Here is a 126,871-nt window from a genome sequence, read left to right on the forward strand (position 1 = left end):
GGGTGTGGTCTGAATGGTGAGGATTCTTGATGATAGCTGCCGACGTCTTGGAGGTAGGACCTCATATTGATGTAATCAATGGTCAGTGTCCATGATAGGCTGATACTGCCTTACTCATTGAGTTCCTCCAGCAGTTTGTTTTTGGTGCAAGGCTTAGGGCTGTGTCAGAACCAGTGAGTATCTGAGGAGCTTTGAGAGGCATTAGGACGGACTACTGAGAATTTCAAGATCCATGAATATGTCAGGAGGAGAGATTGTGTCGGCAATTTGAGAGAATTGTACGAGCTGTTAGACATTCTAGCCTTAGAGGGAGTACAGAGAAGGTTCACCAGATTGATCCCTGGGATGGCAGGACTTTCATATGAAGAAAGACTGGATAGACTGGGCTTGTACTCGCTGGAATTTAGAAGACAGAGGGGGGATCTTATTGAAACATATAAAATTCTTAAGGGGTTGGAGAGGCTAGATGCGGGAAGATTGTTCCCGATGTTGGGGAAGTCCAGAACCAGGGGTTACAGCTTAAGGATAAGGGGGAAGTCTTTTAGGACCGAGATGAGAAAACATTTCTTCACACAGAGAGAGGTGAGTCTGTGGAATTCTCAGCCACAGAAGGTAGTTGAGGCCAGTTCATTCGCTATATTTAAGAGGGAGCTAGATGTGGCCCTTTTTGCTAAAGGGATCAGGGGGTATGGAGAGAAGGCAGGTACAGGCTACTGAGCTGAATGATCAGCCATGATCATATTGAATGGCGATGCAGGCTCGAAGGGCCGAATGGCCTACTCCTGCACCTATTTTCTATGTTTCTATGTTTCTAACTGGTGTGTCAACAAGTATGGAGGATCAATGAGTATTCTTGGGTCATTTTTGCAAGGACCTATAAATGTGCCGAGCCGAGTGAAAATATCAAGATGTATGTGAGAGTGCATTGGAAGAGAGTGTATAAGAAGTGGTGTGTTGGCCTGGCATAGTGAATATGGCAGAGCTGGGGAATGTGTCAATCAGTGTCTGTGTGTGTGTGTGTGTGTGTGTGTGTGTGTGTGTAGCATGGCCCTTTGTCATTTCTACATCTGATGCTTTGTAATTTGCCGTGAAGCTCAAGTTGACGTTTATTGTCTTGTGCCCAAGTGCGGTGAGGTACAGGTACAATGAAACATCTTGCCTGCGGCAGCATCACAGGCACACCGACTCAGAGATGCACACTAATACAAATCATACATGAATTACACGTAAATTCTAAAAGAAAACTGTGCAGAAACACACCATTAATTAGATAAGCAGATATATAATGATATAAAAAATGAAATCCATCGTTGTGCAAGAGATGAGCTGTAGTGTTCCGTTGTCAAGGTATGATGAGGATTGTGTGTAAGAAAATCATCAGTCTGAAGAAGGGTCTTGACTCGAAACGTCATCCATTCCTTCTCTCCTGAGATGCTGCCTGACCTGCTGAGTTACTCCAGCATTTTGTGAAATGAGGAGTGTGTGGATTGCTTCAAGAAACTGATAATTGAAGGAAAGTAGCTGTTCCTGGACATGGTAGTAGTGTGGGACGTAGAGTTTCTGTAGTCCATGTCCAATAGTGGCAGTGAGAAGAGGGCCCGGCCCAGATGGTGGGGATCCTTGATGATAGATGTCTCCTTCTTGAGGCAACGCCTCATGTAGCTGCAGTCGCATTAGAGATGGCAGAACATGGAGTAACGGAGCCAAGACACAGTGGTTGAGAGGATTAACCATATCTATGTTGACCGATAACTGGTCTCTTGGAACACACTGATAGACAGGGGGTTTTAAAATGTATGGATGTGAAAAGAGGGAAACAACAGTCTCAGTTTCTGGCAGTCTGAACCAAAGCAGAACTGAGAGGTTTCACTGAAAATAAACAAAGAGAAGATGTTTCTATTTCTCTATTTTGACATGATATCCCTGTGTTTGGTGTTGGAACCAAATGCTTTCAACTTCTGCTTGAAGTTCAAATTCTGGAGATACAGGCAGAGGTGTGGGTACAATTTCTTTCAGCAATCCATAGAATAGAATAGAATAGAATGGAATAGAATAGAATAGAATAGAATAACCTTTATTGTCATCCAAAAACATGTTTGTGGACGAAATTACGTTACCCACAGTCAACGAAGAGAGGCAATAAAAAAGAAAGCAATAAAACACACAATCACAAAAACCAACATAAAACAAAAAATATCCATCAGAGTGAGTCTCCTCCAGTCACCTCCTCACTGTGATGGAAGGCCAGAATATCTTCTCTCTTCCCTGCTGTCTTGTCCTGCAGTTAGACAGTCGAAGTTGCCATGTCGGGGCGGTGTGGCTCCCGACATTGAAGCCTCCGCCGGGCGTTGGAAAATCCCGCGTTCCATTCCAGGCCGCGCTGGACGGTGAATGGTCTGCAGCGGGCCGACCCAAGCCCCACGATTCGGGGCGGACGAAGACGCTGCCGCTGCTGGAGATCCCGAAGTCGGCCCCCACCCAGGGACTTGCGAGCTTCAGACGTCCACCACAGGGCCCGCGGCCCGCGGCCGAAGCCTCCGAAGGCGAGTCGCAGCCGCACTCGCAGCGCCACCACAGCCTCCGAAGACAGCCAGCTCCGCAGGTGGTGAGTACAGTGAAGAGGAGAGAACAGAATATAATCATTAATGTCCTGAACTATCCTGAGTATCGTAAACATGCAGCAGGATCCTGACCTGTACCTTCAGTTGGTACCAACGCAATCTTCACTCATTCAGCAAACCACTGCCAGGGCATGACTCCTTATTCCCGACAAGGCCAAGACTCTTCAGACAGCATGAGTCGTTAGACCAATTATTGAGATTCACTTAACCAACATGAACAATGGACAATGTAGCTCCTTGATGAGAATGATTTCATTACTTGGGGAAATTGATTGAAAAATACAGCATGGAAACACACCCTTTGGCCCATTGATTCCATGCCGACCATTCATTAGTTCAATGTTATCCCACTTTCACATCAACTGCCTGTACTTTAGGGGCAATTTTTACAGAGGCCAATTAACCTACAAACCTGCACATCCTTGGGACGTTTGAGAAAACTGGAAGACCTGGAAGAAATCCACATGGCGACAGGGAAAAGATGCAAACTCTAGTTTTTAATTTTAGTTTTAGAGATAGAGCTCGGAAACAGGCATTTTGGCCCACTGAGTCCGCACCGACCAGCGATCCCCGCACATTAACACCATCCTACACACACTAGGGACAATTTACATTTATACCAAGTCAATTAACCTACAAACCTGTACGACTTTGGAGTGTGGGAGGAAACCGAAGATCTCGGAGAAAACCCACGCTGTCACGGGGAGAACGTACAAACTCCGTACAGACGGCACCCGGAGTCGGGTTTGAAACCAGGTCTGTGGCGCTGTAAGTGCTGCAAGGCAGTAACTCTACCGCTGTGCCACCGTGCCACCACAGGCAGACAGAGTCTACACAAGGCCAGTATTTATTCACAAAATGCTGGAGTAACTCAGCAGGTCAGGCAGCATCTCAGGAGAGAAGGAATGGGTGACGTTTCGGGTCGAGACCCTTCTTCAGACTGATGTCAGGGGGGCATGTGAATAAATACCTTCGATTTGTACCAGCATCTGCAGTTATTTTCTTATACTACACGAGGCCAGGATCGAATCCGAGGCAGATGTTCTACCAGCTGTGCCACTGTGCTGCCAAAATATGACTGGAATCAGTGAATATACATCGATTCCATTGCCTGGATTTTCAATGTTTCTATTGGATTGTAAGAGGAGACACAAGCAAGGTGGAGGAAGAGAAAGTTTGAGATCAAATGTGTTCTTCCTGATATTTCTATTCCCCATTTTCAATTTAGGTGGTAGTATACAAATAATCCCAATTTGTGGGTGCAGAGAAGAGGGCCAGAGAGAACTCTGAAAGCTAAATGTTCAGTAGAACTGAAATAAGCAGAAACTTTATCTCGTGGATCGCTGGACAAACTTGGAGGTTGAACTGAGAAGTTTCAGAACCTGCTGATGTGACATTTCCTTCATCCACCACAATATTATCATTCGTTTACCAGTTTGTCTCAACCATAAATCAGGTGGTAAAATCTTGCTTCAGTGAATCAGGAAGGATCATTTTCAGTTGCAGAAAAAATTGGGTCAATGTAAAATCATTACCTCAGCAACAATGAATCAGCAAACGTTGTCTTCTTCCCCTTCTTGTATCTGCCCAAGCCCTTGCTGAACCTCATTGCCAAGTTCTCCAAGTTGCCTCCATCACATCTACTTGTGGTTGGTTCCATTAGAAACATAGAAACATAGAAAATAGGTGCATGAGGAGGCCATTTGGCCCTTTGAGCCAGCACCGCCATTCATGGTGATCATGGCTGATCATCCACAATCAGTAACCCGTGCCTGCCTTCTCCCCATATCCCTTAACTCCACTAGCCCCTAGAGCTCTATCTAACTCTCTTTTAAATTCATCCAGTGAATTGGCCTCTACTGCCTTCTGTGGCAGAGAATTCCACAAATTCACAACTCTCTGAGAAAAAAGCTTTTTCTCCCCGCAGTTTTAAATGGCCTCCCCTTTATTCTAGCCTGTGGCCCCTGTTTCTGGACTCCCCCAACATTGGGAACATTTTTCCTGCATCTAGCTTATCCAGTCCTTTTATAATTTTATATGTTTCTATACTATCCCCTCTCATCCTTCTAAATTCCAGTGAATTACAGTCTTTCCAATCTTTCCTCATATGATAGTCCCGCCATCCCGCGGATTAACCTTATGAACCTATGCTGCACTGCCACAATAGCAAGGATGTCCTTCCTCGAATTAGGAGACCAAAACTGCACACAATACTCCAGATGTGGTCTCACCAGGGCCCTATACATCTGCAGAAGGACCTCTTTATTCCTGTACTCCGATCCTCTCGTTATGAAGGCCAACATGCCATTAGCTTTCTCACTGCCTGCTGTACCTGCATGTTTACTTTCAGTGCCTGGTGTACAAGGACACCTAGGTCTCGTTGCACTTCTCTTTTACCTAATCTGACACCATTGAGATAATAATCTGCCTCCTTGTTTTTGCTGCCAAAGTGGATAATCTCACATTAATCTACATTATACTGCATCTACCATGCATCTGGCCACTCCCGCAACCTGTCCAAGTCACCCTGCAACCTCCTCACATCCTCTTCGCAGTTCACACTGCCACCCAGCTTTGTGTCATCTGCAAATTTGCTCGTGTTACTTTTAATTCCATCATCCAAATCATTAATATATATTGTAAATAGTTGCGACCCCAGCACCGAGCCTTGCGACACTCCACTTGCCACGGCCTGCCATTCTGAAAAGGACCCGTTTATTCCTACTCTTTGCTCCCTGTCTGCCAACCAATTCTCTATCCATGTCAATACCCTACCCCCAATACCATGTGCTCTAACCTATTGCTCTCATTAGTGCTAGCAACGTGTCATTGTGGGGAAGTTTCTGCATGACCTCAGCCATTTTCCTGGAGTATTGTGTCACGCAAAAGATGTCTGATATACTAATATTTGCCATTTCATTTCTCCTTGGTTGGCCAGAGTTCTCTGGATGCCTATTGGTGCTTTTCCAGGAAGGATCCAGATGGTCCAGAAGATGCACAGAATTAACTTGGTTGTATGGATTCAGAACTAGCTTATTCATAGAAGACAGAGGGTTGTGGTGGAAGAACAATATTCAGGTTGGAGGTCTGTGACCAGTGGAGTTACTCAGTGCTGGGACCTCTGTTGTTTGTGATGTACATAAGTGAGTTGGACGTAAATGTGGATGGGTTGGTTAGTAAGTTTGCAGATGATGCCACTATTGCTGAGGTTGTGGATTGTGAGGTAGGCTGTCAAAGTATACAGCCAGATATAGATCAGCTACAGAAATGGGAGGAGAAATGGCAGATGGAGTTTAACCTGAGCAAGTGTGAGGTGTTTTACTTTGGGAGGTCCAATGTAATGGGAAAATATACAATTAATGACATGACCCTTAACAGCTTTGATGTACAGAGGGACCTTGGGGTCCAAGCCCATGACTCCCTGAAAGTGGCAACACAATTAGATAGAGTGGTAAAGAAGACACATGGTATGCTTGCTTTCATAGGTCATCATCATCATATACATACAGCCGGAAACAGGCCTTTTCGGCCCACCAAGTCCATGCCGCCCAGCGATCCCCGTACATTAACACTATCCTACACCCACTAGGGACAATTTTTTTTACATTTACCCAGCCAATTAACCTACATACCTGCACGTCTTTGGAGTGTGGGAGGAAACCGAAGATCTCGGAGAAAACCCACGCAGGTCACGGGGAGAACGTACAAACTCCTTACAGTGCAGCACCCGTAGTCAGGATCGAACCTGAGTCTCCGGCGCTGCATTCGCTGTAAAGCAGCAACTCTACAGTTGCGCTACCGTCGGGCCATTGAGCACAAGAGTCGGGAAATTGTGAATGGGAGGATCTTTATAGGACTTTGGTTAGTTCGCATTAGGAGTATTGCATGCAGTTCCGGTTGCCCCATTACAGAAAGGATATGGAGGCTTTGCAAAGTGTGCAACGATAAGAGTTGCTGCTTTACAGCGCCAGAGACCCAGGTTCGATCCTGACTACGGGTGCCAACTATACTGAATTATACGTTCTCCCTGTGACGGCGTGGGTTTTCTCCGCTTTACTCCCACACTCCATCGATGTATAAGTTTGTAGGTTAATTGTCTTCAGTGAAAATTGTAAATTTTCGCTAGTGTGTGGAATAATGTTAGTGTACGGGGTGATCATTGGTTGGTGTGGATTCGCCTGTTTCTGTGCTGTATTTCTAGTCTAAAGGAGGTTTACCAGAATGATGTCTGGTTTAGGGGATATTCGCGATTGGACAGACTCTGGAATATCGGAGGTTGTGATGGTATATCAAATTATGAGGCATAGATAGGATGATCCCGTGTTAATGAAATCAAATACTAGCGGACATGGATTTAAGGTGAGAGGCAAAGTTTAAAGGAGATGTACAGGGCAGGTGTTTTTACAAAGCGGGTGATGAATGCCTGGAGTTGGTGGTTGAGGCACATACCATAGGCATTTAAGAAACTTTTGGATAGGCATATGGATATGGAGGAATATTGATTGTGAGCAGAGTTGGTCTTGGCATCATGCTTGGCACAGACTTTATGGGCCAAAGCGCCTCTTTTTGGTTCTGTACTGCTCTATGTTCTGTGTTCTATGATCCACAAGCTGTTGAGGTTTTTGGGTTAAGTAATGATACTGCAGCTGACATTTCACTTCAGATTTATTCTGCGTTACCTGAGCAGAGTGTTCCCATACTAAGCAAGCATTCTGGGTATTAGAGGAATATGAGAGAGTGTACGGGTACTTTTAGTTTAGTTTAGAGATACAGCGCAGAAACAGGCCCTTCGCCCACAAGGTCCTTGTTGACCAGTGATCCCTGCACATTAACACTATCCCACATACACTAGGGACAATTTACAATTTTACCAAGCCAATTAACCTACAAACCTGTGCGTCTTTGGAGTGTGGGAAGAAACTGAAACTCCCAGGGGAAACCCCACACAGGTCACAGGGAGAATGTGCACTGTAGAGACAGCACCTGCAGTCAGGATCGAACCTGGGTATCTGGTGCTGTAAGGCAGCAACTCTACCGCTGCGCCTTTAAGCATGGTTTCCCTCTTGTTTTTAATCTATGAGCCTCCAAGTTCTATTGTTTAAACGTCTGACTTTGCCTATCACCTGTCACCGAGTCAGCCTTTAACAAATTAACATGTGCCCAGTCAAATAAGGATGTCTCGACCATTATATCAGACCGGTCTAAAATGACTACATGTATTTGAAAAACCCCAAAAAACATAATCCTGCTGCCCAACAGGAAGGAATAGTCTCCAATAAGAGGAAGGACAAAGGGCAGATACAGACCAAAATTAGACCTGTTGATGTGTAAAGTGCAGTCTGATGATTGTTGACTACAAGCTGTTGCTTTCATTTTAAAACTGCAATGGATTCTGCTAAAACACTTTATTCACTTGCATGATCAATGAATTGGATGTTCTATGTGATTGAATATAGCGCTTTTCAAATTAATTATGAACCATTCTCTTTCCTCAAGCAGCTATGAATTTAAATGGACTTGCATAACAACATAACAATGCAAGAAAAAAAGGAATCAGAGAAGGGGCATATGTCTCCTTGTGTCTGCACCACTATTCAATCCGATTATGGCTGATCTGTCTGATCGATTCCACAAGCCTGCCTCATCTTCATAAACATTGAATCCCGGTCTTCCAAAAATCTATCTTTCTCAGTCTTGTGTATATTTAGTGACTGCTTCCACAGCTCTTCGAGGTAGAGAATTCCTGAGATTTGTGATTCTTTGTGAGAAGAAATTGCTTTCATTTTCGTAGTGGATGGGTGTTTCTCTGACTGGAGGTCTGTGAACAGTGGTGTTCCCCAGGGATCGGTGCAGGAACTCTGTCGTTTGTGATATATATACATGATTGGGTTGAAAATGGAGATGGGCTAATTAATAATTTTACAGACAATGCAAAAATTGGGTCAGTTGTGGTTAGTATGGTCGAACGATTTAGATTTTTTTTAGATTTAGAGATACAGTGCAGAAACAGGCCCTTCGGCCCACTGGGTCCGCGCTGCCCAGCGATACCCACACACTAACACTATCCTACACCAACTAGGGACAATTTTTACTTTTGCCCAACCAATTAACCTACATACCTGTACGTCTTTGGAGTGTGGGAGGAAACCGAAGATCTCGGAGAAAACCCACGCAGGTCACGGGGAGAACGTACAAACGCCGTACAGACGGCGCCCGTAGTCAGGATTGAACCTGAGTCTCCGGCGCTGCATTCGCTGTAAGGCAGCACCTCTACCGCTGCGCCCGTGCCACTGTGATACTCAGGGTATAATCAGTTTGAGAGATAGCAGATGGAGTTTAATCAGGACAAGTGTGTGTTGTACTTTTGCATGTGCAACGCAGGGGGAGAGAGTATTTAGTAAATGCCAACATCCTTTGGATTGATGTACAGAGAGATGTTGGTGCAAGTGCATAGCTCTCCGAAAGTGGAAACACAAGTAAAGTAGATGTATGACATGCTTGCCTTCATCATTGAGACCACTGTGTACAACTGTTAGGAGTTATTTTGCAACTGTATAAAACTTCGGTTTTGCCACATGTAAAGTATTGTGTGCCGTTCTGATCGCCACATTACAGGAAGAACGTGGATGCTTTGGAGGGGATGCAGGTTCACCAAGACGTTGCCTGCGTTAGAGGGTATTAGCAATAAGGAGAGATTGGACAACTTGGATATTTTTTGGGGGGGCGTTTGAGGATGAGGGGCAATCTAATAGAAGTTTGTGAAATTATCAGCGGCATACATGGTGTAGATAGTCAGTCCTTTTCCCAGCTTGGAAATGTCAAAGACCAGAGGGCACAGCATGAAGACAACAGGGGAAAATACGGTAATGTTCTATGTTATATCTCTATCTTAAATGGGAAACCCCTCACTTAAATACTCAGGGGGAAATTTCCTTTCAGCACCTATCCTGTCAGAACCTTAAATATTTGAATGACATCATTTATCTTACACTTTAAAATTCTTCTCAATCTTTCCTTTCATCCCTTCATCCCAAGAAACAAACTGGGGCACCTTCTCTGAACTGCCTCCAATTTAATTATATCCCTCATTGAGCAAGGAGACTGAAGCTGTGCTCAATACGCCAGCTGTGGTCTCGCACAGTTCCAGCAACACGAACTCACTTTTGCACTCTGTCCCCCTTGCAATAAACATCGACATACTATTTTCCTTCCTACTTAGTCGCTTGCTGTACTCGAGTGCTTCTGATCCCTCTGTACGGTAGCACATGTGGTCTCATTCTATTTAAACAGTATTCTGTTTTTTTCACTTTCCAACAAAATGGATAATCTCACATTTCCTACATAACATTCGGCCTGACAATTTTTTGCCAGCTCACTTAACTAAACCATATTTCTTGTCTGAAGAAGGGTCCCGACCCGAAACGTCATCTGTCTCTTTCCCTCCACAGATACTGTCTAGCCTGCCCAGTTCCCCCAGCGGTCTCTTTTTTACTCAAGGTTCCAGCATCTATGGTCTCTCATGTATCCAAACTATATCCTTTGCCAACTTTCCTAAACAAACTATATTCCTTTCTAAACTCTTTGTATCTTCCTCACAAAGCACATTCTTCCATTTATTTTTGTATTGTCAGCAAATGTCAGAGTCATCAGGCAAACAAGATGCTGTTCTCTGTTCTAACGTATTCTTGCTCCTGTACTCATCCAAGTGAGAGGGATCTATTCCATCACCTTCTTATTGGAGACTATGGGTGTAGGAGAGGTTTTGAAAGGTCAGATGGTGAACCACTTGTTGTAGTGTGCTCAGATTCTGAACTATCACGTTATCTGATCTTGACATGGGTGGACCATTTGGCTTTTGACCAGACGGGACAAGGTCCTGATAACAGGGTGATTGGCAGCACTGGAATAGTTGAAGGTGGCCATGTGTTCTTGTGTAAGATGGGCACTGCTAAACACTCATATACTTCATAGATGAATGGTTCATGGGTTTTCTTGCCCCTCTGTGCTTGAGCCAGTTGATCTCAGCAAGAGCAATAGCAGGGGAGTACAAATGACCACAGTGTCCAGATGTTGAAGGAGGAAGGATTACCAGGGTTTACTGGTTGCTGCCTCTGGGTTACTGGAAACAAGGAGTGTGTAAACATAAGGGAAGAATGCAGTGCCCTTTACGGTTGAGTGAAGTATCCAGTGATTGAGGTGCTAGAGGGTGGCTAAAGAGGAAATTAACCCTAGATGAGCCATGCCCTTGTGGTGAGGAGCGGGAAGAGAGCGACTGCCATTATCAGATGGTGTCTGCTCCAATTTACATGATTAACCTTTTTAATTCGTTCTCATTTTGACAACCTTCCCTCATCCTCCAATCCATTGCCTCTGATTATGTCTTTCCATCTGACTTTACAACCATAATTCTGAGACTTGTGTGGGCTTATTTTTCTGAATTGCTGTGGTTTTGCACAGAAGGAGTTGTCTAGCTATGAGCTTTGAACACCCTACATTCATGAGAAACTTGCAAAACACTGTGCTGAATTGGTGTAGCTACATTTTATAAAGCTTCAAGATGTGGCCTGATGCATGGCAAACCAATACCTGCCCTGTTTTCCTGTCCCCTACCGTCAAATAACAAATAGCCTTACAGCGCCAGGGACCCGGGTTTGATCCTGACCACGGGTGCTGTCTGTACAGAGTTTGTACGTTTACCCCGTGATCCCCGGGTTTTCTCCGGGTGCTCCGTTTTCCTCCCACACTCCAAAAAGACGTACAAGTTTGTAGGCTAATTGGCTTCGGCAAAGATTGTAAATTGTCCTTAGTGTGCAGGATAAAGCTAGTATATGGGGATTGCTGGTCGGCTTGGAATCAGGTGGCCGAAGGGACTGCTTCCGAACTGTATCTCCAAACTAAACTAAGCTAAACTAAACACTACAAGTCAGTGTCAGTGGCCAGAGGTCAGGAGAAGGGGTTCTAGGCTGCTTTCTCATCCACCTGCTAATGTTTAATTCCAACGGGAGTTTACATTCTCTCAATTTATTTTCAGTTGGCTCAAGAAGCAATGGGCCAGGACTACCACAGCGCATGTGCCCTATGATGGATAAATTAAATTTCGATTCAAGCTATTTGCAAAAAGCCAGCAGTGAGGAGTGGCTGTCATTCTATCCCATCCCCCCCTAACTGGCTTGGCTACATGTGACTCTGAATTCACAGTAATATATGAGGCTTTTACCTCCTCCCTGCACAAGTCAATTGTATTTGAGGATCATCAGGTGCTGTGGGATCACGTTGACAGGGTGGGTTACAGCAGTTTGGGAAAGTTACTGAGCTCAGCCATTTTAAGTAGTAATGTAAGGTCGGCAACGAAATTCAGACTTGTCAGTGCACCCAAATAATAACGAATCACAAAGCAACGGTGCGGGGTACAGCGATGTGCTCTGACCTACCAATGCATCATTTCCAGATACGTTTCTATTGTCAGTGTCAGCAGACTTTGCAAAGCCTGCGTCATTGCTCAGTGCGGAGCTCATTTGTTGCTCATTTTCATCCTAGACTCTCAGCGTGTAACTTTCTCATCTCTGACGCAGACGATTGTGGATTCAGTCCCCACTCCTGAAGACTTGATCATAAACTATTAAGGCCGAAACTACCGGTGCAGATAGCCAGATAGCTCTAAATAGGTGACAATCTTCAAAACACACCTACTCTAGTTGTGCTCCCCTCTGCTCACCCAGTAGACATACAGGGTACAATTTCATTGCTTTGAAGAAGAATTTGAAAAGTTCTTCCTTGCGTTGAGGGCAATATTAAGAATTTACCAGAACTGATTTTTGCATTGTAATTTCTGGGAACTTGCTGTGCGTAACGTTTCCTGCTGCATTTCTAATAACAATGACTAAACCAAACAATGCAGCTCACTTGTAGACACAAAATGCTGGAGTAACTCAGCGGGTCAGGCAGCATCTCGGGAGAGAAGGAATGGGTGATGTTTCGGGTCGAGACCCTTCCTCAGACTCACTGCAGCTCACTTGATCATTACCCAATCCACCAACCTAAACACTCACACCCTCCACCAACCGTGCACATGTAACATTTTCTGCATTAGCTTGCCAAGGCTTCTTTGACAAAGTCTCCAACCTCTACCATCTAGAAGTACAAAGGCAGCAAGCAAGATGACCACTGCCTTCAAGGTCCCCTTGAGTCATGTACCACCTTGACTTGGAAACATTGCTCTTGTTGCCGTTCTTGGGTTCTTGGGCTTCATAAATAAAAATTGCTCAGTCCAAATGCAGGGGGGGGGGTTATGCTGAATGTTTACAAGGCTTGGGTTGGGCTGCAACTTGGGGGATTGCATCGAGATCTGGACCCCACCCTTTTGGAAGGATGTGAGATTTTTGAGAAGAAACAGAGGAGATTTGTCAGAGTTGAGTAATTTTAGCTGCATAGTTATGTTGGAGAAACCAGGGATGTTCTCCTTGAGGCGAAGGGGGTGGAGGAGAGATCTGAAAGAACCGTGCAAGATTTTGGCAGAATTAGACAAGAGACAATAGATCGCTGCTCGCATAATACAAGAAATAGCGGTCACAAATTTATGGTTCTGAGCAAGAGGTACAAGAGGATGTGAGGATAAATATTATTATTCAGTGAGTGGGAATGACCTGGAACTCACTGCCTTGGAAGATGATAGAAACAGAGATGTACAATGATTTGAAAAGAAAGTTGGATCGGGACTTACAATAAATTTACAGAACAATAAGGTTAGAGTGGGGAAATGGGACTGGCAGAATGCTGTAGAGAGAACTGGTATGGACTTGACGGCCTCCTAGTGCTACGATGACACTATGAGATGGATCTGTCCATAACAACATTGGTAGCAGTGTCCACTACATAGCATTTAATGTCCACCGCATAGTATTTAGTGTGCACCACATAGTATTTAGTGTCCACAGCATCGTATTTGGCGTAATGCATCCAATCCTCAATGATGATCTCCTCTACAATGATAAATACCACATCTTATCTTTCATTTAAGCTGCTGGATGTCCTGGCAGTTAGCCACTGTTATGCTACAGTAAAACTGAATATTAAATTTAACAATTTCAGATAACCACTTTTTTTCTCTCTCAACGGATGTGGCTATACCTCTGTTTTTTTCTATTCTGTCTGTAGCTATCGTTTTTTAAAGTCATAGTAACCTTGACAACTTTGGCCTGCACCCGATCTCAGATATTCTCTCTGTACTCTCCACCCTTCCCCCTTCCTGTAACATAAAACGCATTTGATTTCTCACTTTTCTAGTTATGATGAAGAGTCCTTGACCCAAACATTTGAATTGGTTTCTCTCTCTGTCTGCGACCTGACCGACTGAGTACACCAACTTCTACAGATGTGGCGTAGAAAGCGTTTTATTGGGATGCACCACAACAACAGTTTGGGATCAGCCCCATCTAAGACCGCAAGAAATTGCAAAGAATTGTGGACACTGCCCAGACCATCGCACAAACCAACCTCCCTTCCATTGACTCCATTTACACCTCATGCTGCCTCAGCAAGGCCACCAGCATAATCAAGGACATGTTGCATCCTGGCCACTCCCTCTTCTCCACTCTCAGATTAGGCACAAAGGTACAGAAGTGTGAAAATGCACACCTCCAGATTCAGGGACAGTTTCTTCCCAGCTGTTATCAGGCAACTGAACCATCCTACCAACAACTAGAGAGCAGTCCTGAGCTACTATCTACCTCGTTGAAGACTATCTCAGACTATCTTTAATTGGATTTAACTGGACTTTACCTTGCACCAAATGTTATTCACATTATTCCCTTTATCGTGTATCTGTACACTGTGGATGGTTCGATTGTAATCATGTATTGTCTTTCCGCTGACTGGTTAGCACGCGACAAAAGCTTCTCACTGTACCACGCTACACATGACAATAAACTTAACTCAAACTGTAGCAACAACATGCCTCCTATGGCAATGACATTCTTGCGGCAACAACAACATTTTTACGAGGATGTTGCCAGGACTAGAGGGTCTGGGCTGTAGGGAGAGGTTGAGTAGGCTGGGACTCTATTCCTTTTAGCGCAGGGGGATGAGGAGTGATCTTATAGAGAAATAGGAAATAGATCGGGTAGATATATACAGAGTCTCTTGCCCAGAGTAGGTGAATCGAGGCCCAAAGGACATGGGTTTAAGGTGAAGGGAAAAGGGTTTAATAGGAATCTGAGGGGTAACTTTTTCACACAAAGGGTGGTGGGCGTGTGGAACGAGCTGCCAGAGGAGGTAGTTGAGGCAGGAACTATCCCAACATTTAAGAAACAGTTGGACAAGTACATGGATAGGACAGGTTTGGAGGGATAGGGGTCAAACACGGGCTAAACAAGTGAGACTAGCGTAGCTGGGACATGTTGACTGGTGTGGGCAAGTTGGGCTGAATGGCCTGTCCAATGCTGTATCACTCTGTGACTCTATTACATGCCTCCAATGGCAACATCTTTCCTATAGCATAACACCACAACCTGCACACTGCCCTACAAGTCACACAACATTCTGATGTGAAATGTGTGGCAGTTCTTTCACAGTGGCTGTGTCCTGCATTTTCCTCCCCAACCGTGGCGTGGAAGTATCAGAAGGACCGCGGCGCTCCAAGTCGCCACCCCAAGTTCTTTCTCAAGGCCAATGTGCAACAGATGCTGATTTCTTCACTTGCAAAAGTCCACTCAAAAAATACATCGTGGGACCAAGGAAACTGCAGATGCTGGTTTTAGAAAAAGGACACAGAGTGCTGGAATAACTCAGCGGGCGAGGCGACATCCCTGGGAGAACATGGGTAGGTGATGTCTCGGGTCTGGACCGAGCCTACAGATGTTCTCCAGAGATGCTGCCTGACCCGCTGGGTTACTCCAGCACCTCGTGTCTTAAAACAAAATACACAGTCGACTTCCAAGTCTTTTTCAGAGAGACGGTACAAGACAGATGCTGCATGGAGTCGGTGCACACCTACACACAGGCTTCAGAGAGGAGAGGAGGTCGTGACTGAGCCTGGTCCCCACCCACCCCCAGGCGTGGGAAGTGTTATTAACCGTGCGTTGGGGTTGCGTCTGTGTCTCTCAACACCCGCCTCCGTTGGCCACGGGGCAAAGCCCAGGACGCTCCTCGCCATCCCACGTTCAACGCTATCGCCCCGAAGACCAAAGCCCTTGCGTCGCTCGGGGTGTGTTATTTTAACCCTCACTCAACCCACATCCTGGCCGTTTCTGAACCTCTGGCAGGTTGACGTCAATGATCGGACGCACTGATCTGAAGCGCTGGCTGTATTTTCTGGGGGCCCCAGAGTGTGTCACAACTGGAAGAGGGGAGGGGGATCTCAGTGTTGCCCCCCCTGCCTAGGGGCTCCTAGACCCGTCCCTATCCAGGGTGACTCATGGCAACTCACGCCGAGCACCCAAGCACGGGCATCCCATCCCACTCGCCAACCCAGAGAGGAGAGTCGTGAACGAGTGACTGTGTAGGGAGCGGGTGAGTGAGACTGGGTGGGGAAGGGGCCGGGCTTGGTGACTTGGCGTTGACCACAAGCAACACAACAACAACTCTCCGAGACCGCTCTCTTGATTCAACTGGTGTCAAAGCCTGGCTTTGGTCCCGCTCGGCGAAAATCACTTCTGCTGTAACTCTTTTGGTCCTGCGGCTGTTGAATGAAGTCCCCGGACAAGTGGCTGGGAGTCAGGGCTGTGCTGGGAGCAGTGGTCCCCACTAACTGGTTTGTTCACCCTGAAGCCTAGTCTTCTGGAGGGGTGAAGCAGCGAATTAACAGAGGTAGGGGAATATATATATATATATATTTAAAAAATAGATCTTCTGTGAGTGATGAATGGAAGGAGTCGCTGGCACCGTTGCCCTCCATCACAATGAAGGAGCCACTGTGATGGATGTTTGTGTTGGGGTCGTGTGTCTTGTGTTCTTTTGTTGTTTGGTTTTGTGTTCTGTGATTGCTGGAAATGTAATTTCGTTCGGTATCTCGGTATCGGATGACAATAAAGCTCTGTATTCTGTATTCTGTAAGCAACTATCTATCCTCTCTAGTCTCTGGCTGGATTATACTCGACATTCCTCTCGCTCTCAGGGTCACGGTTGAGCTGTTGCTGAGGTCAGCTGTAATATGTTACTCCATTAGCTCCGATGAGAGTCGAGGTGCAGTTTAGGATAGACACAGCGTTGCTGGAAGTTCATCAGCGGGTCCTAGCAGCATCTCTGGAGAAAAATGATGGGCGAGGTTTCGGGTCTGGGGGCAGCTTCGTCAGACTCAAAGCATAGAGGAGGGAAGTGGAGGTAAGAAAAGCAGGCCAGGACAAAGCGGGACGGGCAGGACAGATGTGCGAGGAAGTTTGGAGTTCATAATGGTCATTGACATATGATGAAAGAATGGGTCGACTGGGCTTACATTCACTGGAATTTCGAAGGATGAGAGGGGATCCTATGGAAACATATAACATTCTTATGGGCTTGGACAGTCCAGATACAGGGAAAAAAATGTTCCCGTTGTTGGAGGGTGTCCAGAAACAGGGGTCACAGTTTAAGAATAAAGGGACTGAGATGAGAAAAAACGTTCTCATCCAGAGAGTTGTGAATCTGTGGAATTCTCTGCCACAGAATTATCTGTGGAATTCTCTGCCAATTCGCTGGATGTTTTCAAGAGAGAGTTAGATATAGCTCTTAGGGCTAATGGAATCAAGGGACATGGGGAAAAAGTAAGAAAGGGGTACTGATTTTGGATGATCAGCCATGATCATATTGAATTGGTTCGACGGGCCGAATGGCCTAATCCTGCACCTATTTTGCTATGTTTCTACGTTTTTATGGTCCATTGTTGCCTGGAGAAGAGGTGATAAAGGAGGGATACAAGGATGCTAACAGTGGGAGTAGTGGGATGACTCGGGTGGGGGAGGGAGGGAATGCAGGGGTAAGTTGAAATGAGAGAAATCGACGTTCTTCCGACTGGGTTGTAAATTGCCCAAGTGTAATGTGAGGTGCTATTCCTCCAATTTTTTGTGTGGCCTCACACTGACAGTGGAGGAGGCCCAGGACAGAAAGGTCAGCATGGGAATGCGAATGGGAAGGGGAGTTGAAATATTTGGCAACCGGGATATTACGTAGGCAAGGCACACTGGACGGAGGTGTTCAGTGAAACGATCACCCAGTCTATGCTTGGTCTCACCGATATACAGGAGTCCATACCCAAAACAACAGATACAGGAGATGAGGTTGGTGGATGTGGTGGGGAAATAATGTTTTAGATCACTCCGGTTGAATATCTGGGTCAGAGCCGGGGTTGAGATTAAGGGTGGAATAACAGATTGCTTGGACATATCTCCGCTTCACTGTTTGCTGGTTTAGCTGTCCCCATTCCCCCATCACTCTCCCCACATTTCCATTGGTATCCATCCACATCTGGCCCGAGACAGCGACCTTGTCTTCTGTCCTGTTCTATGGAATCAACTGTCCTACCCCCCCCCCCTTCCCCCCCCCCCCCAACCCCCAATGATCCTTTGCCCCATCTCTGCCGTTTCTCTTTACAAATTACCATTTGGCAACATCGTGTGAAAACAGGCTTTGTTTCCATGTACATGTTGGTGACTCTCCAGGGAGAGACTCATGGCAACTCATGCCGAGCACCCAAGCACGGGCATCCCATCCCAACAATGGACAATAAATGGAAGAAACAAAGAACTGCAGGTGCTTGGTTTAATTACTCCAGCACTTTGTTTCTATCTTCTGAAAATGGAAGATTGCCTGTCCACTGCCCAGTAATGAGTGAGCAGACATTTCCTCCAAGTTAATATTAGGAAGACCATATAACCATATAACCATATAACAACTACAGCACGGAAACAGGCCCGTTCGGCCCTACCAGTCCATGCCGACCACTCTCTCTGACCTAGTCTCATCTACCTGCTCTCAGACCATAACCCTCCAATCCCCTCTTATCCATATACCTATCCAATTTACTCTTAAATAATAAAATCGAGCCTGCCTCCACCACTTCCACTGGAAGCCCATTCCATACAGCCACCACCCTCTGAGTAAAGAAATTACCCCTCATGTTACCCCTAAACTTTTGTCCCTCAATTCTGAAGCTATGTCCCCTTGTTGGAATCTTCCCCACTCTCAAAGGGAAAAGCCTACCCACGTCAACTCTGTCCGTCCCTCTTAAAATTTAAAAAACCTCTATCAAGTCCCCCCTCAACCTTCTACGCTCCAAAGAATAAAGACCCAACCTGTTCAACCTCTCTCTGTAGCTTAAGTGCTGAAACCCAGGCAACATTCTAGTAAATCTCCTCTGTACCCTCTCCATTTTGTCGACATCCTTCCTATAATTTGGCGACCAGAACTGCACACCATACTCCAGATTCGGCCTCACCAATGCCTTGTACAATTTTAACATTACATCCCAACTTCTATATTCGATGCTCTGATTTATAAAGGCAAGCATACCAAACGCCTTCTTCACCACCCTATCCACATGAGATTCCACCTTCAGGGAACAATGCACAGTTATTCCCAGATCCCTCTGTTCCACTGCATTCCTCAATTCCCTACCATTTACCCTGTACGTCCTATTTTGATTTGTCCTACCAAAATGCAGCACCTCACACTTATCAGCATTAAACTCCATCTGCCATCTTTCAGCCCACCCTTCCAAAAGGCCCAAATCTCTCTGTAGACTTTGAAACTCTACTTCATTATTAACTACACCACCTATCTTAGTATCATCTGCATATTTACTAATCCAATTTGCCACACCATCATCCAGATCATTAATGTAAATGACAAACAACAGTGGACCCAACACAGATCCTTGGGGCACTCCACTAGACACTGGCCTCCAACCTGACATAAAATTGTCAACCATTACCCTCTGGTATCTCCCATTCAGCCATTGTTGAATCCATCTTGCAACCTCACTATTAATACCCAACGATTTAACCTTCTTAATCAACCTTCCATGTGGAACCTTGTCAAATGCCTTACTGAAGTCCATATAGACAACATCCACAGCCTTGCCCTTATCAATTTCCCTGGTAACCTCTTCAAAGACCACAGCTATTGCTCTTGATGGGAACTTTGGGCCACAAAGCTGTACCTGTTGGAACATCATGGACCATCAGATTTCACCTCTGCAGCATCACCACATCTCCTCCATCTGCCACTGTAAGCTCCACCATTTTGCCACCATTTGACGTGACCATTCCATCACATTCTTACTAGTTTTCTCCACTCGAATCTTAAGTAGACTTAAGGAGATCTAAAACTCTTCCATTGGCATCTTAACACAGCCCCATCGCACCTGTCAACTTTCATGGGCTCCGGAGTAATGCACTGATTCGGTTTTAAAATTCTCACCATTGCTTTCGAATTCCTCCTAGGCTGACCCTTTCTTGTACTGAAATTGGTGTTGATTTATTATTGTCATGTGTATTGCAAAACAGAGTTTTGTGTGCTATCTGAGCAAATGATACCATATGTGAGTACATCAGGCGGTGCAAAAAGGAAAATAAACAGAGTGTAGAAATAAATGTTGCAGTTACAGAGAAAGTGAAGATAAAATAAAAGGTCAAAGGCTAAAACGAGGTAGCTTGGAAGATTGGGAATCCCTAGCATAAGAGAGATCCATTCAAGAATCTGACAACAGCAACGAAAGAAGTTGTTTTTGAATCTGGTGGTACGTGCTTTCAGACTTTCATATCATCTGCCCGATGAGAGAGAGGTGAAGAGAGAATGACCGAGGTGTAAGTAGTCCTTGATTATGTTGGTTGCTTTCTCAAGGCAGTGTGAAGTATAGATGGAGTCGATGGGGCGCGGTTGGTTTGTGTGATCGCCTGGGCTACGTTTACAACTCTGCAATTTCTTGTGGTTTTTTGCAGAGCAATTGCTATACTAAGCAGTGATGCATCGAGATCGCATGCTTTCTATCGTGCCTCTGTAGAAATAATCGTTGTACACATGCCACATTTTCTCAGCCTTCTGAGGTGTGCTTTCGTGGCCGTATCATCAATGTGGATGGACCATGTCTAATTATTGTGATATTTACATTAGGCTAGAGTTACAGGGTGGAAACAGGCCCTTTGGGCCACTGAGTCTGTGCCAATCAGTACAATGGTACTATCTTACACATTAGGGACAATTTACGATTTTACTGAAGCCAATTAACCTACAAACCTGCACATCGTTGGAGTGTGAGAGGAGACCGGAGCACCCCGAGAAAACTTAGTATATGTTGCTGACGGAGCCCGCGGCAGCACGGAGGCGTGAAGTGGGGGGGTCGACAGCGGCGAGGCCTTGGCGGCGGTGAAGCCTTGCAGCGGTGGCGATGCCTCGCGGGTCGACCCGCGGTCGACGGTCTCTGAAAGCGTGGAGGACCACCGTGAAGGAGGGGGAAGAACAATGGAGGACCCAGCGGGGGGGGGGGGACCGTCGTGAGGGAGGTGGGGGGAGAACAATGGACAATGGGGGGGTACAAAGGACAATGGGGATCCGGCGTGGGGGATAAAAGGGGAGCAGGCGTACTTTGTAACTTTGTCAGGCCGTAGGGGGCTGCTATTTGTGTACATTGGGTATGCAAGCGAAGAATTTCACTGTGCCTAGTCACGTGTGACAATAAAGTATTCCTTTTCCTATACTATGCTATATTGCTATACATACCTTCGAGGACCTAAGCTCTGCAATTGTTCTGTAAATCATGCTTGCTCACTACATCCATTCCTTCTATTTGTTCCTTAACAGCAATTGCTTTGTTCATGTGTAGAAATAAGGAACTACAGATGCTGGATTACACCATGGGACACAAAGTACTTGAGTATCTCAGCTGGTTAGGCAGCATCTCTGGAGAACATGGACAGGTGTTGTATTGGGTCAAGACCCTTCTTCATTCTATGTTCTCCAGCCACCTGGCCCGCTGAGTTACCCCAGCACTTAGTGTGGAGTATATCCTCATGGGTCCATGTCAGTTTATCGATTGCTAACACTCATTCCTCGGTTATTCCTTGGTTATTTTATGATTGTAATTAATTTAATTGTGGTTGTAGTTGCATCTATGTGGCTAAGAACAGATCAGCAGACTCTTTAAATCTTTCCCTCATCCATCTCTGTAATTTGTTTATAAAGTGCCTTCCCTGGGTCAGTGCCAAGAACCAAGTGCCAAGAGCCAAGAACCCTCCTGCAAACTCTATTTTCTAACTGTGCCCGCTCTTATTCCAAACCCCACCTCCTCTCTGCTCCTTGTTTAGACCTGTTCTCTGTACTTGGAGTACCATGTTGTGTGCAAGGCCGAGTAACTGATTTGCGTTTCATTAAACATGCGACCTGATATTAAACACGGTTCCTTTTCCTTCCCAGAAAATGTTCACAATGAGGTCTCTCTGGAACTTCCCACCGCACGCAGTTCTTCTGCTTCTTCTATGTGGACAAGCACGATGCAGTAAGTTCAACTTTGTGTGATCTTGCATTGGTTCAGATTCTGACATCAGTGAGGGGCGGTGTGAGGAGATTTTTAGAAAGTTACGAGCACTCATTATACCAGTGGTATCTCAAAGATTGTGTGGGGGTAATCAAGTGAGAAATTGGTTGTGCATATAGGGCTTCTGCCATTTCCTAAAGGGCAACTCGCCACATGGTGTTAAACCAAAATTGACTCACCCTGATATTTAGGCCCTGCCTACCTATACCCTTTCACTCTGCTGTTACATGCCTGTAATAATACACCAAGGCCACTCATCAACCCCAAGTAAATTCCTGAAAAAAAGCACAAATTCACTAAGATAAAAGAAAATGTATGTGATCACTCCATTCAATGTTCCTCGTTGAATCGGAAAAAGATTCGGGCAATGGAACTATTTGTGCGATGTGCCTAAAGGTCAGTAATTTGCATGATACTGTCTATACAGAAACTGCCTGGTAGTTTTATCTTTTGTCTGTCGTTCTATGCATGAAACCACAATCCACCATCCCTTATCTGGTCCCCGTTGCAAGTGACCCAGGTTTCATAGAAAACTCAAGTGTTTTCTATTTATTTTCTATTTAGAGATCTGGGTATCACAGACAGATCTGCATTTATTGTCCATCCTTGATTGCCTTTGGGAAATGATCGTGATCCAGCTTTTTGAAATGTCGCAGGCCTTCTGGTGAAGGTGCTGCCACAGTGCTGTAGGAAGGTTCCAAGATTTAAACCCATCGACAATAAAGAACTGGTTTTATATTTCCAAGTTAGGACCGTGTGCATTTTGGAGGGGGATTTGAAGGTGGGTGGTGTTCTTGTGTTCCCCGAAAGTAATTAACCATATAACCATATAACCATATAACAACTACAGCACGGAAACAGGCCCGTTCGGCCCTACCAGTCCACGACGACCACTCTCTCTGACCTAGTCTCATCTACCTGCTCTCAGACCATAACCCTCTAATCCCCTCTTATCCATATACATATCCAATTTACTCTTAAATAATAAAATCGAGCCTGCCTCCACCACTTCCACTGGAAGCCCATTCCATACAGCCACCACCCTCTGAGTAAAGAAGTTACCCCTCATGTTACCCCTAAACTTTTGTCCCTCAATTCTGAAGCTATGTCCCCTTGTTGGAATCTTCCCCACTCTCAAAGGGAAAAGCCTACCCACGTCAACTCTGTCCGTCCCTCTTAAAATTTTAAAAACCTCTATCAAGTCCCCCCTCAACCTTCTACGCTCCAAATTGGTGAACCTTTTGAATTATTTAAGTTAGCTTCATTCCAAAAGCAAAGCAAAAAATCACAGATATGAGAAAACTCAAAACAAATAATGCTGGAAACACTCAGCAGATCAGGCAGTATCTGTGGAGAGTGAGACTAAGTTAATGTTTCTTTGAAAACAAAACTTCAGGTCTCTTTCTGCCTCCACAGCTGTTGCCTGAATTGAATAGTTTTAACATTTTAAGTTTACATTTAAAAAAAAATCTGTTTGATTATTTGAGGATTTGAGGACCTATTTGAAGATTATTTGAATCAAATTTCATAATTTGTCAGTGAGTTTTGAATGTAACATTAATACTGCTGGAATCTCACTAGAACATAGCACACCGTGTCCTTCCTCAAATGCCTTGGCCCCTTCTTTATTATTTTAAGTCATTAGTTAAGAAATTGAACACGGGACTGTAGTTAAATAAAAGATAAGGATTTCCCTTGGAGAATGCAGTGAAAATAAAATCAAATTTTAGGTAAGAGGATTTTTTTCTTTGAGCCCATATCACCCAAAATACTGGCCAATCAATGCAGAAATGTAATATGGTTGCCTTTGCTGGCTAGGTTAATGGTGCCACATCCATTTAAATGTTCATTTGCCCTTATTCTTATATTGTTTAGTTTAGTTTAGAGATAGAGCCCAGAAACAGGCCCTTTGGCCCACTGAGTCCGTGCTGACCAGTGATCCCCACACATTAACACTATCCTACACACACTAGGGACAATTTTACACTTTATACCAAGTATACAAACCCAAGCAAATTAACCTACAAACCTGTATGTCTTTGGAGTGTGGGTGTGGAAGGAAACCGAAGATCTCGTAGAAAACCCACACAGTCATGGGGAGAATGTACAAACTCTGTACAGATAGCACCTGTAGCTGGGATCGAACCTGCGTCGCCGGGGCTGTAAGCGCTGCAAGGCAGCAACTCTACCGCTGCGCCACTGTGCCGCCCTTGTTCAGTAAAACTTAAATCAAGGCTTCTTCCTTAAATTAATTGTTTAGACGTCTGTGCGTCTGCTATGAAAATCCCACGCCTGGAATCAGTCTGTGTTCCTGGCCGCACTCTAGAATGGTTCCGTTTTCCATTGCAAGTGTGATGTTACCTGGGTGCAGTGGGGTTTGAGATGGGGGAAGGGCCATTTGACTCCATTGCAATTGGTTAAGGAGAGAGATATGAAAATAGCAGATAAAAGCTGGGGCCAACCTTGGACCACACTGGTTCCCCCTGCATGGCACTTGGAGTCTTCCATGGTGAGCCTGCCTGGCAAAGCTGTCACTGTTGTTGAATGTATGTGGGTGTCTTTGTCCCCCCCAGACATATTAACAAAAATCATTGTTGAAATATTTCAACTATTTTATTTAAGAGAAGATAAATTACATTATGTAACCTAAACACACACACACACACACACGCTCACACACACACATGCTCACACACACACACACACACACACACACACACACACACACACACATAGGCCCATGCACACATAGAATGCAAAAACATGTGTATATGCAAGCACAAATGTTATCGATTTCTTGCTTGAATATGCTCAGCAACTGAATCTCCACTGACCTCTTGCGTAGTGAATTAAAAATATCCACCACCATCCAGATGAAGACATTTATTCACAGCTCAGTTCTGGGTGGCTGAACCTCTGACCCAATGAACTCTAGTTCTGGACACTCCAGCAAAGGAAAATGCCATCTTTACACCAACCCTGTCAAGCCTCAGAAGGATTTTCTTCAATGAGATCACCTCTCATTCTTCCAAACTTCTTCTAAACTCAAAAAATATATAGGCTCAGTCTGATTAACTTCTCCCAATATGACAAACCCAACATCCCTAGAATTAACGTGGACTAGTTGGTAAAACTGCGCTTTTTAAAGGATATGCTGATCATTGTTGTTTCCCTGAAGTAGTCAAATACACAGGTAACAAATCAATGTAAAAACCTAATCAAATCAGTGGGATTCCAAATAACCATTTTCAAAGGTCAGTCATTTGGGAGAGGGCAAATGAGTGAGACTAATTGAATATTCCATTCAGCGAGCCACCACAGATGTGATGGGCTGAATGGCCTTGTTCTCTCCTGTAAAATTCTATGAGTTCAGTTTAGTTTATTGTCATGTGAACTGAGGTACAGAGAAAAGCTTTGATATTGCTGATACTGAAACAAAAATCACATGCACAGATGGGAGTGATGAACCCAACAGGACGAAAGCCCTTGTTTAGGAACAAACTGCCTTCAGCAGCAGTAGCAATGATTGTTAATTGTTCTCTACATAGGAGAGCGATGGTTGGTGGTTTTAATGCATGAGCCCAACAACTGGTGAATCATTATAGTTTACACGTAAAAGAGAAGTTATGTTTTTCCAACTAGTTCTTGTTTGTGGAAATCTCTCAACTCCACGAGTTTTACACACATGCTGAGTATTGGTCACTGAGTGTGATTTAATCTTTAGCTCTGGCTGTGAGATACTGATGCAAGGGCTGGCTTAGTATGTGTAGGAAAGAACTGCAGATGCTGGTTTAAATCGAAGGTAGACACAAAAATGCTGGAGTAACTCAGCGGGTCAGGCAGCATCTCTGGAGAGAAGGAATGGGTGACGTTTCGAATGGGTGGCTGTCTTAGTATCTTCTGTTTGCCGACCTGCACCTTTTAGTGAAGTGACTAAAGCAAAACCAACTTGTGCACAGCAGTGTCATGCAAACATAGTGTGTTCATGGTATTCGCGGTATTGGTTAAGGGAGGAAGCTGTATGAGTCAATTTATTCAGAAGGGTAATGGGAATTAAAATCCACTAATAACTTCTGTTTATGTCTTCCAAGCTACAATTTGTGACAGTCTACACTGTGTCAATGACTACATAGAAAACATAACATGTACCTGGAGAATTGATGCATCTCCGATGCCTGATGTTTCATATCATCTTACTGCAACAATGTAAGTAATGAATTACTAAAGCCATCAATCTTATCTTTGTTGATATGTCTCATTGTGGAGCAAAACCAAACTCAAATGGCAAACAAACCATTCACGTCACATAGCTTGCTATTATATCATTGTCTCTTACATCTCTGGCTGTTCGATTACATAGTCATACATCACTCCCTACTGTTGATGATATATCACATTCCTTGCATCGTTTGTTCTTACAAAGCTCGTGTAACATCACTTGACACTACTTCATCTACTGTGACGTTACCCAATGTAACATCACTTAACATGACCTTGTTTACTGTGACATCACTTGCTGTTGCATCACATGTTGTGACATAATTTACCGTGACATCACTCATTATAACATCACTTGTGACATCACTTGGTATTGTGACATAATTTACAGTGACATCACTCAATGTAATATCACTTGTGACATCATTTGCTCTGGCATCACTCACTGTAACATCACGTGACATCATTTGCTCTGACATTCCTCACTGTAACATGACTTGTGACATCATTTGCTGTGACATCACTCAATGTAACATCACTTGTGACATAATTTGCTGTGACATCACTCACTGTAACATCACTTGTGACTTCATTTGCTGTGACATCACTCACTGTAACATCACTTATGACATCATTTGCTCTGACATCACTCACTGTAACATCACTTGTGACATCATTTGCTGTGACATCACTCACTGTAACATCACGTGACATCATTTGCTCTGACATCCCTCACTGTAACATCACTTGTGACATAATTTGCTGTGACATCACTCACTGTAACATCACTTGTGACATCATTTGCTCTGACATCCCTCACTGTAACATCACTTGTGACATCATTTGCTGTGACGTCACTCAATGTAACATCACTTGTGACATCATTTGCTGTAACATCACTCAATGTAACATCACTTGTGACATCATTTACTGTGACATCGCTGACTCTCACATCAACTGTGACATCATTTACCGTGACATCACTCACCATAATATCACTTGTTGTGACATTATTCACAATCACTCACATGACACAATGTTTTGGTGACATTACTTTTGATCAACTTTACCGTGACATTACTTGCTGTAACATTACCTGTTATGGCATCATTTACTCGAATCATGTTGTACTACACGCTGTTCCATCATTCACTTCCACGTCAACTCAGTGACGCATCATTTTACTATTATATCCCTTGCATTTATGTTACATCTTTCAACATTGTTTCATTTGCCTTTCTATCACTTAAGCTTACTTTGTGCATGGTTATGTCCTTGTTTCACATCATTCATTCTTGTACCACATTGTGAAATCACTCACTATTACTTAATTCACTGCTATGTCACAGCTATGCCATCTCATGCCATCGTAGCATGATGTTGTAGTTTTGAGATCCTGGGAAAGGGGCTATGATTGAGTCAGTGACAAAGCTGGAGAGGAACATTCAGTGAGTGAGATAGATAGGTCAAAGGGACAAATAAAGAGGAGATGGCTAATGCTAATAGCGAAGGCAAGCATTTCCATGTGTTTGCCAGCCTTAAGGTAGCAAACCAACCAAAAGGGAATCAAGGGATCTACGTATGGAGATATTAGAGCAGATAACCAGGGGATGAAAATCAGAAAAATTTGCAGATGTTGGAAATCTGAAATTAAAACAAAGAATGCTAGAAGCACTCAACAGGTCAGTCAGCATCTGGAGAGAGAGAAATGGATTTAAATGTTTCAGGTTAAAGTGCAATGAGGGATTTGAGTCTTTCCTAGCTTGGCCAAAGATATAAGCTTTAAAGGAGAAATTCCTGGGAGGAGGGTGAGGGTGTGAATCCAGAACTTTGGGCCTTGATATCTCCTGGATTGGCATCCAGTAGTGGAACACCTAAGATTTGGGTTCAAGAAGCCAGAACTGGAAGAGCACTGAGCGTTAAAGGACTGCAGGAGGCAACAGAGAAAGGAAACATTGAAATATGGAGAGAATTCAAAAAAATATTGAAATGTATTATAACATTTAGTTTCTACTTAACTGGACTTCAGTGTAAATCAGAGAGCCCAGAGGCTCAGGAGAACAGGTGCCAGTTCGGTTGCAAGAGATAGTGTTTTGGATGACCTTGTAGATGGACACTAGGACTTTGGAGACTGGCTAGGCTGAGAAAACAAAAGGTTTCAGCATCTGATGAGGTGAGGCAGGTATGGAATCGGTTGGCAGTAGGTGGTTTTGACAAGGATGTTAATATGTGTGAAACTAAACCTGACCTCCGAGGTGTCACCAAAGTTGAAAGGAGTCTGATTCACTTTCAGCCACTTGGTAAGCAGCTGATGGAATCAGTGCAGGGTGAAAGGAGTTTGTGATGGGGACTGAAGGCATTGACATCTTCATATACCTAAGTACTTGAGAACAGATAGACATTAACAAAAGCAGCTAAGGTAGGAAGGGAAGTTAGGTGGTCAGTTTAAGTTTATGTTCATAAGCCATAGGAGCAGAAATAGGCCATTAGCCCATCGAGTCTACTCTGCCATTTAATCATGGCTGACTTTGATTCTTGATTAGTAAGGGCATCCGAGGTTATGGGGAGAAGGCAGGAGAATAGCATTAAGAGGGAAAGATAGATCAGCCATGATTGAATGGTGGAATAGACTTGATGAGCCGAATGGCTTAACTCTGCTCCTCGAACTTATGAACATCTATCTTTCCCTCTCAACCCCATTCCCCTGCCATCTCCCCGTAACCTTTGGCACCCTTACTAATCAAGAAGAAGAATTTATTTGAGAGGATGCAGTCACTGGATAAGTTGGTGGGTTCATTTGACACGCTGAGTGTGCAAAGGCCGTTAGGGAAGATTAAATAAAAACTAGAGTAAGATTGAGGTTGGGCTTGGGGGAACCATAAACATTTGGCCAAGGAGGAACGGTGGAAGAAACCCTTTGTGACAAAGAATCCATGAGCTCACACTTTTCATTATTTCAAGTGTTTAATTGTCATATGTACCAGCAACGGAATAATGAAATTCTTACTTGCGACAGCATAACAGGCCAGTAAACACAATACACAGATAATATATAATAAACAAAAATTAAATAAAGTAATAACCCGAATACCAGTGCAAACAAAACCCAAAGTCTTTAGTGTAACCAAATACTATTTAAGGTATGCTGGAGAACTACCTTAGCTGACTATCCCAACATTTTAGAAACAGTTAGACAAGTTACATGGATAGGACAGGTTTGGAGGGATATGGACCGAATGCGGGTAGGTGGGACTTGTGTAGCTGGGACATGTTGGCCGGTGTGGGCAAGTTGGGCCGAAGGGGCCGTTTCCACACTGTGTCACTCCATGACGTCTACGAGAAGCGCCCTGGACAGAGTTGACAAGATGAAAAAAAAGTCGAGAGCTAACTCTGCCGTTCAGCACTTTCAAACAAGAAGATGAGAGGGCCTTTGGTGAATAGTGATGAAACAAACAGACTGAGAGGGACTGGCAGAGGCAGGGCCGAATAGACAGAGAAACAGTCATGGAGAGTGAGTCAGAGCAATTGGAAAGAAAATGGCAGATGTAGCACGGTGGCACAGCAATTGAGCTGTCCAGAGATCCGGTTTCAATCCTAACTATGGGTGCTGTCTTTACGGAATTTGTGCGTTCTCCCCGTGACCTGCATGGGTTTACTCCGGGTGCTCCGTTTTCCTCCAACACCCCAAAGAGGTACAGGTATTGGCTTCTGCAAAATTGTAAATTGTCCCGAGTGTGTGCAGGATGGTGTTAGTGTGCGGGGATCGCTGGTCGGGACCTAGTCAGTGGGCCGAAGGGTCTGTTTCCACTCTGTACCTCTAAACTAAACTAAGCAAAACAAAAATGATGGGCAGGCTAGTCATAAGATTACACTGAGTAGAAAGACTCAAACAGATGTCACCTGTTGGAGTTTCAAGTAGAAGACAAGACACCAGCCCAGCTGCAGATGGAGTTGTAGACAGGTTTGCTGTGGAGATTGGCCAATGTGGTTTCCTGTACACTGAAAGCATGTTTTAAGTTCATGCTCCACTAAGATAGCGGGACGCATGAGGCGTTGCATGAGCCTACTTATTGCACCTCGTATAAATAGATCAATAAAACTCACTCAGAAAACCACCGCTGCAAATATACCAGACCTTCCAATAAGGTGACATGCTAGAAAGAACGTGACATCATTAAATATTCCATTCGCACCATTTGAGTGTGAAGTACATAATTACTCACAGTATTTTTAACCTTCTGCTGCTCTGGGGAATTCCACCTCCTTGGATCAACTGCTTTCAAAACGCTTTAATTATCACTAATTAGATCCTTTAATTAATTAGCTACATTCTTGTGAGAACCAGCCTTATTTTCATAATAATAAAACAAATAAATGTGACATAGTTTCAATCCACATTTCTCATAAATGATCATTTCCTTTTATTGTCTGTAATTCAATTTCTGTTGAAATCTATTCCAGAAGAGTTCAAAGCAGTGAGTTGCACTGTTTTTGGGTTTTTTTTAATCAAAAAGATTTATTCAAATATTAAAATAATATATACAATACAATAAAACCAAAACAGAACCCACCACCAGAATACTATACAAACAAATATACCAATTGAAACTATTATACAATTATATTACAATCCCCATCCAGGATACATCCAATCCCCCTGCGGTGCCCAGCGGTCCCGGAAATCCCCCAGGGTGCCCGTGGACAGCGCATAGTCCCTCTCCAACACCACCCGGGCGCGGATGTAACCCCGGAAAAGGGGTAGTGTGTTGCACTGTGGTGGTAGTGCCCAGTGGAATGAACATTGCCAATCTGAGTCTGTAACTCAAGAGTCAAAGTTGGATTTGAGTTTATGATTGTTGCGTGTACTGTGGTACAGTGAAAAGTTCTTGCCTGCTATCAGGCAATTTACTCTAGGCTTTTAGACTTTAGAGATGCAGCGCGGAAACAGGCCCTTCGACCCACTGAGTCCTCGCCGACCAGAGATCACCCCACACATTAGCACTATGCTACACAGTAGCCAATTAACCTACAAACCTGTACATCTTTGGAGTGTGGGAGGAAACGCGAGCACTCAGAGAAAACCCCGCGCAGGTCACAGAGAGAACGTACAAACACCGTATGGACAGCACCCGTAGTCAGGATCGAGTTTGGGTCTCTGGCGCTGTAAGGCTGCAACTCTACCGCTGCGCCACCGTGCTGCCTAATTTAATGGTGTGAAGATGTAAAATGTGTTGTCGAGCTGTTAAGTGAGTTAATCGAGTAAATGGGATCTTGGCATAAGAGTATGAACCAGGTGATATTTTCCCCATTTTCCATTTTAGGATGGGAGAAACGATATCCTGCAGTCTGACGGCGACCTCGTGTTCTGATGGGGGCAAAGGTTTCGCTGAGTGCAGCTGTCAACTCTACCAAGAATATGGGATTTCACAGGACAGGTACAGCATGAACATGATGACCAAGATCAAGGAGGTCGAGAACAGCAGTGTGGACTGCCCGGAGTTTGACACAACAAAACACAGTGAGTATGAATGCCAGAAGATTCAGATGATGGATAGGAAGGCATTAGTCTGGCCCATCTAAACATGACAGGACAGGGATACCATGGGAGAGAGGTTGCTCTTGCATAGCCCCCGAAATACTCCCCTCTGTCTACCTTGCTTGTCACTCTCTCCCTCTCTGTCTCTGTCTGTCTTTGTCTCCCCCTTTATCTCTTCTCCCCACTCTCCCCATTTATGTTGAATTCTCTTCCCATTCCACACTCTCTCCATCTCTTTCTCTCTGTCAGTCTGACCTATTGTCTATTGTCTATTGTCTTTCCTCTTTTTCCATCTCAGTTTCTCCTATCCTATTGTGTTTCAACTGCATTTTAAGAGGGGCAGCACGGTGGCGCAGCGATAGAGTTGCTGCCTTACAGCGCCAGAGACCCGGATTAGATCCTGACTACGGGTGCTGTCTGTACGAAGTTTGTACGTGCTCCCTGAGATTGCATGGGTTTTCTCTGAGTGCTCGGGTTTACTCCCAACACCCCAAAGACGTACGGGCTTGTAAGTTATGTGGCTTCAGTAAAAATAGTAAATTGTTCCTGTAAAGTGTGTAGGATAGTGCTAGTGTACGAGGTGATCACTGGTTGGTACAGACAGTGGGCCGAAAGGCCTGTTTCCGTGCTGTATCTCTAAAGTCAAGAGTGTTTTATTGTCATATGTCCCAGATTGAACAGTGAAATTCTTACTTGCTGCAGCACAAGAGAATATGTAAACATAGAACACTGTAGACAATATGATAAACGAGAGAGAAAAAAAAGTTCAGTGCGTATATATACACTTACTCACAAGTGCACACACACACACACACAAATATATATATATATATATACCCTACCCTAAGGTATAATTCATCAGAATCAGAATCAGAATCAGAATAACCTTTATTGTCAGCCAAAAAAAACAAGTCTTTTGGACGAGATTTTGTCACCCAAAGTCCAACAATAAGAGCAATAAAAATAAGCAATTACACACACACACGCAATCACAAACCAACACAAAAAACACAAACAAAAGAGAAACATCCATCACAGTGAGTCTCCTCCAGTCACCTCCTCACTGTGATGGAAGGCCAGAATGTCTTTTCTCTTCCCCTGCTGTCTTCACCCGCGGTCAGGCTGCTGAAGTTGCCACGTTCCAGGCCGTGCCGGACGGTGAAAGGTCCTGAACTTTGTGGGGAAAGCTCTGTGGGGAAAGCACTTCCTATTCTTCTTTCCAACTTAACTTCTCGGATTTTGCATAACCACTGTTAGTCTTAACAATTAGTTACACTCCACTCAACCATATACTGTAGGTCCACCCACCTTCCCACCATCCTCCTTGCAGCTGAACTTAAGGGGAACCTGTGAGCTGGAGTATTGATGCCTCCATGTGTTATAATTCAAACTTTTAATTGAAACTTTTCTCTCCCCCAGTTAAACCTATTGCGCCGTTCAGTCTTAACGTCTCACACACACCGCCCTGTGAGACGTACAACTTCACTTGGCAGATGGCCTACGAGACTAATTACATTCAGAAATTTGAGTACGAGCTGAGATACCAGAGGACACAAGATAACTGGGAGGTAGGACTGTAGTCTAATCTTTTCTGACAGTTAATGATAAGGTTTAATCTTCCAGAGCTTCTGGCCATTACACCAGTGTGCCACAGTCTCACAATTCATAATGGATGACAGTTCTACTAACCAACTGCAAACAGTGATTCTCTCTGGAGTATGGCTCCATAGACACAATTCTCCGCAGAATAAGGGTTCCACATGCGCTGATAATAGACACAAATGCTGGAGTAACTCAGCGGGTCAGGCAGCGTCTCTGGAGAAAAGGAATAGGTGACGTTTCGGGTTGAGACCCTCCTTCTTCCACACGCACTGCATGTTAATGCAGCAGAATTCTACAGCCACGAGCTGTCTGTCCGTGGGCGTGGGGAAGAGAGTGGAAGTTTTGTTGCCTCCATCACAGTGAGGGGGTGTTTGGAGTCACTGTGATGGACGTTTGTGTTGGGGTTATGTGTCTTGTGTTCTTTTTTTTTCTACGACTGCTATGTAGTTTCGTTCGGTACTTCGGTACCGAACGACAAATAAAGCTCTGTTATACCTGTTATAGGGAACAGGTACCATAGAAAGCGACTCTTAGTGGAGTACGGTTCCACAGACACTACAGTGTAGAGATACAACGTCATCAGATAACGGGTTGTATATATTGACAGCCACATGAGTACTGTTCCAGAGTGACTTTAACTGCGGAATATTTCCACAGACAATGAAGGTCATTGGGGTACAATACGACAAGACAATAACTTTCACAACAGTCTGACGAAGGGTCTCGACCCGAAACGTCACCCATTCCTTCTCTCCAAGATGCTGCCTGCCTGACCCGCTGGAGAAATACTCCAGCATTTTGTGATAACTTTCACAGGTGACTTTAAATGATTTACATTTTCTTAGATAGTGGCTTTCACTGAAGCATGTTGCCGCCAATGCTAACTCTCACAGATTGGGGAGGGGCCGGGGGAGTGAGGAGAGAATGGGATTACATTTACTTTATTCCTTTGCAACATGTGGCTGCTTTGCATCCCTGTGGAACAAAAGATGGCTATAAAAAAAAGACAAAGCCAATGGATTATGAGGATAAACCAGAAGAGAATAAAAAGACAGACAGAGCTTCTCCAAGTTTATAACAAGATGGAAGGTAGCCAAGGTAAATGTCCATCCATCAGAGAATGCCTGGGGAATTTGTGATGGGAATGGAAGAAATAACAGAGATATACAATAGCATAAATTGCAGCACTTCTCATGGTAGAGTACGTTAGAATAATCAGGACAAAAGGAAGGGTAGATCCTAAAACAACTATCATCACCAGAGGAAAAGTACTGGGCAAACTAATGATGGCTTCGGTACTTAAAAGAGAGTATGCAGAGGTAATGTAAGATAAGAAAATAACTGCAGATGCTGGTACAAATCGATTTATTCACAAAATGCTGGAGTAACTCAGCAGGTCAGGCAGCATCTCGGGAGAGAAGGAATGGGTGACGTTTCGGGTCGAGACCCTTCTTCAGACAGAGGTAATGGATGCATTAGTTGGGATCTTACAGTGTTCTCTTGATCTGGAATGATCCCAGTGAATTAGAAAACCACATGACCTTGTTGAAAAAAAGGAGGAAGACAGGAAACTGTGGGGCAATTGGCCAGATATCTGCCATTGGGAAAACACAGGAACCCCTATTATTAAGCAAATAGCTTTCAGGTGCAGTAAACTAGTGAGGCCTATGGAATATTGGCCTTTATTGTGAATAGAATGGAGTTTAAAAGCAGGGAAGTCTTGCTGCAACTCTGCAGGGCATTGATGAGACCCGACCTGGAATATCGTGCACAGTTTTTGGCTCCTTATTTAAGTCATAAGGTCATACGTGATAGGAATAGAAATTTGGCCATTCGGCCCATCAAGTCTACTCCGCCATTCAATCATGGTTGACCTATATCTCTCTCCTAACGCCATTCTCCTGTCTTCTTCCTGTAACCTCTGACACCTGTACTAATCAAAAATCTATCTATCTCTGCCTTCAAAATATCCAACTGACTTGGCCTCCACAGCATTCGGTGGCAAAGAATTCCACAGATTCACCACCCTCTGACAAAAGATGGATTGAAGAGGGATACTGGCATTGGAAGCAGGGCAGATGGGGTAACCTTTTAATAGGGTATGGGGAGAGAGCAGGACATGGGGTGAGCGTGGACTGGCCATGTATGTGCTGGAACACTTGACGATCCCATGTTGATGAGCCTTGAGGCTGACTGTCTTCCTGCAGCTCCCTCTGGTGGTGGCTTCAGGTATTCTTCATTCTGCCCTCCTGTTCCCAGATCTGGGGCTTGGTCCATGTCAAACTAAAGGTGTGACCATGCTTTCCTCCCATCTTGAAAAGGGACAGCTAAAAGGAAAGCCAAAGTGGGATGAATATGGAGATCGGACTTGATATGGTGGGGAGCTGTCGATGGAACGAAAGATGATACTGATCTGAGTCTTGAGAATTCCCCTTCTTGTGGTTCTAATTCTGACATGAACTCATGGCCTTGAGTTGTAAAGCAAGCGTTGGAGGACTAACTAGAGATGAAAAGACAGATGGTGTGAGACAAATGGATTGTAGACAGCAATGTGCTGTGAGAGCAGCGGCGGCTGCTTTTGGAGGTCCCGAGTGGCCCGGAGGGTTCGGTCCCTTCCTTGAGGGATCAGGCCCTACCCTGAGATCAGCCCCTGCCCTGAGATCAGCCCCTGCCGTGAGACATCAGGCCCTACCCTGAAGGATTGGTCCTTACCTTGAGGGATTGCTCCATTTCTCAAGGGTTGCCCCCCCCCCCCCCCCCGTTCTTGAGGGATTGGTCTTCACTTCGAGGGATCAGCCCCTCCTCTGAGAGATCGGTCCTTATCTTGAGGGTTCAGTCCTTATCTTGATGGATCGGTCCCTTTCTCAAGGGTTGATCCTCCTATCCTCAGGGATTGATCCCTACTTCAAGGGATTGGTCTCTGCCTCAAGAGATTGGCCTTTATCTCGAGGAATTGGTCTTTACCTCGAGGGATCGGCCCCTACCCCAAGGCATCGGTCCATATTTGCCGATGATCGGCAAATTTGCCGATGATACAAAGCTAGGTGGCAGTGTGAACTGTGAGGAAGATGCTATGAGGTTGCAGGGTGACTTGGACAGGTTGTGTGAGTGGGCGGATGCATGGCAGATGCAGTTTAATGTGGATAAGTGTGAGGTTATCCACTTTGGTGGTAAGAATAGGAAGGCAGATTATTATTTGAATGGTGTCAAGTTAGGAAAAGGGGACGTACAACGTGATCTGGGTGTCTTAGTGCATCAGTCACTGAAAGGAAGCATGCAGGTACAGCAGGCAGTGAAGAAAGCCAATGGAATGTTGGCATTCATAACGAGAGGAGTTGAGTATAGGAGCAAAGAGGTCCTTCTGCAGTTGTACAGGGCCCGAGTGAGACTGCACCTGGAGTACTGTGTGCAGTTTTGGTCTCCAAATTTGAGGAAGGATATTCTTGCTATTGAGGGCGTGCAGCGTAGGTTTACTAGGTTAATTCCCGGAATGGCGGGACTGTCATATGTTGAAAGACTGGAGCGACTGGGTTTATATACACTGGAATTTAGAAGGATGAGAGGGGATCTTATCAAAACGTATAAGATTATTAAGGGGTTGGACATGTTAGAGGCAGGAAACATGTTCCCAATGTTGGGGGAGTCCAGAACCAGGGGCCACAGCTCTGCCTCAGAGGGCAGTGGAGGCCAATTCTCTGAATACATTCAAGAGAGAGCTAGATAGAGCTCTTAAGGATAGCGGAGTCAGGGGGTATGGGGAGAAAGCAGGAACGGGGTACTGATTGAGAATGATCAGCCATGATCACATTGAATGGTGGTGCTGGCTCGAAGGGCCGAATGGCCCACTCCTGCACCTATTGTCTATTGTCTATATTTCGAGGGACTGGCCCCTGCCTCTAGCGACTATGGCCCCTGCCTCTTGGGACTATGGCCCCTGCCTCTAGAGACTGGCCCCTGCCTCTAGGGACTGGCCCCTGCCTTGAACGATTGGTCTCTTTGGGATGCTGAAATGGGAGGAGTAAGGAAGCTGAGCAGCCCCCTCCAGTGGCTGCTTCCAGCAACTGCCGCTTCTGCTCACCCATCCCACGTACGTTTGATCAACATCATCAGCTCAGTATTCAGCGTTATGCATCTCGACTGAATATAGGGTGGCAAGTTGGAAACCATAATTGAGTGAAGGTGGAGCGGGGATCTGAGGATCCTTCTAACCGCAGGGTTTCTTTAGCATGATACCCCCTATGGTGCACTCCCCATTTGTACTCCCTCACTGGAAGTCCAGTGCTTCCTCATTACCCTCACTCCATGCACCTCACTCCAACAGCAATACCCCCTACCACAGTTTTTTTTTAACCAAAAATAAATTTAATCAATTATTTACAAGAATATGTACAATACAAAACAATACCAACAAACCCACCACCATAGTACAAAGTAAAACAAATATTCTTTAAATATCAAATGTACTGAGTATTAAACAATCATGTTACAATCCTTGTCAAGGATACATTCCACCCCCCGCGGTGCCCAGCGGTCCCGGAGATCCTGTAGGACGCCCGTAGACAGCGCATAGTCCCTCTCTAGTACCACCTGGGCACGGATGTAACACTGGAAAAGGGGCGGGCAGCCGGCTCGGGCAGAGCCCACTTCAGCCTGGCGCCGTGACTCGCGGATGGCCAGCTTGGCCAGGCCCAGGAACAACCCAACCAGGACATCTTCAGCCCCACCCTCTTCCCTACGCACAGGGTGTCCAAAGATGAGGATGGTGGGTGGGAAGTGCAGCCAGAAGGCAAGGAGCAGCCCCTTTACAGGAGCACCCCTTACCAGAGTACAGCATATCCTCAGCGCTGAGCCTTGCCATGTTTCCTCAGTACTGCCCCACTGACAGTGTGGCCCTCCCTCAGTACTGCACCACTGACAGTGTGGCCCTCCCTCAGTACTGCCCCACTGACAGTGTGGCCCTCAGTACTGCCCCACTGACAGTGTGGCCCTCCTTCAGTACTGCACCACTGACAGTGTGGCCCTCCCTCAGTACTGCCCCACTGACAGTGTGGCCCTCAGTACTGCCCCTCTGACAGTGTGGCCCTCCCTCAGTACTGCAACTCCCTCTTGACTCCGAGGTGAGTGGGGAACTCCCCACTGAGCAAGGTTGATCACATCCACAGTTAAATGTTAGGAAGCTGCCCATTTCCAAATGGAGATGAGTTAAACCAGGGAAGTGACGAGTGAGGAATTGACTATTCTCTTCCATCTACAGCTCCAGAAAGTCAAGTACAAAAGAAACAACCAGCGGTTCCTCCAGCTGGTCTCCTCGGAGCTGGTGGGGGGCAAGGAGCACGTGGCTCAGGTTCGCAGCCGGCCTGCCTTGGACACTGACTATCAGGGGACCTGGAGTGAGTGGAGTCGCCCGGTGAAGTGGAGAACAGGTCAGAGGCCCCAAAAGGTCGGGAAGTGGGGTGGGTGTCAAGCGACTCTGAACCTTTGTTCAAAGGGTCTCCACCGTTTACCGAATTACCAAGGGCGGGTTATTCGGTGAGGGGAGAAGGGTGTGGTGAGGGAAGAGGGTGCAGGGGCTGTGTGAAGTATTTGTGAAGGTGGGGGAACAGGGTAGAGGATGACGTTTAAGACAATGTGAGGAGGGCATGAGCACGAATTGGGGATTGTGAGATCGTGGACAGCACATTGGCACAGCGTTGAAGTTGCTGCTTTACAGCACCAGAGATCCTGTTTCCATCCTGACTACGGGTGCTGTCTGCACGCAGTATGTACGTTCTCCCTGTGACCACATGGGTTTTTCCCAGGTGCTCCGGTTTCCTCTCACACTCCAGAAACATGTGAGTTTGCAGGTTAATTGGCTTCAGTAAAATTGTAAATTGTCCCTTGTGTGCAGGATAGTGCTTTAAACTAAACTAAAATAATAAATCAAATTGGTGCCAAAGGGCCTGTTTCCGCGCTGTATCTCTAAAGTCTAAGGTTTAAAGACAGCAGGAAGAGGTGGGATCGGAGGGGTGGGTCATGTTTTAGTGGATGTGGAATGGGTGGGAACGGGATGGGCAGGGAAGGACCTCACTGGATGCCTTGCTGTTCCCATGATGTAAAGGTAGCACTGTTTACTCCCCGGTTCCCTTCCACTCTTAAATGTTTCTTCTTGACTCCACAGTGTTCTCCGATCATCAATAAGGTTAGCGGTCGCTGAGTTCAGCCATCTCAAGAGTCCCACTCTGTCCTCTGCTGTGCAGTCATACCTCCAGTAGGCTGGGAATCTCACTCGGGTTCAGCTCTTCAAAAGTCAGTCCCTCATCCCTGCAGGCATTGTTCCCGATGTTGGGGAAGTCCAGAACCAGGGGTCACAGCTTAAGGATAAGGGGGAAGTCTTTTAGGACCGAGATGAGAAAACATTTCTTCACACAGAGAGTGGTGAGTCTGTGGAATTCTCTGCCACAGAAGGTAGTTGAGGCCAGTTCATTGGCTATATTTAAGAGGGAGTTAGATGTGGCCCTTGTGGCTAAAGGGATCAGGGGGTATGGAGAGAAGGCAGGTACAGGTTACTGAGCTGGATGATCAGCCATGATCATATTGAATGGCGGTGCAGGCTCGAAGGGCCGAATGGCCCACTCCTGCACCTATTTTCTATGTTTCTATGTTTCAGCTGTGAAGCCAAACAACGAGCATGTGTTGGCAGTTTGATAACAGTAGGCCTCAGTGTCCACTGTCTTCTCTGTATGCATTCCCCAGTCAAATGCTTTGAATGTGGTTTAGTTTAGTGCAGTTTAGTTTAATTTAGAGATGCAGCACGGAAACAAGCCCTTCGGACCACTGAGTCCACGCCGACCTGCAGTCACCCAATCACACCAGTTCTAGCCTGCACACCAGGGACAATTTACAGAAGCCAATTAACCTACTAACCTGTACGTCTTTGGAATGTGGGAGGAAACCAGAGCACCTGGAGAAAACCCATGCAGCCACAAGGAGAATGTACAAACTCCATGCAGACAGTACCAGTAATGAGGATTGAACCCGGGACTTTGGCGCTGTAAGACAGCAACTCTACCCGCTGTGCCACTGTGTCGCCCAGGGCAATGGTGACAATTTGTTGCTCAGGCACAGGCCGTCAAGTCCTGGGCAGCCTTTCAGCTTCCTTAGAAAATGGCATTAAACATGTAAACAAAAAAAGCACCACAAGAAACTTGATTTTTTTGTTGTACTTTACAGAGTTGTGCGAAACTGATCTTGACCCGGATGCTCAGATACTGATTGGGTGTGGGGTAATGGCTGTGACCTTCGTTTTTGTCACGGTGATGATAATCAATAAACGTGAAAGGTAAGAGAAGCATTGATCTCCTTCACCATGGCAGACTGTCCTCCCTCATCAGAGTGTAGAAGACCACGTGATCAGACATTACTAATTCCTCGGGGCTTCAGAATACCTCTCTGTTAATCTACTGGTTGTGTCTGCAAAAATGCATAACAAAATAAACACTCGCCAAACCTGCTATCATTTGAACCTCTCTCTCCTGCATTCACCTTCTTCAAGTCTCCTGCACCCTTCTGTGTTCTCTCTCTGACATTGCGCTCTCTTCTCATATGCCCTCTCTCCCGAGAGCTATCACTCAATCCTTCTGATGCCCACTCCAACCATCTCTCTCCTTTATGCTCAATTGTAATCGTGTATAGTCTTTCCGCTGACTGGTTAGCACACAACAAAAGCTTTTCACTGTACCTAAACTGAACTAAAAGCTTTCCTACCCCCTCCGGTAGGAATTCAACAGTGGTGTTGCTGTGATATTTTACAATGAGGATCTCTGAGCCCAGAATAATGCTATTCCCAAATAAGAACCACAGCTTATACTCGAGCTGGGGGAGGTAGATTGATTCAGATCGAAAGCTGGAAATGATGTTTCTCACTGATCCCAGGGGAACTGAAGCCAATGTTACTGCGCTTGAGACCATAGCATGAGAGTGGGGATTGAAGGGATTTGCCAGAATAAGTCCCACATCAACCACAGAAGCACTAAGGGAAAGTAAAGTTCTAAACTTGAGCCAGTGCCAGTAGCCAGCAAATCCATCAAAGAAACCCTGTGCTGGATTCTCCCTCCCCATCACCCTCTTGCTTTTGCTCAATCACATTTCCTCAGGAGGATTCTCATCAGTTAAAGTACAGAATTACCAGCAGAGCTGATAGATTCTAAAAATACCGCTTTGCAGCTGCAACACCCAACCTCAGAGAAACAGAACGTCACATCTGCTCAATCCCCCAGGTTCCACAGTAGCTTACTGTAATATAAATGGTAAATATATATACGTTTTTTAAAACTGCATGTTGCCATTTTCTGAAATAAAAGCAGAAGTGCAGTTCCCATTCTACCAAATAGCCTTTACCCAGAAACGACAACGTATTTTCTCCCTCCAGCCCAACTCATTAGAAACATAGAAACATAGACAATAGGTGCAGGAGCAGGCCATTCGCCCCTTCGAGCCAGCACCGCCTTTCAATATGGTCATGGCTGATCATCCAAAATCAGTACCCCGTTCCTGCTTTCATATCATATCATATCATATATATACAGCCGGAAACAGGCCTTTTCGGCCCTCCAAGTCCGTGCCGCCCAGTGATCCCCGCACATTAACACTATCCTACACCCACTAGGGACAATTTTTACATTTACCCAGCCAATTAACCTACATACCTGTACGTCTTTGGAGTGTGGGAGGAAACCGAAGATCTCGGAGAAAACCCACGCAGGTCACGGGGAGAACGTACAAACTCCTTACAGTGCAGCACCCGTAGTCAGGATCGAACCTGAGTCTCCGGCGCTGCATTCGCTGTAAAGCAGCAACTCTACCGCTGCGCCACCGTGCCGCCCTTATCCCCATATCCCTTGATTCTGTTAGCCCTAAGAGCTCTATCTAATTCTCTCTTGAATACATTCTGCTGTTTATTCCACACAGGGGCACTGTGCTAATCCCGGTAACCCATCTCTTTCTCAATTCTTCGTGTAGCACTTCTAACCAGCATCTCAAACGCAGAACATAGAACAGTAAAGCACAGGAACAGGCCCTTCGGACCACACTGTCTATGCTGAACATGATGCCAAGGCTAACTATTCTCATCTGCCTGGATGTGTTCCACATCCCTCCATTCCCTGCATTTATTAAAGTCCCTGCAAATCATTAACTTGCTACCAAATGTAGGCAAGGTCTCAGCCCAATGGATATTCCAGGTCTGAATTCCACAACCTCTGCATCTTCTTATAAAAGACAGGAAAGTACAGTCAATGCCAAAGGTCAGATCTGGCATGTCCTTATTGAATGGCGTGGACGTCTACTCCATCTCCCCCTCAATCTCTCAGTTTATGCCTGACGAAACTGACCTAACCCTTCTCAGAGTTAATCCTTCTCAAAATTAGTGGACAGGAATACCTTGGATGTTCTCACCTGGACTTCCTGAAGGCATTTGCTAACCCTTCAAGACAGCCAACACTGAAGCTCAAGGTGGACACAAAATGCTGGAGTATCTCAGCGGGTCAGGCAGCATCTCTGGAGAGAGGGAATGGGTGATGTTTCAGTCTCATTCCTTCTCTCCAGAGATGCTGCCTGTCCCGCTGAGTTTCCCCAGCATTTTGTGCCTACCTTTGATTTAAACCACATCTGCAGTTCTTTCCTACTGAAGCTCAAGGACTTGAAGACCAATTACTGAACTGAGTGGGGATCTGGCCATGCAGCAGGGCGGCATGTGGGAAGAAAGGGCAGGTCGTCAAGTAATCAGGGTACGAGTGAAGATATTTGCCATGTCAGGGGTGATCGTGATGGAATCTCTGCCTCACTCCCCTCCAGGCCAGCCACTGCCCATACTCTGCCAGTTGCTTCAAGCACGTAGAGGCTTCCTAGAGGCACGTTAAGGTCGCTGGCCGCAGTACCAAACAGCAGGGTGAATCCAGCGAGCTCTGGCCCTTTAAAGCAAAAAGCAAAGTGCAGGAAGAACTCAGCAGGTCAGGCAGATATCTGTGCAAGGAATGGACAGACATAATTTCAGGTCGGGACCTTACCCAGTTGCACCTTATTTGGATAATTATAATTTAAATGGCAAAGCAATTGGAGAGTACAAATTATATGCAAATCGATGAAAGTACAATGCAGGTTACCAAGGACATGAAAATGAAACAAACACCAGGGTCTATTTCTAGAATTAGAAAGTAGACTTAGTTTCGACTTGTATGAAAACTTGGTTCAGTCTAATGAATCTGGTGACCTCTTTTGGCCACTCTGTTACAAGAAGGATGCAGAGGCACTGGGAAAGATGCACAAGAGAATTTCAAGTAGTGGCTGAATGTTAACCGAGTAGGGCGCCTTAAGTAATGAAAGGCTTTTCGTGGACACTAATCATATGGCCTGTTATGGGTGTGAGCAAGGCAAGTAGCACCCCAGTGTGAGACGATCACAATAAATCCAGTGGACCAGGCAACAGAGACCTTGTCACCCAGAGGATGGACAGAATGCAGAAATGGCTGACACGGACTTATTGAAGGGAATAATATGGATGGATTTAAGGGGATGCTTAGTAAACACGAGGGAAAAAAAGAATAGCAGAAACAGTGATGGGGGAGGAGAGAAGAATGAGAGGAGACTCCACAGGGAGCATAAAACATGGACTATTAGGCTAAACGGCCTCTTTCTGCGCTGGTAATTCCATTAATGCTCAGTATCTCGCTGCTTTAATAGAGGAGGATTGACACACCTCCGGCACACGTGTCAGTACCAGGACTCCAAACACCAGAAAGGTCGACATAAGTCTGAGGAAAGACTTCCAGTGCTGTCTGTGTGGAGTTTGTACTCTCTCACTGGGTGTAAATTGCCCCTAGTTATAGATGAGTGGGTATAGTCTAAGGAGGGGCAGCACGGTGGAGCAGCAGAAGTGTTGCTGCCTTACAGCGCCAGAGACCCAGGTTCCATCCTGAATACAGGTGCTGTCTGTAAAGACTCGGTAGAGTCTTTCCACTAACTGGATAGCGCACAACAATAAAAAAAAAACAATTATTTAAATTATTTTTTTTTAGAGATACAGCGCGGAAACAGGCCCTTCGGCCCACCGAGTCCGCGCTGCCCAGCGATCCCCGCACATTAACACTATCCTACACACACTAGGGACAATTTTTACATTTACCCAGTCAATTAACCTACATACCTGTACGTCTTTGGAGTATGGGAGGAAACTGAAGATCTCGGAGAAAACTCACGCAGGTCACGGGAAGAACGTACAAACTCCGTACAAACGGCGCCTGTAGTCAGGATCGAACCTGAGTCTCCGGCGCTGCATTCGCTGTAAGGCAGCAACTCTACCGCTGCGCCACGTTTTGCACTGTACACATGACAATAATAAACTAAACCTGCACCCTCCGCTCTGCTGCTGCCAATCTCCTATCCCCCCCCATCCGGACCAAACTCAGATCCTGGGGGGACAGGGCTTTCTCCATCGCTGCTCCCACCCTATGGAACTCACTACCCAAAACCGTCAGAGACTCCTCCTCACTCACCACATTCAAAACATCACTGAAGTCTCACCTGTTCAGCACTGCCTTCAACCACTGAAGGTCACCTCACCTTCTGTCCCCTTTCTCTGTTCGTTTACTTATTTATCTATTTATTCACTTCCCTGTGTTCTTTAAATCCCTGTAAAGCGTCTTTGAGTGTATGAAAAGCGCTATATAAATGTAATACATTATTATTATTATTATTAAACTAAACTAAACTCTCACTACTTCACCTTCTTTTGCAGACTGTGGAGGAAGCTGTGGGTGATTACTCCCGACCCAGAACCATTCTTCAAGCCGCTGTTTATGGAGCATGGAGGAAATTTCACGGTAACCATTCATTTAATGGGGATTTCAGAACTTGGGGATCCCACAGCATAGGGCAGATGCCCCATCTCTAAGGCGGGGGAGCAAAGCAAACACCAATGTCTAATTGTGCCTGCAACAACACAGGAAGGATAGTGCCAAAACCTCTGGGAGGGTTATCTGTCAGATTCAAGATGGACAATCTCGAGCAGAAATTATCCCCTCTTCTCTGAAGAGGAGTCCTGCTTTTGCTGTTGTAAAAACAGAGAGTGCTGGAAATGTTCAGCATGTCAGGCAGCATTCATGGAGAGAGAAACGGATGCTGTCTGACCTTCTCAGTGTTTCCATCAATTTCTGGTTTGAGTTCAGGTTTCAGGCAAAACTACAGCATTGTTATGTTCATCAGCTTCTGTCCTATTTGTAGGGCTGGGATGGCCAGATATAATTGACTGGGACAATATCACATCACACAGTAGGATCTGCTGAGAATTGCTCATCTTGACTGGCAGTACTAGAGTCAGGAACAAGTTCGTCAGCGACCTTCATTCACAGTTTGAAACTGAAATTCTTCCTCTCTATTTTATTATGCATATTGGGTGGGACCCTCAACTAAATGTTTATTCTATCTTCTCCCAAACGTATCTCTGCTCCCTGTATTCGAACTGTTCAATCGACATTCATCAGAAGCATTCATTGCTGCCATCTCGGTCACAGCCCCTCCTCAATCTGTAACCTCTTAAACATCAAGCATGGACCGAGATGGCTCCATTTCACCTCTCTCCAACCTGGATGGTACTGAACCCATTCTCATCTCCTGCTTCTGATAACCTTGCTCTTTGTCCCACCCCAACACCTTGCAGGGTTGCCCCCTAGTTACATTTTGCTGGCTTCACATCTGTCCATTATTCCTACTGTAATTCAGTCAGTTTCTTAACCGCACCAGTGGTCTGTCTTCATTCCCATTTGCTCTAGTTGCCCATTGTTTGTTCCTTTCTACAACAACATTGACGACCCATTTGAGCCGTCGGTCCTTGCCAGCTCACAAAAGAACCAACTCATCAGCTTCATTCCGCTTCCTTTTAATTCCCTGTACTGTTGCACCTAATTCTCTCCCACCTGCCCATCAATTCTCTCCCACCTGCCCTAATTCTCTCCCACTTGCCCATCAATCCCCCTTTCTTTTTCATGTCCGCACTAAGGGGTTGCATATTTTGTCGGTAACTGAATAACCTCCCAGCAGGTCCTTGGGATGAGGGAGGAAATCAATACTCCTGTTGGGAACCCAAGCATTGCAGGCAGGACATGGGCGGTACAGTGGTGTTGCTGGTCGAGCTGCTGTCGAGTGTCGAGCTGCTGCCTCACAGCACCTGAGGCCCAGATTCAACCTGACCTTGGCTGCTGTCTTTGTGAATATCAAATCCTGATCACACTCACATTCAGTGTGAATGGGTGATCGATGGCCGGTGTGGTCTCGATGGGCTGAAGGGCCTGCTTCAGTGCTGCATCTCCAAAAGTAAAGAAGTAAAACATGCAAATTGCTCACAAGAACAAACCCGCTTCTCTGGAATGTGAGACAGCCGAGCCAACTGCCCTGCCTCTGAGACACCTACACCCACACTTGATGAAGTCCTTATGTTATACTATAGATGTTTCCTTGTTCCCTGTTTCAAAGCAGAATCCTGGTATTGTGGGATCAGTGGCATAAACTGAATGGTGACGAGGCTTTGTGCTGCCTTTAGCTACCAGCAGTATCCAATTCCACCAGCAGGTGTCAGGTTTGCCCTAACCGTCCATGTGCTAATTGCATCTTGTACATTGACTTTTTTAACTGTTCTACTTGGTGGAGAATATGGGAGCGGGAGGTAGACATTTCGTTCCTCGAGCCCGTTCCACCCTCGATTGAGATCCTGGTTGACCTAAATGTATAAATTCCCCTTGATTCATTTTGCCACCAAAACAATGTCATCCGTTGCTCCAGCCTATAACTCTAATCCCTGTTTCTGTAATCTCCCCTTGCATTTTAACCCTTGACCACTCCCTCCCTCCACTCCTTGCGAACCAATGTATTCTTCCTGAAGTGTGCTGCTCGGTACATCTGCTGTGACCACGCCAGGACTTTGTATTGATAGGTTTAGTTTAGTTAAAACCCGCCCTTCGGCTCACCGAGTCTGCGATAACTGACCATCACCCAAACACTAGTTCTATCCCACACATAAGCCAATTAACCGACAAACCTGTGTGTCTTTGGAATGTGGGAGGAAACCGGAGCGCCCGGAAAAAAATCCACATGGTCACAGGGAGAACGTGCAAACTCCGTACAGGCAGCACCCTTAGGCAGGATCGAACGTGGGAACGCTACCTCTGCGCCTCTTTTGAGATCCGAGCTAGATGGCTCATTGTTTGACTCCATTTAAGTTTATGTGCCACAGCTTTGTCTACTCAGATTAACATCTCTGTAACTCTGTATGCTTGCCTTTATAAATCAGAGCATCGAGTATAGAAGTTGGGATGTAATGTTGAAATTGTACAGGGCATTGGTGAGGCCGAATCTGGAGTATGGTGTGCAGTTCTGGTCGCCAAATTATAGGAAGGATGTCGACAAAATGGAGAGGGTACAGCGGAGATTTACTAGAATGTTGCCTGGGTTTCAGCACTTAGGCTACAGAGAGAGGTTGAACAGGTTGGGTCTTTATTCTTTGGAGCGTAGAAGGTTGAGGGGGGACTTGATAGAGGTTTTTAAAATTTTGAGAGGGACGGACAGAGTTGACGTGGGTAGGCTTTTCCCTTTGAGAGTGGGGAAGATTCCAACAAGGGGACATAGCTTCAGAATTGAGGGACAAAGGTTTAGGGGTAACATGAGGGGGAATTTCTTTACTCAGAGGGTTGTGGCTGTATGGAATGGACTTCCGGTGGAAGTGGTGGAGGCTGGCTCGATTTTATTATTTAAGAGTAAATTGGATAGGTATATGGATAGGAGGGGATTGGAGGGTTATGGTCTGAGTGCAGGTAGATGAGACTAGGTCAGGGAGAATGGTCGGCGTGGACTGGTAGGGCCGGACAGGCCTGTTTCCATGCTGTAGTTGTTATATGTTATATGTTATATGTTAATGATCATCCAGAGATATGGTTTATAATGCCATGCTGCCTTGTGTATTTAGCAAAGCCACTGTCCAACTTATTGATAAATGAGTGAATAATTACAAAGACCCATCTCGAATCCCACTGCACACTTGCACCTTCTCCTGGTTTCCTAGCTGGTCAAGGACTTCCCCGCAATTTCATGATCTCCAACTTAAGAACCTGTTTCCATCAAATGCCTCTGGAAGTCCATGCAAACATTCAAGTGCTCTTCCCGATACCTTTGAAATGTTGTGAGAGCAATAATGTTGTGGGCATCATGGTGGCGCAGCGGTAGAGTTGCTGCCTTACAGCGCCAGAGGCCCGGGCTCGACCCTGACCACGGGTGCTGTCTGTACGGGGTTTGTACGTTCTCCCCGTGACCTGCGTGGGATTTCTGCAGCTGCTCCGATTTCCTCCCACACTCCAAAGACATGCAGGTTTGTTGGTAAAGTTGTAAAGTGTCCCTAGCACGTGTAGGATAGTGTTAGTGTGCGGGGATCGCTGGACGGCGTGGACTTGGTGGGTGTGTTTCCGCGCTGTATCTCTAAACTAAACTAAACGACCAGTCTCCACCACCTTATCAGGCAGTGTATTCCAAATTTTAACCACCTTCTGGATGAAACAAAAGATTGCTCAGATCCCCTCAATCCTCTAATTCCTTGGTTTATACCTATGTGCCCTCTGGATTTAGGTGTGTGTATCATCCATGGGGAAACGTTTGTCAGTATCCACCCCATTCTGCCCCTCATCATGTGGAACCAAGCTCCCACATCAGCTTCCTCCCCTCCAAGGAATACAAACCCAGCTCATCCAGTCTCTCCTCAAAGCCAATATATTCCATCCCAGGCAACATTCTTGTGAATCTGCTCTGTAGTGCATACGCATGCTTCCAGTAGTGAGGTGACCAGACTGTACTCAATACTCCAGCTGTGGCTTAACCACCAGTACAGCACAGGTACAGACCCCTTGCACTATTAATATCTGTGCCGAACATGATGCCAAGACAAATTTTTATCTTCCTGCACATAATCCATATCCCTCCACTCCCTGCATATCCAGGTGTCTATCCAAAAGTCTCTTAAATGCCTCTATTTATCTGCCTCCACCACCACTTGGCATCATGCTCAGCACAAACATTGTGTGCCGCAGGGTCCATTCCTGTGCTGTATAGTTCAATGTTCTTCGTTCTATGAATCCTTCAGGAGATACAGACAAATGTACTGTACTGGGTCAGTACAACACACAAATACCCATCGTCAGTCTATGGGTTCTCAGATGGCCGGTGGGTTTTGGGAAAACTTCACCAATGTTTACTGAACTGCACACATAGTGGAGTTACGCTGGAGGAGAAAAGAGGCAAGAGTTTGATTCAAACAGAAATAGTCTGGGCGTTTTGTTTTGCTAATTATTTTTGCAACCCAAACTGATATGAGGTGGAGGAAACCTGATAAGTTTCTGATTTTTAAATGGATTAGCTTATCGATACCGATCAGTTGCATGCACCCACACACACACACAGGTGCACACATAAACTCACAGGTGCAGGCACGTGTTTGCACTCAGGCACATGTGTATACACACACATGTGCACAATCACACCTACACACAGTACATGCTCGTACACATGTACACACACGTACATGCTCGTACACACGTACACACACACTCACTCCCACGCACACTAGCCATCTCTTGATCTGAACTGTTGTTCATGTTTTTTCCTGTTTGCTCTTCCCTTCGAGATAACACAATTTATCTGCACAATAACATTTGAGAAAACCTCAAAGTGGAGTTGAAACTCTCACAGCAGAGGGACCCACATTATGTTTCTTACAAAACAGTTTGTTCCAGGAAAATACAGGCCTGGTGTGTGAGACACACTGACTGAGTGGTGTTTCTATTAACTTATGAGTTGCCCCATTACACACCAGCAGATCTATCCCATCTCACACCAGCAGATGCAGTCCATCTCACACCAGCAGATCTGCCCCATCTCACACCAGCAGATCTATCCCATTTCACTCCAGCAGACTTGCTTCCATCTTAAATGCAATTGCTAGCTGTCTCAGAAAGCTCCAGAAAAAAAGGAGGAGGCAGGATTTATGATCACTCTTTGGTTGAGTTACCCAGTTAGCTCAGGGCCTGCTCCCCATTCCACCAGCATGGCTCTCCCTTAAATTCTATCTTTTCAGTTTTTATCCATTTTCACATGTCTTTTAGAATCTGCTTCGACCTTGCTTTCTTGCAGCACAATCCAGCTTGAAACAGCTAAACACCTGGGAAGGTGGGGGGGGGGGGAGGTTGTTTGTAGGTTAGACCTAAAATCGGAACATTCAATGTACATACCACATGGTACGGCATGGTGGAGCAGCGGTAGAGCGCCAGAGACCCGGGTTCGATCCTGACGAAGGGTGCTGTCTGTACGGAGTTTGTACGTTCTCCCCGTGATCTGCTTGGGTTTCCCCCGGATGCTCCGGTTTCCTCCCACAATCCAAGGACGTACACAGGCTAAGCTAATTGGCTTGGTAAAAGTGTAAATCGTCCCTTGTGTGTGTAGGATAGTATTAGTGTGTGGGGATCGCTGGTCGGCACCAAAAGGCCCGTTTCCATGCTGTATCTCTAAACTAAACTAAACTAACCTTGGGTTGTAAGCTACCCAAGTGCTGTTCCTCCAGTTTGCAACCTGCCTCACTCTGGCAATGGAGAAGGCACAGGACAGAAAGTTCAGGATGGGTATGGGAAGGGGAGTTAAAATGGTCAGCAACCAGGGGGTCCAGCAGGCCTAGGCGAACCAAGCGCAAGATTGAGTGCAGGTTGATTATTGTCACATGCACGGAAATACAGTGAAAAGCTTTGTTTTGCAATGCTCAGATATACCACACATAGATACAAGCAATTCAAACTCAAGTGCATTGTACAATGCAGAGAGGAAGGTACAGAGTTCTCAGTATTCTCAATACTGAGAATATAGTTCTCAGCATTGTAGCACATTGTAGTGCTTCATTTCCTTAGACAAAGTGCAATGACCTTAGTGGGGTAGAGGTGAATCGAACACTATCCGAGCTTATGGCAGGAGCGTTCAGAAACCTGATAACAGTGGAGAAGAAACTGTTCCTGAGTCTGGTGGTGCGCGCTTTCAAGCTTCTGTACCTACTGCTGGATAGTAGCAGGGAAAAGAAGGGATGACCGGGTTGGGGACAAGTATTTGATTATGTTGGCTGCTTTTCCAAGGCAGCGTGAAGTATAGATGAATTCAATGGTGGGGAGTCTGGTCTGTGTACAGGTTACTGAGCTGGATGATCAGCCATGATCATATTGAATGGCGGTGCAGGCTCGAAGAGCCGAATGGCCTACTCCTGCACCTATTTTCTATGTTTCTATGTTACTATGTGTGATGGACTGGGCTACATCTACTGCTACCTGCAATTTCTTGCGGTCTTGGGCAGAGCTGTTCCCAAACCAAGCTGTGATGCAACCCGACAGTAGGCTTCCTCTGGTGCATTAGTAGAAGTTTGCAGGAGTCATTGGAGACATGCTGAATGTCCTCAGTCTCCTCAGGAAGTAGAGGTGTTGGAGTGCCTCCTTGGCTGCCGCATCAGTGTGGTTGGTCCAGGACTGATCATTGGTAATATTAATGCAGAGGAACCTGAGGCTCCCAACCATTTCCATATCCGCACCATTGGTTCTGAATAAAGCATGTCCTCTACCATGCTCTCTGAAGTCAATAACTAGCTCCTTTGTCTTGCTGACATTGAGGGAGCGGTTATTGCCCTGACACCAAGTTACCAGGTTCTCTGTCCCCTTCCTGTACTACGTCTCGTCGTTGTTTGTGATTCGGCCCACCACAGTGGGCGGACCAGGCGGAAAGACTATTTAAGGGAGTTGCTGCCTTACAGCGAATGCAGCGCCGGAGAGTCAGGTTCGATCCTGACTACAGGCGCCGTTTGTACGGAGTTTGTACGTTCTCCCCGTGACCTGCGTGGGTTTTCTCCGAGATCTTCGGTTTCCTCCCACACTCCAAAGGCATACAGGTTCATAGGTTAATTGGCTTCGGTAAAATTATAAATTGTCCCTAGTGTGTAGGATAGTGCTAGCGCACTATTGATTGCTGGTCGGCGCAGATTTAGTGGGCCGAGGGACCTGTTTCGTGCTGTATCTCCAAAGTCTAAAGGTCTGAAGGAATGAAAGAGGCTGCAGAGAGTGGTGGACTTTCACTACCATGGAGTTTTTTTTTCTCTAATTGTGTTTGCACTCTCGTGATTCTTTGCCTTCTTCCTTTCGGAAATGTTACGTGTAATTTATGTACAGTTTGTCTTTTGCGTGTTTGTCTGGGTCTACGTGACTGATACTGCTGCATGCAAGATTTTCACAGTACCTGTACCTCACCCTACCTGTGCAAATGGGCGGCTTGGTATTGCAGCGCTAGAGACCCAGGTTTGATCCCGAATACGGGTGCTGTCTGTACGGAGTTTGTACGTTCTCCCCGTGACCAGCGTGGGCTTTCTCCGAGATCTTCGGTTTCCTCCCACACTCCAAAGACGTACAGGTTTGTGGGCTAATTGGCTTGGTAGAAAAGTTTTTTTTTAAAGGCCCTAGTGTGTAGGATAGTGTTAGCGTGCGGGGATCACTGGTCGGTGCGGGCTCGATGGGCTGAAAGGCCTGTTTCTGCACTGTACCTCTAAACTGAACTAAACTAAACTAAATATGGCAATAAACTTAAGCCGGCTTGAATTCTCAAACAATTTTCTTCCAAGCATTAGCTAAATTCATATAATGTGACAAACAAGTGCAAATGTAATGGGACCAAAGGATGTTAAGTCTTATCAATCAGTGTCATTTGAAAGATATGTGGATATATGGTTGATTCAGATCACTGAGCTGAAAGTGTGAGAGGATTATCTGCTGCACATCAATCTCATAGTGCCTATTTGCAGAAATAAGGTGGCCACTAACTCAAATCTGTGATAAATATCAGTCCTACGCAGCTTTGTGTGATGTTTGTAACTTTGCTATTCCTTGCAAAGCAGATGCACCCTCTTGATAAAAGTGTGGCAGACCCTTGCTTGTTTATTGAAAGAAAAAACTGCTCAATCCTGGTTCACAAAAAAAGACATTATGTGCTGGAATAACTCAGCGGATCTGGCAGCATCATCTCTGGCCAACATGGATAGGTGATGTTTCGGGTTGGAGTCCATATTCAGACTGATTGTAGGGGGTGAGAGGGAAAGAAGGCCGGAAAGGAAGAGGAGCAGGACAAAGCGTGGCAGGTTATAAGTCAACAGGCGTGCAGCGTAGGTTCACTAGGTTGATTCCCAGAATGGCGGGACTGTCGTATGTTGAAAGGCTGGAGCAATTAGGCTTGTGTACACTGGAATTTAGAAGGATGAGGGGGGATCTTATTGAAACATATAAGATAATTAGGGGATTGGACACATTAGAGGCAGGAAACATGTTCCCAATGTTGGGGGAGTCCAGAACAAGGGGCCACAGTTTAAGAATAAGGGGTAGGCCATTTAGAACGGAGATGAGGAAGAACTTTTTCAGTCAGAGAGTGGTGAAGGTGTGGAATTCTCTGCCTCAGAAGGCAGTGGAGGCCAGTTCGTTGGATGCTTTCAAGAGAGAGCTGGATAGAGCTCTTAAGGATAGCGGAGTGAGGGGGTATGGGGAGAAGGCAGGAACGGGGTACTGATTGAGAGTGGTCAGCCATGATCGCATTGAATGGCGGTGCTGTCTCGAAGGGCTGAATGGCCTACTCCTGCACCTATTGTCTATTGTCTATTGTCTATTGTCTAACATAGACAAGGGGTGTTTTTGATAAGCAAAACGGTCGCCAAGTCTACCCTCGGTCTTGCTGATGTATAGGAGGCCACATCAGGACCACTGGATGCAGTGGATGAGGTTAGAGGAGGTGCACGTGGCCTCTGTCTCACCTACAAGGACTGCTGGGATCCCTGATGGAGGCGAGGGAGGAGGCTTTGGGAGGTAGAGGGCATTTGCGAGCACTTGCGTTTCACCAGAGCCTTGCGCCCATTCTGCCAAGGCCGACTGGATCACCCGGTTGCAAACTATTTTAATTCCCCTTCCATTCCCACGCCGACCTTTCTGTCCTGGGCCTCCTCCGTTTCCAGAGTGAGGTCACACGCAAACTGGAGGAACCACACCTCTTATTTTGCTTGGATAGCATTCAACCCAACGCGATGAACATTGAATTCTCCAATTTTAGTAAACCTCTAACAGTACCCCCTTCCCCGACCCCTTTCTCCCCCACAACCCCCGCCCCTTATTTCTCCCCTCCATCTACATTCCTTCCTCTGGCTTCACAATTTGCAACTCTTCAATCCTTTTGTCTCACACCTTCTGTTTCTTTCATCTCAGAACTTTGCCCAACCACCTGTCTCTTTAAACCTTCTCCCTTGCCCCTGTTCACTTGTTATCTGCCCCGCTTTGTCCTGCCCCCTCCTCTCTTCCAGCTTTCTCCCCCCTGTCCCCGCCCATGACAAAATCAATTCTCAGATATTTTGAACTGCTCTGCAGGTTCCCCTGCCTGTGAAATAATGAAACACATACTGTATCAGCCACCCATACTCAGCAGCTGTTTTACACCAGGTCTCTCCTCCTTGTTTCAGAAGTGGGTCAATGCTCGATATCCAGATGTACTGTATGACATCAGTGAGAAGAATGCGATGGTGTTGGAGAAGAGTGACGCGGTACAAGTTCACGACGGACGCTACACCCTCGACAAGGCTTCGATGTTGGGATTGAAACCCAAGGAGAAGCAGTCTGACATCCACTCCTCGTGGCAAGCCTTGCGCGGCCCATGTTCCTGTACCTCCTCCGCTCACTCCGGGGGCCAGTTTGGGAGCAACAACCAACAATGGAAGGATAAGTCCTACGGCCAGGCAACTGTTGACATGGTGACGGTGACTGACAAGTCTGGTTGTTCCCATTGCAAACAGAACGATGACCCAGCCAGGCCACCCTACATGACCCAATGTAACAGTAATCCTGTGCAGCGTAACCCCGATGGGCAGGACTATCCCCCCAGCAGGCAATATTTGAATCAGCTGCACCCACTTACGCCGGGAATCCCTGAGCTCTGTGGCAATGCCTCACCGCTAAACGGGATGATGTCCCTGTTGCAGCCCTCTGCTGGGCCCGATCCAATGGGTGGCAATGTTCTAGATCTTCAATGCCTCAACATAGGTGACTGGGACCCAGAAAATGAAACTTTCTCTTCAAACAGCGAAGATGCCTCTTGGGCCGATAGAAATGGAAGTGAGGGTGGATCGTGGAACGATAGCCGTCTGGATGCCATCTCATCCTCCAGCAGGTTGGAACCAGATCTCGCTTATCCTAAGATATTACTGGATTTGGACACCGTCGACAGTGGATTCACTGAAACCGATCCCTGTTTCATGACCCCTGGTGATTTGGAGTGTCATGATGCCCTGCGGGCAGACGGGGTCGAGTATGAGAAAGGGCCCGATGGCAACAGCCTCACCAATTCAGAGGAGGAACAGCAGTATTACCGGAGCTACGTCAAGCAGTGGGTGAAGTCCCCGTCCACCGCTGTGAACTAACCTCCTCAGGGATAGCCCTGGCCAGCCACAAACCCTTGGCCAAGCACAGCATCGCCTGTGAGGACATCATCCCTACAGAGGCAAAGGTATCAGCACCGTGGGGGCAGCAAGTCAATCAGTGAATGATGATGGTTTCATGTGCTCTAACTATGAATTGACTCTAAATGATGTACAGGGAAGTGCATCCCTTCTTACACTGATTTGTTAAGACAATCCAACTCATACCAAGCGTACCTGCTGTTCTCCAACAGTGTGATCTTTGACTCGACTTTCCTACCTGTGAGCTACTTGGAATATTTTCTAATCGCCTCAATCTTCAAATCCTTTAAATGGTGGTGCTGGCTCGAAGGGCCGAACGGCCTACCCCTGCACCTATTGTCTATTGTCTATTGTCTATACCTCACCCCAAATGCTGTCAATAGATTTTAGTTTACAAGGGAAATAAATAAACTTATTCTCAAGCATCACGGACCTGCTAGCATTTCTTTCAGTTAAATGGCTCAACGTTATCCCCACGTATTGCTCTCGGAAGCACTTGACATTTGGCAACAGGAGTCTTTGACCAGTGTGCAGGCAGCTACTGCTGTGACTGTCCTTATCCTCCTCAGGGGTTGCGAGCTGGTCACTATGGCAAAGCAGCTGGGCACTTTGCCAGCCAGCTACTGATGCCTCCCAGACGAGAGATGAAACTCCATGCCTCAGGCAGTGAGGTATCTGCCAGCCTTTGTGTCAGAACGTGTCCTGGATCCAGTAACATTGCTTCTGCCCAGTCTGCTGAGTGGCAAGAAGCAAGCCTCAGGCTGTGTGAGATCCCAGGAAGGTAATGGGTCTTTGTGTGGGACACCAGGGGTATCAACAGCTGGCGGGAAACTGCCATTATAATACCTTCTACTTTGGACTAGATCCAGTACATACAAACCTTGCAGTGACCAGCCAGAAACCTTTCCAGCAACTAGTTAGTCATTTGAGAGTTTAAAAAAAAGTTACACTCCTTTTAAAAACAATAAAAGAGCTAGGTTCTTCTGTGCTGCCCCATCCACATGGCATATAACAGAGCAAGCAATATTACATCTTCATTGGGCTCGGCCCGCTGCGGACCGTCCGGCGCGGCCTGCAACCACAACAACCTGACCGCGGGAGAAGACGGCAGGAGAAGGGAAAGACATTGTGGCCTTCCATCACAGTGAGGAGAGGACTGGAGGAGACTCACTGTGATGGATGTTTCTTTTTTTGTGTGTTTTGGGGGTTGTGTAAATTTAATGCCTATTTAATGCTTTTATTGTTGGACTGTGGGTGACTGAATTTCATCCAATATTGGATGACAAATAAAGCTATCTTGAATCTTGAATCTTGAAAGCAGTAACGGTCAGTTAACAGCAATGACTGCCATGGCGTGTGGGTGGCACGGTGGCGCAGTGGTAGAATTGCTGCCTTACAGCGCCAGACACCGGGGTTCGATCTTGACCACGGGTGCTGCCTGTACGGAGTTTGCACGTTCTCCCCGTCACCCGCTTGGATTTTCCCCGAGATCTCCGGTTTCCTCCCACACTCCAAAGACGTACAGGTTTGTAGGTTAATTGGCTTGCTAAACTCAGTCCTGTCTGCAACCAACTGCTTGCCAACATCTCAGCCAGCGAATTCGCTGTACACTACGAGTGTGGGGTTGGTCTGATAGATAAGCTGGGAACAATACAAACTTGGTTCCCTTGTGTCCAATAACTGTCTCTTCATTGCTTCCTCAAATAGGTCATCCATCACCCCTTTATACACTGGGTGCATGGGGATGTTAAACTTGCCAAATCTAGCCGGAGCTAAACGATGTGATAAACTGCTGACCCAAACTGGAAACTGACAATTGACTGCTGTAAATTACCCCTAGTGTGTAGGTGGATGGTGGAGCCTGGTGGGAGTTGATGAGAATGTAGGGAGAAGAAAACACGGGGTTAATTTTGGCTTAGAGTTAGCGTGGACTCAGTTGGCCGAAGGGCCTGTTTCCATGCGGTGTGTGTCTGTGATAGTTTGTGCAACAATTGTTTGTTCAAAGATCCTCCTGAGATACTTGAGGGGGAATGAGTAATTTCTTCAGCCACATCTGACCTGCCGTCATCTTCCAACCTACAGCAGACACATGGGACAATTTCACTGTGACCATGGCTAAATATGCTTCACAGAATGGCAGATGGGAACTGAAGGGCTAGCACCTGTGTGGCAGAAGTTCGGCCTTTGAGAACTTCATCCCAATTGCGGGGTTTGGACCACAGATGAGTAGAGACTTTGAACCATTCAGTCGATTGTTGAAAGGGTTGGCGGTGAGGCTAAGTGCTATTGGTGTCCAATCTGACGGACGGAGGACCATGAAGATGTGAGTTTGAGGTCTCGCTGACTTCAGGAGATCTAAAGATAGACACAAAATGCTGGAGTAACTCAGCGGGCCAGGCAGCATCTCTGGAGAGAGGTTCCGGGTCGAGACCCTTCTTCAGGTCTGGTTTTGAAATGACAGATTTTCTTAAGACTAGGTGGGGTTCCATTTTTAAATTTTGAAGACTGGATCTAACTTAATACTCTGGACATTCCAATGGGGCAGTACTGAGTATAATGCATCCTTAGGTTTCCATGGATACTGCTTGGTATCTTGTAGGCTCGACTTACAATAACAGTCACATGACCCAAGGATGCTTTCTCTACCTCTGCTGTCGACACCCTTCCTACACCTAGTGGTTGTGATGCCACATACTCTGACTTTATTACTTATTTTGCACAGCAATTTATTAATCCATCAAATGAAAATTAAAAACCTGCAGATGTTGGAAATCTGAAGTAAAATCAGACTCAGCAGTTTCGGCAGCATCGTGGAAAGAGAAATACAGTTAATGTTTGAGGTTGAATGTCTGACAGTCTTTAATTAGAATCGTGAGCCCCATAAATACATTGTGCTGCTTTTCATCTTTTCAGAGTAATACACAAACATTGTAAATTCATTCTGGTATCTGTGGCCTTGCGTACTTGCCAACGACAAAGCGCGTTTTTCTGTGACTGAGGAACTTGCAGCCCAGTGATTTGACTCCGTGCTGTCCCATATTGCTGCCTCTGAGTTGCTGTCAATAGACAATAGACAATAGGTGCAGGAGTAGGCCATTCGGCCCTTCGAGCCAGCACCGCCATTCAATGTGATCATGGCTGATCATTCTCAATCAGTACCCCGTTCCTGCCTTCTCCCCATACCCCCTGACTCTGCTATCCTTAAGAGCTCTATCCAGCTCTCTCTTGAATGCATTCAGAGAATTGGCCTCCACTGCCTTCTGAAGCAGAGAATTCCACAGATTCACAACTCTCTGACTGAAAAAGTTTTTCCTCAAGACCAGTTTTATCATCACACAAAACCTTGACAACTGCAGATGTGCCTCTTGTTATCATCTTGACCCGCGTGGACATTTAAACTAAATTCCCGGCGACAAAAGAAATCGAAGATCCTGGAATCTTGAGAAAAGTGTTGGAGGAGGCTCAGGTGGTCAGGCAGCATCTGTGGAGGGAATGGACAGATGACGTTTCGGGTCGGAACCCTTCTTCAGGCTGAAGAACACATTGGACCATTGCTGAGTCTCAAACTTCCTCACCAGTCTGATTTTTTATATTTCAAAAATAAACTTTATTTAAAAAAAAATATATATATATATATATATAAAACTGTGTAAAGACTCTTCATACATTCTCAATGTCTATACATTCAATTGTTCTTAATCAGTAGTGTTTACAACAATCTTTAACTAAACACCCTTGCCACTCAAGTCAAGTCAAGTTTATTTGTCACGTACACATACACGATGTGCAGTGAAATGAAAGTGGCAATGCCTGCGGATTGTGCAAACAAAAGTTACAATTACAGCATATAAATTAAAATTAATACAGAAAAGAAAATTTAGACCCTGGAGTTATAATAGTTAACAGTCCTGATGGCCTGTGGGAAGAAACTCCGTCTCATCCTCTCCATTTTCACAGCATGACCCCCTCATGTGGCCCCTGGGGTGAGATTCTTGCCCTTGTTTAACGGGCGTCATATTAACTCCCTCGCTCAGAGGGAATTGTTTTTATCTCCTTTGAAACATCGCTTTCTGTTTCAGTTCCTCTCCTATCCTCTCTAATTTAGGATGGACCAAGCCCAATCACTTGTGAATGGATGATGCATTAACGGCAGTAGTGTAGGGGCACAGGGATTGGTCCAGACCATCGAACCCTCTGATTGGTAGAAGAGGTGACGTCGGTGGTAAATTCCGAAACGAAAGTGAGGTGTCTCTGCTGGTGGGCCGACCACGGATCGGAAACCTTCAAAAAAGCAAACGTCAGTGGCTTGTGGTCAGTGAAGGTCACAAAAAAGCGACCCTCTAAAAAATAGCGAAAATGACGGATCGCCAGGTAGAGGGCCAGGAGTTCCCCATCAAAGGCGCTGTAAGCTATCTCGGGGCGAGTGAGCTGGCGGCTGAAAAACACCAAAGGGTGCCAGAGACCGTTAACCTGCTGTTCTAAGACGCCTCCCACCGCCACGCCGGAGGCATCGACGGTGAGGGTGGTGGGGGCAGAGGAGCGCGGGTGGACAAGCATGGTGGCGTTCGCGAGGGCCAGCTTGGCCGCCGCGAAAGCCGCGTCGGCAGCAGGGGACCACACGAGCTCGGTGGGGTTACCCGTGAGGCATTGGAAAAGGGGGCGCATGATCCGAGCTGCCGCCGGGACGAATCAGTGGTAAAAATTCACCATTCCTACAAATTCTTGTAACCCTTTGATAGTGTCGGGGCGGGGAAAAGAGCGGATAGCAGCCACCTTCTCGGGCAAGGGAACGGCACTAGCCTGTGTGATCCGATGACCCAGGAAATCGACTGAGGATAGTCCGAATTGGCATTTGGACGGGTGTAGGATCAGACCGTGGTCCTGCAACCTTTGGAATATGGAGCGCAGGTGGGACCGGTGTTCGTGAGCCGACCGACGCCACGAGAATATCGTCCAGATAGATGAACACAAAAGGCATACCCTGACCCACATGATCCATGAGGCGTTGAAACGCCTGGGCGGCGTTTTTGAGGCCGAAAGGCATCCACAGCCACTCGAAAAGCCCGAACGGGGTGATCGTGGCGGTCTTAGGGATGTCTGCGGGGCGAACCGGGATCTGGTGATACCCTCGGACTAAGTCCAGTTTTGAGAATGCCGTGGCACCCCCCAGGCTGGCGGAAAAATCTTGAATATGCGGGATCGGGTATCGGTCAGCCGTGGTGATGGCGTTCAGACATCGGTAATCGCCACACGGTCTCCACCCCCAGATGCTTTTGGGACCATGTGTAACGGTGAGACTCACGGGCTGTCCGACGGGCGCACGATCCCCAGCCGTTCCAAAGTGAGGAACTCTTCGCGAGCGACTGCCAGCTTATCAGGGGGTAGGCGTCGGGCTCAGGCGAAAACAGGCGGTCCCTCCGTAGGGATGAAGTGCACGACTCCGTGCTTGGCGGCAGGTGTGTCGAAACGCTGGACTAGGAGCTCCGGGAATTCAGCGAGTATCGCAGCAAACGGGTCGGAGGTCGTGGTGACGGCCTGGACAGTCGGGCTGGATGACATGGAAACCGAAGGAGCGGGAGGGTCAACGCTACTGGACGACGGTTGCAGGCTCTTCCCGCGGACATCAGGGATCAGTGAGAAAGCCCAAAGGAAATAAATCTGCTCCCAGGATTGCCTGGCCTACATCCGCGATGATAAAAGTCCAGTTGTAGGTCCTGGAACCAAAGGACAGGGACATGTCCCGTGTTCCGTAGGTACGGACAGGGCTGCCGTTCACCGCAATGAGTGGGGGGCCAGTCTTACCTGATCGCGCTTCCTGGCAGGATGGAGGCACAATGCTGACGATCGCCCCGGTGTCCACGAGGAAAACGGTACCGGTATGTTGCTCAGCAAGGTAGAGGCGATGGTTCTGGCCGATCGAGATTGCCTCTACATTTGATCGGCCGAGGCATTTCCTGAGAACGTGCAGGGGCTTCTACAGTTGCGTGCCGCTGCTCCCCACCGTTTATGAAAGAAACACCAGCCGCGCTGGTGTGTTTCTATGTCGCGGGCCTGTTTCAAAATGGCCGCCGTCGATGTAGTAGTTTGGCGGGTTTTTTGAAAAGTGGCGGGCGGATGGACGCCATCTTGGCTGCGCGGTCGGTCGCTCACCGGTGTGGAAACCCGATTTACTGAGCCGGGGCGCCTCGTCTTTGCCGCGACCAGTGCGTCCGCCTTTTCTGTGAAATCCATCGGGTCCCCGAAAGTAACGTCTGCTAGGTCTACGCGGACGTCCTCTGGCAGCTTCTCGCGGAATGCCTCCTCGAACATGAGGCATTTGGTGTGCTCTCCCGCTAGAGTCATCATCTCCGTCATGAGGACCGACGGCGGTCGGTCCCCGAGCTCAGGTAAATGCAGGAGTGTTCTGGCCCGCTGTTGTTGGCTGGTCCGGGCACCTGCCCGGTACCGCGACGAGGGTTCTGGGGGGGGGGGGGGGGGGGGGGGTCATGTAGGGGCACAGGGATTGGTCCAGACCATCAAACCCTCTGATTGGTAGAAGAGATGAGGTGGTGCGCAGGTAAAGGAACCAGGCAGTCTGGTTTAGAACTCCAAGAGAGACAGTAAGATTTATGGTTGTTTGTCGTTTACAGCGTTGGTTTTGTCACGGTTGTTAGTCTGCTAATAAACGTCTACCTCAATGCACATCTCCTTACGACTCACCATAGTAGTACAATGTGGAGTCGAACTGTGTGTGAACAATACGTTGTCTCATTGACGACTCACTGTGAAGCTGGATGGATCTTGTATTCCACGCTGGTATCACAAAATGCTGGAGTAACTCAGCAGGTCAGGCAGCATCTAGGAGGGAAGGAATGGGTGACGTTTCGGGTCAAGACCCTTCTTCAGACTGATCTACCAGCATCTGCAGTTATTTTCCTACACAACTTGTATTCCATGTTAGTTTATATCTTTGAACAAACGTACAGATTTCCTTGCTGCCCCCTTTGGACTGCTTATCACATAAATAAATGAGAAATTGCTGAGCCAACACCAATTTTGTTCCATATTTATCAGAGGTTTACCTCAACTCATCAATGGTTATGTTCAACTACCGACATGTCTGACTTTAATTCACTCTGAGTACATGACCAGTACAAGGTAATGAAACGTCACCTATTCCTTTTCTCCAGAGATGCTGAGGTACTCCGGCCATTCGTGTCTGTCTTCGGTTTAAACCAGCATCTGCAGCTCCTTCCTACACTAGGAAATGATTGTCCCTCTTTTTACAAACCTCACGTGGACTCATTACAATGATTGACTTATCCCTTTGTACAGTGGCATTGGTATCTAAGCTGGAATTGCTCTGTGATGCTGGCACATGTACATTGATAGATGGATACTTCATTATTACATGTGACATGCCACAGTGAAATTCTATGTTTTGCGTACCGTGCACAAGGTATGCAAAGAGTCGCCACATATAGGGCGCCGACAAAATTATAAAGTATTCATTCCAGTCCCCGGTCCCTCTATGTTCTCGGTTCCATTCCCCCCCTCCCATGCCAGGTCCCTCTTTGTTCTCAACATCCCCTAACTCTACCAGTGTTCAGTCAATTCACAAAACTTCTTGCAAAGCCCTTCATATTGACAATTCCAATGTCGTCACCTTTTCCTGAGAGCATTGGAATCACACAAGATGTGCCCACTTTAAACATTTTTTGATCAGTTGATAATTCAAGCTATTTAGGGAATGGCTGTAAAGCTTCGTTTAGACACAGTTCTTGGCTCCTCCGTCTTCTCAAAGTCTGTCCGTTGATTTGTTCGAGAACTATAACATGCCAACGTTATTTAAGTGCCCGTTGCTGGGGAATCTTTATCTTCAAGTTGCTGTGTGGAAATCTAATTTTCACTCCAAATATCGCAGGATTCATGACACACAAACCTGTGGATAAAGCTAATTTAATGACCATCAGGGGGAAAAATACAACATGTGGGCCCAATATATTCAATTACAGACACCTGGACGACGTCACGATGAACAGTGAACACATCTGCCCAATGAATTTCCAGTCTTGTTCACCAATCTTTACCATCGAAGGTCATTGCTTAATGTAATTCATTATAATCAAGTCTTGACTCGAAACATCACCCATTCCTTCTCTCCAGAGATGCTGCCCGGCCCGCTGAGTTACTCCAGCATTCTGTGTCTATGTAAGGTACTCTGTTCCCCCCCCCCCCCCCACAAGAATTGTCAGTGCCTCAGTGCTAGTGTGGTGTCATGTTATTGCTGCCCACCCCCCACTTTCATGCAGCAGTGAGCTCTGTTCGCACAATGTGTAGCGAATCTCCATTGGCGGGTCCCCACTGTAGTCCATCCTCAAGTTATTTACTCCCCGCCATCATCTGTCCCCACCCATCCCACCTAACCAGCAAGAGTCAAACCACATCGAACGCAGTCCTCCAGCCCCAGCTCTGGCCCAAAGCATCTGATTGCCACTGATCGCAGGTCCTTTGACAGAGCCTAATACACAAAGCAAGCTCTGCCCCTTTACCTTCACCCTTTGGGCCTGGATACGGGACCATGTGCAGGGAGATGAGATTAATTTATCTTGGCATTATCTTTAGCACAGACATTGTGGGCCTAAGGGGCTATTCTTGTGCTGTACTTTTTCTATCTTCTATCGTCCATAAGGAGAAAATCAGAAGAAATGCAAGAGATTTTGGCATAAACGGACACAAAATGTTTTTTGTTTTGCAACCGGTCCTGATGATTGACAGCTGTACGTGTTATGCTGCTGATGAAAGTAAGAGTTTGATTATTCCGTTTCGGGACATATGACATCAATAGGGCGGCCCGGTGGCGCAGCGGTAGAGTTGCTGCCTTACAGCACTTGCAGTGCCAGAGACCCGGGTTCCATCCTGGCTACAGGTGCTTGTCTGTACGGAGTTTGAACGTTCTGCCTGTGACCTGCATGGGTTTTCTCCGAGAACTTTGTTTTCCTCCCACACTCCAAAGACGTACAGATTTGTAGGTTACTTGGCTTGGTATAAATGAAAAAATTGACCCAAGTGTGTGTAAATCTCTTGCATTTCTTCTGATTTTCTCCTTATAGAAGATAGAACATAGAAAAAGTACAGCACAGGAACAGCCCCTTAGGCCCGCAATGTCTGTGCCAAAGATAATGCCAAGATAAATTAATCTCATCTCCCCGCACATGGTCCATATCCCGTATCCAGGCCCAAAGGGTGAAGGTAAAGGGGCAGAGCTTGCTTTATGTATTAGGCTCTGTCAATGGACCTGCGATCAGTGGCAATCAGATGCTGTGGGCAAGAGCTGGTGCTGGAGGTCTGCGTTCGATGTGGTTTGACTCTTGCTGGTTAGGTGGGATGGGTGGGGACAGATGATGGCGTTAATGTGCGTGGATCGCTGGTCGTTGTGGACTGGGTGGGCCGAAGGGCCTGTTTCCGCGGTATATCTCTGAACTAAACTAAAACAGTCGTGACTCCTGACAGTCACAGGCCCAATCAATGAAGCTAATTCACAATTAAACATTGTGCTGAATCGGTTTCTTTGCTGCACAACAAGCAAACTCTACTACCCAGAAGGACAAGGAAGGCAAGAGCACGATCCACACTATGAACAAGATCACACAACATACTGACTTGGACATACATCACTGTTCTTTCAACATCACTGTGTCCAAATGCTGGAGCTCCCTCCTAACTCATACTAGTGGTTCTACATGGCTCACCACAACTGGATAGACTAGGCTTGTACTCGCTGGAATTTAGAAGACTGAGGGGGGATCTTATAGAAACATATAAAATTCTTAAGGGGTTGGAGAGGCTAGATGCGGGAAGATTGTTCCCGAAGTTGGGGGAGTCCAGAACCAGGGGTCACAGCTTAAGGATAAGGGGGAAGTCTTTTAGGACCGAGATGAGAAAACATTTCTTCACACAGAGAGTGGTGAGTCTGTGGAATTCTCTGCCACAGAAGGTAGTTGAGGCCAGTTCATTGGCTATATTTAAGAGGGAGTTAGATTTGGCCCTTTTTGCTAAAGGGATCAGGGGGTATGGAGAGAAGGCAGGTACAGGTTACTGAGCTGGATGATCAGCCATGATCATATTGAATGACGATGCAGGCTCGAAGGGCCGAATGGCCTACTCCTGCACCTATTTTCTATATTTCTATGTTTCAATGTTTCTAACTCTCAAGGACAATTAAGGATGTAAGGGATGTCTCACCTTCTATAAATGAATTAAAATAAAACTTGGTTTACATATCAGAGATCACTTACAAGAGGGTCTAAGAACTACACTCAACTATGAGAACATTTTCTCAACCTTCTGCTCCACTCAACATACAGGCATATGGAATATTTTCTTCATAAGTCTGCCACATCTTATCTCTTCGGTAAGCTGTAAAGCATTTTTACTCATGACTCATTCCTAACTGTCGTCTTAAATGCATAGAGTCATATAGAATGAAACAGGCTCTTTGGCCCAACTTGCCCATACTGGCCAACATGTCCCATCTACACTCGTCCCACCTGCCTGCGTTTGGTTCATATCCGTCTAAACCTGTCCTCTCCACGCACCTGTCTAACTGTTTCTTAAACATTGCGATAGTACCTGCCTCAACTACATCCTCTGGCAGCTCGTTCCATACTCCCACCACCCTTTGTGTGAAGAACTTATCCCCTCAGGTTCCTATTAAATCTCCCCCCCCCCCCCCCCCCCTTCCCCCTACACACCCTCACCTTAAACTAATGTACTCTGGTTCTCGATTCCCCTACTCTGGGCAAGAGACTCTGTGCATCTACCCGATCTATTTCTCTCATGATTTTGTACATCTCTGTAAGATCACCCCTAATGCTCCTGCACATCTTTCATCGTTGACGTATTCGAGGGCAGGAAGGGAAATGAGAACTGAAATGCTTTCTCCACAAGCCCGTGCACACAGGGGATTGCTGAATGTTTCCACTGTTAAGCAGCCACTGCCAACACAGGTTGCCTGACCTTTCTCTGAGGAGGTGGTCTCAATCGTGAATCAACAGTGAGAGTTTCGCACTGGTGGTGAATCATGCACGAAGAACTCTGATCATTTTATCTCCTTAGTCATATTATTCATGTAGCAATGAGGTCCTGTACATGGGCTGAGAGATACATTGATATAGATTTGCAAGAAGAAGGTACAGGAGGAGCCTTGAAAACTGTCACATCCAGGTTCAGCAGCAGCTTCTTCCCAGCAACCATCAGGCTAATGGACACTACAACCTCCAAATAGGCTCCGAACTATATAGACTTGGGACATTATTCTTGATTGTTGACTTTGCGCTATTATTGTCTATTTGTCTGTTTGATTTTATATATATATATATATATATATATATATATATATATATATATATATATATATATATATATACTGAACATTTTTTTGTTATTTCTTATGGGTTTTACAGAGTACTATGTTTACACAAGTGATGTGCTGCTGCAAGTAAGAATTGCATTGTTCCGTTTCGGAATATATGACAATATCACTCTCGACGATGTATACGAATATTCTACCAGTGTAAAGCTTCAGTGAACTCGAGGCTCTGCGGAGATAATGCCTGTAACTACTTCAGCATTGACACGTTTATTTATTATGGTGCTTGCTGTGAAGAAGTGTTACGGATTGAAACCACTCTCCCCTTTGTCAGGTGAGTTCAAGGTTGAAGACTCCTATCTGATCTTGTCTAGCCCGGTGAATTGGAACACAGTGTGCTTCCACAAAGTGCTGCCCTTACAGTTGCCACAGACCTGTCTGGCTTTACAATGAGAGCCAAGAGACTTGACGATACGTGTTGATAAGTTGTCACCTCCTGTTGCAGGGTCAGAGTCTGAGCCACAAGGTTACAGTACGAGCAGACTTCGAATGCATTTGTCAGCGACTATCTCCATCTGATGTCCGGCAGAATTTTTCCATTCACCCGGAATATAACCTGACATAGAACAAAGAACAGTGCAGCACAAACATAGGGCCTTTGGCCCACAATGCCTGTGCCAAATATGATGCTAAGGACGCTGATCGTTTGATCTCCTTCATCATGTTATTGATGTAGTACAGGGACTCCCCAGGTTACGATGGTTCGACTTTACCACGGTGCAGACGGCAGCGACCCGTAGCGAGCCGCCACTCGCTTCTGGACACGTGATCGCGCGTGTTCAATGCATTTCGACTTACAATACTTTCGGTTTCCAATGGGTTTCTCGGAACGGAACCCACTGGGCTTGTACTCGCTGGAATTTAGAAGATTGAGGGGGGATCTTATAGAAACTTACAAAATTCTTAAGGGGTTGGACAGGCTAGATGCAGGAAGATTGTTCCCGATGTTGGGGAAGTCCAGAACAAGGGGTCACAGTTTAAGGATAAGGGGGAAGTCTTTTAGGACCGAGATGAGAACTTTTTTTTTCACACAGAGAGAGGTGAATCTGTGGAATTCTCTGCCACAGAAGGTAGTTGAGGCCAGTTCATTGACTATATTTAAGAGGGAGTTAGATGTGGCCCTTGTGGCTAAAGGGATCAGGGGGTATGGAGAGAAGGCAGGTACAAGTTACTGAGCTGGATGATCAGCCATGATCATATTGAATGGCGGTGCAGGCTCGAAGGGCCGAATGGCCTACTCCTGCACCTATTTTCTATGTTTCTATGTTTCTATGTAAGCTTGAGGAGCACCTGTATTGAGGTCCTGTACATGGGCTGAGAGATACATTGATATAGATTTGCAAGAAGAAGGTACAGGAGCCTGAAAAGTGTAACATCCAGGTTCAGGAGCAGCTTCTCTCCTATAACCATCAGGCTTATTAAACACGACAACCTCCAAATAGACTCTGAACTATGTAGACTTGGGGACATTAATATTGATTGTTGACTTTGCACTATTAATCTCCTCTGCCCAGCCTCCTGGATATTGATTCCCTGCATATCTAAAAGCCTCTTATATGCCGTCATATCTGCACCACCACCCCTGGCAGCATGTTCCAGGCACCCACCACCCTCTGTGTAAAACCTTGCCCCACACATCTCCTTAAAACTTGCCCTTCTCACCTTAAAGCTCTGCCCCCTCGTCTTTGACATTCTAACCCTGGGAAAAGGGTTCTGACTGTCTACCCTATCTATGCTTCTCATAATTTTATACACATATATCAGATCTATGTCATGTATCACATATATGTGAATTTGTGGAATTCTCTGCCACAGAGTGCAGTGGAAACCAAATCACTGGATGGATTTAAGAGAGAGTTAGATAGAGCTCTAGGGGTTAGTGGAATCAAGGGATATGGGGAGAAGGCAGGCATGGGTTATTGATTGTGGACGATCAGCCATGACCACAATGAATGGCGGTGCTGGCTCGAAGAGCCGAATGGCCTCCTCCTGCACCTATTTTCTATTTTTCTATGTTTCTATCTGCCCTCAACCTCCGGCGTTCCAGAGAAAACAGCCCAAGTTTGTCCAACCTCTCGGACTGAAAGAAACTAAATTTGCACATATCCAGACATAAAATGGGAACATTACCATTGTGAATGCCATTTATAACAAGCATTGTATCAACTTGTCTTATTCCATGTGGACTTCATGGTCCTACCACCCCCACTGTGGGGCTCCTTGTGTGTCTGCCAGCAGGTTGCTGGAGGCTGAACCTTCTCTGTGCAAGAGGAAGGAGCAGAGCATGTTGGATGTCCACCAGGGGCCTCCTCCTTGGTGGGACTGACCTCTGACTGTCAGGTAAGGCCATGTCTCACTTTAAGGCTACTACTGTGGCCACTAACTCCACAGTGCCAGAGGCTCACTGTCTCCCAACACACAAGGATGCAGAACTTTAAACAGAGGCCCTGAATGTGGCCCTGAATCCTTACAATGGACCTAGAGGCTTCCTCACAGCCTACACAATAATAACTGAATGCATGGGTGCTGAAGTAGGTTCAGATGAAACCAGAGCCTGAAGTCCAGTAATGGGAGTAGACAGAAGAAACAAGGCCCCACAGATGCTGGGTTACACGAAGATGGACACAAAATGCTGGAGTAACTCAGCGGGTCAGGCAGTATATCTGGAGAGAAAGGACGGGTGACGTTTCGGGTCAAGAACCCTTCTTCAGACTCGCTTCAGAAATACGTTGAGTCATGAGTACCCTCCAAAATATCTCTCCGCGTGTGGGAATCTATTACAACCTGGCACCCTCTGGGCCTTGGCAGTGTGGGACTGGCAGGTTTTCTAGTCCACTGGAGGCTGGTCACCATTAATACCCAACCCCACTTTTAATTAATTCTTTTGCACAATAATGTAATAACTGTTTTCAGTGAACAAGACGAGTGTAGAGCGAGTATAGGAAACAGGGCCTGTGGAAGATCTTCCACTTGGTGAATGCTGTCCTTTGGTTTACGTGAAGGTTTGATTTTATTTAATGGCTAAATCCACTGCCCTAACTTCATCATCATCTCTTCAAAAACATCTGTCATTAGTAAGACACGATCTGCCAGAAGCAAAGCTGTGCTGACTGCCCCCAATTAACCATTTTCTTACATATACAAGTACATCCTCTCTTGCAAGTTCCTCTCCAGTACCGTGTACGTGAGGCTCACCGACCTATAATTTCCTGGAATTCCTCTACTTCCCTTTTTAGTCTAGTTTCGTTTTAGAGATACAGCACTGTAACAGGCCCTTCGGCCCACCAAGTCCGTGCCGACCCGCCATCCCCACACTTTAACATGTACCAGCATCTGCAGTTATTTTCCTACACTACTTGATATTTTAAAGGTGGCCTGTTAACTCATATTTTCCAATAGCCTCAGATTCTTCAGGAGACTTGGGTTAGATTGAGAGAATTCTGTTGAGAAATGTACTTGCTCTTTTTTAAGAGAGATATAAAATCCTAGCTCTAAAATGCTCTATTTGAATATAGAGATTAAAAAAATGTTGCCTCAGCACCAAAATAACTCAAATCAAAAATGATTATAATCTAAGATCATTTTTTAGAATCTCTGAGAAAGATGAGAAATAGTGTGAGCTCACTTGTTTCGTTTTCATTATCAGAAAATCCAGTGGGTGTATAAAACACATTTCGTTTTCATAAATACATGCTGACTTTGTCTGGTTCTGCTGATATTTTTAAGGTCTTCTGTTGGTCACATCCATTATAATAAACTCTGACTGGCAGCAGGGTGCCCTGGCCCCCTGTGTGCTTCTGAGACTTGGCCCGCGAGGCGTCTTAAGGCACAGGCGCAGTACCAACAATCTACCTCTGCAAAATCCTCAAATCCACTCGCTCAACTCCATCGTGGAAACTGCCCTCCCCACCATCAGAGGGATCTTGTGCAGGCACTTGAAAAGGCAGAATCTTCAAGGACCCACACCACCCCAACCACACTCTCATTTTGCTCCTGCCATCGGGAAGAAGAAATCAAAGTCTGAAAAACATAACTGGTTCAGGAACAGCTTCTTCCCAACAAACATCAGGCTCTTGAACACTACAAACACCAATTAAACAACCTGTCTTGGTTGTACTAATTGGTTAATTGGTTAACAACCTCAGGCTTTTTTCCGCTTTTGGGTTTTTTAAATTTATTAATTTTTCTTTGGTTATTGTTTTACCTGAGTACTGTGTTATGTTATGCTGCTGCAAGTAGCAATTGCATTGTTCCATTTTCAGTACACATGACAATTAAACACTCTTGACTCTTGGCTATTGGATACATGAGCTGAAGCCAGGCCAACATCTCCAGCACTGGAGCTCCGATGACCCTGAGCCAGTTCCAACACATGTTGCTCGCTTGCCCAACACAGATTATTCCCCACAAAGAGAGCTTTACTCTGAGCTCCAGGGCACCAAGAGACTTCCAGGAGAGGAGAGACGAAGGTTCAAGGATGTACTTTAGTGACTTTAGTTTAGTTTAATTTAGTTCAGAGATGCAGTGCAGAAACAGGCCTTTCGGCCCACCAAGTCTGCACCAACCATAGATCCCCGTATACACTAACACGATCCTACACACTAAGGACAATTTACAATCTTTACCGAATTAACAAATTAACCTACAAACCTGTACCTCTTTGGAGGGTGGAAGGAATGGAGCACCTGGAGAAAAACCAAGCAATCACATGGAGACCGTGCAAACTCCGTACAGGCAGCACCTGTAGTCAGGTTTGAATCTGGGTCTTTTGCGCTCTAAGGCAGCAATTCTACTGCTGCGCCACCGTGCCACCCTTGTTGAAAACGTACCATCCTTAACATCTTTTCTGACTCATGGGGACCCCTGGTTTGTGGCCACTGAAAATGAAGATGGCTGAAGAACTCAAGTCCCTGGGATGGTGGCAAACAATCCAACCGCTCACCCAACCCACCATTCATCTCCTGCCCCTCCTGGGTCCTACATTAGTCCTTCATTAGTCACCGCAAAACCTGCAGAACCAGAGTGGAAACAAGCCACGCGCGATACCACGAGCTACCCAAGCAGAAGATCACGTCTTACTTTGGTGGAGACCGGTTGATATAACTGCCAAGAGAGGCATATGATTTTCTTGACCGGGTTGACACAGAAAAATATTAAACTGAGACTAACAACTTATTGTGACTCCAGTTAGAATATTGTTTGCACTTGAGTTTAAGAAGGTCAGGACTTCCGAGGGTGTGCATGTAAATCTACCGAAGTCCTTGCAATAACAAGAGGCAGTAGTTAGTCAACAGTCAAGAATGCTTTTAATTTTCACATAATTGTTACTTATTAACGACAGTGAAATTCTTTTCCTTACAAAGTCAAGTAGAGTATCACCAGACCCCCCAATCAGTAAGTGTACAGGGATAATCTATGGAGCCACATGCAGGAGGGACCATGTTTTGGCACCATGTTTGAAGACCACGCTGTAGTTTGTAGGAGCGGTGCCCATATCGGGCAAGTCCCAGGCTGTTGCCGGCCTTCAGTCATCTCCTCCCTTGGACACCATGTCCCTCTCCTCGCCTGTCAGTTATGAAGCCACATGAACCGACTGGACAGACACAAAATGCTGGAGTAACTCAGTGGGACAGGCAGCGTCTCTGGAGAGAAGGAAAGGGATTTCTTTACCGTTGAATGGAGGATGAACAATGGCTGGTGTTGCAGAGGAAGCTTAGATTCGTAAATGGGGAGAAAAATCCGTTTCCAATTGTTGGAAATTGAATTAAAATGCAAAACTGGAAAGGAACCCTAGCAGGAATGATTGATTGGAAAGTGAATCTAACAGGAATGAAGGTGGAACAGCGATGTCAGGAACCTCTGGGAATAATTCGGAAGACGCAGGATCTTTGTATTCCAAAGAGGAAGAAAGATTCTAGGGGGAGAATGAGTGACCGTGGCTGACAAGGGAAGTCAAATACAGCGTAAAACTAAACAGGAGCCATATAACATTGCAAAGATGAATGGGAAGCTTGAGGATTGGGGAGCTTTTAAATAAAGAATAGAAGGTGACTGAAGAAGGGTCTCGACCCGAAACGTCACCCATTCCTTCTCTCCTAAGATGCTGCCTGACCTGCTGAGTTACTCCAGCATTTTGTGAATAAATACCTTCGATTTGTACCAGCATCTGCAGTTATTTTCTTACACAAAAGAAGGTGACTTATGAATTTATAAAGATATTGGAAATCTGAAATAACAGAAAATGCTGTAGTCAAACTGCAGGTCAGGCAGTGGTGAAAGAAACAGAATGAACATTTCAGACTGATGACCCTTTGTCAGAACTGTTACTTGACCTGCTGAGTTTTTCCAGTGTTTTTTGTTGATTTTACTTCACATTTCCACTGGCTGGTGAGTCAGAAACCGCTAAAGGTCGTCATCACGTGGCAAAAAGGTTTGAAAATGTATTAATTTTTGAATGCCGTGAGCACATGCTTTGCCTGTCGAACATGACAAGAGCTGCGGTTTTCAAAATAGTTTTCAAAAGAGAAAAAGACCACATTCAACTTTTTTAAATTAATAATCGCTGGTGTGAAGCAGAGAGGGATGGTGATACTGGAAATAAGGAAAGGTTTTTTCTTTGATGGCACGGTGAGAGATCAAATGGAGACACAGTGGAACAGCTGGTAGAGCTGTATCTCAGAGCGTCAGGTACCCAGATTCAATCTTACTGTCAGTGTGAAGGTCACAAATTCTCCCTCTGACCACGCGTGTTTCCTCCAAGTGCTCCGTTTTCCTCCCACATCCCAAAGGCGTGCAGGTTTGTACGTCAATTGTAGATTGGCCCAAGTGCATAGGGAAATGGATGCAAAAGTGGGATAACTTAGAATTCGTGAGAATGGCCGATTGATGATCGGTGCGGACCCAGTGGGTTGAAGAGCCCATTTCCATGCTGCATCTTTCAACCAGAAGAACCGACTGCTGATGCTGGACTCCTGAGCAAAAGAACAAAGTGCTGGAGGGACTCGAGTCTGAAGAAGGACCCTGACCCAAAACATCATCTGTCTACTGCCATCCTCAGATGCTGAGTTCCTCCAGCACTCTGTTTGTTTAGATTTAGATTTAGATTTAGAGATACAGCGCAGAAACAGGCCCTTCGGCCCACCGAGTCCGCTCCGCCCAGCGACCCCCGCACATTAACACTGTCCTACACACACTAGGGACAATTTTTACATTTTACCCAGCCAATTAACCTACATACCTGTACGTCTTTGGAGTTTGCTGAACAATTACGTGGAGATTTGTCTCCTAGTGCAGTATCTGTAGAAGCCTTGGGAAGATAGATACAAAATGCTGGAGTAACTCAGCGGGACAGGCAGCACCCCTGGAGAGCAGGAAATGGGTGACATTTCGGGTAAAAGTCACCCATTCCTTCTCTCCAGAGATGCTGCCTGTCCCGCTGAGTTACTCCGGCATTTTGTGTCCATCGTCGGTTTAAACCAGCAGATGCAGTTCCATCCTGCACAGAAGCCTTCAGAAACTCCACAAACAACATCAACCCCTCTGACATGCACGGGACAAGGGTCCTGGAGAGGGGTGAGAAGAAATGTGTAAACAACAAAGTAGAAGAGAAGGAAAGTGCGAAGACTCATAAATACATTAAGTCTGAAAATGTATGGGATGGGTAAAGAGGCGGAGGGAATATGAAGGATAATTAAAAACAGGACAGAGGTAAGGAAGACGCAAGATAAGGGCAGCACGGTGGCGCAGTGATAGAGTTGCTGCCTTACAGCACCAGAGACCTGGGTTTGATCCTGACTACGGGTGCTGTCTGTACGGAGTTTGTGCGTTCTCCCCGTGAACTGCGTGGGTTGTCCCCGGGTGCTCCGGTTTCCTCCCACACTCCAAAGATGCACAGGTTTGTAGGCTAATTGTCCCTAGTGTGTGTAGGATAGTGTTAGTGTGGGCAGAAGGGCCTTTTTTTTCCAGGCTGTATCTTTGAACTGAACTGAACTAAGTAAATAAATGGGGAAGGAGGAAGCGGGACAAAATTACAAAAAAAAATAAGGGAGGGTCTTAAGAGAGAATAAAAGGAATGGAAAGAGCATAGAGCGTATCATTGCATGTGAGGGAGCAGGCCACACCTTCCTCAGATCATTGGTGCCTCAGCTTCATCTGATACAGAGGTGGGAGTAAGATCTGAAAAGTCTGATAGCAAATTTGCTCAACAGAACTAACAGGTTGCTTCTGTGCTGTGTGTGTGTGTGTGTGTCAGTGTGTGTGCGCGCGCCTGTGTGTGTCAGTGTGTGTGTGCGCGCGTGTGTGTGTCAGTGTGTGTGTGCGCGCCTGTGTGTGTCAGTGTGTGTGTGTGTGCGTGTGGAGATCGATCAATGGGGCATTGCTGGAACAGCGGAGGAGATCCCATGGTAGCTGACTGAAGTCGCCGTCTCTGTCGTGGGTGCGCTGCAAGGTGTTTTCCCTCAGTGCCTACATTTGAAGGTACCTGCATGAGTGTGGTGCGGTGGATTGCTGAGGCATTGGTGATTCACACAGGGGCAGTGTGGAGTTGCTCGCCCTTCGTCGGCTTGGCGTTGGCTCCCCGGGCTGTGCGTGGCTTGTGATTCAGGGATCCATGTGCACTTTTGTGGAGGGCAATGCTGTCAGTGTCCACCCTGCTCACAGCGCAACCTAATCCTCTGTCTTCCAGGGCTTTAAACCCAGTGATGTTCCCACTGTCCTCGCTGCTCCCTCCACCTCTCCAGTTGCAGGGAAGAGAGGGTGGGGTGAGGGGTGAGTGGGAATGGTGGCAGGTTGAGACACGGAGACAGAGGGGTGAGTGGGAATGGTGGAAGGTTGAGGCAGGGAGACGGAGGGGTGAGTGGGAATGGTGGAAGGTTGAGGCAGGGAGACGGAGGGGTGAGTGGGAATGGTGGAAGGTTGAGGCAGGGAGACGGAGGGGTGAGTGGGAATGGTGGAAGGTTGAGGCAGGGAGATGGGAGGGGGGGGGTGGGGGTGAGTGGGTGTGAACAGGCGTGAGCAGGTCAAGTGCAATGGGTGAGCAGTGCACTAATGAGGGCGTGAGGGGGTGAGGTGAGTTGTGTCGGGCGAAAGTGTGTGTGAGGGATGGTGCGGTGTGAGGGGTGAAGAGGTGTGATGGCGTTAATCACCTCTCCCGGTGGATGTGTAAAACCAAAGCGCGCTGTTCTTCAGGCATTCAGTGGCAGTGAGAGCAGCAGGAAGTCCACTTGGTTCAAAGCCCTGGATGACAGAGGATTAGAAACCACCGACAGTCACCTTGGCGAAGAGCTTCACCTGTGGGCGTTAAAGTTCCATTTCCAGCACGGACTAGTCATTGTCCTTTCACCAAGTATGTGTGGTACAAGATTTAAATAAGATGATAAGCGGAATGCACAGAGTGTCTCCTCGTTCTGTCCCTGAGTGACACTGTATAGAGTGTGAGAGCAAAGACAGACACAAAAAGCTGGAGTAACTCAACGGGACAGGCACCATCTCTGGAGAGAAGGAATAGGTGACGTTTCTCGTCGAGACCCTTCTTGAGACTGGTAGAGTAAAGGGTTGCTTGCGTGATTGATGGACCTTTCTGTCCTGGGCCTCCTCCACTGTCAGAGTGAGGCCCAACGCAAATTGGAGGAACAGCACCTCATATTTTGCTTGGGCAGCTTACAACCCAACTGTATGTATATTGCCTTCACTGACTTCAAGTAACCCTTGCTTTCCCTCTCTCTCCTTCCCTTCCTGGTTACATTTTATCTTTGTATGCTTCGTTTTCACCTTCTCCGAGCTAATTCTACATTTTCCTTGGTCTTCGTCCCCTTTGATGTCTCGTTTTCACACTTTACCCTTCGATATCTCTGTGTCTCCCTCTCCTCGGACTCTCAGTCCAAAGAAATGTCCCGACCCCAAACGTTACCCATTCTTATCCAGTGATGCTGCCTGTCCCGCTGAGTTACTCCAGCGTTTTTGTGTCTATCTTCGGATTGTTTGATCGATTGATTGTGTTGTTCGAAAGATACAGCATGGCAACAGGCTCTTCAGCCCATCGAGTCCATGCCGACCATCGATCATCCATCCACATTAGTTCTATGTTATCCCACTCCCTAACACACTGGAGGCAAATTAACTGACAAGCCCGCAGGTCTTTAGGATGTGAGAGGAAACCAGGGCACCCGGAGGAAACCCATGAGGTAGAAAAGTGACCCCCTCAGGTTCCTATTAAATCTTTCCCCCCTCACCTTAAACCTATGTACCCAGGTTCTTGGCTCCCCTACTCTGGGTGCAATGGCTCTGTGCATTTACCCGATCTATTTGTCTCATGGTGTACACCTCTATTAGATCACTCCTCATCCAAGGAACAAAGTCCTAGCCTGCTCAACCTCTCCTGAAAGCTCAAGCCTTCAGGTCCTGGCAACATCCTCGTAAATCTTCTCTGCACTCTTTCCAGCTTGTTCCAGCTTGCAACTATCTTGTTTCTCACTCGATGTATGGATACCTCCAAAGTGCACTGTCGATAACCACTTCAACCTTCCATTAGGGACAGGCTGCCCATTTCTGCTTAATTGAACACTGGGATTAACACTTGCTGCCTGAGTGTGAGGAATGAAGGTTGGCCAGAATAAGTGTGATCCTCCTCACAAATTGGGAACTGTTTGAATTTGAATGAATAATTACTAAAGCGAGCTGCAGTGGCCTAAAAGGTCAACATATGAGACATGGAGAAAGGTCGCGGCCAAATTAGTCTCCACATTACAGTAGATATTGTAATCATACTCCTCAATCAAGAAGATAGAAACTTGCCGTCATGTGAGTAAGTACAGAGGGTATGGCTTATCTGATTCTGGTTCCACTTAATCTCTTACTCTGCTCTTTAATAGATTCCACAGCTCTGCTCCGAAGCTCTTTGTTAACTCGTAACATTCACTGCTGTGCACCATTAGGGAGTTTCCAGCTCGTTTTGAGGTGAGTGAACATGTGCTCTTTGTTAAACCCCCACTTTTCAGTGTCTGGGGCCCCACGTTTAAATGCAAACCAGATTCTCCATTGCCTTCGGGAGAATCCAGTTGGCCAGGTTTACGGAAGGGTCAGTCTCAACATTAAGTCCAAGGCTTGAGTTGCCATGAAGTTCGACAAGGTTCTCAGAAAGATCGCGAGGGAATCGTGGATTATTTGCGCACCGTACATTGACTTCTCGTCTCAGGCCACTGACTTTTAGACGGTTGTTTGTTAACTATACACTCAAAGCCGTACGCTCAAACTCAAACAGTTCACAAGCCGTCAGGAGTAAAGTAGAAAGAGAAAATGCTGGCAACCCTCAGCAGGTCAGGCCGCATCTGCGGGAAGAGAAGCAAGAGTTAACGTTTCAGGTCGAAGACCCTTCGTCAGAACTGGGAAGGAAAACAAAGTGGCTCAATAACCTGCAGGGAATGTAGAGGAGGGGAGGGGAGATATTTGTGAAAGGCTAAAACCAGCGTGACCATGGGGTTAAGCGGTAAATAAGATTAGCTGGCCAATGTGTGAATGGGAGGAGAGAGAGGGAGAGAGGGAGAGAGGGAGAGAGGGAGGGGGAGAGAGGGAGGGAGAGAGAGAGAGAGAGAGAGAGAGAGAGAGAGAGAGAGAGAGAGAGAGAGAGAGAGAGAGAGAGAGAGAGAGAGAGAGAGAGAGAGAGAGAGAGAGAGAGAGAGAGAAACATGGACAAAAGAAAATAAGAGTTGAGAAATGCAGAGTTGAATGATGTGGCTGGCAGGTCAGGCTGGATATTTAGTCCATTCCCATTTCCCAGAGAGAATAAACAAAGGTAAAAGAGCTGAACCCTGCTGAGCTAATATTGCAGTTAGTTAACTGCTTTGTTAATCGATTTCATCTCTGGACCTCACTGGTGACTGTACTAATATACATCCCAGGAAATGGAAACAACATTTCCATATTAGCACCAGACATCAGCTAATCAGTCTGAAGAAGGGTCTCGACCCGAAACATCACCCATTCCTTCTCTCCAGAGATGCTGCCTGACCCGCTGAGTTACTCCAGCATTTTGTGTCTAGCAGCTGATCACGGCTACCATTTTCCTCTGTGCTGTACAACCCTGTATAACCCTGTATAACCCTGTACAGCCCTGTACAGCCCCGTACAGCCCCGTACAACCCCGTACAGCCCCGTACAGCCCCGTACAACCCCGTACAACCCCGTACAGCCCCGTACAGCCCCGTACAACCCTGTACAACCCTGTACAACCCTGTACAACCCTGTCACTTGGCAACAAACTAAACTAAACTAAACTAAACCATCTTCTCCAGCGATGCTGTCGGACCTACTGAGTTACTCCAGCACTTTGTGTCCTTCGATACCTCCGGTAGTCTCTGGTAGGTGATGTACATGCAAAGCAACTCTACCACATTGGCGGTGCTGGCTCGAAGGGCTGAATGGCCTACTCCTGCACCTATTGTCTATTGTCTATTGTCTATTGACTTGTCCCTCTTACACAAAGCTGAGTATTATCATTGTTGGATTTCTAGGGGCAGCACATTGGCCTAGCAGGCAGTGGATGAGAAAGTGGGATAACATTGAACTAGCTTAGACATTTAGACTTCAGAGATACAGTGCTAAATCATGCTCTTTAGCCCTCCATGCCAACCAGCGTTCACCCCATGCGTTAACACTATCCATTCACACGAGGGCCAATTTTTACTGAAGCCAATTAACATACAAACCTGCATATTTTTTGGGGTGTGGGGGGAAACTGGAGCACTCGGTCACAGGGAGAACGTACAAACTCTGCACAGACAGCACCCATAGTCAGGATCGACCCCTGGTCTCTGGCACTGTAAGACAGCAACTCTACCACTGCGCCACCGTGCCGGCCATTTGAACAGGTGCTCGACGGTCAGTGCGGACTCGGTGGGCCGAAGGGCCTGTTTCCACACTGTATCTCTCAACTAAATTCAAGGCCGCTTAAAAAGTGCAGGGGAGATTGTTTGGGCAACATTAAACGTAGGGTAAAACTGGAAAGGGTGTCGGGGGAGGCCGTGGTGAAGATTGTGACTGTGGTCATGGAAGAAGTGGTGGTGGGGAAAGTGGGAGTTGGGAGCAGTTAGATCTGCTTCCTCCACTCAGAGAGAGCACAATACAGCTGGCCCCCAACGCCCCAGCAGGAAAGATGCCGAACTTGAACCAGTTTGTTAAAAGAGCACAATAGCACAGCACTCCTCAACACTACTGGTGCAGTTAATAGATTATACCACTGCAGATAACACTACTCTCAGCAGCACAAGGCCTACCAGTTTAAATTAGAAGCTCATTCCTGGAAGACTATGAAGGTGACAAAATATCTTTATACCCAGAAATGCCGCAGTGATAAGTCTGTTTGCTATCCTCTTTCTCGCCAGAATGTTAATCGGGCAAACTCCAGTCCACTCAGACTAATCTTTGATCTGAGCATGACATTGGCAGCTCCGCCTGGCAGCTCAGTTCTGAAACTCAAGGCTGTTAATGATTACCAGATTACAGTTGTTCTGTGATCCTTATTGATTGCAATCAACTTGGTTTCAGAGTGCAGGCGCCCAGTCGGTTTGATTGCCATATAACTGCACGGGTGCAGGCGTGTTTTTGCAAATGAAACAGGTTAGTTGGCTCTGCTGTTGCCAAGTCCAGAATCTCTCAGGGTGGGGTGGACACTGAGTGATGTTCTCTCTACAATGAATGGGCAAGCTCTTTCACAGTGAGCACGCGGCAAGGGTTAAGGCTTTCTACACAATTGATACCCTCAGGGACAGGTTCAGCAAGAGCTAGATACATATATAATAATATTCTATTATGTAGTAATATTTCCCCACCAGTTGTGTCAAGCGATGGAAAGCCAAGGAGGTACTGTAGATGTCGAAGAAATTATTGGCAATGTGTCATCAACTATACTCAGGGATGGTTTGGGGTGGCGGTTAGAAGCAGAGCAAAGTTCTTGCTACAAATGACCCAACAATTATTCTTGGAAGAGGTACATTGTGTAATGTGTGCGTTGTACCAACGTTGTAAAGCTTATGCTGTCTGGTCCCTCCCCTGTGTGATATTGCTGTCGGCAGATCTGTGGTGCGTCGGAGTAAGACCTTTGTCGCTCGTTCATTCAGAGCCAGTTTGGAAGCTGAGCTCTGGCATTTACTAATCACTCTTCATTTTGTCCGGCAGGGTTGTTGCAGCCATGGCAAGCAGCAGCATGAAGCTCATCTTGCTCCCCTTCCTGGGTCTCATCGTCGAAGCTCAGAACTCAAGTAGGTTTTCAAATTAGTTTACTGCCACACACACACACACACACACACACACACACACACACACACACACACACACACACACACACACACACACACACACACACACACACACACACACACACACACACACACACACACACACACACACACACACACACACCAGGTGCAGCGATATTCCTTGTTCGCGTGACGCGCACAGTAGCACATGCAGTAATGATCAGCACGACAATTTAATCACAATGGCAGAATGGTGCAAGATTGTAGTGCAATCTGAAGTTATGCGCAGAAAATATTCAAGTACAATAATGGAATAGTCGGTAGAGGTAAGAGTACATGACAGTACATGTGGAAGGGTGTGAAAAGGGTGATTGATCCAGTATTTGGGGTTTTATCACCATCAATACAATTAAGTTGCTTCCCTTCCAGTTTTTTTTCTAATCCAAATTCCACGTTGCTTCGAGTCTCCCCTGATAACGGTTTTGATGCCAAGGTTACTTTATAGATAGAGCTCTTAAGGATAGCGGAGTCAGGGGGTATGGGGAGAAGGCAGGAACGGGGTACTGATTGAGAATGATCAGCCATGATCACATTGAATGGCGGTGCTGGCTCGAAGGGCCGAATGGCCTACTCCTGCACCTATTGTCTATTGTCTATAAGTTCCCGTGCAAGCTAGGTAGGGACATCTTCATGGATACGTTCTCTCCTACTGTAGCCTAATATTGATTAGGGAAAAGGAACCACTGCATCAACACACATCGAGCAGGACAGCACAGGAACTGGCTCCACAGCCCAGAATGTCCGTGCTATGGCGAGTCCGGAAACTTGTTCTTTGTTGAAGAAGTTTATTGCGACAGCAATATTCGATTACAAAGGTTTCTTAACAAGATAACGGACAACCATCAAAACTCACTGTCTTCTTCGAAGACGTCTCCGAACTAACTCTTTTCGGGCGCCAAAAGCGCACATGACAACGCTGTCCAATCAGCGATGTCGCTCTCTGGACCAATCCCTACGGTCGCGCCCACACGTGACCTTGCTGGCCAATCTGAGGGTTCGACGACCAGGACCACTCTCTATGGTCGCTACATGACCCCCCCCAGAACCCGAGGTACGGAACCTAGCAGGGAGCCGGATTTCGCGACCAGAACGAGTAAGGAGAGGGGCAGCCTGAACCACAGGAGCCGGGGGTCCCGGACTTGGTGGAACAGCCGGAGCGGGGGGTCCTGGACTGATCGGAACTGCCGGAGGCCGGCCTCTCCTAGGTGGTTAGCCGACCAGGACTGGTTGGTCCGGATCCAAGTGTGCAGGTTTAAGCCTGGACACCGAGACGAGCTCACTCCTGCCGCCCACGTCTAAGGTGAAGGTAACCGTCCCCTTACGCAAAACCCGGAACGGCCCTTCATAGACCCTCTGCAACGGGGCACGATGGGCATCCTTGCGCAAAAATACAAACTCGCAGTCCTTCAGGGAAGGCGGTTCGTGTACTATGGGACACCCATGACGTGAAGTCGGAACTGGGGCCAGGGAACCCACCCGTGCCCGGAGCGATGCTAAGACTGATGGGACTGGAGGCAGCTGGTCGGAGGGGTCCGGAAGCAAATCTCCGGGTACTCTAAGTGGCGAGCCATATACTAGCTCCGCGGACGAAGCACCGAGATCATGCTTAGGAGCAGTCCGGATGCCCAGAAGGACCCAGGGGAGTTGGTCTACCCAGTCCGGGCCTTCTAGCCTCGCACTGAGGGCCGCCTTGAGTTGACGGTGGAACCTCTCTACAAGCCCATTTGCCTGGGGGTGGTATGCTGTAGTATGTTGTAACCTGGAACCGTACAGCTCTGCTAGCGTGGCCCAGAAGGACGAAGTGAACTGCGGCCCCCTGTCGTGGTAATAACCGCCAGAACCCCGAAACGTGCTACCCAATGGAGGGCCAAAGTCCTGGCACAAGAGGCTGCAGAGATATCAGACAATGGGAAAGCCTCTGGCCACCGGGTGAACCGATCCACCACCGTGAGGAAATGGGTGTAGCCCCGGGAGGAAGGCAAGGGCCCGACTAAATCCACGTGAATGTGGAAAAAACGGACCGCTGGGACCTCAAACTCCTGTACGGGGGGCTGGACATGGCGCTGGACTTTAGCGGTCTGGCAGGGAACGCAGGAACGGGCCCAACCAGCTACCTGTTTACGCAGGCCATGCCAGACAAACCGAGCGGCTACTAACGCAGAGGTGGAGCGGATGGACGGGTGCACCAGTCCGTGAATGGCATCGAAAACCCGGCGCTGAAGGGAGGGCGGCACTACCGGCCTGGGACGGGAAAGGGAAACATCACACCAGACTTTTGTGCCTTCCGACCCGCAGGCTACCTGAGCCAACTTCAACCCCGAAGTGGTGGACTGGTATGCCGAGGCGGTATCCGCCAGAAGCTGTGCCTCCGCAAGCTCCTGGGGATCCACCTCGCAGTCCACCGCCGAAATGGGGGAACAAGCAGGTCTAGACAGGGCGTCAGCAACGGCATTAAGCTTACCCGCGACATGACGGACATCGGTGGTAAATTCGGAGATGGCAGTCAGGTGCCGCTGCTGGCGGGCCGACCATGGGTCAGACAATTTGAAAAATGCAAAAGTTAATGGTTTATGGTCTGTAAAGGCCACAAATGGGCGGCCTTCAAGGAAATACCTGAAATGACGAACAGCTAAATAGAGAGCCAGAAGCTCTCGGTCAAATGCGCTATACTTCAGCTCGGCCGAACTCAGTTGCCAGCTGAAAAACGCCAAGGGCTGCCAAAGGCCGCCGACCTGCTGCTCCAAAACCCCACCCACCGCCACGTCAGACGCATCAACCGTCAGGGCCGTGGGGGCGGAGGGGCTCGGGTGGACCAACATGGTGGCGTCTGCCAAAGCTGCCTTAGCTGCTGTAAAAGCCGACTCTGCGGCCGGGGACCATATCAACTCTACCGGTTTACCCGCAAGGCACTGGAAGAGCGGGCGCATGACTCGCGCAGCTGCCGGAACGAACATATGGTAGAAGTTAACCATACCTACGAACTCCTGCAGCCCTTTCACTGTGGTGGGCCTGGGAAATGTGACCTTGCTGGCCAATCTGAGGGTTTGACGACCAGGACCACTCTCTATGGTCGCTACAGTGCTGAACATGATGCCAAATTAAACTAATCCCTGATAGACACAAAACGCTGGAGTAACTCAGCGGGACAGGCAGCATCTCAGGAGAGAAGGAATGGGTGACGTTTCGGGTCGAGACCCTTCTTCAGACTGATGTCAGGGGAGTGGGCGGAACAGAGATAAAATGTAGGCGGAGACAGTAAGACTGGTCAGAGAGCTGGGGAGGGGGAGGGGATGGAGAGAGAGGGAAAGTAAACTAATCTCTTCTGCCTTCAAATGCTCGATGTACCTCCATTCCTTGCAGTTCCATGTGCCGATCTAAAAGCCTCTGAAACGCCACTATCTTATCTGCTTCCACCACCAATCCTGGCAACGCTTTCGAGGCACCTTCCTCACTCTGCGTAAAACTTGCCCCACTCATCTCCATTAAACTTTCCCCCTCTCACCTGAAAGGTATGTCCTCTAGTATTTGACAATTCCATGCAGGAAAAGAATATTCTGACTATCTACACCTCTCATAATGTTATAAACTTCTATATAATTTCCCACCGCCTCTGAACCTCCAGGGAAAACAATCCAACTTCATCCAACCTCTCCTTATAGGTCATTGTTATTGTAATTGATTTTGTTTATTAGCCAAGTATGAAAACAAAACAAGTATGTAAATCATACGAGGAATTTGATTTGCCATACGGTCATACCAAATACGCAACAAAACACGCAACAACGTCAACATTTAACATAGACATCCATCACAGCGGCTCCCCCACATTCACCACTGTTGTGAAAGGCAGTAAGGTCTTATCTTCTTTCCTCCTTTTTCTCCCGTGGTCGGGGGAGTCGAACCATCCACAGTCAGGGCGATTGAAGCTCCCGCAGCCGGCGATCGAAGCTCCCACATCGGGGCGATCGAAGCTCCTGTGGCTTGGGGCTCCCGAAGCCGGTCCCTCACCAAGGGACCGCGAGCTCCACGATGTTAAAGTCTGCAGGCTCCCGTGGTTGGAGCTTCCGAGGTCGATCCCCAGCAAGAGGCCGCCAGCTCCACGATGTTAAGCCGCAGTGCAGACGGACATACGATAAGGAAAAATTTGCATCTCCGTCGAGGAAAGAGATTTAAAAAAGTTTCCCCACCCACCCACCCCCCCTCCTCCACCCCCCACATAATACAAAACTAAAGATGCACTAAAACAACATTTAACTACAGACTAAAAAACAACAAGGAGAGAAAGGGACGAGACGGACTGTAGGCGAGGCAGCCATTGTACGGCACCACCCAGCCAAGCCAAACAGCATTCTGGCAAACCTCCTCTGCACCCTCTGCATCCTTCCTGTAATGGGGTGACCAGAACTGCGCACAGAAATCCAGAAATGTGGCCTAACCAAAGTTTTGGAAAGCTGAAACATGACTTCCTGACTCTTCTTGGTTCCTACTGATGTATGGTCATCGGTATATGAACATACACATTGAAGGAAGGATATCCTCAAGATTCAATCATGGTTCATGATAGGAGGGGATGGTTTTGTCAGGGGAGGTGTTGTTTTGGATTTTTAGTAATGTGTTGGCTGTCCCTGAATCCAGATTGGATTCACTACCTAGGGCGGCACGGTGGCGCAGGTTTAGAGTTGCTGCCTTACAGTGAATGCAGCACCAGAAACCCGGGTTCGATCCCGACTACGGGTGCTGTCTGTACGGAGTTTGTACCTTCTCCCAGTGACCTGCGTGGGTTTTCTCCCAGATCTTTGGTTTCATCCCACACTCCAAAGACCTACAGGTTTGTAGGTAAATTGGGTTGGTAAATGTAAAATTTGTCCCTAGTGTGTAGGATAGTGTTAATATGTGGGGATTGTTGGTCGGCGTGGACCCAGTGGGCCGACGAGCCTGTTTCTGCGATGTATCTCTAAACTAAACTAAACTAAACCTCTTTGGCATTAACTTGTTGCAGCGGCTCATCCAGCCAATGTAGAACTGCCGCAATTTCCATTCCCATCGATTTCTTTCAGCAGTGAATTCCCAAATGCCATCACATTGCTACTTTAAAAATGTGAAGTAGGTTCTTTAATTGTTGAACCTTACTGATAATAAGAACACTACTGATAACTGCAAGAGTCTTAGACCGAGGGACTTGCAATTGAATTTAGAAACCTTTTTTGGTGGAGACCAGACATTTCAGTAGATGGGAGTGAGAGATGGAAAGTCCAGTAGAACCAAATAACTGCAGATGCTGGTTCATACCAAGGATAGACACAAAATGGGGAAAAAGTCTGTTTTCCAGAGATGATGCCTGACCCATTGTATACACTGGAATTTAGAAGGATGAGAGGAGATCTTATCGAAACGTATAAGATTATTAAGCGGTTGGACACGTTAGAGGCAGGAAACATGTTCCCAATGTTGGGGGAGTCCAGAACAAGGGGCCACAGTTTAAGAATAAGGGGTAGGCCATTTAGAACTGAGATGAGGAAAAACTTTTTCAGTCAGAGAGTTGTGAATCTGTGGAATTCTCTACCTCAGAAGGCAGTGGAGGCCAATTCACTGAATGCATTCAAGAGAGAGCTAGATAGAGCTCTTAAGGATAGCGGAGTCAGGGGGTATGGGGAGAAGGCAGGAACGGGGTACTGATTGAGAATGATCAGCCATGATCACATTGAATGGCGGTGCTGGCTCGAAGGGCCGAATGGCCTCCTCCTGCAACTATTGTCTATTGTCTGTTGTCTATTGTTACTTCAAGACCTTGTCTGTATCTTTGATAGAAAGTTCAGATCCTTTTGATTAAGTGTTGAGCAATTGAAGTAACAGACAAACTGCTTTTTCACAGTATCTCATTGTGAACATGTTTTCATTATTGTAGGTACTCTGAACTGCTTGGTTGACTACAAAGCAGCCATGAATTGCACTTGGAAGGACACAAACAACAGCAGCCATGTTAGCCTGCAAGTCTATTTGTAAGCAATTTCCACTGACTATGGGGGATCCATGGGACCTAGTTGCAGTGATATGAAACAGAATGTCATCTCAGAACCCCGATGTCAAATCCATCCTCGACTATGTTTATTATGAGCTGAATTTTCAATCATATTTTGTGTCCTGCTGCAAGTGTTCAGCTTTGAAAAGCTGTCAGCTGGTGGTTTTGCACACTTAGCTGATAAGATTAACGTCGTGAAAACGGTTGGCTTGGGTGAGTTTGATGGAACGTGCAAAAAGAAAGGCTTTACTCTAAATTTAATCTATTGCCTTCCTTGCTGCGGGAATAATTGAAGGACCTCTGTATTGGGAAATTTATTCTTAAGCTGACTTGTTGTGTTGGAACACCTCTGTGAATGTTTGAGTCGAAAGGGAGTTTTACTCTGCATTGCAAAAGTGCTATAACCCGCAATAAGAGTGGAGGAAGGTAACTCCACACTCATCTTTCTGTACCAAGCCCATGCTGACCCTGCCCTACCTGCATTGCCACTGCACTCCACATGTAACGCATGCTGTATGTGCCCAGGAAAGCTTCAGGGGGAGGTTTAGAGGGACCTTTATTCTTTATTTAACCTGTGATCTGGCTTAATTTTGCAGTTCCCCTCCACAGTGAGCTCTTGACAATAGACAATAGACAATAGACAATAGGTGCAGGAGGAGGCCATTCGGCCCTTCGAGCCAGCACCGCCATTCAATGTGATCATGGCTGATCATTCTCAATCAGTACCCCGTTCCTGCCTTCTCCCCATACCCCCTGACTCCACTATCCTTAAGAGCTCTATCTAGCTCTCTCTTGAATGCATTCAGAGAATTGCCCTCCACTGCCTTCTGAGGCAGAGAATTCCACAGATACACAACTCTCTGACTGAAAAGGTTTTTCCTCATCTCAGTTCTAAATGGCCTACCCCTTATTCTTAAACTGTGGCCCCTGGTTCTGGACTCCCCCAACATTGGGTACATGTTTCCTGCCTCTAACGTGTCCAACCCCTTAATAATCTTATACATTTCGATAAGATCTCCTCTCATCCTTCAAAATTCCAATGTATACAAGCCTAGTCGCTCCAGTCTTTCAATATATGACAGTCCCAATTCTGGGAATTAACCTAGTAAACCTACGCTGCACGCCCTCAAGTTCAGTCTCGTTACTCAACTCTCTTCCTCCCTGTTGAATATTAATGCAGAGCCTGCAGGCCCAGTCAGTTCATTAGATCATAAGATCATGAGAGATAGGAGCAGAATTAGGCTATTCGGCCCATCAAGTCTACTCCGCAATTCAATCACGGCTGATCTATCCCTCCCTCCTAACCCCATTCTACTGCCTTCTCCCTGACACCCGCACTGATCAAGAATCTAGAGTATCTATCTCTGCCTTAAAAATATCCACTGACGGCCACCACAGCCTTCTGTGGCAAAGAATTCCACAGACTCACCACCCTGGGATGAGCCTGACTCCTTGCAGCATGGTGGCTTGGTGACTCTGCCCTACTTCAGAGATGTCCTCATTCTTCAGGAAACGGGGCTTCCCCTCTTCCATTATAGATGAGGCTCTCTCTAGGGTCTCTTCTACATCCCGCAGCTCCACTCTCGCTCCCCCTCCCCCTCCCCCCATTCGTAACAAGGACAGAATCCTCCTCGTTCTCACCTTCCACCCCACCAGCCAGCGGATCCTTCAAATCATCCGCCAACATTTCCGTCACCTACAACGGGACCCCACCACTGGCCACATCTTCCCATCCCCTCCCCTTTCTGCGTTCCGCAGAGACCGTTCCCTACGCAACTCCCTGGTCCACTCGTCCCTTCCTACCCAAACCACCCCATCCCTGGGCACTTTCCCCTGCAACCACAGGAGATGCAACACCTGTTCCTTTACCTCCCCCCTCAACTCCATCCAAGGACCCAAACAGTCTTTCCAGGTGAGACAGAGGTTCACCTGCACCTCCTCCAACCTCATCTATTGCATCTGCTGCTCTAGATGTCAACTTCTTTACATCGGCGAAACCAAACGCAGGCTCGGCGATCGTTTTGCTCACACCTTCGCTCAGTCCGCCTTAACCAACCTGATCTCCCGATGGCTGAGCAGATCAACTCCCCCTCCCACTCCCAGTCTGACCTTTCTGTCATGGGCCTCCTCCAGTGCCATAGTGAGGCCCACCGGAAATTGGAGGAACAGCACCTCATATTTCGCTTGGGCAGCTTGCAGCCCAGCGGTATGAACATTGACTTCTCCAACTTTAGATAGTTCCTCTGTCCCTCTCTTCCCCTCCCCCTTCCCAGTTCTCCCTCTATCTTCCTGTCTCCACCCATATCCTTCCTTTGTCCCGCCCCCCTGACATCAGTCTGAAGAAGGGTCTCGACCCGAAACGTCAGCCATTCCTTCTCTCCAGAGATGCTGCCTGACCCGCTGAGTTACTCCAGCATTTTGTGAATAAATACCTTCGATTTGTACCAGCATCTGCAGTTATTTTCTTACACTGCCCTACACCATGTCATCATTGTTGTTGAGTGGACATCAGAAGGAAACGGAAGGGAGTTTGAAGTCCCACCTCAGCCAAGACCGGTAAAGATTGAGGGGGCATCACAGAGGGGCCATACAAAAATCAAGGGCAACACATTAGGGCAGCACAGTGACACAGCGGTAGAGCTACTGCCTGACAGTGCCAGAGACCCGGGTTCAATCCTGACTGTGGGCGCTGTCTGTACGGAGCTTGTACGTTCTCCCCGTGACTTGCGTAGGTTTTCTCCCGAGATCTTCGGCTTTTCTCCCACACTCCAAAGACGTACAGGTTTATAGGTTAATTGGCTTGGTATAAATGTAAAGAACTGTCCGTACTGTGCGTGAAATAGTGTTAGTGTGCGGGGTTCGCTGGTCGTTTTGCGGACTCGGTGGGACGAAGAGCCCGTTTCTGCGCTGTGTCTCCAAACTAGACTAAACATTAAGGGGCGGGCAGCCTAAAATAGCCCTCGTCCATGTTGTGTAAACTAATTACTGTATCTTCTGCCTCTTAGGAGATCGAAAAAATTCTGGAGTAACTGCACATTCACGAGACTGTTGCCTACAGTGGAGGAGGGAAAGTTTCATACTTACTTTTGTACAATGAAGATTAAACACTTTGCACAATTTTACAGCTACATTCTAATTCTTAAATCAAGCAGCCAGGCTAAAAATTTTACTGTCAATGACTTCAGACCTTCTCGTCACAGTAAGTGTCAATTTCATCAGTTCATCAGTGATTGGGGCCGAATTAGGCCATTCGGCCCATCAAGTCTACTCCGCCATTCAATCATGGCTGATCTATCTTTCCCTCCTAACCCCATTCTCCTGCCTTCTCCCCATAACCTCTGACACCTGTGCTACTGCCCTGATGTTTTCTGGTTGAGAAGCCACGAGTCTCTTCACGATCGTGGGCCTCAGGGCAGTCCAGTTCCTGTGGAGCCTCTGTGGTGGGCTTCCTTTGGTTGGGTTCGCCAGGTCCCTCATCAGGTGCTCTCTGAGAGGAACCTTCTTTCCAATCTCCAACATTTTTGTCACCGTTTTGGGGTCAGGCTGATGGAGATAACCCAGCAAGCCAGGTGACGGTCAATCCAGCAGTCATCGGTCCCTGTTGTGGCGTAAATGTTTGAGACATCCCTGTGGTGTCTCATTCAGATGATGAGACAATCTTAAGGTGGTGCAAGATGGCGCCCAACACAGGTGATTATTTGTGTGCTGGCGACAGAAGCAAATCCTGTTGTCAGGCAACTGAGTCATCCCACCACAACCAGAGAGCAGTGCTGAACTACTATCTACCACTTCGATGACCCTCAGACTATCCTTGATCGGACTTTGTTGACGTTACCTTGCCCTAAACGTTATTCCCTGATCATGTATCTATACACTGTAAATGGATCGACTGTAATCATGTATTGTCTTTCTGCTGACCGCAACAAAAGCTTTTCACTGTACCTCGGTACAATGTGACAATAAACGTAACTTAACTAACTAACTAACTAACTAACTAACTAACTAACTAACTAACTAACTAACTGACTGACTGACTGACTGACTGACTGACTGACTGACTGACTGACTGACTGACTGACTGACTGACTGACTGACTGACTGACTGACTGACTGACTGACTGACTGACTGACTGACTGACTGACTGACTGACTACACAACCTACTAACCAACCAACTAACCAACCAACCAACCAACCAACTAACTAAGTAACGAACTAACTAGCTAACTAACAGACTAACTAATTAACTAACTAACTAACAAACATATTACAATCTCTCCACATTTTAAATCTCTACTCCTTACTTCTTACTTTAACTAACTAACTAGCTAACTAACAAACGAACAGACTAACTAACTAACTAACTAACTAACTAACTAACTAACTAACTAACTAACTAACTAACTAACTAACTAACTAACTAACTAACTAACTAACTAACTAACTAACTAACTAACTAACTAACATATTACAATCTCTCCACATTTTAAATCTCTACTCCTTACTTCTTACTTTAACTATGATCACTAAATGTCATTCCCTTCTCATGTATCTGTACACTGTGAATGGTTTGATTGTAATCATACATTGTCTTTCCGCTGACTGGATAGCACGCAACAAAAGCTTTTCATTATCTCGCTACACGTGACAATAAACTAAACTGAATCTAACAGGTGCCAGTATTTGGACCAGAGGCTTGCGTGAGATCTCCTCCTGGCCCCCTAATGAAGGAGTGCTAGTTATGACAAGAGCATATCATAGTTTTACTCACTGGTTGCATTGTGTTTGACCGCACCTGGAGTATTGTGTGCAGTTTTGGTCTCCTAACCTGAGGAAAGACGTTCTTGCCTTAGAGGGAGTACAGAGAAGGTTCACCAGATTAATCCCTGGGATGGCGGGACTTGCATATGAGGAAAGACTGGATAGACTGGGCTTGTACTCGCTGGAATTTAGAAGACTGAGGGGGGATCTTATAGAAACATATAAAATTCTTAAGGGGTTGGAGAGGCTAGATGCGGGAAGATTATTCCCGATGTTGGGGGAGTCCAGAACCAGGGGTCACAGCTTAAGCATAAGGGGGAAGTCTTTTAGGACCGAGATGAGAAAACATTTCTTCACACAGAGAGTGGTGAGTCTGTGGAATTCTCTGCCACAGAAGGTAGTTGAGGCCAGTTCATTGGCTATATTTAAGAGGGAGTTAGATGTGGCCCTTTTTGCTAAAGGGATCAGGGGGTATGGAGAGAAGGCAGGTACAGGCTACTGAGCTGGATGATCAGCCATGATCATATTGAATGGCGGTGCAGGCTCGAAGGGCCGAATGGCCTACTCCTGCACCTATTTTCTATGTTTCTATGTTTCTATGATGTGGAAGTGTTTAATACTGCCAACAGTTGATTGAAATGGGAAGATTTACACCCCTCGGTGTTTTCAATTGTATCTATAATTGCACCAAAAATACATAGATTCTCTCCAATTTTCTCCATTGGAGTTTGTACGTTCTCCCCGTGACCTGCGTGGGTTTTCTCCGGGTGCTCTGGTTTCCTCCCACACTCCAAAGACGCTCAGGTTTGTAGGCTAATTGGCCTGGTAAAATTGTAAGTTGTCCCTAGTGTGTTTAGGATAGTGTGTAAGTTTTACGGGGATCGCTGGTCGGCGCAGACTCGGTGGGCCTAAGGGCTTGTTTCCGCGCTGTATCTCTAAACTAAAGTAAATGACTCTGAACGGAAATCTTTGTGGCAACATTCTGTACCTCTAACTCTGAAATGCTCCTATCTTTCAGTCCAGCTGAAAGCCCCTTGCCACCTGTCCGTGACGAAGAATTCCACCGCACAGAATGTTAATATCTCGTGGCAGGTTGATGCTTTGCATTATCTGAACCAGAAGCTGCAATATGAACTGGAGTACTGGAGCAAACAGACGAAAGAGGTTGGTGACCTTTCCCCGTTATTCAATCTCCAATCCACAAAGCATTTTCACAACGTCCAACGACTTTTGACCTTCTGACTGCACTGTGCTCCGTTAGCCGAAACACGGCCTGTGAGTCATGTGTTTACATTTGCATTTCAGTAGAATTTGCACTGAAATTCACTCCGAAAACAGTAGCAGATTTTTATTGTAACCAGAATTCACCATTGTATTTCGCAGTGACTTCCAACATCAATTCCAGTCGTCACTTTTTTATACCATTTCCCACATTTGGATCAACCAACACCCGTCAAAACTTTGGATGGACACAAAATGCCGGAGTAACTCAGCGGGTCAGGCAGCATCTCTGGAGAAAATGAATAGGTGACGTTTCGGGCCGAGACCCTTCGTCAGACTGAGAGTTGGGGGAAAGGGAAACGAGAGGTATAGACGGTGATGTAGAGAGATATAGAACAAATGAATTAAAGACATGCAAAAAAGTAACGATGATAAAGGAAGCAGGCCGTTGTTAGCCATGTTCTAGGTGAGAACGAGTACGGGCGATGAGACACAACAAGACGACTTTGAAGCTGGTACGACTTGGGTGGGGGAGGGATGGAGAGAGAGGGGATGCAAGGGTTACTGGAAGTTAGAGAAATCAATATTCATACCACTGGGTTGTCCCGCTGAGTTACTCCAGCTTTTTGTGTCTATCTTCGGTTTAAACCAGCACGTGCATTTCCTTCATACACATCAAAACTTTGTGTGGCCTTACACACGCACACACACACACATACACACACACACAGCACATCCATGCCAATTTGCAAGTAAACCTTCCAGTGGTGACTGACTATCCAGGGAGTTCTCTGTCCCACACTATGATTTACATCCTTTCGCAACCTCATTTTCCCTGCAGGATGTGAAGATGAAAAGTCGGGTGAACGATATCCGACATCTGCTCATTGAGAAAGCTGATTTGGAACCAGACTCCAACTATAGAGGACGTGTTCGTGTAAAACCCATACAGTCGCATCTGATTCAAGGACAATGGAGCAAGTGGAGTGCAGAAATAACATGGAGAACAGAACCTGGTAAGTGTATTGTTACTTGAATGCTTTGAATGATGATTTTGACACTCTAATGCCTCACATTCCTGCATCTCCCCATGACTTATTAAGTCTCTCTCTCTCTTGGTGCAGCGGTAGAGTTGCCTCGTGCAGGAAGGAACTGCAGATGCTGCTTTAAACCGAAGAGAGACACAAAAGGCTGGAGTAACTCATTGGGTCAGACACCATCTCTGGAGAAAAGGGATTGGTGATGTTTTGGGTTGAGACCTTTCTTCAGACTTAGAGAAGGGGAAAGGGAAACGAGAAATATAGATGGTGATATAGAGAGATATACAACAGCTAGCGGCTCGCTAGCAGTCTGTTCGTCTTTTTTCCTTTTTTTTTTGTTGTGTGTCGGTGTTGGGATGGTTTTGTTTTTTTTGTGGTTGTGTATGTGTGGGGGGTGATGGTGTGGGTGGGGGGGTGGTGGTGTGGGTGGGGGGGTGGTGGTGTGGGTGGGGGGGTGGTGGTGGTGGTGTGGGTGGGGGGGTGGTGGTGTGGGTGGGGGGGTGGTGGTGGTGGTGTGGGTGGGGGGGTGGGGGAAACATTTCTCTTTTAGGTCTCTTCCTCACGGCGCGGGGTGCGGCTCGGCCGCGGGGCCTAACATCGCCCGGTGCGGCTCGGCCGCGGGACTTTTCATCGCTGGTGCGGCTCGGCCGCTGGACTTAACATCGCCCGGTGCGGCTCGGCCGCGGGGCCTTCCATCGCCCGGTGCGGCTCGGCCGCGGGACTTTTCATCGCTGGTGCGGCTCGGCCGCTGGACTTAACATCGCCCGGTGCGGCTCGGCCGCGGGGCCTTCCATCGCCCGGTGCGGCTCGGCCGCGGGACTTAGCTGCGCACAGCTCGGCCGCAAGACGTTTCAGCGCCCGGTGCGGCTCGGCCGCGGGGACTTCCATCCCCTTGCGGGGACTGTGCGGGTCGGTCGGGGACGAGCTGTCTGTCCGTGGGCGTGGGGAAGAGAGTGGAAGTTTTGTTGCCTCCATCACAGTGAAGGGGTGTTTGGAGTCACTGTGATGGACGTTTGTGTTGGGGTCATGTGTCTTGTGTTCTTTTTTTTTGTGTGACTGCTATGTAGTTTCGTTCGGTACCTTGGTACCGAATGACAAATAAAGCTCTGTTGAACTGTTGAACTGTTGAAGAATCGCAAAAAAGTAACAATTAGAAAGGAAACAGGCCATTCCTCGCTGTGGAGACTAGTTTCAATGTCGTTCTGGTGAGTTACTAGTTTCAATGTCGTCCTGGTGAGTTTCATTGTCTGTAACTCATTTTCACCTAGTCCACAGCTGACTCTCAGTCTGAAGAAGGGTCTCGACCCGAAACGTCACCCATTCCTTTTCTCCAGAGATGCTGCCTGACCCGCCGAGTTACTCCAGCTTTTTGTGTCTCTCTTCACTATTTTGTTAGGCTACCTTAACCATGAATCAAACTTAAACCTTTGCATAATCTCCCTTGGTTTTGGGTTGAAGCGATTCATCAATAAATCCACAAATTCTTTAATCTTCTATTACTGGCTCTACAGGCTCAGTGGGTTTCTTAAGCATGGTAACTACCACTGCACCAATTAGAATAGATCAGCTTATTTTCACCACTGATATACTCATGACAAAGACATTTGATAGTAATCTGCAATCTTCCTCTCGTGTCTGGCTTTTGTCTACCAAACACTGCCACCGAGTTCATTGTTCCAGCCTTTTGCAATTCCTTATAGTTCTCTTTTTTTTAAAAAAAGCAGATATTTGTTAGACTTAAATTTTTCTATCTGAAAAAGAGCTTCTCTTTGGTCCTACAAGACGTCAGGTACAATTTTCCTTATTGCCAGCATGTTATATTTTAATTTACAAAGAGGAGAGGTTGCATTTTGTCCCTTAAGTAAGTTTTTTTCATCAGACATCCGGAACTGAGATCAACAAGATGGCATCTGCCAAAGATTGAAACAGTGACTCAAGATAAGCCCCTGAAGTACCGTGAGCCCTGTTGGCTTGTAATAGAATAACTATCAGCCGTATTTTACTAAATAAGTTGTGCTTATTACTAATTGCCCCAACACATCTGGGAGCATTTGATGGGCAGTGTAAAGATCGTCGCTTATATTTGACTGTTGAAATTGGGATTTGATAACAGAAATTTATAATCTGAAATTTATTTTAGAAATGTTTAAATAGAGTCCTTGCCAAATGTAGTTCAGAGTTTTGGCAGATTGCTTCCACATCCGTTGAGCTTCACACAGTATCCAGGGACATCCTTCACAGTGAATCCCAGAATTCTGATGTGTCAGTTTCTCGCCTTGATCCGATTAATAATAAATACACGTTCAACAGTACACGGTGGCGCAGCGGTAGATTTGCAGCCTCACAGCGCCAGAGACCCAGGTTCGATCCTGACTACGGGTGCTGTCTGTACGGAGTCTGTACGTTCCCCCCCGTGACCTGCGTGGGTTTTCTCCGAGATCTTCGGTTTCCTCCCACGCTCCAAAGACGTACAGGTTTGTAGGTTAATCAGTTTGGCATCAATGTAAAAAAATTGTCCCAAGTGTGTGGAGGGTAGTGTTAATGTGTGGGGAGACATACATCTAACCCCCTCACCCTGAACACAGGAAGGCACAGATGTGGTTCACAGTCTCAACTTCAGTCGGCAGCATCCCTAGATTATCACAACGGGTGATACTTTTTCACATATGCTGTGTTCCTATCATATGTGACTCCTTCTGATGACGTGACTGCCACCTTATTCCCTTGTCTGGACACCACTGTGTATGGCTGTGGAAAGAAGGGTGTCTCCATTTTGCTTCTCTCCTCATAACTTTCTCTCCTCACGAGCATCTCATCTTCTACATCACATCTGATGGTCTGGCACCTCATCTGCCATCGCATCTGATGGTCTGGCACCTCATCTGCTGCCATCACATCTGATGGTCTGGCACCTTATCTCCTGTCATCACATCTGATGGTCTGGCACCTCATCTGCTGCCATCACATCTGATGGTCTGGCACCTTATCTCCTGTCATCACATCTGATGGTCTGGTACCTCGTCTTCTGCCATCACATCTGATGGTCTGGCACCTCATCTGCCGCTACATTTGATGGTCTGGCACCTCATCTCCTGTCTGCATTGAGCTTTGATGCCCCTTTCTTTTCTGCACAATGATCTTTCACTTCTTGGACATTTATCATGTCACTAGCCCATGGTATCTTGGTACGGATTTTCCTTCCAAAGAGCAATTCTGCCGGACTCTTCCCTGTTGTGATGTGTGGTGTATAGATGCTGCTGCATATGTTAAGAGCAACTTTTTCACCCAGGGAGTTGTGACTGTGGAATTCTCTGCCACCGAAGGCAGTGGAGGCCAATTCACAGGATGTTTTCAAGAGAGAGTTAGTTCTTAGGGCTAACGCAATCAAGGGATATGGGGAAAAAGCAGGAACGGGGTACTGATTTTGGATGATCAGCAATGATCATATTGAATGGCGGTGCTGGCTCAAAGGGCCGAATGGCCTACTCCTGCAGCTATTTTCAGGATCGGTTCCTGTGGATTGGAGGATAGCTAATGTTATCCCACTTTTTAAGAAAGGAGGGAGAGAGAAAACAGGAAATTATAGACCAGTTAGTCTAACATCAGTGGTGGGGAAGATGCTGGAGTCAATTATAAAAGACAAAATTGTGGAGCATTTGGATAGCAGTAACAGGATCGTTCCGAGTCAGCATGGATTTACGGGGAAATCATGCTTGACTAATCTTCTGGAATTCTTTGAGGATGTAACTAGGAAAATGGACAGGGGAGAGCCGGTGGATGTAGCGTACCTTGACTTTCAGAAAGCCTTCGACAAGGTCCCACATAGGAGATTAGTGGGCAAACTTAGAGCACATGATATTGGGGGTAGGGTACTGACATGGATAGAAAATTGGCAGACAGAAAGCAAAGAGTGGGGATAAATGGGTCCCTTTCAGAATGGCAGGCAGTGACTAGTGGGGTACCGCAAGGCTTGGTGCTGGGACCGCAGCTATTTACAGTATACATTAATGACTTGGATGAAGGGATTAAAAGTAACATTAGCAAATTTGCAGATGACACAAAGCTGGGTGGCAGTGTGAACTGTGAGCAAGATGCTATGAGGTTGCAGGGTGACTTGGACAGTCTGTGTGAGTGGGCGGATGCGTGGCAGATGCAGTTTAATGTGGATAAGTGTGAGGTTATCCACTTTGGTGGTAAGAATAGGAAGGCAGATTATTATCTGAATGGTGTCAAGTTAGGAAAAGGGGACGTACAACAATATCTGTGTGTCCTAGTGCATCAGTCACTGAAAGGAAGCATGCAGGTACAGCAGGCAGTGAAGAAAGCCAATGGAATGTTGGCCTTCATAACAAGAGGAGTTGAGTATAGGAGCAAAGAGGTCCTTCTGCAGTTGTACAGGGCCCTAGTGAGACCGCACCTGGAGTACTGTGTGCAGTTTTGGTCTCCAAATTTGAGGAAGGATATTCTTGCTATTGAGGGCGTGCAGCGTAGGTTTACTAGGTTAATTCCCGGAATGGCGGGACTGTCGTATGTTGAAAGACTGGAGCGACTAGGCTTGTATACACTGGAATTTAGAAGGATGAGAGGGGATCTTATTGAAACATATAAGATTATTAAGGGGTTGTACACGTTAGAGGTAGGAAACATGTTCCCAATGTTGGGGAAGTCCAGAACCAGGGGCCACAGTTTAAGAATAAGGGGTAGACAATTTAGAACAGAGATGAGGAAAAACTTTGTCAGTCAGAGAGTTGTGAATCTGTGGAATTCTCTGCCTCAGAAGGCAGTGGAGGCCAGTTCTCTGAATGCTTTCAAGGGAGAGCTTGATAGAGCTCTTAAGGATAGCGGAGTCAGGGGGTATGGGGAGAAGGCAGGAACGGGGTACTGATTGAGAATGATCAGCCATGATCACATTGAATGGTGGTGCTGGCTCGAAGGCCTGAATGGCCTCCTCCTGCACCTATTGTCTATTGTCTATGTTTCTTGTGTTTCCAATCGTTGCCTACTGCTTGGGCATTTCTCTTCGTCTGCTTTAGAGATTGGTTCTGACATTCCACTTCTCCATTAGCTTGCGGCCACTTTGGTTTGACTTTGTGATGGTACGCATCTGTGATCTTCATGTCGCCAGCAAACATCTGAGAAATGAACTGAGGCCCACTGTCTGAATATAATGTCACTGGTAGACCGCGTCTTGCGAAGATTTCCATCAAAACTGCTGCAGTCTTTTCCGATGTTGTCGACTTCATTATCGCATACTCATAATTTCTGCTGCAGTGATCGGTCACAAATGGTATAGACTCTCCTGATGGGAGTGGGCGTAGAAAATCTACAGCAACATCTTCCCATGGTCCTGCCGGTAACATTGTGCTTCAATCCCGGCTGATCTATCTCTCCCGCTCAACCCCATTCTCCTGCCTTCGCCCCAAAACCCCTGACAGTAAAATGACAATTGTATTTCATTCTCTTCTTTCTTTCAAAGATCCAAACAGTGCATCAATAAAAAGCAACCTGCTGTGTGTGGTGGTCGCACCTCTCCTCTTGGCGGTCATCATTTTCATATCACTCTATCTCAAGCTTCCATCACGGTGAGTACATCCCTTTTGCAGCAGTTACGATGACAGAAATGGTCACACCCCCTCTCCCTATTGTCTCTGAACTGGTGTCACTCTCTCCCCCACTGTCACTCTCTCCTCTGTCACTCTCTCCCCCACTGTCACTCTCTCCCCCACTGTCACTCTCTCCCCCACTGTCACTCTCTCCCCCACTGTCACTCTCCCACTGTACTCTCTCCCCCACTGTCACTCTCCCACTGTCACTCTCCCACTGTACTCTCTCCCCCACTGGCACTCTCTCCCTCACTGTCACTCTCCCATTGTACTCTCTCCCCCACTGTCACTCTCCCACTGTCACTCTCTCCCCCACTGTCACTCTCTCCCCCACTGTCACTCTCTCCCCCACTGTCACTCTCTCCCCCACTGTCACTCCCCCACTGTCACTCTCTCCCCCACTGTCACTCTCTCCCCCACTGTCACTCTCTCCCCCACTGTCACTCTCTCCCCCACTGTCACTCTCTCCCCCACTGTCACTCTCCCACTGTCACTCTCCCACTGTACTCTCTCCCCCACTGGCACTCTCTCTCCCCTACTGTCACTCTCTCCCCCAGTGTCTCTGGAACAGATGACAGTCTCTCCCAACACCCCAGTGCCACTGGCAACAGTTTCCTGCATCCGTCTCCCCGTCCACTTCCCCCAGTGTCACTGAAGCTGGAGATATTGTTTCGCGAGGTTGTGTGACTGCCCTCCACATGTGTGAAGGGATCTGGTATTCCAATAACCCCTTGTGTGGGACATTTCTTTGGACATTTCTTTGCCCTCTGTTTTTATGGCTTGATGCCCTGTTGTGCTTGTGCAGAAAACAAAGTGCTGGGGGAACTCAGCGGGTCGGGCAGCTTCCGTGGAGGGAAATGGACGGGCAATGCTATTGATTGGGACCTTTCATCGGACCAAAATGTCATCCGTCCATTGCCCTCCGCAGATGCTGCCTGGCCTGCTGAGTTCCTCCAACACTTTGTTTTTTGCTCAGGATTCCAGCATCTGAAGTTCTCTGTGTCCCTGTGCCGCACTTGGTGAGAAGCAGTCTCTGCAGTTCCAACACCCATCGGCACCAAAGCTCTTTCCCCAAGGCTTGGGTACTGTCCCTCGGTATTTGAAAACTATTTTACATTAAAGAAATAAAGCATTGCATTAATAAAGTAACCTTTACACCCAAAGCACTTCACAGCGTCTAAAGTAATGTTTGCAACAGAGGTAATGAGCAGCTAGTCTGTGCATTATTAGAAACAAGGAACTACAGATGCTGGTTTACAAAGGACACAAAATGCTAGAGTAACTCAGTAGGTCAGGTAGCATATCTGGAGAACATGGGTAGGTGATGTTTCGGGTCGGGACGAAGAAGGGTCCCGACCTGAAATGTCACATATCCATGTTCTCCAGGGATGCTGAGTTACTCCAGAACTTTGCCTCCTTCTGTGCATTATTAAGTTGCGCGCAGAACATTATGATATTGGGAAAATGCTCTAGTTTAATAATGAATCGTGAGCAGTAAATTGTGGTCAGAGCATGAGACTGACTCCCCAATCCTTTCGAGCCGAGACCTTTAGACCTGTGAGCCTTTAGATTTGTCTGAAAGAACAGATGTGGCCATGGTTTAACATCTCTTCTGAGACCCAGCACCTCTGATGCCTCAGTGCTCCTCAGGTTCTACCTCCTTCAGTACTGCACTGTGGGGTCAGTGGGACCATTTGTGCTTGTCTTTGCAGTCTTCTAATTCAGAAGTGTGAGTTTTACGATCACTTACTTTGACGTATTGCTCATCCGAAAGATGTAGATCAAAGACGTTGACACTTGTTGTAATTTCTGCCCCTTTCTAGTGTTGTAAGTAAAGTGTGGATTCATATTCCAAACCCCGCCTCCTACTTCCAGCCTCTCTACAATCAGCACAATGGAAACTTCAAGGTACAGACATTAATGCTCTTGACTGAAGGTACACTCCCTCAATTTCCCCCAAAGCTCCATTGTCCAAGGATTCATGCTGATGGAACTGGGAAGAGTCAAACTCCTTGTCCCATTGATCCAACCATTGGCGCTGGTGAGGTGGCTCCGGGTTTAGCAAGGGAAACAAAAGCTTTTGGGCTTTGCTTTTGCATTTCTAATCGCTGCCCAGTGATCCCTGCACACACCTGAGTAGCAGGTGAGGCCGCCATCGGGGTGGCCAAGGACATAGTTCACAGGGAGTGACAGACGGTGCATAACATTGCCAGCAAAACCATCAAACTCTAGACAACTGGAGGATGAGGGGTGATCCTATAGAGGTGGACAAAATCATGGGAGGAATGGATCGGGTAGTTGCACCGAGTCTCCTGCCAAGAGTGTGGGGAATCGAGAACCAAAGGATATAGGTTTAAGGTGAGGGGGAGAGATTTAATAAGAATCCGAGGGGTAATTTTTTCAAGCAAATGGTGGTACTTGTATGGAACGAGCTGCCAGAGGAGGTAGTTGAGGTAGACAATAGACAATAGACAATAGGTGCAGGAGTAGGCCATTTGGCCCTTCGAACCAGCACCACCATTCAATGTGATCATGGCTGATCATTCTCAATCAGTACCCCGTTCCTGCCTTCTCCCTATACCCCCTGACTCCGCTATCCTTAAGAGCTCTATCTAGCTCTCTCTTGAGGTAGGTATTATCGCAACGTTTAAGAAACATCTAGACAGGGAAAATGTATAGGACAAGTTTAGAGGGATGTGGGCCAAATGTTGGTAAGTGGGAATAGTGTAGATGGGACATGTTGGGTGGTGTGGGCAAGTTGGGTGGAAGGGCCTGTTTCCATGCCGTCAGACTCTATGACTCCAGGACAACACACTATCACACTGACAGACCATCAGAGGGTGCACAACACACCTTCCTGCTGACGGTGAAACGATTAAACAAGACACAGTACACTGTCACACTGACAGACCATCAGATGGCACAACATACCTACACACCAACGATGAAACTATATACAGTACACTGTCACACTGACACACCATCAAATGGTACACAACACACCGATACACTGAAGGTGAAGCAATTAAACAATATACAGTACAATGTTACACTGACAGACCAACGGATGGCACAAAAAACACCTTAACACAAACGATAAAACCATATGCAGTGCACTGACACACTTGCAGACCATCAGATTGTACACATCACCTGTGTGGCACGGTGGCGCAGCGGTAGAGTTGCTGCCTTGCAGCGCCGGAGACCCGGGCTCGATCCCGACTACGGGTGCTGTCTGTACGGAGTTTGTACGTTCTCCCTGTGACCGTGTGGGTTTTTCCCGAGATCTATGGTTTCCTCCCACACTCAAAGATGTACAGGTACGTAGGTTAATTGGCTTGGTGCATGTGTAAATTATCCTTAGTGTGTGTAGGATAGTGTTAATGTGCAGGGATCACTGGTCAGCGTGGGCTCAGTGGGCTGAAGGGCCTGTTTCCACGCTGTATCTCTAAACTGAACATGATGCCTACACACTGACAGCGAAATGATCAAACTGTATAAAATGCATTGTCACAGTGGCAGACCATCACATGGTGCAAAACACACCTTCACACAGACGGTGAACAGTGAAACCGTCACTCTGACTGGCCATCGAGGGGTACACAACACACCTTCATATTGAGCAAATCAATCAAACTCTAGATAATACACTCTGATATTAGTAGAAAAAATTACAGACTGTAAGTAACATCTTCTTTCATGAATTGATGGTGGGAGCCTTCACACTCCCATAGATGAACATTAATAACACTACTGAAGATAGATACAAGAAGGCTGGAGTGACTCAGTGGGTCAGGCAGCATCTCTGAAGAAAAGGATGAGGTGACATTTCGGGTCGAGACCCTTCCTCAGACTGAGAGTCAGGGGAGAGGGAATCTTTAGGTATGAAAAAGGTACAGAATTCTTTGGAATCTGTGGAATTCTCTGCCTCAGAGGGCAGTGGAGGCCAATTCTCTGAATGCATTCAAGAGAGAGCTAGATAGAGCTCTTAAGGATAGCGGAGTCAGGGGGTATGGGGAGAAGGCAGGAATGGGGTACTGATTGAGAATGATCAGCCATGATCACATTGAATGGCGGTGCTGGCTCGAAGGGCCGAATGGCCTCCTCCTGCACCTATTGTCTATTGTCTATAGAACAAATCAGAGTCGGCACCGATAGCCAAGGAGCCCACAATGGTCCATTGCTGGCTGTGGGGGAGGTGATAACATAGGGATACGAGCAGTGAAACTGGCAGGACGACTGGGGTGGCAGGGGGATGGAGAGAGAGGGAATGCAAGGGCTACTTTGAAAAACACTTCTATTGTTAATGCAGATGTGGGTGGGTAGTAGGGGTAGGTTTAGTGGAGATGATTCCAAAGTGGTGGGAGGCAGTTCAGTTTATTTTATTTTATTGTCACATGTACTGAGGTACAGTGAAAAGCTTTTGTTGTGTCCTCACCAATCAGCGGAGAGACAATACATGGTTACAATCGAGCCGTTCACAGAATGCGGATAAAGGAGACGATGGGGTGGGGGTGGGGAAGCACGCCGAGACGCCCAAAGCTGGCACGGGAACACTAATGACAATGGGCCAAAGAGATGCTGCTGGTGGGGATAGTACAACAGGGAAGGACTATGATGGGCTGAGTAACCTTTGGTTTCTCTTTCAGGAGTGGATCCACAAAAACCATGCAAGCGTTCAACATAACAGTTCTGGGTCATGCCAAGAGGTGAGGGAGGTGAAGAGGGTGCCTGAGGGCAGTGATGTCACGGTCATCCTGAATCCTTGGGATGAAGCTGTGTCTGACATCTCTTACCTGAAGCCCATCCTAATCAACCAAACCTCCACCTTCGACTTGGACACCAAAGCTAGCCTTGAGACCGAGTTCAGCAACCCCTTCCAGCACCCTCAGGAGTACTGCAATAATGATTCCACGCTGCTCTCTCTCATACTCCAGGAGGAGCAGGGCGTGTCTGAGAACTGTGTGGTGTGTCACGATCCATCCCATGGCACCTTCCTGGCCACTGTGCCACAGGAAGAGGATGGAGGGTACAGCTACAGTGAAGAGTATTGCACCCTTGCCCATCCCGACAACGGCCAGGGTCTAGTCCCTGCAAAGATCGAGCTCCAGCTCAAAGTGGCCAACAAGTGCCAGGGGGAGAAAAGGGAGGTGGCTGAGGACTTGCCCGTGACCGACGATCCGTACTCTACCTGCCCGGCCGTAACCGAGAACACAGAGTCTGCACAGGAAGACTGCGCCGGCGAAAGGCCCAGCATGACCGCTGCTCAGGGTCAGTCGCCAGCTGGACTCTCAGAGCCACCAGCAAACATTAAAGAGCCCTCCCGCACACTCGCCACCCCTGACAACTCTGCTGTGTCGCCTACCGCCCTGTCTGAGATTCTGATCTGATGGCCAACACTGCACACTTGCAACGTCCTGAGTGGGGCTGGAATTATTCCCAGCATCTATGAAGGATGGGCTGGCCACCCGGTCGAATGATTGACTGGAAGACGGACATATTCCAGCGGTTGGGAAGTCGCAGGAGAGCATTTGTTTGTTGAGCAATTATTTGGTACCTTGTGCAAATAGCTCGGTGTATTAAAGCAGGGTCGTTATTGTTGGTTAACAGTGAGATTAAAGTGCCACAGTGCTGCTGTTAAAGTACTGGCGATTTGTGGATGGACAGAAAACAGAGGAGTAAGCATCAACAGGACAAGGGGTCACAGTTTAAGGATAAGGGGGAAGTCTTTTAAGACCGAGATGAGAATGTTTTTTTTCACACAGAGAGTGATGAATCTGTGGAATTCTCTGCCACAGAAGGTAGTTGAGGCCAGTTCATTGGCTATATTTAAGAGGGAATTAGATGTGGCCCTTGTGGCTAAAGGGATCAGGGGGTATGGAGAGAGGGCAGGTACGGGATACTGAGTTGGATGATCAGCCATGATCATATTGAATGGCGGTGCAGGCTCGAAGGGCCGAATGGCCTACTCCTGCACCTATTTTCTATGTTTCTGTTTCTAGGATATTTTGTGCTGGGAGACTATACTCCAGGAGATGTCTTGGCCCTGATGCCTTGACTGCTCACGTCATATTTCAATGATTTGGATGTGGGTTTGAGGTCTACTAGAACCAAATTGTTTGCTAATACAAAACTGGATGGCAATGTGCGCTGTGAGGATCCAAAGGAGTTTCAGGGGGTACAGATAGTTTAGATGCGAGGGCAAAGACAAGGTGGATGGCATTTAAAAAAAGGAGAGTGGTAGAGAAACAAGGAGCTGCAGATGCTGGTTTACGAACAAAGGCCGAAAAGTGCTGGAGCAACTCAGCGACCCAGCAGCAACCCTGGAGTACATGATGTACATGATAGGTGATGTTTTGGGTCAAATCCTTCTTCAGACTGAAGGAAAATAGTATGCTGGCTTTTACTACAAGAGGACTTGAGTATAAGAGAAGAGGCATCTCTCTCCAATTATATGGTTCCCTGGTGAGGCCACGTCTGGAGTAGTGTGTACAGGTGTGAACTGAACTAGGGAAGGTGATAGAAGGACCCCTAGGAACCTGATAGAAACCTGAGGCGTACATGGTGGGTATATGGAACGAGCTGCCAGAGGAGGTAGTTGAGGAAGGTACTATCGTAACATTTAAGAGACATTTGGGCTGGTTTAAAGCCATGCGTGTGCAGGGGAGACCAGTGTAGATGGGGCATGTTGGTTGGCGATGGCAAGTTGGACTGAAGTGCCTGTTTACATACTGTATGTCTGTGATTCTATGAGGAGTGCAGTGAAGGCTGACCAGACTGACTCAGGGGATGGCGGGGTTATTGGACGAGGAGAGGGCAAGTAAACTGAACCACAATGCTTCTGGATTTTGCAGAAAGCGAGCTGATCTTTAGATAAGAACCAGCCACACTCCTCATGCTGCTTGGCTTGGCAGATACAGAGATGGTGTTTCCCTTTGATGGCGTTTAAAACCAGTTAGGGGGATGACCATTGTGGAGGGAATGGGAGTGATTCTTTGGAGTTCATCTCCCATGTTGGCTCTGGAGATTTATTCTTTGGACTTTGGAGATACAGCGTGGAAACAGGCCCATTTGGCCCACCGAGTGCACCTCGACCAGCGATCACCCCTTACCCCAGCACTATCCTGCACACTCGGGACAATTTACAATTTACAGAAGCCAATTAACCTACGAACCTGTACATCTTTGAAGTGCGGGAGGAAACCGGAGCACCCGGAGGAAATGCACGCGGTCACAGGGAGAACGTACAAACTCTGTGCAGACAGCACCGGTGGCCAGGATTGAACCCGGGTCTCTGGCGCAGTAAGGCAGCAACTCTACCGCTTCGCCACCGTGCCGACCATTCAGTGAGCATATTGCAGCAGAAATTGATGGGTTGTTTGATATGGTAATTTAGGGTTATGGGATTAGTGCAGGATTAGTGCAGTGTTGCTGAGGTAACATGTTAGCATTGGTCACATTGAATGGAGTGGCAGGGCGAGGGAAAGAATATCTGTAAATAGCTACTTCTTGAATGAGTTGCTGGTGTTTGCAAGATGCTCAGCTTGCTTTGAACTTTGTTTATATAAAATATTGACTGCTGTTAATTGTGCATCTCATGTGTACCAATGAAGACGTTAAAATAGTAACTTGACTTGATTGCCTCATTTCTTTTTACCAGATTATGAAAGATCAGGATTTAATGCGATTATATTGATAAAGCAGGTTGTAAATTAATAAACTCACTCCATTTCAATAGACAATAGACAATAGACAATAGGTGCAGGAGGAGGCCATTTGGCCCTTCGAGCCAGCACCGCCATTCAATGTGATCATGGCTGATCATTCTCAATCAGTACCCCGTTCCTGCCTTCTCCCCATACCCCCCTGACTCCGCTATCCTTAAGAGCTCTATCCAGCTCTCTCTTGAATGCATTCAGAGAATTGGCCTCCACTGCCTTCTGAGGCAGAGAATTCCACAGATTCACAACTCTCTGACTGAAAAAGTTTGTCCTCATCTTGGTCTTTCAACCTTTCAACTTGGTCTTTAACCTATGGGGGGGGGGGGTTGGGGCAAATGGAAGGGCAGAGCTCATGGTTGGGAATAGTGACTCTTCCACCTAAGGACAGATCTAGAGTTGGACAAAACACAAAGTGCTGGAGTAACTCAGCGGGTCAGGAAGCATCAGTGGTGAGAATAGATAGGCACCATTTCAGGTCAGGACTCCTCTTCAGACTGATTGTAGTGAGGGGTGGAAGTGGGGGAGCTGGAACAGGCCATAAAGCCATAAGACATAGGAGCAGAAGTAGACCATTCGGCCATTCGATCATGGCTAATCCATTTTCCCCTCTCAACCTCATTCTCCTGCCTTCTCCCCATAACCGTGACACCCTTACTAATCAAGAACCTATCAACCTCCACCTTAAAAATACCCAATGTCTTGGCCTCCACAGCCATCTATGGCATTGAATTCCACAGATTCACCACCCTCTGGCTAAAGCAATTCCCCATCATCTTTCTAATGATAGGTCTTTTTATTCTGAGGCTGTGTCCTCTGGTCCTTGGCTCTACTGCTACTGGAAATATCCTCTCCACAACCTCTCTATCTAGGCCCTTCATTGAGTAGTTACACAGTTGGACAGTGGTTTATTCTGCAGACATATGAAAAGCTTGTAAAAATGGTAAAATAATAATGAACAATGTTAATTTTCATTCACACTGGACAAATAAATGGGTGAAATAGTTTGAGGTTGATGGAATGCATTTGAGACATTTTTAAACAAAAATGATTTGGAACTAGACAGGAATCAGCTTATTTCATATTGTATGCAGATCGAATGCAATTAAACTTTGCTAAATAAAAATACCCCGCAGGGATCAATAATGAAGCAATCATGGTATCTTCAATGAGTTTGTGGTTGGTGCATCCAAGCTGGATATTAGAGGCTTAACTCAAATAAGGCTAATTATATAGGAACGGTCAATTAAATTAAATTGGCACATTAGCCAACAGGTAATGATGATGGGGAAAAAAAGTTCTTAATTCACAGGAAAATGGATCCATCTTTAGCTCTGGAGAGTGAGAGGAGTAGTTACCCATGAAGATTCGGCAAGTTTTGAAAATCGGTGAAAAGTAGCCTGAATACTGAAAAAAATATAGATCATTAGAGTAGCAGCAGGAAGCACCAAAGGTTGTAATGGGAAATAAAGAAATACTGATATGTTAAATAGAGAGGCATCCAATATATTGTTTAATGAGCACGAGGGGCCTACGGTAATTGGCATCAGTAAAGAAAATCTACAAATTGGATTAAAATCTGAGGATTTTCCTGGTCTTGATCACCTACATCTGTGGTTTCTAAACAAGCTAGCTGTAGAGAAATTGGAATAATTGATTGCATCCTTCCTAAATTCCTGATTCTTGAAAATTCCCAGTAAACTAAAGCAAATGCAACTACATTGCTCAATTACTTAACAAATCAAATTGTTATTTAATGCTGTAGCTAAACGGTCGATGAAGTGAACCAGTCAGGATGTGTGGATTTATTTACCCATATTGGCCTCCCAAAGGTTTACTGTTAAGCATGGGTTCACAAGAGAGTATCCTGTGTTCAGTGATCTGCAGCAAGGATCGATAGTAATGGTTGCAATTTATTTAGTTAAGAGGTATAGTGTGGTAGCAGGTCCTTCGGCCCACCATGTCCACACCGATTATTGATCACCCATAGACCGGTTCTATGTTATCCCACTTTCGCATCCTACACACTAGGGGCGATTTACAGAAGCCAATTAACCTACAAACCTGTACGTCTTTGGATGTAGGAGGAAACCAGAGCACTCCGAGTGGTCACTGGGAGAAAGTACAAACTTCATATGGACAGCACCCATAGTCAGGATCGAACCCGGGTCTCCGGTGCTATAAAGCAGCAACTCTGCCACCCCTCTCGCTTTTGAAGTCTACATTAAAGATGTCGATGAAGAGATGGAGTATATTGTATCCATGTACGCAGTTGCTGGTTAAGACAACACAAAGAGATTACGGAGGTGTTTAGACAAGGCAAGTGAATAGGCAAAGGGTGGCTGCTGGAGCATAATGTGAAGCGGTCACACTGAGTCGAGTCGAGTTTATTGTCACATGCACAAGTACAGTGAGATACGGGTACAATGAAAACCTTGCATGCAGCAGGATCACAGGCACATCGACGCAGTCTTCCCCCAAAAACATAAAAGTATGCATAAATTTGTGAATAAATTCTAATAATACACAAGACACCAAAAGGAAAAAGACTGCCAATAAAATTGACATGCAGTGCAAAAAAAAGCACAATTAAACAAAAATAGTACATGGTAGCGCAAGATGCGCTCCATAGTATTTTGGTGCTGAGGTCAGATTAGGGTTGTGCAGGTTGGTTTAAGAACCTGACAGTTGCAGTGAAATAGCTGTTCCTGAATCTGGTGCAGTGTGACTTCAGGCTTCTGCATCAGTTTTGGTGTTGGTTTATTATTGTCATGTGTAAGGATCTCCTGTTGAAGAAGGTGGCATGAGCTGAATGGTGAGGATCCTTGATGATGTCTTCCTGAGGTGTAGATGGTGGGCAGGGCTGTGTCCAATATGGACAGGGCTGAGTCCACCACTTTCTGCAGCCTCTAGCATTATGTGTATTGGAATTGCCGTACCAGGTCATGATATAACCAGTCAGGATATTTTCTTCTGTAGAATTTAATTGGAGTATTCGGAGACATGCAGAATTTCTTTAAACTTCCAAGAAAGTAGAGTCTCTTGAACACATTCTTTGTTGTGGCATCCATGTGTTGAGGCCAGTACAAGTCATCCAAGATGGTATTTTTAGATTTAGATTTAGAGATACAGCGCAGAAACAGGCCCTTCGGCCCAACGGGTCCGCGCCGCCCAGCGATCCCTACACACTAACACTATCCTACACCCACTAGGGACAAATTTTTACATTTGCCCAGCCAATTAACCTACATACTTGTACGTCTTTGGAGTGTGGGAGGAAACCGAAGATCTCGGAGAAAACCCACGCAGGTCACGGGGAGAACGTACAAACTCCGTACAGAAGGCGCCTGTAGTCAGGATCGAACCTGAGTCTCCGGCGCTGCATTCGCTGTAAGGCAGCAACTCTACCGCTGGGCCACTGTGCCGCCCGTATTGTATGTGGAATTAATACTTTGATATAAAGGCAGGAAAATAAAATTTGTTTTAGACATTGAGAGACCAGAAGCTGTTGGTCTTCTAAAAGCTTGGGGCATTGTGTAAATTAAAAGCAGATAGAGCAAAGCTTCAGAAATATAAATAGCATATGAAAATCAAAACAACTGCAGAATCTGACATAAAAGCAGAAAATGCTGTTAAGGTCTCGGACCTGAAACCATAAGCTGAATTGAACTGCTGAATGTTTCTACCATTTTCTGTTTTTATTTAAAGCATATAATATGTTGACCTTTGATGCAAGGGGATTAGAAAATAAGAATAAAGAATGCAGTGTACAGAGACATGATAAAGGGAATAGCATTAATAGACAATAGACAATAGACAATAGGTGCAGGAGGAGGCCATTCGGCCCTTTGAGCCACCACCGCCATTCAATGTGATCATGGCTCATCATTCTCAATCAGTACCCCGTTCTTGCCTTCTCCCCATACCCCCTGACTCTGCTATCCTTAAGAGCTCTATCTAGCTCTCTCTCGAATGCATTCAGAGAATTGGCCACCACTGCCTTCTGAGGCAGAGAATTCCACAGATTCACAACTCTCTGACTGAAAAAGTTTTTCCTCATCTCAGTTCTAAATGGCCTACCCCTTATTCTTAAACTGTGTTCCCTTGTTCTGGACTCCCCCAACATTGGGAACATGTTTCCTGCCTCTAACGTGTCCAACCCCTTAATAATCTTATACGTTTCGATAAGATCCCCTCTCATCCTTCTAAATAATGTTTAGTGCAAGATGTTTTCTACATGGATTTTAGTAAGGCTTCTGATAAAGGTCCTCATGGCGGACTGAACCAGAAGATTACAATGCATGGGAATTCAGCGGCTCTTAACCTTTTTGGCCCCATGTCCCCATCAGACATTCTTGGTCAGTACCGTGACCCCCCGAAACAAAAATTGGGAAAAAAAAACAGCCCGATTTATGAAAACATCTCTGCCAATACTCAGTCAATGGGAAAGGATAATTTAATTTATGCCCCCTTCATCACCCCCGGAAAAACCCTAAATGACCCCCATGAGGGTCATGAGCCTCGGGTTAAGAACGGCTGCATGGGATCAATGGTGACTTGGTTCTTTGGATTCAGAACTGGCTTACTCAGAGAACACAGAGGGTTGTGCTGGAAGGGTGTTATCCTGCTGGGTCCATGGCCAATGGAGTTCCGCAGGACTCTGTGCTGGGACCTCTGTTGTTTGCGATATATATAAATGACGGACATAAATATAGATGGGTTGGTTGGGAAGTCTGAAGGCGATGCTAAAATTGTTGGAGTTGCGGACAGTGAGGAAGGATGTCAAAGTGGGATAGAGGTCAGCTACAAAAATGGACAGAGAAATGGCAAAAGCTGTTTATTCTGAGCAAGTGTGAGGCCTTGCACTTTGGGAGGTTAAACGTGAGGGGAAAGTATACAGTTAATGACAAGATGTGCAAAGGGACCTTGGGGTGCAAGTCTGCATCCTCTGGTCCATGAACCAATAGCTAATGGGAACAGTTTCCCTCAACTTACCCTTCTTAGAGCAGTGCATCTTATCAAATCTCCAACCCTCCTTTGTTTCGAGGGGAAAAACACAGCATGTCGGGGGGAGAAATGGCAGATGGAGTTTAATCCAAGCGAGCGTAAGGTGTTGCACTTTGGGAAGTCGAATGTAAGGAGAAAATGCAGAATTGATGGCAAGACCCTTAAAAGCGTTGATGTACATGGGGTGCAAGTCCACAACTCCCTGAAAGTAACAACACAAGTATATAGAGTGGTAAAGAAGGCCCATTGTATGCTTTCTCAAGATGATATTTGTCAAGGCATTGATTATAAGAGTCAGAAAATCATGTTGCAACTTTATGTGACTTTGATTGGGCCACATTTGGAGTATTGTGTACAGTTCTGGTCACCCTATTACCATGGATGTGGAGGCTTTGGAGAGAGTGCAGAAGAGGTGTACCAGAATGCTATCTTGATTAAAGGGTTTAGCCATAAAGAGAGGTTGGACAAAGTTACATTGTTTTCTCTGGAACATCAGAGATTCAGGAGAGACCAGATAGAAGTATATAAAATTGTGAGAGGCATAGATGAGGTAGACAGTCAGAATCCATTTCCCATGTTGGAAATGTCAAAGATGAGAAGACATTGATTTTAGGCGAGAGGGACAAAGCTTAAAGGAGATGTGCAGGGCAAGTTTTATTTACACAGAGAGTGGTGGGTGTCTGGAATGCACTGCCATGGGAGCTGGAGGGGACAGATACGATAGTGGAATTTAAGAGGCTTTCAGATAGGCACATGGATATGCAGGGAATGGATGGATATTAACGTTCACAGGTTATAGGAGTAGAATTAAGCCATTCAGCCCATCAAGTCTACTCCGCCATTCAATCATGGCTGAGCTCTGCCTCCTAATCCCATTTTCCTGCCTTCTCCCCATAACCCTTGACACCCGTTCTAATCAAGAATTTGTCTATCTCTGCCTTAAAAATATCCGCTTACTTGGCCTCCACAGCCCTCTGTGGCAATGAGTTCCACAGATTAACTACCCTCTGACAACAGAAATTTCTCCTCACCTTTCTAAAAGAGCGCCCTTGAATTCTGAGGCTATGACCTCTGGTCCTAGACTCTCCCACCAGTGGAAACATCCTTTCCACATCCACTCTTTCTGTGCCTTTCATTGATGTGGATCGCATGCAGACAGAGGAGATTAGTTGACCTCGACATCATGTTTGGCATGGACATTATGGGCTGAAGGGCCTGTTCCTGTGGTTCCTGTGGTGTATTGTTCTATGTTTAACTTGAAAAGCCCCGGCAGCATTGAATGTCCATCTTCGGATACATTATTATTGGCAGAGGATCAAAGCAGAAAAGAGGCATTGTATCTTTAAGAACAATGCCGAACCACTATACTCACTAGACTGAATGCTTTGGGGCTGCCAGGAAAAAAACCTGTAAATAATGGCAGAAGGCAGGCCTGAATGTTCAGTCTCACTACCGAGTCCATTTGGCACAGGTCCCGGGGGTCAGATCAAAAGGAATCAGGAAGAGCTCAAGGCAGATACTTCTAACTCTGGAGCAACAGCACTCATTCTTAAAGCTGCAAAAATCAACTGTTAAAGTAAAATTAAACTGAGGAGGGCAGTGAGTCTGCAGTTGGACAGTTGGTGGAACAAGATGAGAGGAACTATGTATGACAGGATGCTCTAGCCTTACTAAACTGATATGGTGGAACAAGAGGGAAATAGGCAGCTCAAGCACTACTAGAATGCTTCATAGGTAGCTTGGGGGATAATAAGATGTGTGAATCATCCCCACCCATCATGAAGAAGATGGAAATATTTACTTTAGTTTAGTCTAACTAGATACAGCATGGAAATAGACAATAGACAATAGACAATAGGTGCAGGAGTAGGCCATTCGGCCCTTCGAGCCAGCATCGCCAATCAATGTGATCATGGCTGATCATTCTCAATCAGTACCCCGTTCCTGCTTTCTCCCCATAACCCCTGACTCCGCTATCCTTAGGCCCAACAAGTCCACCTTGACCATTGATCATCTATTCATACCAGTTCTACCTGATTCCACTTTCTCATTTTCCTTACAGGTTAGGGACAATTATACAGAAGCCAATTTACCCACAAACCCCGCACGTCTTTGGAATATAAGAAACCTGTGCGGTCACGTGGAGAAAGTGCAAACTCCACTCGGACAGCACCAGAGGTCAGGATCGAACCGGGGAGTCTGGCACTGCGCGGCAACAGCTGTACCAGTTACACCACTGCGACGCTCATTTTTTTGCAGCTATTACTATTCTTGAGGTAGAAGACAGTGGTAAAAATGTACAGGCGCTGAATAAGCCAGTGGGGGACTAGACAAAAGGCCATTTATTGATGGGATTCGCGTGGCCCCAAAGTGTAACATGTGAACTCTGCAGAAAGCTGCAGGTATTTTGTCCACAGAGGTAATTCATAGGAATGGAATGGAATGGAATGGAATGCTTTATTGTCACATGTGACTAGGCACAGTGAAATTCTTTGCTGCATACCCAATGTATACAAATAGCAGCCACCTACGGCGCTGACAAAGTTACGAAGCACGCCCGCTCCTCCTTTTGTTCTCCCCCACGCTGGGTCCCCATTGTCCTTTGTTCTCCCCTCACCTCCCCCATGCCGGGTCCCCATTGTCCTTTGTTCTCCCCCACCTCCTCCACGCCGGGTCCTACATTGTTCTTCCCCTCCCCCCTCACGGTGGTCCTCCACGCTCTCATCGACCCGCGAGGCATCGCCGTCGCGAGGCTTCACTGCTGCTGCCGTTGCTTCACCGCCACCAAGGCCTCACCGCTGTCGATGCCCCACTACGGGATGAGAGAATGTCAACCTACAGCCATCACAGACAGTAGAGAGCTGTAAATTCAGCACAAATAATCAAATACAAAACTTTGTATTGCATTTCCGCCATGAATATCTACTTGGGGTTAGTAGATTGAAACATTTAAGATTCTAAGTGGTCTTGGCAAGGTGACTACAGAGATTACCTTTTCTCTTGTGAGACAATCTGGAAACAGGGGTCACTGTATCGAAATGTGCAACTATCAGGTTCTTGAATCGACCTGCACAACCCTAATCCTACCTCCACCGCAGATCACCTGGAATCAGTTTTCTCCAACAGTTTTTTTACTATGGAATATGGAATCGAGATAGAGGATCAGCCATGGTCACCCACAGTTGGGACAGTAACTAGGAGAGAAAAAGGTCTCTCATTCAGTGGTACTTGGAACTCTCGTTCTCACAGAATCTTTAAATCTATTTAAGGCAGAGGTAGATTGATTCTTGATACGCAAGAGGATGAACGGTTACTGGGTTACGCAGAATTGCAGAGTTGAGGTTACAATCAGATTGGCCGTGATCTGATTGATTTGAGGAGGAAGCTTGAGTGGCCACATGGCCTACATTTGTTTGTAATGACTGTGCACGTTCACAGTTTGAGACAGTAGGGGTTTAGGTTCACTGTACTGTGAAGCCATCAGAGATAGAGGGCAACTCAGCTTCAACCTGCTTCATTGTGGGGAAGAGCTCATGACAAGCAGTACAGTCACCTTCCCTCTGTAAGAAACAAGGGTCAGTCCAAGGCTTGCTGGCGACAGGTTTTGTAAACTTTGCAAAGATGCAATGCATGACATGCCATGATGGCCAGTGTGTAACTGGCCTACTAGTTGTAGTGAAGAAAAATCGGTTGATAAGATTGGAAATTGATCGGGCATGTGTATTTACTGCACAAGTTGATGTTCCATCCAGATTAGCACATGAAAGATCTGATAATGGGAGTGAAAGTTTCATTTTCACATTGCAACTTGTAGCTGAAGTTTTCCCGGTAGCAGCCACTCAGTTGCGCTGGTGACTCAGACTGCACGGCAATTAATCTGAAGACTGGTCCCGACCTGAAACCGGTACCGCTGATTTGCTCCAGCATTTTGTGTCTTTCTTTTTTATTGAAACCTTTCAAACACATTTCACTGACTGCAAAATGTTTTGGGAGCCAAGAGACCATTATTTTACCAGCAACATCTCATCACTGCTGCACCACAAATATTCCAATCATGAAGCGTAAATGGATTTAATTTTTAAACTGATTAAAACCTCTTCTATCGCAGTGGTTCATCATGATGGGTTTCCTCAATTTTGTCTCCCCCTATAACCTAGTATTCTGAACCATCTTCGATGCATGTTAATTCAAACTATTGTCTTGGAGATAAAACTATTGGCTTGGAGTCCTGCATATGTGTTAGCACCAGCCCCTCACCTGGTTTCTTGCTGTGCCAAGTCTTCCTCTGTTATCTCCTGATCTCAAAGCCTTTATGAAAGTGTTTTGTTTTTTTAAGTTCAATGCTCTATGGAACGTTAATTGACTTGCAAACTAAGAAAGGGACCAGAAATATAAACTGTATTTCCTGCTCTATAGATACTGCCTTACCTGCATTTACTGCCTTCAGACCAAGAAAAGGCAGCTATTAAGTGTTCATTACAGCACAGAACTAAAGAAATGTGGATGTTGATAACCAGAGTGACATGAAGGGGCAGAGAGTTCACCATGATTGTGGCGTTTAGTGAAAAAGTGGTATTAGGTTCAATGATTGTATCAGACTGCAGGAAGTGTTTGCAACAAAATTGACGCACTAATGAACGAGTGGAGATAGCTGAAATTGTTGTGACTAAATGATAATCAAGGAATTAAATATTCCACACTGCATGATCTTTAAAAAGGGAATCCAAAATAGAAAAGGACGTGCGAGAGTCAGTCAAGAGTTTAAAGGGTAATAAAAGATGATATAAAGGCAGTAGAGGAATAATCTTGGCCCTGATAAACAGGAAGTGTAATCAGCATGGGTAGAGATGAAAGCTAATACTGGAGGGGGTGGTTTACAGGAAACAACGTTGGAGAGAGAATTAATCAGGAAGTCAGAAGAGCGTTTATCAATGGTAGTACAATAATTGTGGGGCCCTTTAGTCTTTGTCTTAGTAGAAGTGGGAAACCAAATTTAGTAGAAGTATTTTTGAGGATGAGTTGATAAAATGTATTTGGGACTGTTTCCTGGAATAAGATTCCTTGGAACCAACTGGGGAATAGGCATAGTCTGAGTAATAAGAGGGACTTTAGTTAGGAACTACAGAGTTTAGCAAGGCTTTGGACAAGGTCTCACACTTGGTCACTTGCTTTAGAAATATGGTGTGGAAACAGGCCATTCAGCCCACCGAGCCCGCGCCGATCAACGATTATCCGTACACAAGTTCTATCCTACACATTAGAGAAAATTTAGAGAAGTCAATTAACCTACAAACCCACACTCCTTGGGGTTGTGGGAGGAAAGGAAGCACCCAGAGAAAGCCAAGTAATCACAGGGAGAACATACTAACTCTGTATAGACAGCACCTGTAGTCAGGATCGAACCCGGGTCTCTGGCGCTGAAAGGCGGTAATTCTACTGCTGCGCCACTGCCACCTCTATGGGAGTGCCTTTGCCACTGTCTTTGCAATATGTATCAATGTTTTAGATTAAAATTTGTTTTCCCCTTTTCCTGGTTCCAATGGAACGTCTTTGACATGAATCGTTAACCCTGTTCCTTTTTCTGCAGATGCTATCTGATCTGCTGGCTGTTTCCACCATTTGCTAACTTTATTTCAAATTTCCAGCAATTATAGTTTCTTGACTTTTGTTAGCATTGTATTAAAAACAGTTGCTTGAAGCTTAATCAAGCTCAGACCAATGAGTGCCATTTAAGGAGATTCAAGTGGTACAGGGTATGCAGGTTTCTAGGAATTGTAGTGTAAAAGAGAAATTAAAAAGGCAAAGGGAGATTAAAAAAATATTGGTAATCGAAGTCAAAGATGGTTTGATTCAGGGAAGGTTTCTTCCCAGGTGTTAATATGCAACTGAACTGTCCTCTCAATAGCTAGAGTGTGGTCCTGCCCCCCCCCCCCCCCCCACCTCCCCCCCCCCCCCCCCCCCCCCATCTACTTCATTGGAGACCTTTAAATTATCTTTAATCAGACTTTTTCCAGACTTTACCTTGCACTAAACATTGTACCCTTTATCCTGTATCTGGGCACTGTGGGTGGCTTGTGGATGGCATTCCCAATCTCGTTGTACCCCTGTACAATGACAATAAAGATATATTGTATTGTATTGTATAGTCTTTTCGTTAACTGGATAGCATTCAGCAAAAAAAGCTTTTCGCTGTACTTTGGTACATGCAACAACAATAAACAAAAATAAACTATGTACATGAAGAGCCAAAGAAAAATTAGTGAAAGAGTTTCACTTATCAGGGACAAAAAAGCGGACCTGTGTGTGAAGACAGAGGATGTGGTGAACGGTAAATTAATATTTTGCACTGTCTTTATGAAAGAGAAGGGAGATACTATTGTTGGCAAGCCAGTGCAAAATCCACCGGGTGGTGCCAGCAATGGCTGCCTCGCCAATAGTCTGTCTGTCATTTCCTTCTTTGTGTCTGTTTTTTATGTGTTAAAGGTATGTTTTTTTGTGTTCTTTAGCTTGTTTTATGTGGGGGGGGGGGGGGGGGGGGGGAGTTGGGGGAAACTTTTTCTAATCTCTTACCTCGGCGGAGAGATTTTTTTTTTGTATCGTATCTCTGTCCGCACTGCGGCCTAACATTGAGGAGTTGGTGGCCTTTGCTGGAGATCGACCGGGAGTTCCACCATGGGAGCCTGCGGGACTTTAGCATCACGGAGTTCGCGATCCCTGTCAGGGGTGACCACGGGAACCTGTGCGACTTTAACATTGCGGAGCTCGCGGTCTCTGGTTAGAGATCAACATCAGGAACTCCAAGCCGCAGGAGCTTCGATCGCCCCGATGCGGGAGTTTCGATCGCCCCGATGCGGGAGTTTCGATCGCCCCGATGCGGGAGTTTCGATCGCCCCGATGCGGGAGTTTCGATCGCCCCGATGCGGGAGTTTCGATCGCCCTGATGGGGGCTTCGATCGCCCCAACTGCGGATGGTTCGACTGCCCCGACCTTGGGAGAATAAAGAGGAAGGAGATTGGACTTTATTGCTTTCCATCGCAGTGAGGAACGTGGGGAATCCGCTGTGGTGGATGTTTATGTTAACTTTTATGTAGTTGTGCGTCTTGTTGCTTTTTTTTTGGTACGGCTGTATGATAATTCGAATTTCACTGTACCTTAATTGGTACATGTGACAATAAACTGACCTTGCAACCTTGAAATATTGAATGGGATAAACATAGTAAGAAAGGAAGTATTAAGGAGTTTATCATCTTTGAAAATGGATAATGTGCCAGGCTCAGATGGAAGGGATCCCAGGCTGTTCAAGGAAGCAAGGGAGGAAATTGTGGAAGCACTAGCTATAATTCAATTCTCCCTGGCAACAGGAGTGGTGTCAGGGGAATGGAGAATTGCTAACATTGTACCATGGTTTAAACTAGGGAGGACGTGGTAAAAGAATTACAGGCCAGTTAGTTTATCTTCTGACATGGGGAAATTATTAGAATCTATTCTGAGGGACAGTTGCACATTCGACATAGGGACGCAGACTACTGAGTCCTGATCCTGTTGAGGTTAACAGGAGTCAATGTTGTTGACTGTTGTTCCAGCTGGCTAGAACAAGTACCACCTTACGTTAAGGCCAGGCTGTGAGCGAATAACACTTGGGAGTTATTGAGGAGGTAATAAGGAGATAATGAGGCAGCGCGTTTGATGCAATCCATATAGAGTTTGATAAGCTTTAGGACATCACAGTTGTGCAGCTGGTAGAGCAGCCGCCTCACAGCGCCAAAGACTCGGGTTCGATCCTGATCTCTGGTGGTGTCTGTGGGAAGTTTGCAACTGTATGGGTTTTCTCCAGGTGCTCCGGTTTCCTCCCACTTCCGAAAGACATGAAGGTATGTAAGTTAATTGTCCGCTGGAAACTCCCTCTAATGTCTAGGTAGTGGATGCGAAAGTGGGATAACATGGAGCTAGCGTGAACAGGTGATTGATGGTCTGCGTGGACTTGGTGGGCTGAAGGGCCTGTTTCCATGCTGTCTCTGTAAATTAAAGTAAACCAAACTCTTTAGCACCTGGTCCTTTGCTTTTTGTAATGTGTATCAATAATTTAGATTGAAATGTTGGGGCATGATTAAGATGTTTGCAGAGGATACAGAAGGGGGTAGTTGAAGCAGGTATTATAACAACATTTAAACAATATTTGGACAGGTGAATGGACAGGAAAGGTTTAGAGGGATGGGGCCAAACGTGGGCAGGTGGGACTGGTGCAGATGGGGCATCTTGGTTGGCAGAGGCAAGCTGGGACGAAGGCCCTTTTTCCATGCTGTTTGTATCTATGACTATGATAGCACTATGAATGTATAGATTGAACGACGCTATGAATGTAATAAAAAGCCATGCACTATTTTTGAACTACATTTTTATTTCAAAACTATACTTCAAAAAGCATAGTTTTGATTTTGTTTTAAAGAATCCAGGGAGAATCCTGGGTCGATAATGGAGATTGCAAAATGTTAAAGTCACATAATGTGACAATGGTGCAGAGCGCACCACTGACACCTCATGGAGGACAGTCAACACTGCAGCACATTTGCTTCCCTGCCAAACAGGCGAATGCTCCTCAGGTGTAAATTTACAGCAAACCACTGACAAGACATTGACGACAAAGACCTTCATAGGCAAACCTAACCTGTTCCGCTTGGGTCCTGACCTGAAACGCCACTCATGCTTTATCTCCAGAGATGCTGCCTGATCCGCTGAGTTACTCCAGCATTTTGTGTCTAGCACCTTTAGTTTAGTTTAATTTTTACTTTAGAGATACAGCGCAAAAACAGGACCTTCGGCCCACCAAGCCTGCCTCAACCAGCGATCACCCTGTACACTAACACTATCCTACACACTCGGGACAATTTACAATTTACAATTTTACCAAAATCCAATTAACCAAACAAACCTGCACGTCTTTGGAGTGTGGGGGGAAACCGGAGCACCCGGAGAAAACCCCTGCGGTCACAGGATGATGGCAAACTCCACGCGGACAGGATCCATTGTGAGGATCGAACCTGGTGTCTCTGGCGTTGTAAAGCAGCAACTCTACCACTGCACCACCGTGCCGCCCATCTGCAGTTCGTTGTTTCCACAGCAAAGATTGCTGGACAGCAGTCATGAGGCAGAACATCATGATTGTTCCCAACAATAGGGCAGAAATAGACCCATGTGGTGAATTTTCCTCAAGTTACCCAGTATGGAGAAAAGATCAAATCTGACCTTTCCAGTTTGTATGACTCAGTACTGCCCTGGAGCATGTTTACTAGTCTTTTGTTTCAGTGGCAAGCTATTTAATTTGGATATTTCGATCCATTGTGTGAGGCACAGTTGGAATGCGTGCTTCCCATTGGGCGCTTGTACAAATGAATTTATCTGACATAGCCTACAAACAACACATTCTGCAGAAACAGGAGGCGTTCTCAGAAACATGAGCCTGGAACCACAGCAAGCATGTTGCCTAAACTATCCACTTTCTTGCAGGGATCAGCGTTTTGTTTTCTTGTGTTTTCCGTTCTTCTTATTGTTGTTGCAATCCATGCAGAAGGTTGTGTCTCACTGGAAACCATCCTGTAGCAATGTGTCTTTGGCATCAAACTTACTTGAAATTAAAATAGTGGACACAAGTTCAAAGTACAAAGTCGAAACGTAAAAGTGAAAGCAGGAAGCTCTTCTCATGCAATGTTAGGGACAGACTCCTGGGGTGCGGTAGTGAAAATGAAACACTGGAATTGTTTTAGCAATGAATTTGTCCTGCCGGGCTATTTTTAGGTGGAGGAAATAAGATGAGGTAGATATTTACGACCTTTAGTCATTTCTGTTTGCAGCTTCTCCCCTTTCCCTGAAATTTATTGAAGTTGGATGGAGTGTCGGCATCGCTTATCTTTCAATATCTCACCTGCGTAAAAACTTTACTCGTGAAGTCAGACTTTGTCACGAAGGCTCTTCAACGTGGCTGAGTCATGAAGGTCAACATTCTCACCATCAGAAGTCCACTCATGTAAGGACCTTCTAGGAGAAGAAAACTGCTGGAACATCCCACACAATACCCGCTGAAACCACCATCCCATTATTAATTGCCCATCCTGTGTGGCCAACATTCTCCTTCATCCCATGGAGAATGTCGGCCATGCAGCTCACTGTGAGTATGAGACTCTGGGCTCTGCAAGTCAGCAGATGAGTCAAACGTTCAGCACAGAGCAGCTGAACATGTCCTAAAGAGAAACAGAATTGCTTGTTGGAGATCACTAAATGCAACACACGCTTGAAACATTTTCTCTCCACAAGATGTAACAATTTATTCCAACATAGTGCATCATCCAGGCTAGTCCAATTAAGCAGTTCTCATGAACTGTTGACATATGAATGGCAAAACCAAATCCACTCTTGCCGTTTCTCTAAAGGCCATGCAGTAGAATCCATTTGTAAGAGGGTTGGGAGAGAGATGTTCAGAGATGGGTCTTTTGGTGGATGTACACATGATAACTAGATGTCTAGGAGTGTGGCTAGGCAGATGAGCGGGCATGTGTCCAGGAGCAAAATATTCAAGGATGTTCTCAAAGCCTCTTTGAAAATATGTTACACCGCCCCCCCCCCACCCACTTCAGGTAACACTGGGCCATGAATACACAAAACAGGGAAGGGTCATTTGGACTGGCTTTCAGAATCTTGGGTCCTTTTTGCAGGAGAATGTGTAAATGGTGAAAGTAATGCACTTACCAAACTACCCATCCACCTGCCCTGCCAAACAACTACAGCTGCTCCTGTATCAGAGTCTGTGTGTTCCTCATTGGTTTCATTAGTCAACTCAGAACACAAAGTACTGTAGTGGAGGAATATCATCCTTGGCCCTGAGGGGCAGTCTGTGATGAACTAAGTGTACATGTGGTGTGACTTCTGAATCAGAATCACAGAACAGTTACAATCCAGAACATGTAGTCTATTAAAACTGCGTAAGAGCAATCTTTGTCCCAACGATAGACACAAACTGCTGGAGTAACATAGGAGAAAATGGTGGGTCTGGAGAAAATGGAGATGCCGCCTGACCCGCTGAGTTACTCCAGCATTTTGTGTCCATCTTTGTTATAAAGCAGCATCTGCAGTTCCTTTTTATTCCAGTTTTATCCCAATATGTTAGCCTCTCTGAATATCTTTGCAAACTCTTTCATTTCAAATACTCATTCAGATGTCTTTTGGAAGCTGTGAAGCAGCAAGGAAACAGAGCGTGTCCATGTTGACCAGTGGGTACTCATCTGCACAAATACCATCTTCGCCACACTTGGGCTGCAGCTTTCTATGCCTAGGCAATTTAAGGGCTTGTCAGGGGACTTCTTAAATGCCATCAGCAACTTTGCCTTCACCACTCTCTCTGGCAATGCATTCAAAGTGCTCACCACTCTCTGGGTGAAAAATGTCCTAGATTGGATTGAATCAATTAGATTGCGTGTTGTCTAATGAAGAGATGCATAAACCATTCATACTTTGGTGTTCACCGGTCAGGCTCAAATAGGTCACTTCTCATGTAGACTTAAAAGGCACCAAGTGGTCTACGGCTGGCAGACCATACTGGCAACCTCTCAAATGAGATATCAGTGGCTACCATTCCACTCCATGGGGTAGCAAGAGAATTATGGTGAGATGAGAGTTGCAAAGATACCATCTCTGTGTGGTGATTAAAATACATTGCATTGCATTGGCACCAATGTACGTAGAATTATGACAGTCCAACAAAAGAGGAATGTAAAGCTCGAGCCAAGGGGCGTGCCAAGCAGCTAAACAAGAGAGACGCAATAGATGTGTAATAAAGAACTGCAGATGCTGAATTAAATCGAAGGTAGACACAAAATGCTGGAGGAACTCAGTGGGTCAGGCAGCAACTGTGGGGTGGAGGGGGGTGGTGGAATGAACGTACAATATTTGCAAACCAGCATCTGCAGTTCCTTGTCTCTCGTGTATAAAATTATGAGAGGAATAGATTGGGTAGATGCACATAGTCTCTTGCCAGAGTAGGTGAGTCGAGGACCAGAGTACATAGGTTTAAGGTGAAGGGGAAAAGATTTAATAGGAATCTGAGGGGTAATTTTTTTCACGCAAAGGATGGTGGGTGTATGGAACAAGCTGCCAGAGGAGGTAGTTGAGGCTGGGACTATCGCAACATTTAAGAAACATTTAGATAGGTACATGGATAGGACAGGTTTGGAGGGATATGGACCAAACACAGGCAGGTGGGACTAGTGTAGAGCTGGGACATGTTAGCCAGTGTGGGCAAGTTGGGCCGAAGGGCCTGTTTCCACACTTTCACTCAATGACTCTTGGCAATATTTCGGGTCAGCTCTTGTCCTACCCCTTCCCCTTATCTCTTACTACCAACAATCAGCAAATAGATAACCAAATATATGAATTAATCACTTTTTTTCTCTAGGGAAAGCAGTACAGTATACATGCGGTAGAAACTAGGAACTGCATATGCTAGTTTACATAAAGGACACAAAGTGCTGGACAGAACATCGATTCAATCTGAAGAAGGGTTCCAACTCAAAATGTCACATCCATGTTCTTCAGGGATACTCCCCGACTCGCTGAGTTACTCCAGCATTTTGTGTCCTTTTAGTATACTTGTGGGTTTGTTTACCTTAAAGAACCGGGTGTATCAAGTGATGTTTGATATATTGTGGTGCTGCTCACCACTGCTTTAAGTTATCCTTTATCAACAATAAAGAATATCTTTCAGCAAAACCAACGAATACCAGCTAAAAATCAGTTTTAAGAAAACTGTTGCCATGGGTCAAGGCACTCCACTCCCCTGTGAAATCACCTTAAATACCACTTCAAAGATAGACACAAATGCTGGAATAACTCAGCGGGACAGGGAGCATCTCTGGAAGATGGAATGGGTGACGTTTCGGGTCGAGACCTTTCTTCAGACATGTCAGGGGAGTGGGTGGTACAGAGATAAAATGTAGTGGGAGACAATACCACTTCACTGGAAACTGTCAACAAATTCACCTACCTAGGGTCTACAGTGACTGATAGCCTATCCATGGATGAGGAAATCAATACATATATAGGAAAGGCAGCAACCATCTTCGGGAGGCAAATCAAGTGCACATGGAAGACCAGGAAACTCACAATCAAGACCAAGATAGCTGTCTACAAAGCATGTGTCTTGAGCACACTACTGTACAGCAGTGAAACTTGGACGGAAACTGAATAATTTTAATTTCCGCAGTCTTCGACACGTCCTGGGAGTTTCTTGGCAGGACATAATCACCGATGAATCTGTCCTCTCACTGACCAACATGCCTAGCATCCTGCAATCCTCAAGCAGAAGCGTCGCCGCTGGGTTGGGCATGTACACAGGATGGAAAATGGAAGCTTCCCCAAAGATGTGCTATGCGGTGATGTCGTCAACCCACGGAGGCCAACAGGAAGACCAAAGCTTCACTACGAGGATACGATTAAAAGAGATATGACGAATGTTAATATTGGCACTGACAACTGGGAAACTGCTGCTGAGGAACGGGAGAGGTGGAGAAAGGACCTCCAGGCGGGTATGAAGCACCACGACAGCATGTGGTTCAGGACTCTGGAGGCCAGGCGCCAACACCACAAAATGATCAACATCACCGTAGCTCAGGCGCACGGTAGCGCAGCGGTAGAGTTGCTGCCTTACAGTGCCCGAGACCCGGGTTCGATCCCGACTACGGGTGCTGTCT

General features: G+C 46.3%; 2 protein-coding genes across 2 annotated transcripts; both read left to right on the forward strand.

The window, feature by feature from the left end:
* The first annotated feature begins 15,831 nt into the window (after positions 1 to 15,831).
* Positions 15,832 to 57,294, forward strand: LOC144604244 (interleukin-21 receptor-like). The gene is made up of 9 exons (XM_078418466.1): positions 15,832 to 16,424; positions 22,002 to 22,083; positions 26,214 to 26,328; positions 31,662 to 31,858; positions 33,296 to 33,444; positions 38,733 to 38,901; positions 40,688 to 40,796; positions 45,249 to 45,333; positions 55,056 to 57,294. Exons 2-9 carry the CDS (start codon positions 22,005 to 22,007, stop codon positions 56,007 to 56,009), a joined length of 1,857 nt encoding a protein of 618 aa, XP_078274592.1. The 5' UTR covers positions 15,832 to 16,424; positions 22,002 to 22,004; the 3' UTR covers positions 56,010 to 57,294.
* Positions 57,295 to 81,525: 24,231 nt separating this feature from the next.
* Positions 81,526 to 107,995, forward strand: LOC144604245 (interleukin-2 receptor subunit beta-like). Its single transcript, XM_078418467.1, has 9 exons — positions 81,526 to 81,541; positions 81,628 to 81,710; positions 87,673 to 87,766; positions 90,792 to 90,985; positions 93,565 to 93,710; positions 94,609 to 94,783; positions 100,284 to 100,389; positions 102,234 to 102,318; positions 105,060 to 107,995. The coding sequence occupies exons 2-9, from the start codon at positions 81,641 to 81,643 to the stop codon at positions 105,798 to 105,800; spliced, it is 1,611 nt and encodes a 536-aa protein (XP_078274593.1). The 5' UTR covers positions 81,526 to 81,541; positions 81,628 to 81,640; the 3' UTR covers positions 105,801 to 107,995.
* The last annotated feature ends 18,876 nt before the right edge of the window (positions 107,996 to 126,871 follow it).

This window comes from Rhinoraja longicauda, chromosome 21 (assembly GCF_053455715.1).
Source record: "Rhinoraja longicauda isolate Sanriku21f chromosome 21, sRhiLon1.1, whole genome shotgun sequence".
Lineage (NCBI taxonomy): Eukaryota > Metazoa > Chordata > Chondrichthyes > Rajiformes > Arhynchobatidae > Rhinoraja > Rhinoraja longicauda.

Excerpts from the sequence above, each read along its gene's own strand:
- LOC144604244 (XM_078418466.1), top strand. The coding sequence starts at position 22,005 with ATGTTCACAATGAGGTCTCTCTGGAACTTCCCACCGCACGCAGTTCTT. Across the intron at positions 31,859-33,295 it reads GTTTGACACAACAAAACACA|TTAAACCTATTGCGCCGTTC; the intron begins GTGAGTATGAAT and ends TCTCTCCCCCAG. Across the intron at positions 45,334-55,055 it reads AGCATGGAGGAAATTTCACG|AAGTGGGTCAATGCTCGATA; the intron begins GTAACCATTCAT and ends TCCTTGTTTCAG.
- LOC144604245 (XM_078418467.1), top strand. The coding sequence starts at position 81,641 with ATGGCAAGCAGCAGCATGAAGCTCATCTTGCTCCCCTTCCTGGGTCTC. Across the intron at positions 81,711-87,672 it reads CGTCGAAGCTCAGAACTCAA|GTACTCTGAACTGCTTGGTT; the intron begins GTAGGTTTTCAA and ends TCATTATTGTAG. Across the intron at positions 93,711-94,608 it reads GGAGCAAACAGACGAAAGAG|GATGTGAAGATGAAAAGTCG; the intron begins GTTGGTGACCTT and ends TTTTCCCTGCAG.